The sequence below is a fragment of the Bubalus kerabau genome, chromosome 23 (genome assembly GCF_029407905.1).
Source record: "Bubalus kerabau isolate K-KA32 ecotype Philippines breed swamp buffalo chromosome 23, PCC_UOA_SB_1v2, whole genome shotgun sequence".
Classification (NCBI taxonomy): domain Eukaryota; kingdom Metazoa; phylum Chordata; class Mammalia; order Artiodactyla; family Bovidae; genus Bubalus; species Bubalus kerabau.
In genome coordinates this window covers 28,660,837-28,765,232 of record NC_073646.1, presented here as the reverse complement: position 1 = coordinate 28,765,232, position 104,396 = coordinate 28,660,837, and the positions used below count along the sequence as shown (strand labels likewise).

The following is a 104,396-nucleotide window of genomic DNA, read 5'->3' as shown; positions in this document are numbered from 1 at the left end:
TTCATCCTGCTGGGTTAACCTGTATATCTGTGTATTCTCCCACATTCTATCACCTTGAATCTATGTGACTGTAGAAAGCCCTGGCTTTACAGGGTCCTTCTCTAAGAATTTCTGAGATTCTTCAAGGGGGATCATGTGCCACGCATAAAGAGATGAGTTAATTTCTCATAAGCTGCACTCCAGTCAGCAGTGAAGCCAAATACAAGTTGCACCTGACCCTCCTTACACACCACACCACACTTTCTCTTTTTTATTTATTTATTTTTGTCTGCATCATGCCTCATGTGGGATTTTAGTTTCTTGACCAGGGATGGAACCCTCGCCCCCTGCAGTGGAAGCACGGAGTCTTAACCACTGGACCACCAACAGGTTTCCACACACTTCTCTTCTTGCATTTGTTTTCTACTCTATATGAGGATGAGAACACATTTGAGCTAATCAACATGCATGCTTTCGGTTTAAAGGAAAATATAATAAATAAACCCATACCAAGTTGCCAAATTCCTAGTAGGATTGAAACCCAGCCCCTCTAAAAGTGAGTTCCCTTAATGAGTCTATGACTAATCTCTCTCCAAAACTTTATTCCCTTTCTTGTCCCCTCTGACCTCAATCCTCTGCTAACCGAACACTCATCAGAGTCAGATGACAAGAATGAAAGTGTTAGTTGCTCAGTCATGTCTGACTCTTGGTGACCCATGGACTTTAGTCTGCCACGCTTCTCAGTCCATGGAATTCTCCAGGCAAGAATACTGGAGTGAGCAGCCATTCTCTTCTTCAGGGGGTCTTCCCGACCCAGGGATCGAACCCAGGTCTTACATGTTGAAGGCAGATTTCTTACCATTTGAGCCACCAGGGAAGCCCGATGACAAGAATGGCAATTGTCAATAACATCTTTAATGTGCTAAAACTGCTCTTATAGATATCATCTTAACGTACAAACTCAGGTTGGTTCTCTAGAACAAGATAACCTAATGGGCCCCCAAGTCACAGACCACTTGGCCAGAGAATCATAAACCAGAGATATCCTGACTTCCAAAAATACTATTAAGAAATGTCACAGAAAGCAACCAACTGAGCCAGCTCTATTTGTGAAACAAGGAAATAAAGGCTTACTTTTCTTAAAAGAAAGGAAAAACAGAAAGAAAGAAATCTCGCAGAAAATTGCTGTAACCACTAAGGAAAGCAGTATGGAGGGTTCCTTTAAAAACTAAAAATAGAGTTACCATATGATCCAGCAATCCCACTCCTAGGCATATTTCCAGAAATGATGAAAACTTTAATTCAAAAAGATACATGCACACCAGTGTTCATCGCAGCACTGTTTACAATAGCCAAGACAAACAACCCAAGTGCCCATCAACAGATGATTGATTAAAAAAAAAATAGATGATTGTTTTAAGAAGACGTCTCACATACACACACACACAGGAATATTACTCAGACATAAAAATTAATGAAACACTGCCATTTTTAGCATGTGGATGGATTTAGAGAATATACTAAATGAAGTAAGTCAGACAGAGAGAGATACACATTAAAAGATATCACTTATATGTAGAATATAAAAAATAACACAAATACAAAATAGAAGCACACTCAGACATAGGAAACAAACATATGGTTACCAAAGGGGGAAAGATGGGAGAGGGATAAATTAGGAGAATGGGATTAAGAGATATAAACTACTATACATGAAATAGATAAGTAACAAGCATTTGTCATGTAGCACTGGGTCTGTATTCAGTATCTCATAATAACCTATAGTGGAAAATAACCTGAGATATATATATATATATATATATATATATATATAATAACCTCATATATATAGATAACTGAATCATTTTGCTATATACCTGAAACTAACACAATACTGTAGATCAACTATACATCAGTTTTTAAAATGTCACAGAAATATCACAAGATAATGATTAATTCCAGCCTCTTTGTTTTTCCCCTTTAAAAAATCCCTAGTCTCACACCCCAGGATGGAGTGGATCTAAGGCTGTTCCCATGTCCTTGCCTGATGCCGTGTAACTGCAGTAATTCCTTACTTTACTGCAAACTTCCACGGGCAGTTTGGCTTTCTGCATAAGCCCTTTGCTTGGTTTCAGGATTAGGTGTTAAACAATATATATACAGTCAGCATGTTATTAAAATTAAAGGGATTGAATCAATTTAAGAAAATTTTAAAAATACTTATGGGTGTTACCATAAGCAGTCATCTTGAGCAATACTGTGAGAATGTCTTAATTTGTATGGCGTAATTCATATGCATTTCTTCACATAAGGTACCGATACTATGTATTTGTCCTTCCTTACCTATTGAGACTGACGGTCATAGAAATATCCTTTCATTGACTCTTCTTGGGTCTCACTAACACCTGCAACTTTAATTCTGGTATGTAACTGTGGCATCAAAAACAGAGGAAGGAAGACATAAAGAGAAAACTCATGTTATTACTATTTTTCATTGCATGCCTCATCCACCCTCCTTTCCAACTCCAGTCTCTCATGCTAAATGTTGAAAATATATGCAAAAGTGAAAAGAGGAAAAAATAAAAATAAAAAAATAAAAAAACAGTTGCTTTCAATGATAACTCTATAAGTGTTCATCACGACTCTCAGCAAACCCATGGACTGCAGCCTACCAGGCTCCTCCATCCATGGGATTTTCCAGGTAAGAGTACTGGAGTGGGTTGCCATTGCCTTCTCTGTTGTATATTTTAAAACTTCTTAATTAGAGACTTTCCAAGATACTCTGTGACACTCAACAATTCAGAAGAAGCTCAAGAATAAATCATTCAAAAATAATTAACTAAAAGTGTGAATGTGTTGGTTGCTCACATCAGATCAGTTACTCAGTCATGTCCAACTCTTTGCGACCCCATGAATCGCAGCATGCCAGGCCTCCCTGTCCATCACCAACTCCTGGAGTTCACTCAGACTCATGCCCATCGAGTCAGTGATGCCATCCAGCCATCTCATCCTCTGTCGTCCCCTTCTCCTCCTGTCCCCAATCCCTCCCAGCATCAGAGTCTTTTCCAATGAGTCAACTCTTCGCATGAGGTGGCCAAAGGACTGGAGTTTCAGCTTTAGCATCATTCCTTCCAAAGAAATCTCAGGGCTGATCTCCTTCAGAATGGACTGGTTGGATCTCCTTGCAGTCCAAGGGACTCTCAAGAGTCTTCTCCAACACCACAGTTCAAAAGCATCAATTCTTTGGCGCTCAGCCTTCTTCACAGTCCAACTCTCACATCCATACATGACCACAGGAAAAACCATAGCCTTGACTAGACAGACCTTTGTTGGCAAAGTAATGTCTCTGCTTTTGAAAATGCTATCTAGGTTGGTCATAACTTTCCTTCCAAGGAGGAAGCGTCTTTTAATTTCATGGCTGCAGTCACCATCTGTAGTGATTTTGGAGCCCAGAAAAATAAAGTCTGACACTGTTTCCCCATCTATTTCCCATTAAGTGGTGGGACCGGATGCCATGATCTTCATTTTCTGAATGTTGAGCTTTAGGCCAACTTTTTCACTCTCCACTTTCACTTTCATCAAGAGGCTTTTGAGTTCCTCTTCACTTTCTGCCATAAGGGTGGTGTCATCTGCATATCTGAGGTTATCGATATTTCTCCCGGCAATCTTGATTCCAGCTTGTGTTTCTTCCAGTCCAGCATTTCTCATGATGTACTCTGCATAGAAGTTAAATAAGCAGGGTGACAATATACAGCCTTGATATACTCCTTTTCCTATTTGGAACCAGTCTGTTGTTCCATGTCCAGTTCTAACTGTTGCTTCCTGACCTGTATACAGATTTCTCAAGAGGCAGGTCAGGTGGTCTGGTATTCCCATCTCTTTCAGAATTTCCCACAGTTGATTGTGATCCACGCAGTCAAAGGCTTTGGCATAGTCAATAAAGCAGAAATAGATGTTTTTCTGGAACTCTCTTGCTTTTTCGATGATCCAGCGGATGTTGGCAATCTGATCTCTGGTTCCTCTGCCTTTTCGAAAACCAGCTTGAACATCAGGAAGTTCACGGTTCACATATTGCTGAAGCCTGGCTTGGAGAATTTTGAGCATTACTTTACTAGTGTGTGAGATGAGTGCAATTGTGCTGTAGTTTGAGCATTCTTTGGCATTGCCTTTCTTTGGGATTGGAATGAAAACTGACCTTTTCCAGTCCTGTGGCCACTGCTGAGTTTTCCAAATTTGCTGGCATATTGAGTGCAGCACTTTCACAGCATCATCTTTCAGGATTTGGAATAGCTCAACTGGAATTCTATCACCTCCACTAGCTTTGTTCCTAGTGATGCTTTCTAAGGCCCACTTGACTTCACATTCCAGGATGTCTGGCTCTAGGTCAGTGATCACACCATTGTGATTATCTGGGTCGTGAAGATCTTTTTTGTACAGTTCTTCTGTGTATTCTTGCCATCTCTTCTTGATATCTTCTGCTTCTGTTAGGTCCATACCATTTCTGTCCTTTATCGAGCCCATCTTTGCATGAAATGTTCCTTTGGTATCTCTGATTTTCTTGAAGAGATCTCTTTCCCATTCTGTTGTTTTCCTCTATTTCTTTGCATTGATGGCTGAAGAAGGCTTTCTTATCTCTTCTTGCTATTCTTTGGAACTCTGCATTCAGATGTTTATATCTTTCCTTTTCTCCTTTGCTTTTCGCTTCTCTTCTTTTCACAGCTATTTGTAAGGCCTCCCCAGACAGCCATTTTGCTTTTTTTGCATTTCTTTTCCATGAGGATAGTCTTGATCCCTGACTCCTGTACAATGTCACGAACCTCATTCCATAGTTCATCAGACACTCTATCAGATCTAGGCCCTTAAATCTATTTCTCACTTCTACTGTATAATCATAAGGGATTTGATTTAGGTCGTACCTGAATGGTCTAGTGGTTTTCCCTACTTTCTTCAATTTAAGTCTGAGTCATGTCCAACTCTTTGTGACCCCATGGACTGTAGCCCACCGGGCTCCTCTGTCCACGGAGATTCTCCAGGCAAGAATACTGGAGTGGATTGCCATTCCTTTCTCCAGGGAGTCTTCCCGACCCAGGGATCGAGCCTGGGTCTCCCACATTGCAGGCAGATTCTTTACCATCTGAGCCACCAGGGAAGTCCCACAAAAGGCTTTACCTTCTCTCATAATTTAAGTTGGCAAGCTTTTCTTGCTGGTATAGAAAATATTTTTTTAGAAGAAGCCTCTGAGTGTTAGGAACAAGGCTTCTAGCAATCTTCTGGCCATGAGTCACACACAGCACAAGGTAAACCTTCTGTTTTGTACAAGAAATACATTTCACAAAAGCATATTGAACAAAGACTTTTTAAAATTTTTATTTAGTTTTGGCTTATTTGCTTTGTGGTATGTGAGATCTTAGTTCCCTGACCAGGGACTGAATCCATGTTCCCTGCATTGGTAGGCAGATTCTCAACCCTTAGATGACCAGGAAAGCCCCAAAGGCACATTCTGAACATCAGATGAATTGGTCTGCGATAAGGGCAGAAAGGCAGTATTGCATGGGTTAAACACATGGGTTGGAATCATAGCTCTAACTTATCAACCTGGGTGTACCTGAAAAGGTACATAATCTCCCTCTGCCTCAGAATCTTCATCTATAAAACAGGGATAGTGGGACTTCTCTGGTAGTCCAGAGATTAAGACACCATACTTCCACTGCAGGTGGTGAGGTTCAATCCCTGGTGGGGGGATTAGGATCCCACAAGCTGTGCAGCTCAGCCAAAAAAATAAATTTGAAATATGGATAGCAATAGTACCTGCCTCAAAAGGTTTGGGGAGGATTAAATGTATGGTGCCTGGCACATAGTAAGTGCCCAACAAATACTAACCGGGTGTGTGTGTGCTAGGTTGCTTCAGCTGTATCCGACTCTCTGGGCCCTGTGTACTGCAGCCTGCCAGGTTCCTCTGTCCATGGGATTCTCCAGGCAAGAATAATGGAGTAGGTTGCCTGTGCCCTCCTCCAGGGGATCTTCCGGACCCAGGGATCGAACCCACATCTCTTACGTCTACCTGCATTGGAAGGTGGGGTTTTTTTTTTTACCACTAGCACTGCCTGGGAAGTCCAAATGCTACCTATTGTCATCTTAATCCTCATTTCTATGAATAAAAGAAAAATAAAGCATTCGGTGAAATTTAATTCTTCCGGAAGTGATGGCTTAAAATATACTGCTATTTGAAAACTAAAATTACCATTTTGGGTAAATGCAATCCAAAATCTTGCTGATTTATATTTCAATAACTCCATGAAGCACATAAATTTGTGTAGTTACTTAGAAGAACATTGAACAACTATTTATTTATTTATTTTTTGGACCACACTGAAGGTCTTGTGAGATCTTAAATGACCAGGGATTGAACACGTGCCCCTGGCAGTGAAAGCCTGGAGTCCTAACCACTGGACCACCAGGGAATTCCCTTAACTAATGTAAAGTTCAAATTCCTAGGCTTTGCTTCTTCTCAGATTTCCAGCAGAGACCTAGGAATGTATATCTTTGTCAAATCCCCTAGGTGATCCTTACAATCAGGCAAATTGAGGGAGTTACATTGATTAAAGGGTTAGTGATTGCATGATTTTCCTGGAGAGGCTCATTAGGAAGGCCTACCTTGAATATTCTCCAAGTTAAATAATGTTGGGCACAGAGCAGCTGTTTTCAAATTCTAATGTGCTTAGGAAGCACCTAGAGAGGAACTTCCCTGGTGGTCCAGTGGCTAAGACTCTGTGCTCCCAATGCAGGGGGCCCAGGATCCATCCCTGGTCAGGGAACTAGATCTCATGGGCTGCAACAAGAAGGTTCCATGTGTTGCCATAAAAGATCCTGTGTGCTGCAACTAAGACCTGGCACAGCCAAATTTAAAAAATAAAATAAAACAAAAACAGAACTTAGAAACAGAACCACCTGGAGAGTTGTTAAAAATTCAGATTCCTGATCCTACCACCAAGAGAATCAGATTCAGAGATCTGGGTGGCACTCAGGAATCTACATTTTTTTCAACCAGCCCTTCCCTTCCAGGGTTAGTCTTTGAGAAGAACTCTGGTCATTCACATGCTAGAGAGAAGTCAGACATGTTTTAAAAGAAAAAGTCTGACTTTGCTGTGTAATTTGAATCTCTCAGACCTCATCAACGTGTGCAAGCAAAGTTATGCTAAATTATAATTTAGCCTTGTGGATTGTGAATGCCAGATGAGTGTGCAATAATCAGTTCTCCTCCTAGCTATACCTGAAGATAAAAAAATGTGTCTTCATGTATGCATGTGTTGTTTTTATTCACAGCACTGACAGCTCAAATCTCAGCTCTATGACTTAAGGGCGGGGGGCAAGTTACTGTTACTTATCTATCGCTACATCACAGTTCAGTTCACTTCAGTTCAGTCTTTGCGACCCCATGAATCACAGCACGCCAGGCCTCCCTGTCCATCACCAACTCCCGGAGTTCACTCAGACTCACATCCATCGAGTCAGTGATGCCATCCAGCCATCTCATCCTCTGTCGTCCCCTTCTCCTCCTGCCCCCAATCCCTCCCAGTATCCGAGTCTTTTCCAATGAGTCAACTCTTCGCATGAGGTGGCCAAAGGACTGGAGTTTCAGCTTTAGCATCATTCCTTCCAAAGAAATCTCAGGGCTGATCTCCTTCAGAATGGACTGGTTGGATCTCCTTGCAGTCCAAGGGACTCTCAAGAGTCTTCTCCAACACCACAGTTCAAAAGCATCAATTCTTCGGCGCTCAGCCTTCTTCACAGTCCAACTCTCACATCCATACATGACCACTGGAACAACCATAGCCTTGACTAGATGGACCTTTGTTGGCAAAGTAATGTCTCTGCTTTTGAAAATGCTATCTAGGTTGGTCATAACTTTCCTTCCAAGGAGGAAGCGTCTTTTAATTTCATGGCTGCAGTCACCATCTGCAGTGATTTTGGAGCCCCCCAAAATAAAGTCTGACACTGTTCCCACTGTTTCCCCATCTATTTCCCATGAAGTGATGGGACCAGATGCCATGATCTTCGTTTTCTGAATGTTGAGCTTTAAGCCAACTTTTTCATTCTCCACTTTCACTTTCATCAAGAGGCTTTTGAGTTCCTCTTCACTTTCTGCCATAAGGGTGGTGTCATCTGCATATCTGAGGTTATTGATATTTCTCCCAGCAATCTTGATTCCAGCTTGTGCTTCTTCCAGTCCAGCGTTTCTCATGATGTACTCTGCATAGAAGTTAAATAAACAGGGTGACAATATACAGCCTTGATGTACTCCTTTTCCTATTTGGAACCAGTCTGTTGTTCCATGTCCAGTTCTAACTATTGCTTCCTGACCTGCATACAGATTTCTCAAGAGGCAGGTCAGGTGGTCTGGTATTCCCATCTCTTTCAGAATTTCCCACAGTTGATTGTGATCCACACAGTCAAAGGCTTTGGCATAGTCAATAAAGCAGAAATAGATGTTTTTCTGGAACTCTCTTGCTTTTTCGATGATCCAGCGGATGTTGGCAATCTGATCTCTGGTTCCTCTGCCTTTTCGAAAACCAGCTTGAACATCTGGAAGTTCACGGTTCACATATTGCTGAAGCCTGGCTTGGAGAATTTTGAGCATTACTTTACTAGTGTGTGAGATGAGTGCAATTGTGCTGTAGTTTGAGCATTCTTTGGCATTGCCTTTCTTTGGGATTGGAATGAAAACTGACCTTTTCCAGTCCTGTGGCCACTGCTGGAATGGGTGAATTTAACTCAGATGACCATTATATATACTACTGCGGGCAGGAATCCCTTAGAAGAAATGGAGTAGCCATCGTGGTCAACAAAAGAGTCCAAAATGCAGTACTTGGATGCAATCTCAAAAATGACAGAATGATCTCTGTTCATTTCCAAGGCAAACCATTCAATATCACAGTAATCCAAGTCTATGCCCCAACCAGTAACGCTGAAGAAGCTGAAGTTGAACGGTTCTATGAAGACCTACAAGACCTTTTAGAACTAACACCCAAAAAAGATGTCCTTTTCATTATAGGGGACTGGAATGCGAAAGTAGGAAGTCAAGGAACACCTGGAGTAACAGGCAAATTTGGCCTTGGAATATGGAATGAAGCAGGGCAAATACTAATAGAGTTCTGCCAAGAAAATTGCTACATCACAAATTATCCCAAAACTTAGTGGCTTAAAACAGCAACAAACATTTTGTTATATTTCACAGTTTTTATAGGTTGGGAGTTTGAGAAGGGCTTGGTTGGCTCAGTGTCTCCCCATGCGGTTGAAATTAGAAAATGTTTAGAAGAAGAACAGCAGGGGGAAGAAGCAGCAGGGGCTGGCTGGTATCTCTCACTCTTCTCTTCATGTCGTTTCATGACCTCTCTATGAGGTCACTCCATGTGGGTTAGTTTGAGCTTCCCCACAACATGGTAACCTCAAACCACTCCTTCTATGGCAGCTCAGGGCTCCAGGATAAGCGTTCCAGTAAACAAGTTGAAAAGTACACTGCCTTTTGTGATCTAGCCTTAGAAGTCATGCTACCTCATTTTGGCTGCATTCTGAAATTCATTGTTTATTTCCATTTTATATCTATATATGGAGAATCCTGAAGGCGATGGCACCCCACTCCAGTACTCTTGTCTGGAAAATCCCATGGACGGAGGAGGAGCCTGATAGGCTGCAGTCCATGGGGTCCCTAGGAGTCGGACACGACTGAGCGACTTCACTTTCACTTTTCACTTTCATGCATTGGAGAAGGAAATGGCAACCCACTCCAGTGTTCTTGCCTGGAGAATCCCGGGGACAGGGGAGCCTGGTGGGCTGCCATCTATGGGGTCGCACAGAGTTGAACACGACTGAAGCAAGGAGATCCAACCAGTCCATTCTGAAGAAGATCAGCCCTGAGATTTCTTTGGAAGGAATGATACTAAAGCTGAAACTCCAGTACTTTGGCCACCTCATGAGAAGAGTTGACTCATTGGAAAAGACTCTGATGCTGGGAGGGATTGGGGGCAGGAGGAGAAGGGGACGACAGAGGATGAGATGGCTGGATGGCATCACTGACTCGATGGATGTGAGTCTGGGTGAACTCCGGGAGTTGGTGACGGACAGGGAGGCCTGGCGTGCTGCAATTCATGGGGTCGCAAAGAGTCGGACACGACTGAGCAACTGAACTGAACTGAAGTGACTTAGCAGCAGCAGCATGGAGAATCCCCATGGGCAGAGGAGCCTTCCATGGGGTCGCAAAGAGTTGGACACCACTGAGCGACTAAGCACAGTATATACTATATATATATATCAACTTATTTCAGGTGTGTGTGTATATATATATATATTTGATGTATGTATACATCATATACATATATATATATATCAACTTGTTTTTTAAAAGAACAAACTTTTTCATGTCTTTACTTACAGCAGATGATATAAGCAGATGACATAAAGAGAGGGAGAAAGGAGCAGAAAATAGGGAAATTAGAAAGAGGGGAAAGAGGAGCAGGATGAATTCGGAGATTGGAATTGACATTTATACACTACTGATACTATGTATAAAATAATAAAACTGAGAACCTACTGTTATAGCACAGGGAACTCTACTCAGTGCTCTGTGGTGACCTAAACCGGAAGTAAATCCAAAAAGAGGGGCTATATGTATCTGCATAACTGGGTACAGTAGGAACGGAAATGACCTTGTAAAGCAACTGTGTTGTTGTTTAGTTGCCCAGTCGTGTCCGACTCTGCGAGCCCAGGGACTGCAGAGCGCCAGGCCTTGCTATACTCCAGTATAAATTAATTTAAAAGAAAGAAAAGGAAGAAGAGGAAATAGTTTAAAGCTGACGATATCACTTTCATAGAATTCTACAGAATTTAGGTAGCAGCCCGAAACGTTCAAGTCAGACGATTCAGGGTGTGCTGGTAGCGACATCCGCATTCTAAAGAGGCTTAGAATTCCTTTCTCAGTGAAGGTAGGGGTGCCCTGCCCTATGGAGAGAGGAATCAGGATCTGGCCAGGGGTGTGCCGCTTAACCCATCTTTGCCTCAATGTCCTCAAAGGAAGAAGGGAAGGAAGGACTCAGGCATTCGTTCTCAGAAAAAGAAAGAAGAAAGGAATCTCAGCGGTATCTCTAACAATGCTGGGACTTCCCTGGTTGTCCTGTGGCTAAGACTCTGAGTTTTCAATGCAAGAGACCGGGTTTGATCCCTGGTCAGGGAACTAGATCCCACATGGTGCAACTAAGACCAGGCACAACCAAATAAGTAAATAAATACGTAATTTTAAAAAATGCTATGGGTCTTCCCTCATGGCTCAGTTGATAAAGAATCCGCCTGCAATGCAGGAGGCCCAGGTTTGATCCCTGGGTGGGGAAGATACCCTGAAGAAGGACATGCAACCCACTCCAGTATTCTTGCCTGGGAAATCCCATGAACACAGGAGCCTGGCGGGCTACAGTCCATGGGGTCCCAAAGAGTCAGACATAACTTCGTGACTAAACCAACCATGGTGTTAGGAGAAGCACACTGATTGAAACCGCCCACCCTGGCCAGGCACCATAGTAACCATTTGCATGAGTTGTTTTATGACAGGAGATCCTGATAAGGAACTAATAAGCCACCACCAACCAGAAGAGTTCGGGAAAGGTCTAAAGGAGACACCGCGTGTCCGTCCACTTCCCAGAATCCCTCTCACTAGCATCCATCTTGGCTGAGCGATGCGTGCGCCACCAGGAAAGACTGAATTAGAATGATTGGCCAAAGACCACCCGGAAACTAATCCCATCTCCATAAAACCCGACATTGTGAGCCATGTGGCAGAGCAGTTCTCCTGGGTTCCCTTACCGCACTGCTCTCCACCCGGGTGCCCTTTCCCAATAAAGTCACTTGCTTTATCAGCACATGTGTCTCCTCGGACAGTTCATTTCCGAGTGTTAGATAAGAGCCCAGTTTCGGGCCCTGGAAGGGGTCCTCCTTCCTGCAACAATGGGACAGGAACCCGCAATAAGAGCAAACTGTAAAGTGAGTCAGAGTCCATGCAGAGTGGGAGAGGGGTGGCTGACGCTGAGAACCCTGAGTTTCTCCAGAGGGTGAAGGTTCAAAAGAGCTTGTAGGCGTCACAGCTGCACACCCTGCCCCTGAATCCGCTCACACCAGCAGCCGTCTGCACAGCCAGCCAGTTAATCTTGTGCCAGCAACTGAGGCCACTTAAGCCTTCTTATTTCATAAGGATGAAAAAAAAAAAAGAATGTTTTGTTTTTTGGAACAAAGAATTTGTCTCTGAAATTTACAGCTGAGGGGCACTTTCTAGATGGCTGATTCCAACCCTTTTGATAGTAAATTTCAGTCAAATGAAATCTAAAAGCAAAACACTTGCTACACTAAAAGGAGTTCTGGTCAATAAAACATTAAGAGAGTGAGGGTTTTTGACGATATTGAATGATGTATTGGTTATTTGCTGCTGCATCACAAATTAGCACCCAAACCTTAAACCTTTAGTAACTTAAAACAGCAATAGTGGGATTTCCCTGGTGATCCAGTGGTTGAGACTCTGTGCTGCCAATGCAGGGGGCATGGGTTTGATCTTTGGTCAGGGAACTAAGAGCCTGCAAGGTGCTGCTCCTGCTGCTGCTAAGTCGCTTCAGTCGTGTCCAACTCTGTGCGACCCCATAGATGGCACCCACCAGGCTCCTCCGTCCTTGGGATTCTCCAGGCAAGAATGCTGGAGTGGGTTGCCATTTCCTTCTCCAATGCATGAAAGTGAAAAGTGAAAGTGAAGTAGCTCAGTCATGTCTGACTCTTCGTGACCCCATGGACTGCAGCCCACCAGGCTCCATCCATGGGATTTTCCAGGCAAGAGTACTGGAGTGGGGTGCCATTGCCTTCTCCACTACAAGGCGCAGGTGTGGCCAAAAACAAAACAGCAACAACAACAACAACAAAACCCAATAGTTATTGTTTCCCACAGTTTCTCTCAGTCAGGAACCTGGATTTCCAGCAATCCACAGCCCAGCGGGGTCCTCTGTCTTAGAGTTTCTCAAAAGGCTGTACTAAGGTTTCAACCAAGGCTGCAGTCTTATCTGAAGCTTGAACTGGAGAAGGGGCTGCTTCAAAGCTCCATCACATGGTTTTGGCAAGATTCACCTCTTCACTGGTTGTTGTACTGGGAGCCTTAGTTCCTTGATGACTGCTGCTCAGAGGTCAGCCTCAGCTCTGAACTATCTGAGTCTTTCCAGGTGGCAGCTTGCTTCATCTGGGTGAGAAAGCAGAGAGAGGAAGAGAGAGTGTCAGCAAAGGAAAGTGGTAGTGAGATGGAAGTCCCAGTGTTATAAGTAACCTAATCATGAAAGTGACATCTGATCATCTCTGTGTATTCCTTAGAAACCAGTTCTCAGGGGACTTCCCTGGTGGTGGGATTTCTTATTCCCAATGTAGGGGGCTAGGTTCACTTTTCACTTTCATGCATTGGAGAAGGAAATGGCAACCCACTCCAGTGTTCTTGCCCAGAGAATCCCAGGAACGGGGGAGCCTGGTGGGCTGCCATCTATGGGATCGCACAGAGTTGGACACGACTGAAGCAACTTAGCAGCAGTAGCAGCAGCAGGTTCAATTCCTAGTCAGGGAACTAGATCCCACATGCCCCAACTAAGACCTGAGGCAATCAAATAAATATATTAAATAAATATTTTAGAAATTCCAGGTTTCTCTGGTGGTTCAATGGTAAAGAATCCACCTGCCAATGCAGGAGATAAGGGTTTGATCCCTGGTCTGGGAGGATCCCACATGCCACGGAGCAACAAAGCCCGCATGCCACAACTACTGAACCTGTGCTCTAGAGCCCGGGAGCTGCAATAAGAAAAGCCACCGCAGTGAGAAGCCCTTGCACTGCAAGTAGAGAGTAGCTCATGCAGCAGCAAAGACTCAACGCAGCCAAAAATAATAAATAAATATATATTTTTTTAAGTCATAAGGTTCAACCCACATGTCAGAGGAAGATATTACCCAAGGGAAGTGAATACCAAGAGGTGGGGTTATCTGGAATCATGTCAGAAGCTGCCCACAGATGGTGTGTGGAAGGTAGGGAAGGAGTTAGCATCACAGAAATGTAGAATTTTCTGGTTGAAAGGAAAAGGCCCTGTAAATCCCGCCACCCACATGATGCCTGAAGTCCCGATATAGCTAGCTGCCAAGTGGCTTTTCGTTCTACATCTGCACAGTGACATGGTTAGAAATCGTATCCTAGCCATTCTGGGCAAGAAGCCGTCTGCTTGTAATGTTCACCCTTCCCATGCAGGCAACCCATAACCTGTGAAAATGGGGGAAAGGTCAGAAAATACTGTTTTCTTTAAATGATGGCTAACCACTTTCATGAAAGCTGAAAAGTAAATGGTAAATAAAGCTTTGGTCTAATTTTTAAAGTAACCTGGAATATGTAGCATGTTTCTGCAATTATTAGTCCACATATTTTGACGTATAAAACAGCAAAGATTTCTCTCAGGAGCTGGACCAATCAGGAAATTTTAAAGGAAACAGCAGTGGGAGAGCCTAATACAACCAAACCAGACATCAAAATCTGCAGTTAAAAATTCCAGAACTGAGAAAAGAAATGGATCCAGAGAAAGCCCCAGTGCTTCACTCCTTTGACAGGAAGGATATTTTTTATGTGTGATTCTGAATTTGGCAAGAAGTCTGAACTGTGGCCCAGTGACTCGCAGACAGCATTTCAGAGTTTGCAGCATGCTCCCTGGGAAACTGTCACAGCCAAAGTTATGGCATCGTGTTTGACCCTCCCTTATCCACAAGACCTGGCTCAAATGGCTGTTTATAAACGGTAACCCTAGTGTCAAAAGACATATGATTGAAGAAGGTAATTAAGGCTATAAAAAAGTAAGGAAACCAAGAAGGAAGGAAGGAAGGAAAAGAGGAAGAAGGGGAAAAAGCTCCCTTTTTGCAAGTACTTCCTCCTTATTGGGGGTGATTACACAGTTATAGGGGCTTCCCAGGTGGTGCAGCGGTAAAGAATCCACCTGCCAATGCAGGAGACCCAAGAGACATGTGTTCAATCCTTGGGTCAGGAAGATCCCCTGGAGTAGAAAATGGCAGCCCACTCCAGCATTCTTGCCTGGAAAATCTCATGGACAGAGGAGCCTGGTGGGCTATAGTCCATGGGGTCGCAAAGTCAGATAAGACTGAGCGACTGAGCATACAGACACACCTACACACAAGGTTATAGGAATACATTAAGGCCTACCTTAAGGATCACAGCACTGTTTTGAAAGTTTCCGTATTAGAAAACCAATCTCACTAATTATCTCATAAAATGCCAAGATGGAAAGGATCTTGGAGAATTCCTTGGCGTTCCAGTGGTTAGGAAGTCACATTCTCACTGACAAGGGTCCTGTTTAATCCCTGCTTGGGGAATTAAGATCCCACGTGGAAAGAAACAAAGAAAAGGATCTTGGGGAACTTATGGTCTTATCCCTAATTTCAAAGATGAGGAAATCAAGTTCCAAAGAGCCTAATTAATTCACCAAGCGGACAGAGAAGAGGAGGACTTAGGTCAGTCGTTCCACAAGGGGTCACCTATGGGAGACTGTCTCCTCCTAAAGGGAGTAAGTCCCCTTTGCCTCCCGCACTCCCTTCAGCAAGCAGGATTTCTCAACTTCCTGCTTATGCAAACCCTTGAGCAGTGCCAGCTCCTCAACCAAGAGACTCTCCACTCTGTTTGCCATTGAGGGCAAAGGCTGTGATGGTTCGGCCTGCTCCCAACTCCCTCCTGAGGCCAGAAAACACCTTTGCTGTTCCCAGTTGGGTGAGTAGAGACCAGGCTCCTCGAGAAGGGGCAGAAGTGGACAGGCCAGCCTCATGGACTATGAGGCCCTGTCTTGGTCCCTCTGAGGGCTGGAGTGGGCAACGGGGACCAGGGCATCCAGAATGACTGCCCAACACCACAGCCCGCAGGTCCCTGGGGGTCTGACCGAGGAGGCACCTGCCAGTCCTGACTGAGTGCTCGGGGAGGGTGGCTGTGTGAAGTGGGGGCCTCCACGGTGCCCCCCAACTCCAGGGCGAAGCCAAGGTCAGCCTCAGCCCCACACAGTGTTGGCACATGGGACAGGAATAAAAGAGGACAACGTTTGTCCGAGGGTCGGTGGGGACAGCTGTGGGCCAGGAAGAGCCCCCAGAGAGGCCAAAGCCAAGAGCGGGCAAGGCTCCGGTCAGGTGCCTGCCTAGGCAGGGCCTGTGCTCCTCCTGCTCGCTCTCTGCACGGAGCGCGATTCCTCACATGGGAGGATCCCATGCCTCCCCCTCTTCCCCTGCAGGGACTTGTGTCACCTTGTGTCAACCTGTGTTTTTCCTTGCACTTCGATCTGAAAAGAGCTCATTCCCCTAAAAAAAAAAAAAAAAAAAAAAGGAGGGGGCAAAGGTTACTTTCTCCTTGAAGTAAAAGAGAATATTCAAATGCTACTACTCTGGGGGAACGTCCCTGGTGTTCCGGTGATTAATACTCTGAGCTTACACTTCTGGGGGTATGGGTTTAATCCCTGGTCAGGGAACTAAGATCCCTCATGCCACGTGGTATAGCCAAAAATAAATAAATACCACTATATATATATATATATATATATATATGTATATATATACACACATATATATATTTGTTTTGTTTTGTTTTAATTTGGCTGCACCAGGTCTTAGCTGCAGCATGTGGGATCTAGTTAGTTCCCTGACCAGGAACTGAACCCAGGTCCCCTGCATGGGGAGAGCAGAGTCTTAGCCACTGGACCATGAGACAAGTCCCAGTACCACTATTTAAAATTTATTTATTTATTTAATTTATTTCTCTTTGGCCATGTGGGGCCTTCACTGCTGCGAGTGGGCTTTCTCTAGTTTCAGCAAGCCGGGGCTGCTTTTTGTTGCGGTGCACAGGCTTCCTATTGTGGTGGCTTCTCTTGCTGCAGAGCACGGGCCCCAAGGCAGGCGGGCTTAAGTAGTTGCGGCTTGTGGGCTCTAGAGCACAGGCTCAGTAGCTGTGGCACACCCCCTTAGTCACCCAGAGGCATGCGGGATCTTCCCAGACCAAGGGTTGAACCTGTGCCCCTGCTTTGTAAGGTGGATTCTTAACCAGTAAGCCACCAGCGTTAGTTGCTCAGTTGTGTCCAATTCTTGACAACCCCATGGACTGTAGCCTGCCAGGGTCCTCTGTCCATGGGATTCTCCAGGCAAGAATACTGGAGTGGGTTGCCATTCCCTTCTCCAGGGGATCTTCCCAACCCAGTGATTGAACTCCGGTCTCCTACATGGTGGGCAGATTCTTTACCATCTGAGCCACCAGGGAAGTCCATACCACTATTTAAACAAACAAACAAATGCTACAAATCTGTAGAAGAATTCACTGGCCAACAGGCAGGGAACAGATGAGAAAGATCTTCAATGTTAATGCTACTTGAAGGTTGAAATAATTTGTCTGCTTCTCTATACATTTTCTCTCAGCTCAAATGAAACCTAACCTTTACCTCTAGATGCAAAATTAAAAAACAAAAGCACTGAAATGCAAGACAACACCTTGAAAAGACCAAAGAGTCGAAGGAAGCCAGTTGTTTCTAGAGGGGTCCAGTGAAATCTGGGGCTAGAGATCAGGAAAGGAGAAAGTGGAGGGTGAAGAGGGGGACATTTCAAGAAATGAACAGGTTTGTTTCTTTTTTTTTTTTTTTTATCAGAAAGTGTTTGTTGGACTCTCCTCCATTAAAATATTACCCATGGAAATAAGATTAATATCTATTCCCTACAGTTCCCATAATACCAAAAAAGTGGGAAGAGAAGGATGGGAAAGGAGGTTAGAAAAAGAAGGAGGGCTTGAGGGAGAACTAGGGAAATCCTCCAGAAAGTTAGGGGCAGGTGCAAGCCCTTGCTTCACTGCTCTCCGATCCAAGCCTTCCCCCCCCCTCCCCAATTTGGCTGCACTGAGTCTTAGTTGCAGCAAGCAGGTTCTTTAGTTGTAGTGTATGGGATCCAGTTCCCTGACCAGGGATGGAACCTGCCCTGAGCCCCCCCACCCCACCCCCCCGCCCTGCATTGGGAGCTCAGAGTCTTAGTCACTGGACTACCAAGAAATTCCCCTTTCCTCCACTTCTATATTAGCACCAGAAGGGATTCCAAGCCTTCTTTTGGCTTATCTCTCATATCCCTCAATCCATGTTTGTTCCTCAAGTATTTAGCTGGGGAAGAAAGCTATGAGCTAGTACAATCTGCTGCCTCACCACCTCTGGAATTTTCCCCTTGGAAATAGGACACAATAAAGTCAGACAATGAAAGCATTCACTCCAGGGCAACCCAGGATGCCTTTGTTCTGGTGAACCAGAATGAAGCTTTACTAAGTATGTCAGGGAGCAACTTAAAGTGGAAATGGAAAATGATTTTCCACTTGGAGATAGAATAAAACACATTAGCAAGAGCTTTGGGGTCTAAGAACATCCAATGAGTTACAAAGGATCATTTTCATTCTGGTCCAATGAGATTGAGGTAAGTCAGTAACAATTCAAGTTTAAGAAAAATACCAACATGTTTATTGAGGTATGATTGACATATAGACAACTGTATATACTTAACACATACAACTCAATGTGTTTTGGGTTAAAACTGTGTCCTCTTTTGGATCATATTGTGCTTGGAATGCTTAATCATTTAGACACACAGAAACGATATCTGAATCATTTAAAAGGCAATGCAAGATAACACTGCTGCTGCTGCTGCTAAGTCGCTTCAGTCGTGTCCGACTCTGTGCGACCCCATAGACAGCAGCTCACCAGGCTCCCCCGTCCCTGGGATTCTCCAGGCAAGAACACTGGAGTGGGTTGCCATTTCCTTGGAAGTGTCTAAATGTAGCCATTTGGTAAAGAGTTCCATCTTTGATTAAAAGGCAGAGCTTAGGGGACTTCCCTGGTGGTCCAGTGGTTAAGATTCTGCATTGCCAATGTTAGCGGTACAGGTTCGATCCCTGGTTGGGGAACTATTATCCGGCATGCCACAACTAAAATATCCCGCATTGTGCAACTAAGACCCAACAGAGCCAAATAAATTAATATTTTTAAAAATATAACTTGAGGATTTTTTATATAAATAAATAAAATAAAACAGTCCCCCTAAATAGTCACACTCTAGCCCCTTGCCCTGCTTCATTTTTCTTCATAGATGTATCACATCCTAACATTATATCTTTAATACTAATGGTTTGTTTACGTCCTCCTTCTGAGAGAAGGAATCTTGTACTTAATGAATGAATGAATCAATCAAAAAAGTGATGACAGCAAAAACCAGATTATTCTCTTTTAATTAGCCCAGACTCAATACTAGGAAATACCATGAGAGGGAATATTTCGACACTTTGCTTAGATTTCCACATAAAGGAAGTTAGTCACAAAATCTCCCTCCCTTGATATTCATTCTAAAGATGAATACCTTTATTGCATACCTACTATGTGTCAATTACTCTACTAGCTTCTGAGAATGAACAAGATGAGACCCCTGCCATGTGTTACTTATGTTCTAATGGGGGGGAGGGAGAAAACACAGTTTTTTAAAATAAACAAATAATGAGCTAATTTTTGAGTGTGGCATCTGCTGAGGGAACTAAGCAAGGTGCTGTGACCAAAAGGAGGATGGGTGAGAGAGAAATCCTCTGCAGAGGGGATGCTTGAACTGAGGTCTGGAAGTTGAGAAAGATCCAGCCATGGCGAGAGGTATGAGAAATCTGTTTCATGCAGAGAAGAGCATGTGTAAAGGTCCTGAGGAGAGAACACACTTGGTGTTTACAGGGCTGGAGCACAATGAATAAGAGGGAAGAGAGATGGCAAGACAGGGCCAGATCATGCTAGGATTTGGTTTTGATTTTACATTAAACTCAATTCTAGGAAATTCCCTGGTGGTCCTTTGGTTAGGACTCTGGGTTTTCACTGTTGAGGACATGGGTTCAATCCCTGGTCAGGGAACTAAGATCCTGCAAGCCATACAGTGAGGCAAAAAAAAAGAAAAAGAAAAAACAATAAAAAGTAAACTCAATTCTAAAACAGTGAATGCTGTCAAGCGGGGAAGTCACACAATATTATTTATATTTGAAAGTCACTCGGTGCATCAGTTATCTATTGCTGTGTAACAAATCATTCCAAGTTTAGTGACGTGAGATAATAGTAACACACACTATCATTCTCACCATTCTGGGAGTTGACTGCACTCAGCTATGTGGTTCTTGATCAAGCTCTCTTATGTGGTTGTCTTTTTTTTTTAATTGGAGTATAATTGCTTTATAGTGTTGTGTTAGTTTCTGCTGTACTGTGGTTGCCTTTAAACAACGGCTGGGCTGGAGTGATCTCAGTGTTTCCTTGCTCAGATATCTCTTGGTTGGGACCTCCCCTGTTGCTGTCCAATGCAACACCTACACATAACCTCTCCATGTGGCCTGGACTCACTTAAAGGATAGAGAATGGGTCCCAAGAGCAACCATCCCAGGAGAGAGAGGCAGGTGGACACCTTATCATACTTTTATGACCTAGCCTGTGAAGGCATAGGTATTTGGTATTCTATTCTTAGAAGCAGGTAACTAAGTCCATATTCAAGCCAAGGGGAACTAGATTCCACCTCTTGATGACAGATGCATCAGAGAATTTGCAGACAGGTTTTAAACCACCACAGCCTTGTTCCTAAGTGGAGAACAAATCCCTGAGAGGGCAACAGTGGAAGAAGAGAGGCCAGTTAGGAGTCAGTTGAGTACCCAGACAAGAGGTAAAAGTGGGGTGGAGGTGAAACAGGTGCAAACCTCTGGGGAACACTGAGGAGGTAGATGTAAGAGGATTTGTTCATGGACTGGTTGTGGGCCGTGAGGAGAAGGATGTCTATTAAGCCTTCGGCTTGAGCAGTGGGGTGAATATTGGTGCCATTTACTCTAACAGAGAAAACCAAGGGAGGAAAACTGGGAGGCAGGAGATAAAAACTAACAGATTCGTATAAGACATTTGGATTCTGAGATACATATTAGATGTGAAGCTGTCAATAAATCAGCTGAAGTTTAATCTGAGTTCAACAGATAGGTGTGGGGACTTCCCTGGTGGTCCAGTGGTGAAGAACCCTCCTGCTAATACAGGGGATGTGGGTTCGATCCCTGGTCTGAAAAGTAATATCCCACGTGCCACAGGGCAACGAAGTTCGCACACCACAACTACTGAGCCCAGGTGCTGCAACTACCGAAGCCCAAGCCCCCTAGAACCCATGCTCTGCAATAAGAGAAGCCACCGCAATGAGAAGCCTGCGCACTGCAACTAGAGAGTAGCCTTTACTTGAAACAACTAGAGAAAGCTGGCAGGCAGCAACAAAGATCCAGTGTCCTGTATCAAAGGCCCAGCGCAGCCAAAAATAAAGTAATTAATTAATTTTAAAAATTCACTCGAAGAAATAAATAGGTGTGGGCTAAGTGTGTAAGTTTGCCAGTCATTAGCATCTACATGACATTTGATCATAAGACAGAAGAGATCCCCTAGTCAGAGGATGTAGGCAAAGAAGGGAGAAGGACCAGTCCTAGAGACGCTACAACATTTAGAAACCTGTATAAGAGAAAATGCATCCCACACTTAGAAGAAAATGCCCCTACAAGTGCTTTATAGATGAATCATGAAATAAGAGCACAAGCACAAGAAAATGACACCCAGAATGAGATGGAAAAGGAAATTACAGAACTCAGGAAGTGAAGAGAAGACCAAAACACCACCATGAAAATCTAAGCAACTAGACGCAAGGAAGAGAACCAGCATGATCAAAAATCAGAATTGTTAACAGAGGAAATGCTTCAGATAATCATAGTGAATGCAGAGAAGAAAAGGAACAGATGAAAGCACCTGGGAAAAAATTCATAATTGTGGAAGTTAGAAAGAGACAATCCAATACTTGGTTGTAATGGATGACTCAGAGGCAGAGAATCTAAAAAAAATGAGACAGGAAAAGCAGGCAGAGATTCAGGAGGAGGTAATCAGCAGTCAAAGGGCACACCACATACCTCGAAAAATGAATAGAGCGACTGGCCTGGAGCCGATCCTGGCTAAGCTATTAAACTTCAAGGCAAGAGAAAGCATTCTACAGGCCTTCAGGCAGGAAAGTGTAACCTACATATGAGAAGAAACTTCAGCTAGCCTCAGAACTTCCCAAAGCTTCCACCAGCTCAAAGGAAGGGCCTAGGGGCGGGGCGGGGGTGGGGAGGTGGGGGGTGTGGAATGAGTCAAGACCATTCAGGGGACTTCCCTGGTGGCCCAGTGATTAAGAATCCACCTGCCAATGAAGGGGACACAGGTTCCATCGATCCCTGGTCCAGGAAGATCCCACATGACGCAGAGCAACTAAGCCTGGGCACCACAGCTACTGAGCCTGTGCTCTGCAACAAGAAATGCCAGTGCAGTGAGAAGCGTGCACACAGCAGCTAGAGAATAGTCCCCGCTCGCCTCAACTAGAGAAAGCCCTCACACAGCAATGAAAACCCAGCACAGCCAAAAGTAATTAATTTAAAAAAGGAAAAAAAAAAAAAGAATATTCTGACAGAGAACAGACTTTTGGACGCAGTGGGGGGAGCTAGCAGGGGAAGAAGAGGGTGGGATGAATTGAGCTAGTAACATTGGTATAAATGGGCTTCCCAGGTGGCGCAGTGGTAAAAAAAAAAAAAAAAATATATATATATATATATATATATATATATATATATATATCACCTGCCAATGCTGGTGATATCAGAGACATGGATTCGATCCCGGGGTCGGGAAGATCCTCTGGAGTAGGAAATGGCAACCCACTCCAGTATTCTTGCCTGGAAAATACCATGGACAAAGGAGCCTTGGCAGGCTGCAGTTCACGGGGTCAAAAAGAGTCAGACACGACTGAGCACAGCACAGCAGCAGCATTGACATATACACAATGCCACGTGTAAAATAGATCACTAGTGGGGAGCTGCTGTGTATCACAGTGAGCTCAGCTCAGTGCTCTCTGATGACCTAGAGGGGTGGGATCAGAGGAGGTGGGAGAGAGGCTCAAGAGGGAGGGGATATATGTATATGTACAGCTGATTCACATTGTACAGCAGAAACTAACACAACACTGTAAAGCAATTATACTCCAATTAAATTTTTTTATTTCAATAAAGAATATTCCTTCCAGGGGGAAAATATTGGATTTGTGAAAATATCTGCTGTTCTCCATTACTGGCATGCTCATTCGGCTCTTTTTATCTTTATATTCTGGTAAGTTATTTCACTCTCACTGTTTAACAAAAAAAGAACAACGTAAAAATCCTTGAATACCTTGTTTAATTGGAGAATTTAAATTTTTTCATTTATCATTGTAAAACCAAGGAATTTTATAACATTTCTGTATGAAGCTATTACATGTAGGGCAATCTGCCTTTGTTGTTATTTAGTTGCTAAGATGTGTCAGATTCTTTGGGACTCCATGGACTGTAGCCTGCCCAGGATCCTCTGTCCATGGGATTTCCCAGGCAAAAACACTGGAGTAGGTTGCCATTTCCTTCACCAGGGGATCTTCCTGATCCAGGGGTTGAATCCTGCCTTTAAGTAGAGATAAATTACTCTTATAGAAATGAATCTGAAATAATTTTCCCTTCAAGTCAAGCATTGTGTTGTTTAAATAAACTTCTTGTTTAAAAATAAAGAACAATATTCCATCCAAAAGGATGTGATCCCAAGTATAAAAGCATTAAGCAGAAACTCTCAAACATGTACCAATTCAGGAAATAGATATGAGCTAAACAGAAACTGTAATTTAAAAAGAATCATTGTATTTTATAATTATCTTTTTTTCATAAGCTGAGTGAATCTCAAAGAAACAAATATCATTAGTACATAAGCATTTACCTGAAGTTCAGAAAATCTTTTCATCTTCCTTTAGCTCCTGTTACAGTAAGCAAAATTAAAGTTCACATTTTCATTTAAACCAAAATACAAATATGTAAAGCTATTTTTAAAAGAACTTTATTTATCTGTGTTCATTTCTTTCTGGCTGTGCTTGGTCTTTGTTGCTGCGCGGGCTGCTCTCTAGTTGTGGTCCACGGGCTTCTCCACTGCAGAGCACAGACTCCAGGTGCACGGGCTTCAGCGGTTGTGGCACATGAACTCAGCAGTTGCCATCCCCAGGCTCTAGGGCACAGACTCAATAGTTGTAACGCAGGGGCTTAGTTGCTCCTCGGCATGTGGGATCCTCCTGGATCAGGAATCTAACTCATGTCTTCTGCATTGGCGGGCGGATTCTTTATCACTGAGCCACCAGAGAAGCCCCCGTAAAGTTATTTTTAATCCACTCACTCATCTAACTACCTATTAAACTACCTACTTGCACAGAAAGAGGTATGAAATGATTATAACCTAGTGTTAAAAACAGTTATTTCTTGGTGGTAGGAAATTTAATGATTTGTTACTTTCTTCATTGTGCTTTTGTATTTGTTTTGATTTTTTTTTTTTTTTCTTTTTGCTGTGCCACAAGGCTTGCAGAATCTTGCAGACCAAGGATTGAACCTAGGCCCTCAGCAGTGAAAACGTGGAGTCCTAGTTACTGGACTTCCGGGGAATTCCCTATGCCTTAAATTTTATATAATCACAAATAATTTTTTCAAGAACAATAGTCATTCTAAAAAAAATTTAAGTTAAGTAGTCATTAAGAATGAGCTACAGGAAATATTTATTCAGCCTTATTATGTATTAAGTATTTTGCTCATATTGGCTCATCTAATCCACATATAACTGATCACGGGATGAATTATCATCTTCATTTTTCAAAAGAGGAAACTGAGGCTCATGGGTATTTGTTAATTTTTTAGAGTCATATACTAGGAAGGGCAGCGTCCGAACTTTGCCTCAATGTCAAAGTCAATGTCCCTTCTAGCAGCCTGCCTCCTCCTGGTTTTATCAAGTTTAACCCACCCCCACTGAGTGTCCACACACACACACACATTTCTGCAATAGTCCACCTGCCTGGGCCAGGAACTTGTTATGATAAGCCAAATGCAATACCCATATCCTGACCAAGGCTGTTCTCCAATATCTCTATGATTCAGGAAATAGCCGGTGATCTCACCCTGACAAGGGTCATATATAGGTCTAAAGAGAAGTCGTCATCACAGGTCTATGTGAAAGGGCATGATGTTCAGATGTAGCCAGCCCTCTGAGATGCTTTGCTGGAAAATGGTTGAAGTACAAAGTACTATTGGCTCATGGTCACTTCTGTCCACTCTCATTAATAATGATACTTTGTACTTCTTTAGTGTTTGCCATGAGAGTGGTTTCAAAACCCTGAGGAAGCTTATCATTTCTGGGTACTTCAAATCTCTCTCTTAATGACCGATGAAAAACAAGTGGCAATATGGGAATTCCCTGGCGATCCAGTGGTTAGGACTCTACACTTCCACTGCGAGTGCTCGATTCCTGGTTGGGGAGCTAAGATCTCACATGCTGCGAGGGGCAGTCAAAACAAAGCAAAAGCAAACCAACCAAAAGCAAATGGCAATAAACGTGTCACCCATGTGTCCCAAGCCTCGCTAACACTAGCCTAGAGATGAAAAATGAGGCCACCACCAGAGTCATAAGAGAATGTCATTGGTTCTGTTCCTACCCAGCCTTCTCTCTGGGAATTCCATCTCATAAGAGCCTGAGTTGCCCAGGGTGTGTGTCGCATGTGTTCTTGGCTACCCCGTTTGGACCCTCCTGCAAGGCGGCATGCTCATAACCATGTCTCCCAGCGTCGTGAGGGCCCACAGTCGCAACGACTGCCAGGGCCATGGCCCCCTTGAGGCTCCATTGCTGCCACAAGGACCCATATGCAAAGCTGACCCTACTTCCTTGTGTCCCTTTCCTTGTTTCCATAAGACAGTGGGAGTGGTGTGTGTGAACCATGAATCAGACCAGATAATTCCCTGGCTGCAAACTACAATGGGGTCCCACCACATACCAGGGCCTGCGAGACACAGCAGGGTCTGGCCCAACCTGCCTCTCTAACATCCTCTCTATCTGGGCTATGGGCTGGAGGATGATGAAATAGCCTGAAAAGCAACACTTAGCCACTATTTCCATGACTCTGGCCCATTACTCTTGATGTGTGTGCCTTGGTGCTCTTTCCTCCTGATGACTCCCCTGTAAATAGACCCCAACAGCCCCACCCCAACCCCCAGGTGTGCCAACGGGTGGGTGCTGGGGGGTCTTCAGTACAGTATCCTCATCATTTTCAACACCCCCACTAAAGTCAGACCAAAAAATGTCCCTACATGGGAGTTCCCTGGCAGTCCAGTGGTTAGGACTTGGCCTGTCCACTGCCACTGGCCTGGGTTCAATCCCTGGTTGGGCAACTAAGATCCTGCAAGCCATGCCATGCAGTTAAAAAAAAGTCAATACCATCTAAGCAAAAAGAGTGTGTTTGACAGTGAGACAAGTCAGGGAGCTGCAGCATCCTCCAAACCCAACTACCCTGAACCAAATTTCTGCCCCTGCATTTTCTGAGGTGGAGATTCTGCAGCTGCTGCTAAAAAGCACACTATGGTAAAGATATGGAAAAAAAGGACTATGGGATCTCAGACAGAAATCTCCAAAGTCAACCGGGAAAGTAAGAGAAGGTGGCACAGGTGAGAGATAGCTTTTAAGTCAAGTTCTAATGTCAAGTAAAAGACATCATGGGACTTCCCTGGTGGCTCAATGGCAAAGAATCCAACTGCCATCGAAAGAGACATGGGTTCGATCCCTGGGTTGGGAAGTTCCCACGTGCTGTGGGACAGCAAAGCCCATGCCCACGTGCCACAATTACTGAAGCTCTCCTGCCCAAGAGCCTGTGCTCCGGAACAAGAGAAACCACCACGATGAGAAGCTCGTGCACTGCAACTAGAGAGAGCTCCCACTCACGGAGACTGGAGAAGGTCCACGTTCAGCGACAAAGACCCCGCACAGCCATAAATAAATAAATAAAATGAATCTAAAACAAACAAACAAAGACATCATGAAGGCTTGGTATGCCAAACTAAGCAGTTAATTTGTCCAATTAATAAGTGGTATTCAAAGTGGGCACATACTCCCCAGGAGATTCCAAAAGTAACTATTGCAATATGGAAAGAAAATAGCAGAACTTTGGTTCATTTTTACCTTGCACATTTTCATTTCTTTCTTTATATATTTTATCACATTTATAATTTATTACCCACTAGAATATATTAAAATTTTTTTATGAAATACAGTTGATTTACAGTGTTTCAGGTGTACAGCAAAGTGATTCAGTTTTTATTTATTTATATATACATGTGTATTCTTTTTGAGATTCCTTTCCATTATAGGTTATTACAAGATATTGAATATAGTTTCCAGTAGGTCCTTATTGCTTATCTATTTCATACCTGGTAGTGTATATCTGCTGCTGCTCCTGCTGCTGCTAAGTTGCTTTAGTCGTGTCCGACTCTGTGCGACCCCAGAGACGGCAGCCCACCAGGCTCCCCCGTCCCTGGGAGTCTCCAGGCAAGAACACTGGAGGGGTTGCCATTTCCTTCTCCAATGCATGAAAGTGAAAAAATAAAGTGAAGTCGCTCAGTCATGTCCAACTCCTAGTGACCCCATGGACTGCAGCCCACCAGGCCCCTCCATCCATGGGATTTTCCAGGCAAGAGTACTGGAGTGGGGTGCCATCGCCTTCTCCAAGTGTGTATCTACTAATCCCAAATTCCCAATTTATCCCTCCCTCCTCCAAATTCATAACTTTAAGTAGAGTAGAATATGTATGTAACTGAAGGTTCATAGACCGTGGTTGAATGCTCAAAAATGTGTCACTGATGTGTTGTAGAAACAAAGTTTGGAGACTACTGTTAGAAACAATGGGAACCCATTTGAAGAATTTAAGCTGGGGAATGACAGGATCACTTTATTTTAGTAAAAAATCACTCGGCCTGAAGTGTGGAGAATGAGTTAATAGAGGTGAAAATATAGGCAGAGGCTATAGGCTAGGAGTTATTCGAACCCTCCAAGCAAGGCCTGAACAGAAGCAGTGGGAGTGGGCATGGAGAAGGGAGTTGGGGAGGGGAGTAGGGGGAAGGAGAAACATTCCGCAGACAGAATCCACTTGACCTGGTGATCAGTATGGGGAACAGCAGGGGAAACAAGATTCAGATGACTCTTGGGTTTCTAGCCTCCATCAGTGAGTGGAACGAGCATCCAGGATAAAGAAATTACCTGTGAAGCAAGAGCTAGGTACTGGAGAAGCGGCTAAGATCACCAGAGTGCCAACAGAAGCACATCAGAAGCAGTAAGGAAAACTTCCTCCTGCAATGTCTCCGCAGTACCTGTGTTGACAAAGCTGGACATCTCACTAGCTGACACAGAAAACATATTTAAAGGACCCATCTTGGGACTTCCTTGGTGGTCCAGTGGTTAAGACTCTGCACTTCCACTGCAGGGAGTTCGGGTACCATTCCTGATCTGGGACCTAAGATCCCATTTGCCATGTGTTGTTGTTGTTGTTCAGAGTCATGTCTGACTCTTCCTGACCCCATGGAACCTGTCCTTCACCATCTCCTGGAGTTTGCCCAAGTTCATGTCCATTGAATCAGTAATGCCATAGCCATCTCATCCTCTGTCACCCTCTTCACCAATCCACATGTCATGTGACCCAGCCAGAAAAAAAGATCCATCTTTACTTCTGTAGAGCAGGCAATGAAGAATGGATTTGGATCTGAGAAGCAATAAATTAGTAACTGGATAATCCACCCCTTTGACTTTTCAGCTTCTAGGAGAAACTGTCACTTTTATCTGGATCCAAACATATGTTCCCATTCCAGGTTTGGAAACTCAGTTTTTAGCAGTTCATACTCTAACTTTCACGTGAGAAATTTGGTGAGACTGTGGACTCAACTCTACTATAAACAACCTGGATATGTAAATAATTTAATTTTGCATTTGATTTTCAACACTATCCATCCTATGAACACAAGAAAGAAGAGATTCTTTCAGGGCTATCATGGAAATCTCAGATTCTTAAACCATGACTTAACCTGAGAGTTAAAGACTTGAGCTTGTGGTTTTTCTCCCTGTAAGTGCTCAAGAGCACACTCAAGAATCCATCTCACAGCAGTCTTCAAAGTCATCATTACTGTCGAAACTGTCAAGTACAGCAGCTGATCTGCCTCCAAGGCCATGTACTTCAGTTGGGATTTCATCACAATAAGCAACAAATAACTTGATTAATTGTGATGTCACTTGATGTGATAAATTACCAGCATCCCATTTTTCATTGACAAGGTGTTCAGTGCTGCACTCAAAGCCATGACTGAACCTATCCCTAAATCCCATCTTTGTGGGTCTATTTCCTGGTACCACTCTTGGTACCAGTCCTGTATCTGCCAGGGTCCAATCAAAAGACATAGACCACACAGCAATTCAATAAAGAATTATTCTAACAGAGGACCTGAGTAACCAAGGACTAGTTAGTAAGAAGAAAACTCTAAAGAATATAATAGCAGATGTAAGGAGTAGCTATTTTTCCCCAAATTGAGATAGAGTGTCCAAGGTAGGGCCCCCCTTCCTTCAGGGCTGAGATCCAGACCATCTTGGGTGGGCACAGTCATGAATAAGTGGATGGCACAGTTGTGGTGCTAGAGAAGACTCTTGAGAGTCCCTTGGACTGCAAGGAGATCAAACCAGTCAGTCCTTAAGGAAATCAATCTTGAATACTCATTGGAAGGACTGATGCTGAAGCTGAAGCTCCAGTTCTTTGGCCACCTGATGTAAAGAGCCAACTCACTGGAAAAGACCCTGATGCTGGGAAAGATTGAGGGCAGGAGGAGAAGGGGGTGACAGAGGATGAGATGGTTGGACTCTGCCTCACTGACTCAATGGACATGAGTTTGGGCAGACTCAAGGAGATAGTGGAGGACAGAGAAGCCTGGTGTGCTGCAGTCCATGGGGTCACAAAGAGTTGGACATGACTGAGCTACTGGACAACAAGAGTTGTGGTGGGGAGTGCTAGAAATCCACACCCTGGAACTTGCTGGAAATCTCTTCAGGGTTCTAGAGTAAGCTGTTAATGAAGAGATGTCTAACAGGAGGTTCTCCATTATAAAATCATCTAAGTGGTGTGCTGCAGCAAGCTGCTGGCCACCGGGAGCTGCTAACCACCATCCACTGCAGATGTAGGAATCGTACACCTGAACAGTAAGGACATCTGAACTTCAAAGAAAAGCCCCCTTTTCCTGCAATGTCTCTCCAGCGCCCTCTACTGACAATATTTAATATTGCATCAGCTCGAAAGGAAACAAAGGACCCATCTCCACGTTTGCAAAGCAGACCATGAAGGGTGGGATGTGGGTCTCAGTAACTGGTACACGATACATCATTTCCATCTGCCAAGTAAAGAAGGGATGGAAGAAGAAAGGGAGGGTGAGAGGAAGGAAAAGAAAGCTGGCCCTTTCAGGTTTGCAGAGCCAGTCTGAGAAAGACATGACAAAGACCGCTTAAGCCACAAAGATTGGGGTCACTGTAACTTCATGACTACCACCCTCCACTGGACCCTTGATGCTTTCAAATTGTTTGCATGTTTGCCAACTTTATATCCCTCCAGAATTGTAACAGTAAATCTGTGTTGCTTTACACTATCAATAGGAGACTAATACAGTTACTCATTCATTCAAAGAATATGTATTGCTTCTGCTCCTTGTCAGGTGCTGTTTAGGCACTGGAGATACAGCAATGAGCAAAGGCTCACATCCTACTGATGGACAGAGTAGAGCTCATCGAGCTGAATAAGAAAGGATTGGGCAGGTTCTACTAGATAACAGAAGGATTATATTCTTAAGCAGAATAGAAGAGTACCAATTTCCTTTCTTTAGACTACAGGCAAAAAGTTAACTGTAACCATTCCCATCTTATGAAATAGGACACAAGGGCACCCACTAGGGCTGAGGTGGGAACTGGAGAGTTATTCCTCAGCTAGGAGTTGTTCAATTGTGATAATGGAAAACTCAGTTTATGAAAAGATGAACTGGCCTAGTAACTAAGAAGCAAGGACTGCCCTGTGATTCAAAATGCCCTTTCTCTCCATTTCTCCACTCTGCCTTCCACGGTGATGGCTTCATTCATCCTCAGGACCCTCACAGTGACAACTGCCCCCATCCTACACACAGTCAGTCAACCTCCTCAGCTGCAGCGGCTGAACCTCATACAAGCTGTCAAGGGAGAGACAGTCTAGTCCAGGAGCCAAGCTTTCTCACTGGACCACACTGGTCTCATGTTCATCCTTGAACCAATCATTGTGGCCAAAAGGATAAGACGATCCAATTGGGAAGTGCCCACTGCAGGGGAATGGAGGCTTTTTTGAGACAGGTCATGAGAGTAACAGGAGTGTTGGCTGAGCAGGGACCTAGGGGAGGTTCAGGCCAAGGAAGTACCGAGGATGGAGGGCTGGCTGATGCTCTCGTCTGTGGTTTTCTCACCAAAGGAGGGCACGTGGGTGATCTAATCCAGGGATGGGCATCTCCAGAGCGGGGAGCCTCGGGAATACCAAGGAGAGAAAGAGTGGTGGCTCATGAGACCAGGAGGGTCTCGACTAATGGCCCAGGCCAGGGCATTGAAAGTGTCAAGGAGGTTGAAGGGTAGGTGGGATTAAGGAGTCAGAGAGAAAGATGGACCTAGAAAATCAGATTCACATTGCAGTTCAAGCCTGGGGTGGAGGAGCAGTCCTACTCAGAGGTGTGACTCAGGGTATGGTCATGGAAATCAGTTGCTCAAAACAGTAAAGAGGAAAAGATTATAATGGTCATCATGATGTAATGAGTACTACTAGGAGTTATTTCAGAGAAGGCAATGGCACCCCACTCCAGTACTCTTGCCTGGAGAATGCCCGGGATGGGGGAGCCTGGTGGGCTGCCATCTATGGGGTCACACAGAGTCGGACACGACTGAAGTGACTTAGCAGCAGCAGCAGGAGTTATTTATTTGTTTATGCCCAATCAGAAAGGCTTTAGGAGGACTTCCCTGATGGTCCAGTGGCTAAGCATCCATGCTCCCAATCCAGGGGACCTGGGTTCAATCCCTAGTCAGGGAACTGGATCCCAAATGCCACAACTAAGGTGTGGTGTGGACAAATAAATAAATAAACAATTTTTTTAAAGGAAGGATTTATGGTGGCTTGCAAAGATATATACAATATGTCAAGAATTTTTTAAAATTTAAGAAAGAAAAAAATGAAAAGTAAAAAACAAAACATATCAAGATACAACACCTAAGGTTGGGTGGGGTGATGATAAAAGGAGAAAATCAGAGTGGGCAAATAAAAAGGAGACCAGGAGTGAAGTTAATACACAAAATCCAGGCTACCCATTTCTGCACACTCCATATAGAGGGCCACAGTGATGTCTGTAGGCTTTCCATTAGTCGTGGAGAAGAAAGGAACAAAATAAGCAGTTCCCTGAGTGTCCTAAGGATTAAAAAACAAAAAAGGTATTAAAGCAGAAAGCAATGAAAAATATAATCAGCACTGGTACTGACTTCAGATAAAGGTTTGTGAGTAGGTCCTGGAGGAAAAAGTCCTCAGGACATCACAGGGGCTTGTGAGTCTGACAAGCCTCACTCTTCCTCACATCCTGGTTCTAGCACTGGACCAGCTTCACTAAACTCTGTAGGTCTCAGTTATCCCATCAGTTAAGTGTAGCAATTCTCATCCTCCTTGGGCTGTTGTGAGGGCAAAATGAGGGCATGTGTATGTATGTGTTGAATGTGATCAACTCCTGGTAGCTATTGTACCCCCAAATCAATAGACTGATCCATTCTCAGGTCTGCATCTTAAAGCCAGATGCTTAGAGGCCATTTACACTGTTTCCTATCGTACTTTTGGGGACTTCCCTGGTGGTCCAGTGGCTAAGAATCCACCTTGCGATGCAGAGGACATCTTTGATCCTTGGTCGGGGAACTAAGATCCCACATGCTGCAGAGCAATTAAGCCTGCAGGCTGCAAGTACTGAGCCCATGCACTCCGGCTCCGTGTGCCACAGCTAGAGAATGTGGGCACTGCAAAGAAAGAGCCCACGTGCTGCAACTAAGACGTGATGCAGCTAAATACATAAATATTTTTAAAAAGAAAAAACAGCAGTCTTGGTTCATTTGGGGCTTTGAAAAAAAAAAATCAGTCTGCCTACCCTAGACAGACTTCACTGGACCAGAGCTGCCTGAAGGTGGGTCTGTTAACATTGGATGGTGGGTCCTCTCCCATCCATTTGAGTCTTCCCCAGTTGTGGGTCTTCCACATAGAATGGTGAATAATGGACCCAATCAAAACCCAAAGGAAGGCTGATGGTGGAAAGGAGAGAGAGAGAGAGAAAGACCCCAAGAACAACAAAGAAGCTGGCTGGAGACTAGAATTCCTTACAAGAAGTCTCAAAGTCTTCTAGCTCTTCCTTGCAACCTGAAAGGGCCACATAGAGCCTGTGCCTCAGAGGGAGGGCACGGCTGTCCCCCTCCACCGAGTCCTGCACCGTGTGGGGAGGGGTGCAAGGCCATATCAGGAGCCAGGCTTTGTGTAGACAACTGTGCGCCTACTGCAAAGATGTTATTCGTCCCATTTCACAGATGAGGAAACTCGGGATCAGAAAGAGGAAACAATAGTGGCAGAACCCAGATTAATTCAGTTAAAACCTTGAGTTGTATGTACAGTATTTGCCTTTATATCCTTCTCCTCTACCACACTGTGAACTAATTGAGGTCAAGACCAGTCCTACTTAACTGTGTGTTTATAGCTCCTGGCACAAAGCCTAGCACACAGTAGACTTCCACGAAAGGCTGAATTAACAAGTCAATGAATTATCAATCATATATCAATGAATTATACAATATTATATAATACATATAATATACAACATGTAATAAAGTCAATGGATTACAATAATCATATATCCCAAACAGATACAATATTACATAATCATACCAAACATACAAAGTCAGATGACCCTTAGGAATCCTGATCCCTGACCCCCAACCCCAACCCCCCTGAAGCTTCTAAAGAATACTAAGACCCCATGGAGCATATCTAAAGACTCTCCTTGCAAGAAAATGCATTACCAAGAATGTCAGTAGTTTGGGTTGGGACTTTCAATATCATTTCAGTGCAATGCATGCCTAAATGATTCAGGTCATGGAATGGTTAGGCAGAATTTTTGTTTTACCTAGGATTATCCCTTTCTTCCCCACACACTATGGATGCATATGATTAGAATCTTTAGGGATTGTCCCCAGTGAGAAGCAGGACTTTTTTGAGTCCCAAGAATCAACGTGTTTCATGGCCACTGGATGTCCTGTGTTCTGTGTCTTGCTGGTAACCTATGAGCCAGCTGCTCCCTGGGGCTGGCTTCATGCTCCTCCCTGTCAGAGCTGATGGGCGCTCTTCACCATGGCCAACCATTCCCAGCATGCACTGGTCTACATATAACAAACCATTAATGCTGTATTTCAAACTAAGTGCTTGTTTCTATAAAGGCCCAGCAAGCACATTTATGGGCTTCCCAGATGGCGCAGTGGCAAAGAAACTGCTGCCAATGCAGATGATGCAAGAGACATGGGTTCAATCCCTAGGTAGGGAAGATCCCCTGGAGAAGGAAATGGCAACCCTCTCCAGTATTCTTGCCAGGAAAATTCCACGGACAGAGGAGTCTGGTGGGCAACAGTCTATGAGGTCACAAAGAGCTGGATATGACTGAACACAGCACAGCAAGCACGCGTGCAACTGTCTTGTTTTTGCAAATTTTCGAGAAGCCAAGAACACAAAATTGTGCTTTGTTTTGTTTTCCTTTGTTACCAGATACTCTTAAAAATAAATATTGAGGGGATTCCCTGCTGGTCTAGTGTCTAGGACTCTGCTTTCATTGTGAAGAGCATGGGGTTGACCCTGGTTGGGGAACTAAGGTTCTGCAAGCCACGCAGCACAGCCAAAAATTTTTTTTAATTTTTAATAAAAAATAAATTGATACTTCTGCACTAGTGAATTATATTATGGTTTATTAGAAAGTATTATCCCACATATAATTTTATTTGGTCCTTGGAACAACTTGCAAAGTATGATTATCCCTGTTTTACAGGTGAGAAGTCAGAAGTTTTGTAATTTGCCCAAGGTCACACAGCTAATAAATGGCAAAGCCAAGACTAAAATCCAAGTCACTGGATACCATTCTGTCTATGCTGGAAAGAACCTTAGTGACACTTAACTCTAAGCCCAGATGAGAAGCTATAGCTCAACGAGGCCAAGTGACCTTCCTCAGGACACTGTCCAGCAGGCTCATTTATGGCACAGAACAAGCTTTCAGTCTCCACTCTTCACCCGCTACCCTAAGAGTCTGCCATGTTCAAAATCACTCATATACCAAGAGGTATAGAAAGGACTTAAATTAGTAATCATCTAGTCATTAGATTGAATAATCTGAGAGACATGGGTCATATTCTTTTATCAGAAACCTCCAACGGACTCTCCAAATAGCTCAGTTCTACTTAAATATTGTACTAAACAATACTTTGGGCTTCCCCCGTGGCTCATTGGTAAAATAATCTGCCTGCCAAGCAGGAGACGCAGGTTCGATCCATGGGTTGAGAAGATTCCCTGGAGAAGGAAATGGCAACTCACTTCAGTATTCTTACCTGGGAAATCCTATGGACAGAGGAGCCTGGCAGGCTACAGTTCATGGGGTCCCAAAGAGTCGGACACAACTTAGCAACTTAACAACAACAGGCAATGCTTTAAAAATGTGGGGACTTCCCTGGTGGTCCAGTGGTTGAGAATCTACCTCCCAACGTAGGGGACACAAGTTTGATCTCTGGTCTGGGTAGATTCCACATGCTGCAGGGCAACCAAGCCCATGCACCACAGATCCTGACGTCCAGACACCCTAGAGCCCGTGGTCCACAATAAGAGAAGCCACCACAATGAGAAGCCCCATGCATCGGAACTAGAGAAAGACTTCACACAGCAACAAAGATCCAGAGCAGTCAAAGATAAATAAATAATTTTAAAAAGTGAACTAGGACTTCCCTGGCAGTCCAGTGGTACAGGGGGGCACATGTTACACTGTGCAGACAAAAATAGGAAAAAAAAAAAAGTGGGCTGAAATCATCTTTGGACGGTACTCAGATATTCCTCTGATGATCAAGTAGTATATATTTTTCTGGATTTTGTACAGTGAAATTTATACTCTAGAGATTGTGTGACCGCTATGCCTGCTGCCACAGTAGATATGGTCCACGAGAGCAAAATCTAAGGACGTTCAGAAAAGGAGAGACCTAAGTAAACTTTTCTGATAGCAGTACAGTGAAAAAAAAATAAAGTACAGTGAGTATAATTCTGATGAATGCTATGGAAATTCAAGAAACACCACCTTTCTCCATTCATTCTAAACGGCAGCTAGCACTTAAAGAGCACTCACTTCGTGCCTGTCACTGACCTACACACTTAATTTTTTTTTAATGTTCTTTTTAAAACAATGGTTTTTTATTTCTGGCTGTGCTGGATCTTAGCTGCAGTGCGAGGGCTTCTAATTATGGTGGCTTCTCTTGTTATGAAGCATGGTAGAGCCCAGGCTAGAGCTGGGCTCAGTAGTTGTGGCATATGACCTTAGCTGCCCTGCAGCACATGGGATCTTCCCAGGCCAGGATTGAACCTGTGTCCCCTGCATTGGCAGGCGGATTCTTATCGGCTGGACCACCAAGGAAGTCCCAACCGATGCACTTTAAATGCATCAGATAAATCCTATTTGCCCCATGTTGCACCCTCTCTCGCATGACAGAGCAACTTAGGATTATTTGGTGGGGGTTTGGGCAGGGGGTTGCCATACTCTATGTTCAGTTTCCACTGCACCCACTCCCACTGCCAGCTCCATGATGGGGCTAGACTTCCTCAGGAGCCATGAGGCAGTGAAACACAGGTCCCAGACCCCCCTGAACCCAGCCCCAGAGGCCGTCTCCAATAATCCAGCTCTCAGTTTTCCCAGGTTCACTTCCTCCATCCTCAGTACAGCACTGATGAAGGGATCCGTACTCCCCCAAACAAAAGCCTTACGGTCCAGTGTTAAGATTCCAAGTTTTCGATGCAAGGGGTGTGGGTTTGACCCCTGGTTGGGGAACTAAGATCCCACGTGTTGCACAACAAAGCAAAACAAGATTAAAAAAAAAAAAAAAAACCTTATGGGTGGGAGAGGAGCATGGTTCCCTCCACTTAGGATTGTCCAATTGAGAAAACACAAATACAGGATGCTAAAAAGAAGCCTTACCCAGGTGAGAGGGTAACAGGGTGCTCAGCTAAACTTGTGTGTCAGATAAACAACAATTTCAGAGGCAGAAGCGGGATGTACATATACTAAAACAATCATTGGTCATGTATCTGAAATATAAACTCTGTATTTTACCTGGCAGCCCTATTTGCACTTCACCTTTTCCCAGCTTCACAACATAAAAGCCATCAGGAACCCTCTTAGGATGGGGAGACCCATACGCAGAACACAGAGGCTTCTTGGATGGGGAAGCAAAGAGTATAAAAATATCTCACCTTCGTTTGACTCTTCTCTGCAGGGAGACTGACGCACAAATGAACAGCCAGCTCAGTGCTGACTCTGCCACTGAAGCAAGGTGATAGTTGACGGTAAGGTTTTTAGAATACTGTCTCTGTGACAAGGCAAATTTGTTATCCTAACCTAGGTATCCACAGGTCTAGTCCTGAGACCTTCCCAAATCCCCAAATACTACTTTAATGTAAAGTGCAGCTGAAAATTTTAAATTACCCTTCAGACTCTTAATGATTCCCATACCTACAGGATTTGAAATAGCCTTCAAATAGCCTTCAAATTAAATAGCCTTCTGGTTAAAAACAATTAGATGCCTCAACTAAGATCCAGTGCAACCAAATAAATAAATAAATATTTTTTAAAAAGGCAAAGCAAGTTCTTATCACTTCATGAGAGTGACCAAGAGGAGTATAGAAGAACAAAAGAGCACTGAGACGTGATTTTGGAGGGTACTGGTTGGGTTCAATCACGAGCTAGGTGGCTTCTGAAACTTGTAACAACTCTGGAGGGGAGTCATGCAGATTCAATCTGAAATCCATTGCGAATGACAGTAACCTAATTTATGTGCCTTCTAATGACAAAAAAAAAAAAAAAAAGTCAAAGGGCCTAAATAGCAAGTGGTCTGAATGACATCAGCTATTTATTAAAGACTATTTTTTAAAACAGCATGTTCTTTAAAATGACACCCAGGATGTTCCATGCTAAAGAAGCTCTAATTTCACATTTGCTCAAGCATTGATTTGATGTAGTCAATATGACTCCAGTCTTGAATAACGGTGTGCAAACAACATAGTTTTTATTTCCTCATTTATCAAAATGGACTATGGAAAAAATTAATGAGGGAACCAATAAGATGTTACAAACTGTTCAGAGGATTCTCAAGACTGCATGTATACAAGACTATCAAGAATGATAAAGATGTGAAATCTAAAATATTGATACACATGGGACTTCCCTAGTGGTTGGTGATTAAGAATAGGCCTTGGGCTTCCCTAGTGGCTCAGAGTGTAAAGAATTTGCCTGCTGTGCAAGAGACTTGGATTCAATCTTGCGGTTGGGAAGATCCCTGGAGAAGGGAATGGCAACCCACTCAGTATTCTTGCCTGGGAAATTCCATGGACAGAGGAGCCTGGAGGGATACAGTTCATGGGGTGGGAAAGAGTCGGACATGACTCAGTGTCTAACACTTTCACACATTTGCAAATTCACGGGATGTGGGTTCCATCCCTGGTCAGGAAACTAAGATCCCGCTTGGAGCAGCTACTGAGATCTCAGGCCACAACCAGAGAGTCTGTGCCCCACAATGAAAGATACTGCACTATTCAAGGAAGATCTCGCATGACACAACTAAGACCCAATGACATCAAATAAATAAAATGATCATAGATGTGTTAGGATACCAGATAAGGGCAATTCGTTTAATTTTCTTGTGTTTTCCAAACTCTTGATGTCATATACTGTCATATACATCTATAATTTTAAAATAAAATTTAAAAATATTTCAGCCCATTATTCACCTAGCTTCCAGCCCAAATTTGAAAAGTCACATATATCTCCCCAAATTATATTATCAAAATGAGAGAATTATGTTTAAAAAAAGTTCAGAACCTAGTAAAGGGATGTTTAGAGCTTTAGTGAGTTTATCACCTGCTCAACTGAAGAATAAAGTTACTTTCTAAGAATTACTCCAGTAAATACTAACACAATGAAAGCTACTTATGAAAAATATGTTGCCTTAGCCTAGGAGATTTTTTTGAAATTGTAATGGAATCTTGAGAAACACCTGAATCTAAATAAGGTGACTAGAAACAAGTTGCATGTGTAGATTAAAAATGTTATAACTGAATTAACTTCCTGAAAATTGGACAAAGACCTGAATGGCAGAAATGTGTGCATTGGTTAGTGGTTCAAACTTGAGCAATGCACTTACATCTTATAAAGTAAAAATTATGAGCTTCAAATGTTAAGGGGCTTCCCTGGCATTCCTGTGGTTAAGACTCCTCACTTCCAATGCAGTGGACCTGAGTTTCACCCCTGATCAGGAAACTAAGATCCCACATGTCACATGGCTCAGCCAAAAAAAAAAAAGTTGACATATTATTTTTATTATGATGTTACTTGAACACATAAAAACCAAAAAGTAGATATAAATGGCTTATTCTAAAAAAAATAATGGAGAAGGAAATGGCAACCCACTCCAGTGTTCTTGCCTGGAGAATCCCAGGGACAGGGGAGCCTGATGGGCTGCCGTCTATGGGGTCGCACAGAGTCAGACACGACTGAAGTTACTTAACCTAACCTAAAGAAATAAAATAATTAAATGGCTTGATGTTATAGCTCCTTCTATAAGGATAAAGGGCTTCCCTGATGGTTCAGTAGTAAAGAATCCTCCTGTCAAGCAGAAGACTTGGGTTTGATCCGTGGGTCAGGAAGATCCACTGGAGAAGGAAATGGCAACCCACTCCAGTATTCCTGCCTGGGAAATCCCATGGACTGAGGAGTCTGGCAGGCTACAGTCCATGGGGTCACAAAGAGTTGGACATGACTTAGTGACTAAAACCACCACAAAAACCACAAGGATAAAACCAAAGCAAGTTTGAAAATTAAATATAATTGTACCAGTAATACAAATATATTAAAAATGGTAAAATTCAAATGAACAGCATTCATTTAATATAATGTATGATGTTTTCTGAAAAGGAAATTCAAATTAAACCCACAAGGTATCATTTCCTACCCACTAGAATGGCTAACATTTAAAACAATGAAATGCCTACCCGGTTGGCAAGGAAGTGGAGCAGCTGAAACATTCACACATTGTTGGAAAATGTAGGATGGTAAAACACTTTGGAAAATTTGGCAGCTACTCATACAGCTAAATGTCACCTACCATATGACCCAGCAATTTCACGCCTAGTTTCCAGAAGAGTAATGAAAATATATGTTCACAAAATATCTATGTCCACAAAATACATATGTACAAACTTTTTATTCATACCATCTTTATTCTGAACAGCTAGAAATTGGAAACAACCCAATGTCCACCAACAGGTGAATGGATAAGCCAAGTATGGTATATTCATACAGCAGACTTGTACTCAGCAACAAAATACAAAAGAATACCAAAGCCTGATAGTGCAAAGCCAGTTCCTGAATGTCACAAACGACTTTTTCTTTCTCATTGGGTAGTTACCAATGCGCCCACGCATTTGTCCAATAAATCAATGAAACTGCAAAACCCAGTGCGTGACAACCACCTTACACGGTTGGTGGGACTATAAATTGGTGCAGTCAATTGGTGCAGAAAAACAGTATGGAGGTTCCTCAAAAAACTAAAAATAGAGTTATCATATGACCCAACAAGCCCACTCTGGGGCATATATCCTGATAAAACTATAATTCAGAAAGATACATATTCCACTATCTTCATAGCAGCACTACTTACAATAGCCAACTCATGTTCATTGACAGATGAATGGATAAAGATGTGATATATAAACACACACACACACACACAGGAATACTATGAAGCCATGAAAAAAGAACAAAATAATACCATTTGTAGCAACATGAATAGATCTAGAGATTTTCATACTACAGGGAGGCCTGGCATGCTGCGATTCATGGGGTCGCAAAGAGTCGGACACGACTGAGCGACTGCACTGAACTGAACTGAAGTAAGTCAAAAAGAGAAAAACAAATACCATGTTATATTACTTATATGTGGAATCTAAAAAAATGATACAAATGAACTTATTTATGAAACAGACTCACAGAGAATAGACTTGTGATTGTCGAGGGAGAGGGAGAAGAGGAGGGAATCGCCTCGCTGTATAGCAGAAAGTAACGTGACATTGTAAATCAACTATACTTCAATTTAAAACAATTTTTAAAAGTGCACACATAAGCTTTTTGTGTGTTATTGCATGTAAATTTTACCTAAAATATGTATCAACATATAAACCTTAAGAAGAAATAATATTTCAGAGGAGCTGAGTAGGACTAATGAGCTGAATGTCTGTGTGACTGTCACCTGAAGACAAGTGACACTGACATAATGGTTGACCAGCTGAAGGGAAAAGAGATCACAGAATTGAAAGAAGCGCTCCACTAGTTGACAAGGATGGTGATGAACATCCCCAAACTGAAGACTGTAATGAGGTCTCTTGGGCAAAATTCCCTAGAAGCAAAGTTTCAGAAAAAATTAATGAAACAAATGGTGATGAAAATAGTACAACTAACTTTCTGGATTTTTTTGATCATGATGGCAAGAAAAATGAAAAACATAGAGTAAAGAAGGAACCAGAGGAAACATTCCTCATGTTTAATAAGGATGACACTGTCTATGTTGGTGCAACATAAGTACATCACATGATAAAACACCTTCGAGGAAAATTAACACATGCGGGGTTTGATAAAATAGTCAGGGAAGCAAATATTGATCATAATAGTCAAGTAAACTCTGCAAATTTGTATAAATGATGTCAGAAAGCCAGACCATTGTACAGAATATGTTAAAATTCCTGTACAAAATTAATTTGCCTTTTTTTTTTTCCTTTTGCTATCAAAAGAATATGCATGATTAGTGATTAGGGCTTACTCCTCTTTTTCTCCCTTATCTCACTATCACTGTCCTGTACCTCATTTTTCAAAGTGCATCAAGTAGCAAGCGCACATGGCTTACTAAATTACTGGCTCTCAAATTTTGGGAGCTCAGTATCCCTTAACATTTTAAAATTTTATTGAAAATATCTAAGATTTTTTATTTAGGAATTATATATATTAAAAGTTTGCAGATGTCCTTGGTGGTCCTGTGGTTAAGACTCCGAGCTCCCAATGCAAGGCGTGTGGGTTTGATCCCTTGTCAGGGAACTAAGATCCCATGTGCCACGTGGTATAGCAAAAAAATAAAGTAAAATGAAAAATAAAAAAGATTAAAGTTTCCATATTAGAAATGAAAAAAGAATTTTTAAATATTTACTTGTTCATTATGAAATAAAAACCATTGCATATTGACATAAATATTTCAAAAATAATTATATTTTCCCAAACCAAAAAAAATTATTGAGAGAAGTGGACACATTTTATATTTTTTCATATCTTTTTAATGTCTGGATTAATAAAAGACAGCTGGGTTCTCATATCAATATTCAATCTGTTGTGGTATGACACTTCATGTATTCTCTGGAATAAATAAATAAGAATAAACAGTTACAGAGCAAGAGAAGTAACGATAGCAAAGATAGTGAAAGTCACTCAGTCGTATCTGACTCCTTGTGACCCCATGCACTGTGGCCCACCAGATTCCTCTGTCCATGGAATTCTCCAGGCAAGAATACTGGAGTGGGTTGCCATTTCCTTCTCCAGTGGATCTTCCTAATCCAGGGATTGAACCCAGAATCTGCTTGCAATGCAGGAGACCTGGGTTCAATCCCTGGATTGGGAAGATCCACTGGAGAAAGGATAGGCTACCCACTCCAATACTCTTAGGGCTTCCCTGGTGGCCTAGAGAGTAAAGCATCTGCCTGCAATGCGGGAGACTAGGCTTTCATTCTTGGGTCAGGAAGATCCCCTGGAGAAGGAAATAGCAACTGACTCCAGTACTCTTGCCTGGAAAATTCCACGGACAGAGGAGCCTGACAGGCTACAGTCCATGGGGTCCCAAAGAGTTGAACACGACTGTGCGACCTCACTTTTCTTCTTTCTTTCCAGTATTCCTGGGCTTCCCTTGTGGCTCAGCTGGTAAAGAATCTGCCTGCAATGTGGGAAACCTGGGTTCGATCCCTGGGTTGGGAAGATCCCCTGGAGAAGGGAATGGCTACCCACTTTAGTATTCTGGCCTGGAGAATCCCATAGACTGTATAGTCCATGGGGTTGCAAAGATTCTGACATGACTGAGCGACTTTCGTTTTCTCTTTCTTTACCATCTGAGCTACCAGGGAAGCCCCAGCAAAAACAACAATTCCCAATTCTGCTTCAATGGTAAAGACTAGCCTGAAGCTTTCTTGAGATGTTTTGCAGAATTTAAACTCCCCAGGCACTCAACTACCAGATCAATTGAAACCTAAGGGATGGTGCTCGCTTCGGCAGCACATATACTAAAATTGGAACGATACAGAGAAGATTAGCATGGCCCCTGTGCAAGGATGACACGCAAATTCGTGAAGCGTTCCATATTTTTACCTAGATGTCCATCAGCAGATGAATGGATAAGAAAGCTGTGGTACATATACACAATGGAGTATTACTCAGCCATTAAAAAGAATACATTTGAATCAGTTCTAATGAGGTGGATGAAACTGGAGCCTATTATACAGAGTGAAGTAAGACAGAAAGAAAAACACCAATACAGTATACTAACGCATATATATGGAATTTAGAAAGATGGTAACAATAACCCTGTGTACAAGACAGCAAAAGAGACACTGATGTATAGAACAGTCTTATGGACTCTATGGTAGAGGGAGAGGGTGGGAAGATTTGGGAGAATGGCATTGAAACATGTAAAATATCATGTATGAAACGAGTTGCCAGTCCAGGTTCGATGCACGATACTGGATGCTTGGGGCTGGTGCACTGGGACGACCCAGAGGGATGGTATGGGGAGGGAGGAGGGAGGAGGGTTCAGGATGGGGAACACATGTATACCTGTGGCGGATTCATTTTGATATTTGGCAAAACTAATACAATTATGTAAAGTTTAAAAATAAAATTAAAAAAAAAAAAAAAAAAACCTAAGGGATGATGATGATGACATTTTCTGATCCTTGAAACTTCAATCAACTAAAGCTTGGACTCTGGACAGCCCAGGCCCTTTCATGAATATGCATGTACTCTTAGCTTAAAAATTCCCCAATTTTGCTGTTTAGGGAGATAGAATACTTTGGGAAAGATCTTCTGTGTTCTCTTTACTTGCTGCAAGTAATAAAGGAAGGAAGCTTCTTCCATTCTTTGGCTTGATTATGACTTTTGGCTCGATACCTGCTGCTGCTGCTAAGTTGCTTCAGTTGTGTCCGACTCTGTGCAACCCCATAGACGGCAGCCCACCAGGCCCCGCTGTCCCTGGGATTCTCCAGGCAAGAACACTGGAGTGGGTTGCCATTTCCTCCTCCAATGCATGAAAGTGAAAAGTGAAAAGTGAAAGTGAAGGCGCTCAGTCATGTCCGACTCTTAGCGACCCCATGGACTGCAGCCTACCAGGCTCCTCCGTCCATGGGATTTTCCAGGCAAGAGTACTGGAGTGGGGTGCCATTGCCTTCTCCCTTGGCTTGATACCTACCAAGAAGCAAATCCATTTTTCAGGTAACAGCAGCAGCCCACTGTCTCTATGGGGCACTGTGTCTATGGCTGTCATTTCTCCCCCAGGAGATGCTGTATGGTCCAGCTTCTTCTTACATTTTATATCCCCCACCACTCTGGTCTTGCAATATGGCAAGCTGCTGAGTCAGTGTTGATCTACTGCAGCTATGACTTCAGAATTCATCAGGGCAGTTTGTGTTTCAGAAAGCAAACAGGAGAAGGTAGACCCAGCCCATCACTGGCCAACTTAGAAGGTTGAAGACACTAGCTGTGAGTCTGCCTTTGCTCCCAGGGCTCTTTGAATAAAACAAATTCACTTCTCCCAAGGAATTCTCAAAGTACACCCCCACCAATGGTGAAGCTGAAACTGTGTACCTCAGACTGGGACTTGAACCTACTGGTCAGGACTCAAACCCAGCCAAAATTCATGGTTTTCCAACAGAGATCACACACCTGGTTTCAGCACCTAATGAATCTCAGGTTCTTGATGTCTCATCACAGAAAGAATTCAGTGAGAGACAAGTGATAGCTAAGAAGTGGATTTACACAGAGAGAAACACACTCTGCAGAGTGTGGGTAGTCTCAGAAGGACAGAGCAGCCTCAAAATACAGCAAGGTTAGTTTTTACCAGGTGGGTAACTTCATAGGCTAATGAGAGGATTTCATAGGCTAATCTCAGGGAATGAGGTGGGGCTCTCCAGGAATTGGGCCAGGGCCACACCCACTTGTCATCTTTGATGGCTCTCTGAACTGTGCTGTGGGTGTGTCACTTAGCTAGGTGCTGTGCTACAATGAGTATGATGAGGTTTGAGGTCTAGTAGAAGTTGACTGATCCACCATCTTGGACTTATTTGGTTCTAATCAGTTTATGTTGTATTCTAGGGTTATGTCATTCTTTAAAGTTTGTGCCCTGCACCCTTCCCTTCTATTTCAGATCTATCTTTCTAGAAGTCCTATCTTAAATCCTCTTCTTATATTCTTTCCCTCCTTAAATTACTTCTCACCCACCTGCAGGGATAGCAGACCCAGATCTCAGTGGGGCTGGCAGCCAGCTTCAACGATGAAAGGAGGCCCTAACGTGGGGACCAGTGGGAACTGTGACAAACTGAATGTCATTCACGTTCAAAGGTTCTTAAAACTGCTAGTCAAACCAGACATATGAGCAGGAAGCCCACTCCAATCACCAGCAGCCAATGTGGGCTGTTTTATTTACATTTTATAGTACCAATTCGGAGAAGGCGATGGCACCCCACTCCACTACTCTTGCCTGGAAAATCCCATGGATGGAGGAGCCTGGTAGGCTGAAGTCCATGGGGTCGCTAAGAGTCGGACACGACTGAGTGACTTGACTTTCACTTTTCCCTTTCATGCATTGGAGAAGGAAATGGCAACCCACTCCAGTGTTCTTGCCTGGAGAATCCCAGGGACGGGGGAGCCTGGTGGGCTGCCGTCTATGGGGTTGCACAGAGTTGGACACGACTAAAGCGACTTAGCAGCAGCAGTAGCAGCAACAGTACCAATTGCTTAGTATTAATTACAGGGCCCTTCAGATCCAGCCACTCCTACCAATTGTTACAGGGAAGAACTGACTCCATGTTGGATCTGTTTCTTTTACCTTAACCTTTGCTTTCCATTGCTTCTGTTCACTAAAAGTGTTACAGAGTCCAAGCTCGCCCTGCTTGCCTGTCCACCTGTGGATGGCTACAGGAAGGAAGAAATCAACACATCCCCTTCCCGAGGCTAGTTGTTCCAGGAGATATTTGTAAAATTAATGGCCTTTTTTACTTTACCTCCTCACCTCCCTGCTCTCTGTTCTATAAAAGAACCTGGCATCCAGACCTCGATAAGATGGTTATTTTGAGATGGTAGTCTGCTGTCTTCTTGGTCAGCCAGCTTTCCTAATAAAGTCATATTCCTTGCTTCAACACCTTGTCTCTCAGTTAATTGGCCTGTCATGTGGTGAGCAGAATAAGCTTGGACTTGGTAACACCATATCCCTACACTCTGATTACATGACATACTTTCATATACTCTCCCTGTCACCTTTGTTTATTCATTCTTTTTGCCCCCCGCCCCCAGCATTTACTGAGCCCCTAATATATATCAGGCACTATAATAGATCCTGAGGTAAAAAGGGTGAACAAGAGTTTCTGTTCTCATGGAGCTTAGAGTGTATGTCAATGAAGAACTAATCAGTCTTAGTGGAAAAGCTCTGCCTGCCAATACAGGAGATGCAAGAGATGTGGGTTTGATCACTGGATCGGGAAGATTCCCTGGAGGAGGAAATGGTACCCCAGTCCAGTATTCTTGCCTAGAAAATTCCCTGGGCAGAGAAGCCTGGCAGGCTACAGTCCATGGGGCTACAAAGGGCAGACACAACTGAGTAACTGAACACATACAAACATCTATGAAAGAAATGAAAATTTTTTATCCAAGTCATATTGAGGATTATAACCCGGGAATGGCCTCTCAGAAAACTCTGAGAACTGTTCTGCCCATTAAAAATCAAAGCCCAATTAAATAAGTTTTTGGGGACAGAGGGCTATACATTAAATGATGTACTATTAACAGTTTACACAATCCTGGTCTGATCCTGATGGGTCATCATAACGCCTTACAAAATCAGGAAGGAATGTCCTACTTTAAGGAGCTGTTGTGTTGGTGTTGGGAGAACGCTGCTCTTTATGGCTGAGCAGGTATGTCTGCCTAAGAGGCGGTTTGGTCCATACATAATGCAGATACAAGGCACAGTAGAGGGCAGAGAGAAGGCAGGGGAACATGTTTATGTTTAAATTTCTCCTCTTTTGCCATAAAGTATGAATTTCACGTCACAGTAGTGAGGAGACATATTAACAGTTACTAACCTGGGATAAGTATGAGAGAAGTACAGGGTTTGCTTGAACTATACACAAGAGGCACCTAGCCGGATCAGAGAAAGATGGGCTTGGGAAGGCTTATCAGAGGAGCAGATACCTTAGCTGAGGTTAAGGATGAGCTAAGGAAGCAAAGATAAGAGTGAAAGGGCGAGGGTGATGTTAGGGAGAGGGTTTCCTGGAAGAGGAAACAGTACTTATAAAGGTCCCCAAAGAAACTGACATTCCATGTGGCTGGAGAGAAAGGATGTAGGAAAGGGTGTCACAAGATAAAACTGGAAAGGTGAGGAGAGGCGGGATCTTTCCAAACCTTGTGGACAAATGAGTCAGATGCTAACCTAAGGGCAATGGGCAGCCAACAGCAGTTGTTTTTTTCTAAGTTATTTATTTATCTGGCTCCTCCGTGTCTTAGTTGCTGCATGTGGGATCTTCATTCTAATTGTGTCACGAATCTTCAGTTACAGCACGTGGAATTTTTTTTTTTTAAGTTGTGGCATGTGGAATCTTTAGATGTAGTATGTGAACTCTTAAGTTGGAGTATGTGGGATCTAGTCCCTGATCAGGGATCAAATCTGGGCCCCTTGCATTGGGAACTCAGAGTCGTAGCCACTGGACCACCAGGGAAGTCCCAACAGTTTTTAATCAAGGAGTCAAATTTGTCTTTTAGAAGAATTCCTCTGAAAAAAAAAAAAAAAAAGAATTCCTATGGCCTCATTGTGAAGAACAGGCTGAAGCGAGCAAGGGGTGGATGCAAAGAGGATATTTAGAACAAGGGCCCTCACAGTAAACCAGCCAGAGATGATGATGACCTGGCATGCAAAGTGGCAGTGGGCTGGAGTGGATCAGACTTGTGAGAGAACTGACGCCACTCAGAGATCTAGTGACATGGGAAGAAAGACAAGAGGAGATGTTAATGATAATGAACTCAAGAGTGCCCTGATGCCCTCATCTTCATGGACATGCAGGCACCTTCTTACCCACTCTTCTCACACTCTGTCCCACTATGGTTTAGCACACCACACTGTATAATGGTGAGAGGCTTGGGAGTCTTTCATCCTTGTTATGTTGGTCAGGGACCCTGTATCACTCAGGGTCAAATTAGGAGATGGAAGCCACACAGCAGCTAAATTTTAATATATAGATTTTTATCAACTGTAACGGGATTTCAGTAAAGAGAGATTGGCTACTAGCCAAAAAATAAAGCGAGCTCTAAAGAATATAGGATCTGCATATATAAGGTATATCCGTCACCTCCCTAGGCTGAGGCAGAGCACCAGGGCTGAGACCTGGGCTTGCTGGAGACTTACACAGCCATGGGTAACTGGATGGCACAGAAGTCACCCAGCGCTGCACCAATGGTGAGACCGAGTGTGACCCTGTGCGTCTCCCGGGCACAGGGGCCCTTTCATCCCATTTCTGTTGTCAGTGAATTCCAGGTTCTTTCTTCATCTCAAAAGAATTCAGAGATGAAGCACAGAGGTTAAGTAAGTAGGTGAGTGAGTGAGTGGAAGTCACTCAGTTGTGTCTGACTCTTTGCAACCCTATGGACTGTAGAGTCCATGGAATTCTCCAGGCCAGAATACTGAAGTGGGTAGCCTTTCCCTTTTCCAGGGGATCTTCCCAACCCAGGGATCGAGCCCAGGTCTCCCAGATTGCAGCCGGATTCTTAACTAGCTAAGCCACAGCTCTTTAATATTTATTTATGCATTTGGCTTCCCTGGTTTTCGTTGCAGTGTGCAGGTTCTTTAGTTGTGGCATGTGGGATCTAGTTCCCTGACCAGGGATCGAACCCTGGCCCCCTGCATTGGGTGCTTGGAGTCTTAGCCACTGGACCACTAAGGAAGTCCCCAAGTCCACTCTTTAAACAAGTAAATCATTGTTCTTTGTTATTCTGAGTAGATTAAAGTTAGCTCTTCCATCTTCCCACAGACAACTTGGGCAACATTTCTAGACTTGTCTAGAAAGTAAAGCAAAAGTTTATTTAAGCAAGGATACAGTCTCAAAGGGAGAGGGGGCAGGTGAGGAGCTGCCAACCAGGGTTTCTTTGGCAAGTTGGTTTTGAGAAGGGTAAGAATGAAAGGACTGAAGATTCCCTGGGGAATGAGGAGTTTGGACGTTGATCTTCCTGATTTTTTCATCCCAGCTCCATTTTACTGAGGGAAGGAGGGATTTTGTCCCTATTTAGCTTAGAGTAGAAATGTCATGGTATACATGCCTGATGACTATTCTTATCTGTCAGGTTAATCTTATCATAATGACAACACAATGAGCAAAAGGTTACATTTAGACGCAGGGGATTCCTGCCTTTCCTCACCTTTCTTGGTCACCTGTTCAGTCCCTTATCACCCAATTTCCTGTAAGTCTGAAGGTGCTTGCTTTCCTTATCTGCCCATGGACTCCTGCTGTTTACAAGATGCATGACTTTTCTGTTACTTGGCTCCTGGCCCCATTTCTCTGCTCCTACCTAAGCTGCATGCTGCAATATTTCTTGTGAGACTCCAGCCTGCATGACCTTTCCTGAGTTCCAAAGGGCAGAATCAAGGGAATTGCTAATCAAGGGAGGAGCCATCAAGAAACCGCTTGATTAAAGAGATCAGAGCAGCTCATCAAGATGAGATCACCTGAGAAAAGGTGACCACACCCTAATCTTGTCAGAGACCCACCTTGGAGTCCCTGTTATAAAACCCTTCATTCAATCCTCCTGGGTTGGCAGTCTAGGGGGAAAGGCAACTACACCACCGCCACCGCGGCAATGGATGTGTTCCTCATGATCCGGTGCAGCAAGACCACCATCTTCACTGAGGCCAAGGAGTCGAGTACTTGAGTCGAGTGTTTGAGTTGAAGCGCATCATCCAGGGTATCCTCAAGTGTCCGCCGGATGAGCAGCAGCTGTACAAGGACGACCAGCTTCTGGATGACACCAAGACATTGGGCGAGTGTGGTTTCACCAGCCAAACGGCACTGCCTCAGGCCCCAGTGACTGTGGGGCTAGCCTTCAGGGAAGACGAGGCATTTGAAGACGTGTGCATCGAGCCCTTCTCCAGCCCACCCGAGCTGCCAGATGTAATGAAGCCACGGGACTCAGGAAGCAGAGCCAATGGACAAGCTGTGCAGTAAGACCCCCACCTCAACTGTCCCACTTTCCCACTAAAAGAGATTTGGGTGTCTTAAAAAAAAATTATCCTGGGTTGGGACACATAGTTTTTCAAGGCAGAAGCCCTTTGCCTGGCAAAGTAATAAAGTTCTCCTTATCTATTTCACCCAAAACTGAGATTCTCTTTGGCACTGGTGTACAGGGAAGCTGAACTTTCAGTAACAATGGTAGTTGCTGGAAATTTGCCCTCCGGAATATGTCAAGAACCTACCATCTAGGGCTTCCCTGGTGGTCTAGTGGTTACGAATGCAGGGGACAAGGGTTGCATCTCTGGTCCAGGAAGATGCCACGTGCCTTGTGGCAACTAAGCCCATGTGCCACAACTACTTAAGTCTGCATGCCTAGAGTTCACGTTCTACAAGAGAAGCCACTGAAATGAGAAGCCCATGCAATGCAATGAAGAGCAGCCCCTGATTGCAGCAACTAGGGAAAGCCTGAGTGCTGCAATGAAGACCCAGAACAGCCAAATATAAATTAAAGAAACAAAAAACAAACTTACCATCTAGAGTGTCAAGAAAAGTCATTCATGGAGAGGAATCTCAATGGAGGCATCCTGAGACAAAGCCATCCAAGGTGGGGAGAATTGGGGGAAAGTACGGCTGCTGGGTGGTGTTGGCCCCTGTCATGGCAGGACTGGGGCTCCGGAGGAGCTACATGAGTTGGAACCGTGGTGCTGGGAGAAGCCATCTGCACTGCAAGAGCTGAACCCCTGCCACACTGCAGGAGCCCGTTACAGGAGTACACTAGAATTGTTACCACCAAAACGGGTGTTTCCTTGGTTCTTATCCCCCAAAGGAAAGAATTCAATCAAGAGACAGAGAGCAGTTGTAAATAGCAAGAGTTGTATTAAGCAAAGCAGAAGTACACTCCAGAGAGAGAGAGAAAATGAAGGAGAGCAGGCTGCCTGGAAACAAGAAGCCGCCTGCAACAGGGTCAGGTTGGTTTTTCAGAGTGGTGGCAAGCTCCTCTCTCTGTCCTGTGTTATTTGACTAAGTTGATTGGAAGCTTTAGGTTGTATAACTAACTAGTTGCACAGGCACTTACCCACAAGCACCCAAGTGGAACCCACGGTGGGGCGGAGTGGGTGGGGCAAACTTGAAATGCTAATTTACTACAAATACAATATAAAGAACCCCGGGTTACTTCGAGTCATCTTTTAGGTCTTGGTGCACCTGTGCTGGCAGGTTTTATCTTGTTTGGTCCTGATAAGGCTGGAAACTTATCGGTCCTTGATCACAAAAAGGGAAGATCTTGAGGTGTGTTTTGATCACCAGTGTGGGGTGGGGGTAGGGAAGGCAGAGAGAAAGATGACCCTGTCCAGGATGGGGCAGGGACCAGCTCATGTCTGACTGACTACCTAACAAAAGGAGGAGGGAAACCCCTTCCTCCTGCAGTTACTCTCCAGAGCGTTCAGTCGACAAAAACTAACATTGTGCCAGCTGGTTTAGAAAAAAATACTCAAGTGGTCCACCTCAATTTTTGCACAGCAAGCAATAAAGGGTGAATTTGGAGTCAAGAGGCAATTAACTGGAACCTGGCACAGACTCCATCTAGAAATCAACATGGCAAGGAAGGTTCTGAAAGAAGAAAAGTATATTCAAGTCTGTTGCCCATTTTTAACCACTGTTGTTTTTTGGTTCTTGTTGTTTTTCATATATTCTAGATATTAACCCCTTATCAGATATATGATATGCAAATATTTTCTTCCATTCTGTAAGTTGCTTTTTCACAACTCCTGATAGTATTCTTTTTAAAAAAGTATGTATTTATTTTTATTTGTTTGCACCAGGCCTTAGCTGCAGCATGCAGGATCAAGTTCCCTGACCAGGGATTGTACCCTGGCCCCTTGCGTTGGGAGTGTAGAGTCTTAACCACTGGACCACCAGAGAAGTACTGCCCATGCATTACATTTAACAGGAATTTGTATGTCTTCATATGACTACAAGTTACTGTCTAGCATCCTTTCATGTCAACCTGAAGGAATCCTTGTGGCATTTCTGGTAGGACAGGTCTAGTGGTAATGTGTGGGAGAGCAGTATGGGTGGGGTTTGGAAAAAGGTCATCAAAAGATACAAAGTTCCAGCTATAAGACAAACAAGTTCCAGGCATGTAACATACAATATGATTAATATAATTAACACTGTTGTGTATTATATACAAAAGAGAACAAATCCTAAGAGTTCCCACCACAAGGACAAAAAATGCTTTTCTATGTCTTTAATTTTGTGTCTCTGTGAGATAATACAGATGTTTACTAAACTTACTTGGGGTCATCATTTCATGATAGTGTGAAATGTTAGTCACTCAGTGGTGTCGACTCTTTGCAACCCCATGGACTGTAGCCCAGCAGGTTCCTCTGTCCATGGGATTCTCCAGGCAAGAATACTGGACCGGATTGCCATTTTGTAAGTCAAATGATTATGCTGTAAACCTTATACAGTGCTCTACACCAACTATATATCAATAAAACTGGAAGAAAAAATATTATATTAAATATTATAAAAAATATATTATATTACCTAAATAATATATTAAGGTATATTCATGAGGGAAGGAATTCTAGCTACTAAATGTAGAAGAAATTATTGAATTAAAAAATTACCATCTCACAGCACCTAATGAAATAATAACAAATGAACACAACAGCAAACAAAAAAATGAACCATGGTTGAAACTATTAGATTGAAACTGTTAATGTTAAACTATACAATTGCAGGGATAGGCTGTCACCACCTGAGCCCACTGATCACTAAAAGTGGGGCAATGAGCTATTGTGGGTCTCCTGGTGTGATGTCAAAACACATCACCTCCTAGGAAAGTGAATCTGTGCATAAACCCACCTCTAGAATCAACTTCAATTGACAAGATATGGGAGAGAGAGGAACAAGTTACATGACATGACAAGGAAGCAGATAAATCCACAAAGTGGGGCATTTACAGGACAGCTGACCCAGTTTTTGCAACAAGTCATGTCAGGGCAAAAGGAAAAGGGCAGGGGCCCGCCCTATATAAGAAGTGACTTAAACACCATAACAAGCAAATTTTATCTGTAGATTTTTTTAATGTATTCCAAGTTGTATGTTCCTATTGTAATTTAGAGATTGAAATTATTTAAGAAATAGGCTGAGTTTTTTAGAGCTGTATATTGAGATGCATGCTTCCTAGGTGGCTCAATGGTAAAGAATCCGCCTGCCAAGCAGGAGACATGGGTTGGATCCCTGGGTGGAGAAGATTCCCTAGAGAAGGAAATGGTAGCCCGCTTCAGTATTCTTGCCTGGGAAATCCCATGGAAAGAGGAGCCTGGCAGGCTACAGTCCATGTGGTTGCAAGAGTCTGACACCACTTAGTGACTAAACCACAACCATTGAGATACACAGGAGTAAAACTTAAGATTTGTAGCAGAGCAAAACAGAAAGGGATAAAGCAAACCAGACAGGATCTTGATAATTGTGCAAAAGCCCCCCTGTGAGGGGCTATGAGAGTTCTTTGTTCTATTTTCACTTTTGAGAATGTCTGAATATTTTCATTAAAAATTCTAAAGAGATTTTTTTTTAAAAGAGATAATGTGTGGGAGAGTGGTATAGGAATAAACAGGTTCTCTCCCAGTAGCAGGTGTAAGACACGAGGGTGGAAGAGAAAATCCCCTGGGTGTGTTATTAAAAAACACTCTCCTGGGACTTGCTCATTTAAGGAACTGCCAAAATTGCCCTCAGAGCTCGGTATGTAGGCCACGCCCCACCAGGGACACGACTTTAGAGAGCAGGGGAAAAAAACTCAAATTGGCAACTTAGTCACTGACAGAAACTCAGCAAGATCAAATATCTGAGGCCTTTTTTTTTTTTTTTTTAAGCAGAGAATTATTTTCCATCTATTAAAAAGAAAAGTCCCCGGGGGAGATGGCTGCAATATTTGTGGGAAGAGAATTATCTGCACTAGTTAAACCAAACGCAAACAAAGGCATTCTTGGCAATAATACCCTGAGAGCAGCGTTTAGGGAGACAGTAATTAGGCAATTAGACCTGGGAGTCGCCGCAGAGCCTCGGGTGCCGCTGGATGTTAATGACTCCTGCTCCGCAGTGCATCAGCCCCCAGCGAGGATGTAAGCCTGGCCTTTTCTCAACGCAGAACACCCGGCCTGATTCCTCTCGCCTCTGCTGCTCTCCGCGAGCACCCTTTCCCCCATGCCCGCGGGGCTGGACGCAGCCGGGGCTGGCGGGTGGGACGAGGGGCGCGCGCGGCTGCTCCCCGACTCTCGGCCCTCACCCCCTAACTGCCAGAGCATCAAGCTATCACACCAGCGTCCCCTGACCACAGTACTTGGGCACCCTCGGATAATCCGAAATTGCCGCGCGGTTCCTGGCCTTCCACAAGGCAAGGTAACTTTCCCTTCGTAATTGCTCGCTTAATACTTATTGCCTACTCCTTGTCAAACACATGGACTATGGAAAGAAAAAAGAACTAATGTATGCCCCTAGCAGCAGGAATACTTTTAGCATTCTGATGCATTTCCTTTTCATCTAGATGTGTTTTAAAAATACATTACTGGGGGACTTCGCTGCTGGTTCAGTCGCTAAGACTTGGCGCTCTCAATTCAAGGGAACGGTTCATCCCCAGTCAGGGGATTAGATCCCACATGCCAACTACAGATTCCACATGCCGGCAACGAAGGTAAAAGAAGAGCCGTGTGCTGCAACTAAGACCCGGTGCAGACAAACGAATGAATCAATACAAAAAAAAAAATAATAATAATAATACATTTCTGGGATACCAGAGATATTATTTCAGAACCCTGTCTTTCATTTTGCATTATTACTGCGCAAAGCTTCCCTTGTACCTCAGTTGGTAAAGAATCTGCCTGCAATGCAGGAGACCCGACTTCGATTCCTGGGTTGGGAAGATCCCCTGAAGGAAATGGCAACCCACTCCAGTATTCTTGCCTGGAAAATCCCATGGACAGAGAAGCCTGGCAGGCTACAGTCCATGGTTTAGCGATCAAACCACCATCATTACTGAGCACTTAACTCATGTCATCAAATAACCTGACAAAATGCTCACTGTTGATCACCCCGACGAATGCACAGCCCCCTCACTATTTTTAATTGGCTAATTTCCCACTTTTGACCGACATAAACGGGTCTTCGATCAGATTTGCCAAATGCCCCTATGCCACTGCTACTGCTGCTAAGTCACTTCAGTCATGTCCGACTCTGTGCGACCCCATAGACGGCAGCCCACCAGGCTCCGCCATCCCTGGGATTCTCTAGGCAAGAACACTGGAGTGGGTTGCCATTTCTTTCTCCAATGCATGAAAGTGAAAAGTGAAAGTGAAGTCGCTCAGTCGTGTCCGACCCTCAGCGACCCCATGGACTGCATCCTTCCAGGCTCCTCCGTCCATGGAATTTTCCAGGCAAGAGTACTGGAGTGAGGTGCCATTGCCTTCTCCGCCCCTCTCCCACTGGGGTGCACAAAACTGGATGGAGAAAAAGGTCATGGTTCCCCGGACTGCGTGCAGCGCAGAGGCCTCACGCCAGGGAGCATCCCAGCTCTGTGACGTCATCCCTAGGCTCCACCCCTCTCCGGCGAAGCCAATCGAGGCGCGGGGCGTGGCCCTCCAGAAACGGGCGCGCCCGCCCGAGCGGGCGACCCGGCGCGATGGACCCGGCCGCTCCCACTGTCCAGCCTCGAGCGCAGCCACCGCCACCCGACGTGTGGCCGCCGGTGGGCTCCGAGGAGGAGCTCTATGACTGTCCGGATTACTACTACTTGCGCGACTTCCCAGCCTGCGGGGCCGGTCGCATCAAGGGTCGGACGCGGCGCGAGCGAGAACTGCGCACCAACTGGCTGGTGCCCGGCGGCCACGAGCGCAAGATCGCGCAGAAGCTCCTGAACAGCCAGCGCAAGCGTCGCCAGCGTCAGCTGCAGCCCCGGCCGCGCACCCGTCTCACCTGAGCGCCGGTGCGTGCGGGCAGCCAGTGGCCCGGGCCCCGGGCAGCCGTGCGATCGCCCGGGCGGCGCTCCGATCCGTCCCCTGCGACTCGACCCGGCACAGTCGCCCCCTTCTGAGGCTACCCTGTAGCCAAGTCATTAGCCGGGTGGGCCCCCTAAACTCCCAGCTTCTCTCCCGGCTGCGGTTGGAAGTGTAAAATTATATTTTGGAAATTTGTAGTTGGGTAGACGGGGCTAGGAAACGCAGAAAACATCTTCCTAAAAATACAAGGAAGGGATTTAATTGCAGTGTTTATGCACGGACTAAAGAGAATAATTGAATTTTGTTTTTTGTCTGATTTTCTACAGGATACCCATACCTGAAGGACCTGATATAAGTATTTTCTCTGACTCCAGCTGTAATTATGGTCCTAAGGGGAACAGTCCATGTTGGTCAGCAGAACTTTACAACATCGCTTAAGTTTACTGCTTCAGTATCTTTTCCTTACTGATTGTTAAGTAACATCCAAGTGGGTATGCCTGCTTAGGGTTTAGGGTTTTTCATTAAAAGAGAGCAGCAAGAATGGCATTTGAAGTCTTCTGGTGTTTTTTTGGTTAAGTTGTTGTGGTAATTTGTTTCAAGCCCACAAGTATTTGAGTTAAGTGTAAAGAAGTGACAGAGATGAATACGGGCAGAACAGAGATAGGAATTTGTATAAGACTTTAACTCAAATGTCATCTAGGACTGTGTACCCTTAATATTTGTTTGTCAGAATAGAAGTATTTTAAATTCAAATGGTGTGTGCTAGGTTCTCTACACCACTGGCCCACAACAATCGTTTGAAGTGAATGCTATCTCCATTTTACAGGGGATTCTGAGGCATAGAATTCAAGTAACTTTCCAGAAGCTGTACAAGTTAGAAGACATTAACAGATACTCAAAAACATTCACTCTTCCCACCACCACCATTTTCATCAACTGTAGACATCCTTTTGTGGCTCAGAACCACCCACAAATTCCATGTTTAAAGATTATGCAGAGTATGGCAGGGTCCCTTTCCTGTCTCTTCGGTCTGCCTTCTGTCAGGCCTCTGCACCCAGTGGTGAGGAAAGAAGGGTGGTGTTCTGGAATGAGCAACCTGAATTTTAATCCTAGCAATGGCTGTTCATTGACCTGGCATTCAGCAGACTTTGAGTGGTAACTACTTTCAACTTCTGCCAAGCTTCAGGTTTCACATTTGTAAAATGGGAATAATACTGGGTTGCCCTGCCAAACTGATAATTGATAAAGTATATAAAACATCTAACACACTTAAGGGCTTGGCACATAATCGGTGCTCAATAAATGGTAATTATTTTTAAGTTTACAGAACATGATCCCTCTTTTTCCACTCTTGTCAGGAAGCCTTAAGTTCTTTCACTGATTTCATTAATTCTTTAAAAATGTCTCCAACATTAGGCAGTGTGGTAGGAGTCCTCCTGGTTTTGGAGTAAAATGCCTGTATGGACTTGGGGAAGTTGTTTAAACTCTATATATCTGTAGCCTTACCTATAAGTTAGGAATGATACAGTACTTATTTCAAGAGTTCTTGTGAAGCATAAATGAAATAATGCATATAAAGCTCTCTGCCTGATATATAATAGTCAAGCAGTTACTAATAATGTTCCCATCACCACTGTCTTATTTAGCCTTCAGGATTTTTTTTCCTTACCCTTAGTCTCCCTCTACTACATCTCAGACATGGCTAGACTAATCTTCCTGAAGATCAGTTTAATCATATAAAAACCCTCAATGACTGCTGTAACCCTGTAGGTTAAAAAGCTTAGATGCCTTGTATTGTGCTGGAAATCATCCATTGGATTTTCTTAAATTTGTTTCTCACAACTTCCAAAAACACACTGGTTCTTGGCACAGGTCTTCTGTCCTCTAAACTCACCATATTCAATTATTTCTCTTCATTTAAATCTGTGCTATCCTACTCAGGGTGCACTTTATCAATTTTAATTTTTCTAAAACTAGTGTCAGCTATACTTAAAAGTTCCACTTTATTCCTGAAGCCATCATTTACACTGAATATCCATCCCCTTAAAATCCTTTAGAACTTCATATAGACAACATAACTTGTTTTATAGTATTTTGTATTTTTAGATCATCAGTTAAATTCACTCATTCATTTTTTGTCTGGTATGTGCAAGGCACTATAATCATATACATATGTCTTAGTTATCCAAACACAAAACTACATTTACAGCGTATGGACTTCCCAGGTGGAGCAGCGGTAAAGAATCCACCTGCCAATGCAGGAGACACGGGTTCGATTCCTGAGTCAGGAAGATCCCCTGGAGCAGGAAATGGTAACCCACTCCAGTATTCTTGCCTGGGAAACCCCATGGACAGAGGAGCCTGGCAGGCCACAGACCATGGGGTCGCAGAGAGTGGGACACAACTGAGCAACTGAGTACACAGTGTATGGACCTTAATGTCTTAAACATCTCAGTTCCTCACAATTTCTGCTGTAAAGTACAGCATACCCAGATAGACATCAGCTATGTTAAAGCAACCCATAAAGTGTTCTAACTAGATTTTGCCCATTTTAGATAGTAGAGCTTTTAAAATTCAAATACGGTCACTGTAGATAGAAATTATGTGTATTGGTTACATATTGCTGTGTAACAAATTACTATCTTAGCTTCTGTGGGTCAAGAATTTGGGAGTGGCTTGGTTGCATAGTTCTAGCTCAGGGTCTCTCAGGAGGTTGGAGAAGAATTTGGCTTCACCTTTTGAAGGGAGTGTCAAGGAATTTGAGGACATGCTTTAAACCACCAGGGTAGGTTTATTCATTGTGTATTCACTGTAGACAAATTGGAAAATACAGACAGGCCAAAAAAAAAAAAAAAAAGAAAGGAAGCAGAGAAAGCAGTATCCAATGGATAACATCACTACTTGGCTGTATATAATTCCAGTTTTTAAAATATATATGAACTTTCTCAAAATACATACTGTATATACTATTTTATAATCTGCTTTCACTTAATATTTTGTGAAGACAATTCTCATGTCAGATATTCTATAACATTTTAAATGGATGCCAAACATTTCATCATATTTAGGTACTAGAACTTATTTAACGAATTCTAAATACATTGCAAGACACTTAAGGTATTTCAGGTTTTCCCTATTTTATACATTTTGTTAAATCAACATCCTTATGGCTAATTTCTTGCACATTCACGACTTCTGAAAATTCCTAGATATGGAATTTATGGAACAAAGTCTGCACAGTTTTAAAGCTTCTGATATTTATCTTAGCCTTCAGGATTTTCTTCCCTTACCCTTTGTCTCCCTCTGCAATTTTTAACTGCAATCATCAATAGTCCATTCAGCCAAATGTCTGTAACAACATCTGCAAGAGTTCTTTGTTCAAATTTTGATTACTGTTTAACTGAATTTGTGCCACTGCCGCAAGGCAACCAATGTTGTCAGCTATTTTATACACACACAATATGGTCTTTTCTCTCCGTTTCACACAAATAATAGCACCTTGCACTCAATTCTGCCGTTTGCTTTTTTTCTCTTGACAGTTTATCTTGGAAATCATTTCATATCAATACACAGAAAAACTTTTTTTTTTGTAGCTTTATATATAGCTTTGTTTTTCCAGTAGTCACGTATGGATGTGAGAGTTGGGACTATAAGGAAAGCTGAGTGCCGAATTGATGCTTTTGAACTGTGGTTTGGAGAAGACTCTTGAGAGTCCCTTGGACTGCAAGGAGATCCAACCAGTCCATCCTAAAGGAGATCAGTCCTGAATGTTCATTGGAAGGACTGATGTGAAGCTGAAACTCTAATACTTTGGCCACCTGATTCAAAGAGCTGACTCATTTAAAAAGACCCTGATCCTGGGAAAGATAGAACGCAGGAGGAGAAGGGGACAACAGAAGATGAGATGGTAGGATAGCATCACCGACTCAATGGACGGTTTGAGTAAACTCCGGGAGCTGGTGATGGACAGGGAGGTAAGGCCTGCAGTCCATGGGGGCCACAGAGTCGGACACGACTGAGCAATTGAACTGAACTGATATTGTGTGAGTGTGCCATAATTTTTTTAACCTGTATTTTACTGACAGATTTAGACTATTTTAAATCTCTTACTATCACAAAATAACCTTGTACAAACATCTAATTTTCTCTCCTCAATTTAGGAATGAATGACTTAGCGAGGTAAAATTAAAGTTGTCTCTGTTCTGGTCTGCATGCCTGTCTGTCCAAAGCTCTCCTCAGTCTAAGCTCTTCTGGTCCCAGAATGTCCTTTATAAATAAGGTTCCTAAAGCAATTATCCTTCAATTAAAAATAAGTATATAAATAAGGTTCCTTTCTCCCATCTCTTTTTATGAATTAGCCAAAGGCAAATACAAGGGCTTACCATTTACAGTTTTCATTTCTTTAAGAAATTCTGTGAAAATAAAACTTTTTCACAAAATTTTTTGCATTATTTACCCCTCAGTTCCACAAACATTCTGCTGTTGCCGGAAAGGCTGCTTTAAACTCTGTCACCTCTGGTGAAAGGGGGAAGTTTCTGACTGACATCCAAGCAGAAATGGAGGTTCTACCTCTGCTTTCTCTCCTCCATAAAACCCATCCCATCTCCAAGGACTTTTCCACAAAGCCCCCCATGAAATGCCATTAGTTTACTTGTCCCCTACTGCAGAGGCCCTAAAATACATGGTTAAAAGAATTTTCTACCAAGTATCACTGAAGCACAGATCCTTGGGGCCTTTGCAATTGCTGTTCTCACTGTCAGGAAAGCTCTTACCCTTGGGGTGGCTTGCCTCCCCACTTCCTTAAGGACTCCGTTAAATACTGCCCCTTCAAAAAAAAAACCTCCTGCCCTCTCCGAACCCTAACTCTCTACACCTCGCTTATCCTGCTTTTGCTTCCTATCACCACCATCTAATTAATGTAGGTGTTTGTGTCTCGCCTCTATGAATTTAAACTCCATGAAGGCAGTCTTGTTTCCTGCTCTAAACCCAGATAGCACTTGGGAGATCATTCAGAACACCTTATTTCATTATCAGTGAACAAGTATCATTCCACTTACGGGCACAAGTTCTATAATACATATGAAGGGGTTCGGAAATGTGTGAAATACATAAAAGTAAGGCATTATTACTGTCTGAATTTAACTTTTGTTTACTGGATGAACAGACAAAACACAAGTAGAACCAACTCGGCTCTGTCGATCCCTAAAATTGTCCGTTTTCTTCATTTCAGTTCTTATTATGTGCCCACACTGTGCTTCAAAAAATACTCAAATGAGTAACTTAATGGTGAGAAAGGTTAAGTAACTGACCCAAGGTCCAGGAACTACCACGCCAGAGGTCTGACTCACTCTCTCAAGGTTGGACCTGACCTACCACATTAATAAGCAAACGTTTGAAGGTAGAAGCGACGGTCCTTGTGCCCTAGGAAACGGTTGTGAGTCGCGTTAGGCTCGGACAGAATTGCCACACCCACGGCCACCTCCGGTTTTCTAAACAGTCCTGGCGCCGAACGTCTGACGTCAACTGCATGCGACAAGGCGCAGCCGTGACGTCCTTCTCTTCCTGTGACCTTCAAACCCGCGAAGAAGTCGGAGAGCGGAAGCCCTGTGCGCTGATTGGCCGCGCGCTAAGACCAGCCCCGCCTCCCAACTTCCGCTTTCGCTCTTCGCAGAATCCGCCAGGGTCTCAGAGTCTCCCGCCTGTTGACGTCGCTTAGCAGTGCAGTCAGGATGCCTCGTGGAAGCCGAAGCCGCACTTCCCGCGTGGCCCCTCCTGCCAGGTGAGACTACCTCGGGGTTTGGGGTCCTGCCCGTGCTGTGTCACAGAGGGACGCTGTGCTTTGCCTTGGGACGGAGGGGCGTCTACGGGCGGGGGTGTCTGAAGCCTGGGGCGGCGTGGGCCTTTCTCCGGTCGCCGCAAACTGGTTATGAGGCTTTGGGTAGCTTTCCCGTTAGTGCAAACTTCCTAATTTCGAATGTCCATGAGTTATTTCTTAACATATTTTAGAGTCCATTTTGTGTTAAAACATGCCAGTTCTAGAAAGTGGATATTTGTAAGTGTAATCTGGCTGAAACGTCAAAAATAGCAACAATAACAACAACCAAAAAAAAAGTAGAAAACAGATGGTATAAACAGGAAAATGATCGTACCTCAGTTCAAGTAAATAACCTTTGAGCACCTTCCATAAGCAGTGAGCGTTCCAAGGGCTCAGCCCAGTATACAGTGGCTAAGGTCTCACGTGTGCATGACGTTTTCCGGTTCATAAGATACTTGTAAAATATACTGTCAGTTGCACCTCCTGATAGCCTCAGAAGGTAGGTGTTTTCCTGTTACAGGAACAAGGAAACTGGAGAAGCAGAATAAGGGACTTGTCCAAGGTCATGTAGAGGTAGGAAATAGATGAGCCCCTGGGCCAGGCAGCTGGTATTTGTCAAGCGGAGTAAAACTGAAGCTTTGTTCTCGCCCTGATACTAAGGACAAAGCTAGTGGCAGAAGCTGAGCTCTGCTGAAGTGAAGAGATAAGGTGTCCACTCCTGAGGTCAAGGAAAACTTCCCTCTCTGCACATGGGCAGGAAGGCTCTGTGGGGGTCAGAAAGGGAGGGTGCGCCACCCCATGATAAGTATGGAATATACCACAGGCCTCCACGATGGGATCCATCTTAGCAAAAAGTTGCATGTGCATCTTGGGGAGGGTTCTAGGAATAGTTACTGTGTGAAAAGGGACAAGATAATTGGCCAAATGTAAACAAAGACCCTGAAGCACTGTCCTGTATAAGTGATTTAAATCACCTCTCAACTGAGTGTGTCATTCAGGATGCTGGCACTCCTCTCTGGGTGTGTATTTCTGCCTAGTTTTTGACTTTTAAGTTAAACTTTATACCTGTTTTTATAGTTTTTGCTTCCTGGAAACATTTTTGCTTTCAAACAGGGGAAGAGCCAGGAACTCTGCATCTAGCCTCCAGTCCCTGGTGGTCTCAGTTCAATTCAGTCGCTCAGTCGTGTGCAACTCTTTGTGACCCAGTGGACTGCAGCACTCCAGGCCTCCCTGTCCATCATCAACTCCCGGAGTTTACTCAAACTCATGTCCATTGAGTCCGTGATGCCATCCAACCATCTCATCCTCTGTTGTCCCCTTCTCCTCCCACCTTCAATCTTTCCCAGCATCAGGGTCTTTTCAAATAAGTTGGTTCTCATTTGGCCATCAGGTGGCCAAAGTATTGGAGTTTCAGCTTCAGCATCAGTTCTTCCATTGAATATTCAGGACTGATTTCCTTTAGGATGGACTGGTTGGATCTCCTTGCAGTCCAAGGGACTCTCAAGAGTCTTCTCCTGGTGGTCTAGTGGTTAGGATTCCTGATTTTCATCCTGGATGAAAATTCATTCCTGATTACCCTGGACACGTTCAATCCCTGGAGAGGGAGCTAAGATCTCTCTTCAGGACCACTCACTGCTGTCCTTCTCTATGTATAGAGAAGCCAGGTCTCAGAGTTTTCTGGTGACAGCTTCAAAACGTTTAGCACAGTACCACATTGCTTCTCTAGACTAAGGTGAATTGTGTTCAAACTGTGTTAGGAGTGTAGACAAGGAGTTCAGTAATGGAAAGATGCTGCTATCCAAAGGAGGGGAAACCACTTTTTTTTGGTGAAATTAGACCAGATACTGGATACCACCTGATTGGAAGTCATAAACTTTTGACCTAATGGACAGAGAGTATAATCTATGTGAAAGATTTTTAGAGCAGTACTGGACATATTGGGTGGTGGTTTAGTCCCTAAGTTGTGTCCCATTCTTGCGACCCCGTGGACTGTTGCCTGACAGGCTGCTCTGTCCGTGGGATTCTCCAGGCACGAATACTGGAGTGGGTTGCCACTGGACATTTTAGTGAAATTTTAAAGATATCCAGATGTCCTACAGGTGGGAAATCACTGATACTGGTGTAGATATAACAGTCGAGGCAAGTCAGTTCCATTTGCTGGGTTTCAGTTTTCTAATCTGAAATGAAGGAATTGGACTAGTTTATTTCTCTAGACGACTGTCCGTCTTTACTCAGTTGTTACCTCCCTCGACGGTCCTAAAATTGCAACATCCCAGAACATGCTCCCCTCCCTCTCATAGTATTTTTCCCTTAACACTCACTCGATCCCTCAATAGAATGTCAGCTCCATAAACGCAGAGGGTTTTGTCTCATGAACAGTTATATCGAATTTTATGAAGTTTTGGGAGAACTGTGTTCTTAAAGATACTATAGACTTTGTGAATACATGGAGATGGTTGCAAAAAAGCAGGGAAGAGAAGTTTATATCCAGTGATTACAACCTTAACAAAAGGTTCAAGAGAGGAAATGATGTAAATAGCTTAGGGAATTATGTGCTGTGAAGTTTTCTTGTATGTATATCATATTTGTGTTTGATAATTTAAAACCCTGAGGTTTATTTTAATGTACAAGGGTTGTTTGTGTAAGTTGATAGTTTCCAAACCTGGCTGGGAATGGGAACTTAAACTACTTTTTGTCCTTTCTTTCACAGCCGCGCGCCTCAGATGAGAGTAGCGCCCAGGCCAGCGCCCGCAGCTCAGCCACCAGCAATGGCGCCACCGTCTGCCGTTGGCTCCCCTGCTGCTGCTCCCCGGCAGCCAGGTCTGATGGCGCAGATGGCAACCACTGCTGCTGGTGTGGCTGTGGGTTCTGCCGTCGGCCACACTCTGGGTCACGCCATCACTGGGGGCTTCAGTGGAGGAAGCAGTTCTGAACCCTCAAGGCCTGACATCACTTACCAGGTAAGACTTGGGGCAGCGTTCCCTTTGGTGGTGTATTTTATGAGAGAATCTAGTTGTTCGTAGGTTCTTATGTGTTGGCACTATCTCCACATGGGGAAAATGGTTTATCAAGAGCCACATTTGGCAGTTGCGTTAGTACGTTCCTTAGGCCAGCATCAGGGAATCCTGTACACATGGTATTTCTTCCCAAGGTGTAGAATTGTAGCAGTTCATCTTGACGCACTGTCAAGCAGCCCCTTTCCCCTTATTTTAAATGTTTTGAGGAGTTCCCTGGTGGTCCAGTGGTTAAGACTTAGCTTAACACAGCCATGGCCCTGGTTGAGTCCCTGGTTAGATAACTAAGATCCCACAAGCCAGATGGCCTGGCATAAATTAATGAATGAATATAAATATATATTTTTTCCTGGTCACTCTTAACTCATCCAGGCTCAAACTTAGTTAAGTGTTTAGAAATCTGTTTTGTGACTCTAATGCTGTCTGATATCTTTCCTAATATTTGCCACTGCCCTTCTTTCTGACATGTGAATTTTCTCCTCTAGGGAGAGTGGGCGTATACTTTGTTGTATTTCTGGTGTACTTAAAGCTCTCATTCCTCTATTTTTCTGTAGTAATCCCATTTTTTCCTTCATGAAACATGACTGAATCATTGATCTTTAGATGCCCAAATAACCACTTTGAATTACATCTTGATTCATGAGTCTTTCTGATTACGACTGGAATTTTAGTTACAGCTCATTTCTTTCTGCCTTTAAATTTCTTTGTGTTTCATGTTATGAAATAGGAACTTTAATTTGCCTCTGGTTCTAGTTCTGTTCCCCCAGTTAACCTCAAAGAGTGACTGTTTCTGTTTGCTGGGGTGTAAGTCTGATTTCCTTTTTTAATAGTCCTAAATGTTGCGTGTTTGCAGGAGCCTCAGGGAACCCAGCCGGCACAACTGCAGCAGAATGGCCCCTGCTTCTATGAGGTGAAACAATTTTTGGAGTGTGCCCAGAGCCAGGGTGACCTTAAACTTTGCGAGGGTTTCAGCGAGGTGCTGAAACAGTGCAGATTGGCCAACGGTAGGTGACCTCTCAATCCATGACTGAACTTGCATCTGTTTAATTCACTGAATGGTACTCCTGGACCCTGTAAAACTTAGGGAGTCTGTGTTTGATAAATTCAACTGACAAATTGGAGGAGATTTTGTTTACTCTAAAAATAATCTTAACAAGGAGCTGGTCCAGAGATCTCTAGTCATTATCTTACCTTTTGCCAGTTATGTTCTTAGTCTAATTCTTCCTTAAGCAGATAGAGATTAGTGTGCCAGGATCTTACTGTGGCTATTGCATAGCCTTAGTGCTAATTTCACCAGAGTCCAGAAATGTGCACAAGATTTGATGGAGCATTGTCAGTCTACACACCCCATTTGGGAGAGACAAGTTTATTAGATCCCTCTGTGGGACTTTGAGCTTTACGCTCTTTGGAATGTTGGCAGTCAACTTATTCTCTAACCTCCCCCCCCCCTTTTTTTTTTTGTAATTTCCTCCTGTCAACCTAGGAATTCACCATCTATTAAAAATGCTTGTTTTCATTTTCCTTCCTTCATTTATGGCAGGAAATATGGCAGAAGTTAATTTTTTCAGGTGGTTGAACTGTGTAATTGAGAGATTTCATGGCCAAGTTTTATCAGAAGTCTATGATGAAGCTCCGTCTAATACCAAAGTGACTATACTTCTGCTTCAGAACTCTGTGCAAAGAAGGACATACACCCTCTCTTTTTTCACTTGTGACAAGTGTAGAGTTGAAGTTTGGTTGTCACAAGATGCCTAGGGCTTCCCTGATAGCTCAGCTGATAAAGAATCCTCCTGCAATGTAGGAGACCCTGGTTCTGTTTCTGGGTCGGGAAGATCCCCTGGAGAAGGAATGGGCTACCCACTCCAGTATTCTTGGACTTCCCTGGTGGCTCAGCTGGTAAAGAATCCGTCTGCAATTCGGGAGACTTGGGTTTGATCCCTGGGTTGGGAAGATCCCCTGGAGAAGGGAATGACGACCCACTCCAGTATTCTAGCCTGGAGAATTCTGTGGACTGTATAGTCCATGGGGTCACAAAGAGTCGGACACGACTGAGCAGCTTTAACTTCACTTCAAGATGCCTTAAACAGTTTCTTATGAAAGGAACTAATAACCTTGGATTTCATCCCTCCTTTCATCATTTGGAGGACTTCTGCTTTGTTGAGAATATGTAGCTAGTCCTCTTCTAACAAACCTTTTCTGTTTGCAGGATTAGCTTAATCAAGAAGTTCCAGTTGAAGACATGAAAAATCACCTCTCGTGACCATGTTGATTTAGCATTTAAAGTATAATTAGTAGTGAAGATGTGAAGTGTGAGACCACCTGTTAAAACTCTCCTTAATCATTAATAGCTTTTGTGCTTCACGATTGCGATGGAAGAGGGCATTGTCACTATGTAGAAGTTCACTGCAATGGTATTGAGTTTGGGATTGGGCAGAAGAGGCGGTTGTGGCCTCTTAAGCGTGCTTTTCTGATGTTATTGTTTGTGAATTGATTAGAATAAAATGCTTTTCTTTCTAGTCACTTTTCTTTTTTTCTTAAGTAGAAGGTTATAAATCACACATGCTGAACACAATGGATTTTGCAGGAAAACACAGCTGTCTACATGTCTCTGGGTTTTATAGTTTATAGTTTATAATATATATAATATATAGTTTATATATATATAAACTATAGTTTATAGTCTCTGGGTATTAACGCAGCGGCCGCCTAGTTGCTCCCCAGCAAATGTGCTGTTCCTTAAACAGGTTCCAGGTACAGTACTGTCCTAAATCAGGAGAGTGATAAAGGAGATGTGGGAGCAGAGCCATTATACATGCCGTCTCCACGTGGCCAGGTCGGCAGTGTCTATCGCTGTCTCCCTAGAACATCCAGTTAATTGGTTGGAGATGAAAAATCATTGCCTTAGTGCAGGCAGTTCCCCTGCAAGTGCTTTTACTCTGCTTAAGGCATATGGGGCCTTCCCTGGTTATCAGTGGTTAAGAATCTGCCTTGTAATGCAGGAATCATGGATTCCATCCCTGGTCAGAGAACTGAGATCCCACATGCCGCAAGGCAGCTAAGCCTGGGTGCCGCAGCTAGGGAATGTGTGCTGCAACAAAAAATCCCATGTGCTGCAACTAAGACTTGACATAGCCAAATAAAAAAAAATGTTTTTAAACTCATTCTATTAAAGGCATGGCATGTTGCTCTTCCTGAAAGATTGAAGTTGCCTCTCCATGTTACCTTAAGGAGATGGACTCCATTTAGTGTGCATCATTTTTTTTTTTTTTTTTTTAAATGAATCCAGCTCTATCCTTCACAACTCAAAATTTCATTTGCTTCTTGACCTCAAGTCTGCATTATGGTCTGCAGTTTTCTGACTTTCAAATATACCTCTCAGAGCTCCCATTATCTGATTCTTTATTTTTCTCTCCGTTACCATGAGGTGAGTGAAGTGCTGTTGAGTGAATTATTCGGTTGTTACCTCCTATCCTCAGCAGTGTTCTCAGAGTGCCCCATTCTGCACCTAATCTAATTCAGTTCCTAAAAGAGGCCAAGACTGCATTGCCCAAGGACCTAAATGACCATAGACAATTCACTCTTGTCCAGTCCCCCGGCCTATTCCCTGGGTTCACCAGTGGGCTTCTTTGCCTATTTTCCTAAAGGCCTAAGACCCCTGAGTTCATAGTGTTAATGCTGTTTATGTCCAAGGCAAGATGGTGTATGTTGGGTACCCAAATAGGATTGAAGCAGTGAATCCAAGGAAAATGAACCTCTGACAATAAAATGTAAGAGTCTGGCTGACCTGGCCTCTCCCTGGGGGAACCATGACTACAGAAAAGGGCACAGGGAATGATTCACTAGGTATGTTGGCCTTTTGCCCTAAGGTCAGAGGGATTTTTGTCTTGCATTGAAACTAAACCAGCATGAGTCTACAGCTTAGAATCAGGAGAGGGAAAACAAATGAGTCTTTTTGACAGTAAGAGGGGACTTAAATGTTTTCATCCTTGGGACCAGATGTTGCATCTCAGTAAGCTGGTGGCCTTTATGGATAGAGACAAAGTCATTTACAACTCCTTTCTGTGTAACAATTCAGCAAAATATTTCCCTAGAATGAAAGAGAGAGTGACGTGGAAAGAGCATGTGGACGTATACCTGGGGTTGTCTTAGGCCCTTCTACTTGGTGACCTCATAGAACAAGTCACATTCTCTAAAATTTGCTTAATACCAGAGTTTTAGGGGCTCAAGTGAGAGTACATTTGCAGTACATTGTAAAATGCTCATTAAGTGGGCTTTTATAGGCTCGGCATCTGTATGAAGCACTGTATTATCCCTTTCTTCATTTGGTGTATTAGAATTAGGGGTTTGAAGAACAGGTAGCTTTGGAATGAGAGAGCATTAAAAAAGTGTCTACTGGGACTTCCTGGTGGCCTGGTGGCTAAGACTTCACGCTCCCAATGCGGAAGGCCTGAGTCAGGGATGTAGATCCCACATGCCGCAACTAGAGTCCTCATGCAAAGAAGTGGCAAAGATCAAAGACCCCTCCAGCCGCAGCTAGGACTCAACACAGCCAAATACATTATAAATAAAAAATAAATATGAAAAAGCTTAATTTCTCTGAAATTTTTTTTTAAGTGTCCTTTTTGTGCCAGCATACATTATTTCCAATTCTGTCAACCTCTTAAGCTAGAATCACACTGATGAGGACCCTCACCCAAAGAGCCCAAAGCCGCCCACAGTTAGCGCCCAAGTGTTTTTCCTGGCACATGAACCGCCTCTCATTCATCAGGAACTGCTGGCTGAAAAAAAAATGAGTTAAGAATGAAATCTTGGAGGCTGATGAGAGATGGAGTCCGGGATAAACTTTGAGGTCTGCATTTGGTCAAGCAGCCACACAAACCATAGCTGATCAGTTCCCCTGGACAGCCAGGCTGCAGAGTTGGCGCACAGGGGTGTCTCCAGAGCGCTCAGCACACAGAGAAGTCAGTGCATTCCTGGCAAGCTGGCTTTGTTTTCCCACATGCCGGGAGGCTTAGTGAGCTCCCGAGGGAAGCTTAGTGAGCTCCCGAGGGAAGACTGGTCACCAACTGATCACCACATGCTGTCCTGCCTGCTCCCAGGCCACCCGAACTTCCTTCACCCTCCACCAGAGGTCACCCCCTGGTGAGACTTGGCCTGCCAAGACTTGGCCAGCCTCCCAGCTTTGCAGTTGTGCTTTATTTTTGGCACATCAGCCTTCCGTCCTGAAGTAGAAGGAAGAACCGCAAGATACCCTACTTGGGCCGCGAGTGTCTGCTCGGGACACGCTTCAGTCCTCCGCTGTCCCCTCTCCCTGGGCGGGTCCGGGACCTTTGGGATTCCCATCACGTTCACTCCAGGGCCTGTGAGGACATAGCGGTGAGTAGCTGGGTCAGTGAGTGATAAAAGCCAGGTGGGGAGCAGGAGAAGTCATGGGGTAGAGAAGACCCTCCCAAACTCACTAGGCCCACTTCTCCTCACTTCTGACAGTAGACGAACCCAGGAGAAGGGCAGCACTGACTTTTGAAGGTATTTGTCCACAGAAAGCAGATCCCTGTGACTGTTTGCTGACTCTCAGTTTTGGGGAGAGATGTTATGTTCCAAAAAGGACCGGGCTACATCCTCGCATTTGGGGACCCTTTCCAGAGGTGTCTTGGGGGATGCAGGTGGGGACAGTGGACAGAGGCACGAAGCTGGCCCCAAGTTAGGCCTAGAGCAAGGGGATGGGGCAAGATGGACCTCATCACCTACCCGCCCAGTGCCAGAACTCGGGTGGAGATGGTTTGCCAGGGAATGGGGCCCCTGGATGGGATGGCATGCCAGGCTGGGTCAGGATACACCCTCTGTGCATGGAGGGCTGGGGGAAGGAAGAGACCTCCTATCCGGCTTTGAGAGGTGGGGAGCAGGGGAACAGATGCCCGCCTTGGAGCTTTACAGGACTCACCAGGAACTGGGCTAATATTTTTCTGGGGAACAGACACTCCTGTGCTCAGCCAGGGTTGCTGACAAGGGTGGAGTGGAGGCAGCGCCAGGCCTGCCGCTGGCAGAGGAGACCGTTGTTATTCTTGTCCTTCCCCCGGTAACCAGGCACCCAGCAGTGAGGACACCAGGCTTCCTGGAACAGCCAGCCTGTCCCCAGGCAGCCCAGGCTGCCGCCAGTCAGCAAACTAGCCCCTTGATCAGGCCAGGCCTTCTTGAACCCAGAAAGCGAGATGGAAGTGGGACCAGAGGCAGCTTTGGCTGTGCTGAGCGGAAGCTCGTGCCCGTTTTCTCTCTGCCCCTCTTCCGGTTGGTACAGCATTTTCTCCATTCCTCAAATCCTCCAAGCGAGGAAGGAGTTTGGTGCCCAGTGGCCTCCACGTTCCTGAAGCAAAGCTGGCCAGCTCCTCTGGGTCCAGGCTCGAGTGTCCTGGCTCCACTCTGCCCACCTTGCAGCGGGACCACCCAGGGCTCACTGGTCGTTAGGTAGGGCCTGGGGCATACTGAGGACAGGACCATCCTGTGGGCAGGAATCTGGACCAGAGGGATCCCTCCAGCCGCTGACTTACATCTGTGGAGCAGCACTAGTAATACACCTGCACTGGGCCCGGCGGGAGCGGTGGTTGGGAAGTCCCGGAGACCATCACAGTCGGATGGAGTGGGCACACGTCCATGAGTGACACCAGGGGCCGGGACCAGGACTCACCCATCAAGCTCTGCCTCCCTCGGAGCACCTGGCACAGTGCTTCTCAGAGTATGAAAGAAAGGAAGGAGGAAAGGGGACTGGTAGTCCAGTGGTTAAGACGCCAAGCTTCCAGTGCAGGGGATGTGGGTTTGATCCCAGGTTGGGGAGCTAGGATCCCGCGTGCCCAGTGGTGCAGCCCCCCAAATAAAAGAAAACAATATAGGCAAAAAAAAAAAAACTTTTTAAAAAAGGAAGGAGGAAAGAGAACAGAGGAAGGAAGGAAGAGAGAAAGAGGGAGAGTGACAGAAGTCCTGGGTAAGGACGGAAGGAGTGAGGAAGCAGCAGTGGGAAGCATAGGAAGCCTGTCCTGGAAGGAGAGGTGTTTTCCGGGTAGGACAGTTACTACTGGAGCAATAAGGTGAGATTATGGGGGCGCCATATTTGAAGATGAAACCGTGAAGTTTCTCACCTTTTCCACAAGTGCAGAGGGTAGGCAAAGGAAAGCAGGACTGGCTTCATCTCCTCCAAGAGGAAAAGAAACAGCACTTTAATTTGTCCTTTGCAGAGTTTGTTGGTGGTTCTTCCTAAACCCAGGGGTGTGTTGGCCTTGTCAGAGCTAACCCTGGGGCCCAGTGGTCTGATTCCTGCCTCAAACCTGGGCTTGGACCTGGCTGACCATCTGCTGCTCCTTCTGGGGAGCAACAGCTAACAAGGAGAACATTTTGCAAGCCACGTGGTCAACTGGGGTCACAAGAGTTTACACCAGTGGGGGGAAGCAAGCTGGGCTCTTTCCAGAGCTTTCTTAAAATTCACAAGTGGTTTTTAAACTATCTTTTATTTTTAAAATTTTATTGATTTTTAATTGAAGGGTAATTGTTTTACAGTGTTGTGTTGGTTTCTGCCATGTATCAACATGAATCAGCTGTAGCTATACTTCCTTCTTGAACCTCCCTCCCACCTCCCATCCCATCCCACCCCCCTAGGTTGACACAGAGCACCAGGTTGAATTCCCTGTGTTATACAGCACATTCCCATTGGCTATCTATAAAATTCATAAACATTTACTTTGAATATTCACAAGAGGTCAGCCCTCTGCCAGGACATACAAAGCTAAGGGAGAGATGGTTTTAGCCCTCACAGACCACATCCCCTAGGTCAGGAAGGCTGACGGTTTCTTTCTGTTCCCCTCTTAGAGCTGACATGACCCAGGACAAGTCGCTGCCGGACTCCTCTTCTGCACAGAGCTTCTATGAGAACTATGAGCCCAAGGAGATCCTGGGCAGGTAAGGCCCAGACCTCCCCCAAGAAGTGTGAACCGAGCCTCTGGCCGACTCTGCGGGCAGGAGCAATCTGTCCTTGACCCTGAGCCCTGACCGTCTTCATCTCCAAAGCACTGTCCACTTGGAGAAAACTTCAGTTTGGGGTTTGGGATGGAGGAAGCAGGTATAAGGGCACCCAGATCAGAGACCCTCCCAGCAAAGGGAGCCCCACCCCCCACCCCAGAGCTGTTGACAGCACATCCAATCCAGCCTTGGCTCAGGGTCAGGGGTCAGGCGTCAGAATGCAGCTCGGGGTCCTAGGGGTGTACGGTTTCCTTCCTCTGAGCTGAGAAGGAGCAGTGACGGGAACCAGGAGGCCTGAAAGCAGACTTCTTCCTCTTTGGCTCCAGGCAAATCGCCACTGTCCCCTGGAGCCTTCTTCAACCTTCCAGCCCCCAAAGCAGGGGTTCCTAACCTCGAGGATCTAATGCCTGATGCTCTGAGGTGGAGCTGATGCAATACTAATAGAAATAAAGTGCACAATAAATGTAACACTCTTGAATCATCCCGAAACCATCCCTCATCCCACAGGTCCGTGGAAAAACTGTCTTTCATGAAATTGGCCCCTGGTGCCAAAAATGGGCCCCAAAGTTGGGGACTGCTGCCCCGAAGCTCACAGGGAGTTGGGGGACAAGGCAGGACCTCTCTGCTGTGGCCTGAATGTGGGCCTCCCCCTGGGGTGAGGGGCCCCGGGACCATCTGTCCTCTGCACCCCTAGGGGAGTGAGCAGCGTCGTCAGGCGCTGCATCCACAAGCCCACGTGCCAGGAGTATGCTGTGAAGATCATCGACATCACTGGCGGGGGCAGCTTCAGCTCCGAGGAGGTGCAGGAGCTGCGAGAGGCCACGCAGAAGGAGGTGGACATCCTGCGCAAGGTCTCGGGACACCCCAACATCAGTGAGTGGTGGCCCCGAGCCGCGGCAGGGTGCTCTGCCCCCGTTCTGCGCTGATAACCCCGGCCAGGGAGTGTGGCTCCAGTGCAGCTAGCCAGAAACACCCAGACTGTCTCCCGCAACCCAGGGCCCCCGCCGGCGCAGTGCCCGGAGGCTTGGGGCTCCCAGCTCCAACTTCCTGCTCCCAGGATTCAGGTCCAAGCCTCTTCTTTAAGCCCTACAGAAGGGATGACAGGCAGGGGTGTGGGTGGGGGAATGTGGAGTTCAAAGTCCCTGGCTGCCCCCTCTCCCGGGGGGAGGGGGAGGCTTCCTTTGAACCCTGAAACCCCCTCCAGCTTCTGAGTCAGCCCACTGCGCCTTTAATCCCCTCACCCCTGCATTCCACTGCCTCGCCTGGGCTCCTCTGCTCCTGAGATGAGCCGTTTCCATTTCAGTACAGCTGAAGGACACTTATGAGACCAATACCTTCTTCTTCTTGGTGTTTGATCTGTAAGTACCCAGGCCTGGGGCCTAACTGAGAAAATTATATTGTGGCCCCCCATTCAAGGTTTCCTGGAGACCAGCAGCCAGCCCCCTACATGGTGGACAGCAAATAAGGACACAGAAGCTTTAGGCAGATCAGGCCCCTGGGGTCAGGCTGCCAGGTTTTGAACCCTGTGTCCCTTCTGGGCTGGATGATTTACTTTCCACATCAGCTTTCTCATCAGTATTGCAGGAGTAATAAATACACAGGGACTGACACAATGTAAATGCTAGTCATTACTAACTACCATGGTGATGACCAGGGCGGCCAGGCAATGCTTATTCTAGACACTGAGGATAGGCAAACGTACTGCATGCACGAGTTTTCACCGAGAGTGAGGAGAAAGCAATCAAGTCATAAAACACACACAGAGTTAGGCACATTTCCAGACACACAGAGCTGAGCAAGGGTCAGAGGGAGTGGCTGGGGAATGTTCTCCAGAAGTGACTTGAGCAAAGACCTGGATGAAGGGCGAGATGGAGTCCAGCCAAGACCCAGAGAAGGAGCCCCCAGCAGAGGGAAGAGCTGAGGCAGTATCGGGGCAAGAGGCCCACGAGAGAGGCAGGCGGTAGAGATTGTATTTGGCATGTAGTTCAAAGACTGACATTATCATCAATGTCATCATCACCATTATCACTGTCAACAACACTTCACTATTCCTCTGCTTGTGCACCAACAGGACTATTGAGATAAGCGCCTTGTCATCTAGGGACTAGATTTACTTCAGAGAATTATTCAAGCAGATTTTGTATCGTTGGAACTTTTTTTTTTGTCACCATACTGAACATGCACAGTGTTACTTTTTTTCGTGGAGACACCATTTAATTTGGCCTTTGTGTATAATTAAACTGCCAGCTATAGGAGGCAGGAGCCTGCTGATGGACCTTGCAGTGTCCCAGTGTTTACTGGTACATCTTTTTGCTGCTGCTGCTGCCATTAGTGAGTTCTCCTAGTGTGTTTAAAATGGAATTGAAGTGATCAAAACCTTAGGCACACATTGCTTTTTAAGAACATGGTACGGATAATGTCTGAATTACATCTGTAATTTCTCGGCTGCTCCTCAAAGAGAACTCCCCTCCCTGCTGCATCAGCTAAAGTCAAGGATTTTCTTGTCTCCCTCTGATACAGGCCAAATCTCTTGGACCCTGCTTTCCCCGGAGGGGTGGGCAGGATGCACCTTTTTTATTCAACCAAGAGAGACTTTCCCAGGACCCCTCCCAGCCTTGCCCAGCTGCAGCTGTCTCAACTCTGCTCAGTGGCTCAGTCCTGTAGAGTTCTTGGGGGCAGCTCAAATGTCTTTAACCTTTGAAGAAGTTGCTTGGGAAGTTATTTATAATGCCGCCTCAAGTTGCCCTCCAGGGTATAACTAGATTATTCCAGCAGAGACCTCCTTCTAGATCCTCTCAAGTGGGAAGATGGAATCACACTTCTAAAAAATCCAAAAATAGGCAAAACCACTCTTCCATCACTTGTACTGCTGCTGCTTCCATTTGTTCCTGGAAAAAGACAGGACATTCTGGTCCTTCTGATCTGGGTCTGGGACCTTGGGCCAGTGACTCAGGGTCCTCCCCCGACTCTGATTTTGGCTTTGATGGGTCCCAGTCCATGCTGTCACTCCCACACATGGGGGACCCTCACAATGGTGGCACCCCACCCCTCCAGTGTCCCTTGTTCTTACTCCAACCTTCCCAGACAGCCTCTCCACTCACTTCCCCAGCTCCTCCCTGCAGATTGTGGTCCTTCGTGGGGAGTGGGCCACTTTGCCCCTGGAGGTGTTAGGTGGGAATTAGGGTAAGGAGGGGGTAACCTGCTGGGCCATCCAGTGACAAATCCTCTGTCCCTGCAGGATGAAGAGAGGGGAGCTCTTTGACTACCTCACTGAGAAGGTCACCCTGAGTGAGAAAGAGACCAGGTGAGGGTCCACTTGCCCCTCTCCCTACTTCCTGTCTGAGTCCAGCTTAGGCACGGAGGTTGTGAAGGCGGCACGGCGTGCACTGGTCTGGTTGGGGAGTGTGCGCTGTGGGCTATGGTGGTATCCCTCCTTCCTTGACCCAGCCTAGGTGAGTCCACCTGTCTGGAGTCCTCCATCACTTGCAGTCAGGCTGGCCTATGGGCTTTGGTCTCCCTGCCTGTTACCTGACCTTGCAGAGTAGCAAATGAGGGTAACGTGTGCCTGTGCCCCCCCAGGAAGATCATGAGAGCCCTGCTGGAGGTGATCGCCACCTTGCACAGACTCAACATCGTGCATCGGGATCTGAAGCCTGAGAACATCCTCCTGGACGATAACATGAACATCAAGCTTACAGACTTCGGCTTTTCCTGCCAGCTGGAGCCAGGAGAGAAGCTGAGAGGTCTGGTAACGTGGCCCCGGCCCGTGTTAGGAGCTCAGGCTCTCTCATCAGCTCTCCCGGAAACAGGGACTGCCTGGGTTTTTTCCACCCAGAATAAAAAATCCTACCATTTCAAGGCTGGCTGACTCTTCCCGGGACTGGAGTGAGCCAGGTTCCCACTGCCTGTGTTCCAACCCAGTGCTGGCTCCTATGACCAAGCCACTGACAGGCCCCAAGCAGGTGGCCATAGGAGCCAGCACCCTGGCCTGCCCTTGGCTCTGAGCCTGGGGCCGTGTTCAGAGTCCCAGTCTGGCCATTCCACTTCAGTTCCACGTCCACTGTCTCTGTGGGCCTTTCTCTTCCGTGTGCCTCTGCTGACCTGCCCCGATGGAAACTGTCCCTGCAGAGGTCTGTGGGACCCCCAGTTACCTGGCCCCTGAGATCATCGAGTGCTCCATGAACGATGACCACCCCGGCTATGGGAAGGAGGTGGACATGTGAGTGTGTTGGGGGGAGGGAGGTGACCCATAGGGACAGGGGTGCTCCCCTGACTGGGAGCACCAGGCTGGGGAAGGGGGGATAGGGGTGGGCGCTACAGCCCGCCCACCTGCCTCCCTCCACCGCTCCCCCGGTGCCAGGTGGAGCACCGGGGTCATCATGTACACGCTGCTGGCCGGCTCCCCGCCCTTCTGGCACCGCAAGCAGATGCTGATGTTGAGAATGATCATGAGTGGCAACTACCAGTTTGGCTCACCGGAATGGGACGATTACTCGGACACCGTGAAGGACTTGGTGAGAAGCCGGGCGTGCTGGCTCCCGGGCTCAGGCGAGGGGCAAGTCCAGTGTCGGTGTCGGAGTCGGAGTCGGGGGGCGGGGGAGGGCGGAGCGGTGGGAGAGATGGAGGCGCCTGCTGCGGGAGAGACCCCGGCCTGACACGTCCTCCGTTCCACCGTGTTTTTCTCAGGTTTCCCGCTTCTTGGTGGTGAGCCCCCAGAACCGCTGCTCGGCAGAAGAGGCCTTGGCGCACCCCTTCTTCCAGCAGTACGTGGTGGAGGAAGTGCGTCACTTCAGCCCTCGGGGCAAGTTCAAGGTACTGCGGGCTCACCTCCCACTCAGGGCCCCTGAAACGCGAGCCCCCAGGGCCCTTCATACGGACTCCTTACCACCACGGCGTTTCCAGAGCACCCGCCCTTCCCCTCCCATCCAGCCCTATGATGGTTCCAGCTCAATTTCTTCCGGCTTCTGTTGCTGATAGTCTAAAAGCCTGCGCTTGCGGGTCGGGCTGGAATGGGGGTAATTGGGGGCGGGGGGCGGTGACGGTAGGACGCGCGCAACCGACGCCACACAAGGCTTGGAGGCATACGAGCTCCGGTTGGCCTGCGCTGGACGCGGGAGGAGACAGGTCTGGGGGGTGTGGCCCGGCGCTCAGGCCTCGCCCCCCGCAGGTGATCTGCCTGACGGTGCTGGCTTCCGTGCGCATCTACTACCAGTACCGCCGGGTGAAGCCCGTGACCCGGGAGATCGTCATTCGAGACCCCTACGCCCTCCGGCCATTGCGGCGACTCATCGACGCCTACGCTTTCCGGATCTATGGTCACTGGGTGAAGAAGGGGCAGCAGCAGAACCGGGCGGCCCTCTTCGAGAACACGCCCAAGGCCGTGCTCCTCTCCCTGGTTGAGGAGGATTTCTGAGCGGAGGGCGGGCGGGGTAGGTGGGGCGGGGGTCAGGCAGGGTGCAGAAGCCACCGAAAGGGGGTGAGAGTGTATGCAGGGCCCTGTCCAGAGGGTGCACTTGGCCCTGGCCAGGACCCCAGGAACTGGGGCCACTCTCCCCTCTCAGAGGCATCATTTGGTGGTCAGTGCAGCCGGAGCCAGGCCCCCGGACTGGGGGACCAGCTGTGGTCTAGAACCTGGAGCCTCTACGCAGCTCCACTGCCCAGGTGTACTACCATCTCTGCTTCTCCTCTGGAGGCCCAGAGTTACTGACACTCAGTGCACTGCCCAGAGGGTCCCAGGGTGAGGATGAAAGAGAACAGTCTGAGAATCACAATCACAGGTGAATTTTACTGACCCCACAATACCCAGTGACACCATGGGAGCAGGTTCTTCTCTGGGGACGTTTATAGAGGCATATGGGCGCCCTTGGAATCATCTGCTGTTTCTTCTGAGTACTATTCATTCTGTGACTCCCATGGTGCACAGTCTCACCTGGTAAATCCATGGTTCTCCTAGACCCTTTTAAGACTGACATTGAGCTTTAAAGAGCCCACGGAACTGCATTTCATGTGCTGGAAACCAGATTCCCTAGGAGATGTGTGAAACCCCACAAGACAAATAAAGGAATCATTTTCTTTCTATGGCAACTTGCTGGGAAAACAAGGAGGCCTAGGGAGATTCTGGATTCCCTAAGAGCTCAGTTGGTAAAGAATCTGCCTGCAATGCATGAGACCCTGGGTTGGGGGAGATTCTGCCTTGAATAATGTCAGATCCCTGGGTCAGACATCATGAAAGGGGGAAGGAAAAGATTGAAAATTTTTTTCACAAACTGCCTTTCTGAGCACTGTGACCCAACTGTTTGAATATGTGGCCCCTATATGGTCAATATCTGACCTCTAGGAGAAACATCCAGCTCCTAGCCACAATCAATAAGTTGGGCCCCTTCTCCAAGACACAGTATCACCCCTCTGTGGAGGTCAGGGTCCTTTCCTGCCCTGGGGAGAGGTGCCTGTCACAGGATGGGGAAGGGGATGGAGGTCATCCGGAGTCTGGCTGTGTTTGGAATGTGGCGGGGGAGTGGCCTGGGTGCCACGGGACTCTTCTGCTTTCTGCATGGCCACTCACAGCTCTCCAGGCGGTCGGCCTGCACTGGAAGCGCAGCGGAAGCCTAGGTTGTCTGAGGCTGAATCCGGAGTGTTGCCCATCCTGCCACCAGAGAAGGGGAGAGAGAACAGACATTTGCTGAGAAAGGGGCCTGGGCCTCACCCAGCTCTCCTGCTCCAGCTCCCAGGGCCTTCTGTGGTCTGGGGGGTTTGGGGGCTGGGGACTGAGGAGGTCCTAGTCTGGAAAGAAAAGTGGTGTGAGGGCAGGTCCAGAGGGCATGCCATTCCTGGGGAGTGGGGAGAGGTAAGAAGGGACTTGGGACAGGGTGGAGGAAGCGAGGCTGGTCCTGAGACTGCATGGAAGGCAGGAAAGGCCGTGCCTAATAACCTCCAACTGTTGGTAGTTTAGACTAATAACGCAGCCAAAAAGAACCTGTTGGCAACAAGTGAGACCATCACAGCGTCAATCAGTACTCACACTTTTCAAAGAACTTTCACATGGATTCCTGCATTTGCTAGTTCTCTTACTGCTCTGGAGGGTAGGTTTTGTTCACCATCTCACAGACCCCAGAATCAGATACCAGGAAGATTTACATGTCTTGCCCAAGGCCAACCACTCTTTCAGCAGAATCAGCAGCAAACCCAATTTCCTGGTCCCCAGACCAATACTTTCGCCACTCCTTTGTCCTAAGGTAAAAGGGGAAAGACTTCTCTGGTGGCCCAAGAGTTAAAAATCTGCCTTGTAATGCAGGGAATGGGGTTCAATTCCTGTCAGGGAATGAAGATCCCACATTCCTCGGGGCAACTAAACCAGTGCACTGAACTACTGAGCCCAGGCGCCACAACTAGAGTTTGTGAGTCACAATGAAAGATCCTGCCTGATGCAATGCAGCCAATAAATAAGTAAATAAACATTAAAAAAAAAAAAAAAAAAAAGGTGAGGCTAATCCACATGGCCTCTCTACCATCCTTAAGGAACCCAGGAGCAGGAGGAGCTGCAGGGAGATTAATCAAAATAAATCTACAGACAAAGCAGAAAGTCCTAGAGGGCAACTTGGGAGCTGGGAACTCTACCATTCAGGGGCCAGCACTAACCGTCACTAATCATCCGTATGAAATGAGCAGGTCCCAGGACCTCCCTGAGACTATTTTTCCTTGATCATAAAACAAAATGGTTGCAGAAAATGTTTTTTTACGTGCCCTCTTTGTTAGAAAAGTTAATATTTCAATGATCCCTGGCCATGACATACTGATGTGGCCATTCCAGTCCCCTCCCTCTGCACGCCTAGCTATGAGGACAAGAGAAACCCATATAATTAAGACATCAGACACAGTCTCCCTCGGTGCTGAGAGCTGGCAGGAAAAGGCACCAGGCTCCTGGCTTTACCTGGTGAGGTTGGCTTGCTTTCTCTTCTGGACCCACACCCCCCAGTGGAGAGAGAGGTGTGGAAGCAGCGCCCACAGCAGCTCCGGTGCTACCTGTGCTCCAGGAGACCAGGACCCAGCCCCTCACCTGGTGGTGACACGTGCCCGGTGGTTGGCAGAGCCATCGGCTGTGTCGATCCAGGACGCCCCCCGGAGGACACGCATGTCCTGGTCGGCAGCCTGGTACTGTGACGCCGTCCACTCCCATACGTTGCCCACGAGGTCATAGAGCCCTGTGGCACAGCGGCAGCTCAGGTCCTGGCTGTATACCACCCCCACCCACCCTGACCAACAATGGCCCGGGGGACCGAATGCTTCCCAGCGCTGCTTCTCCTGCCTCAACTACCAGGCAGAACTATCCCGCCAACCAACCTGTGAGCGCTGACAGCAACCCGCTGTGTAGTCTTACCGTAGTCATTCTGTGGGGGGAAAGCATTCACGGGGGAGACGCCATGGAAGCCATCCTCAGCCTTGTCGCCCTTGGGGAACTTTCCCTGGGGTGGGTGGGAAGGGAAGTTTAGGCTACAGGATTTACCATCCACTTGCCCAGAGGGGTTTTAACCAAGGCCATCTTGCAGCACCCTCTGGGGTAAGGGAAGGGCATGGGGTAGTGACCTGAGGTCCCAAACCAGCCGCCTCATGTCCTCCACCGTGACCTCCTGGCTGGATTAGGAAGTGTGTGGTTCCCCATATGTCCATACCCGCCCAGCCCACCCACTTCTCTACTCTCAGCGACTTCCCTCAGCTGCATGAACCCCATGTGCCTTTGGAGGAAAGGCCCCGTCTCCCCGCTCTGTACCCCGCCTCTCCCTACAGGAACCAGTGCTCCCTTGTACCTTCCCCTTCCCTTCCACCACCAACAGGCTTCACTCTCCCTTACCTGCCCTGACCCTGCCTTCCTCACCTCCTGCTCTTTACCACCAAGATTCTGGAACAAGTAACCAAGCAAACAAGACTTGTTTGCTGATGTCATTTGTTCAACTTATTCATTCGACTGGAGGGCAGCAGCTCTGTGCGTCAGCCCTTGGAGTCTGTCACATCTCTGAACACGCTGGACCCTTTCCCACTGCTGACACGCATGGTGTTTCCCCCATTTTTCTCCTGGAAGGCTTCAGTTCCACCAGCTCCCCCACCGTCCCAGGCAGGGATGCGCTCCCGAGCACACACTGCTCATCTTCACCAGGCAGCCCCACTACACTGTCTGTTGCTTTGCCCCTTTACCCCTTTACCGCTTTACCCCTTTTCCGGTCTGTTAGAACATGGAGGCCCCTGAGTCCCATGGCCTAATGCCATGCCCAGCCTGCAGCAAGTCTCAATCCACACCCTGAGAAAAGAACAAGGGCGAGGAACTTGTCTTACCTGCCACAGATTGGTGCGGTTTGGCTGGAACTTGTTTCCCCAGGGGTACACCTGACCTGCCGGGAGGGCAAGGAGACAGCAGAGGAGGGGAGAGGTAAAGGGTTGGGGAAGAAGGGAAAGACAGAAGGAGCGAGGGGACCGAAAGGAAGAGAGGAGGTGATGAGAAAGAAGAGTAAGATGACTCACTTTGACATCTCCCGCCCTTCCCTTGCCCTCACAGAAGTGCACTCAGAGCCCCTGACTTCTGATCTATTTCTGGACAGCACAATCCCAGGTGTGATTTGGACCAGTGCCATTCTGTAAACTATCTGTTACCCACTCATGCTGGGGTAAGTACAGAAACAGAGGGTAAGCATCGAGAGATTTGTTCATTGGACTTAGACTGGATCAATGAACAAGCAATCTCATTTCTCACATTAATAATACTGACTATGGGTATAGCTGGTGTTCATTCACAGAGTGTGTAGAGGCAGTGAATATGGGGAATTGCCATTTCACTCTAACTTTTTGTTTAGTTAGGATTGAAAAATAACTGAGTTACGAGCAAATAGCAGTTTGTCACATTAATCCCTCCACAGCTATGGAAAAGGTATCCAGCATAGGCAATACTTTTCTTTTCCTCATGCCATGTGGTTCTGATTGTATTTATCTGAAGTGGCACATGTCTGTGGAATCTCCAACAATTAAAAAAACATGTCTGTTTTTTCATTCCATTTTCTAGTTATTAATTTTTATGGTATTTTATGGAAGTACTGGTTTGAGACAGATTAGAAATAACAGTAACAACTGATCCATGACCACAGAGTGTAAGAAGCACTACTCCAAGGCGTGTGAGCCCATCCCAGCCTTTGAAGCCCCCTCCCCCGCCCCTATGCAAGGCAGGATGGAGAGAAAGAGTTAAGGGGGTCACCCTGGCGTCTCTATACCCTTCAAGCCCCCTCGGGCAGCAAACTCCCACTCTTCCTCAGTGGGCAGCCGTTTCCCCCGCCAAGCACAGTAGGCACGGGCATCATTCCAGCTCACGTGTACCACTGGGAACTCCAGTTTCTCTCGGATGCCAGAGCCAGGACCTGCAGGCTGATAGCCAGGATGAAGTGAGACAAGCTTCTGGGAGCTCATGGAAGTCTGAGGAAGGCTAGGCTTAGGGTGCCTGAGTTCAGCTTTTACCACTAGATGGAGCAAGGAAGTAGGAAGAGAGAGCCTGGTGAGTGAGGAGAGGTCCCGAGACAGAAAGGACTACACGAGACAAAAGGGAGAAAGGGGACGAACGGGATGCGCCAGGGTAAAAGGACTGGCGCAGAGCACACGGGGCAGCTTGGCGGCTTCCCTGAAACTTCTCCGTCATCCTTTAAAACTCAGTATTCCCAGATGGGCAAGGGATCACGGGAAGCCAGGCTTCCAGAATGAGAGTCAGCAGGGATAGGAAACAAGACAGAGGAACCAACCCTTACCTGCCTCCAGAATGCCCTTTCCACGGGGAGCCACCAGAGGAGAGACTGTAAAAAAGAAGGAGCGCAATTACAAGGTGCTCTGACCCAGCGAGGCACCTTCCTGACGGACACCCAGGAGGCAGAGACTTCAGGCTGAGACTCAGGTGGTCCAAGTGAGGCTGTGTCTGGGATCTTTTACTTATTTATTTGTTTATGGCTGTGCGGGGTGTTTGCTGCTGCGCGGGCTTTTCTCTAGGGTGAGCGGGGCTACTCTCTAGTTGCGGTACACGGGCTTCTCATTGCAGTGGATTCTCTTATCGTGGCTCATGGGCTTCAGTAGTTGGGGCTCCCAGGCTCTAGAGCACAGGCTCAGTAGTTGTGGCGCACAGCCTTAGTCACTCATTGGCATGTGGGATCTTCCTGGATCGGGGATCAAACCGTCATCTCCTGCGTTGGCAGGCAGATTCTTTACCACTGAGCCACCAGGGAAGCCCCTGTGTTCAGAATCTTTAAAGTGTGACACCTCACCACGCTTATTAGAAGGAGGCTTCTCCAGGGGTTCTCTGGCTGGTCCAGGGAGTACGCTGAACCCTGTGTATTATCTGCATCTTACAGTTCTCTCTCTGTGGACCTCAGCACAGAGTGAACTTTCCAGGAGTGTGTGTTCATCTGGCTCTTCCAGGGTGGCTCTCTCTGGCTTCTTCCTTGCCTCTGGTTCTCAGGTTTGATTCTCTACGGTGGCCCAGGTGACCCCCTAAGACCCCATAGGGTTCTCGGTCCAGGTCCAACTCCCATGAACCCAGCTGCAAGCCTGGGTTCTCTTACCTGCATTCTCTGCGTTGCTTTGTTTCTAAGCTCATCAGAGACAAGGTCCTCAAAGACAAAGCTCCACCCAAACACCTCAGCCTCTGTGCGGTACTTTTTCTCCCTGACAAACTCCCTAAAAAGAGAGATTTCATAGTTTAGCTGACAGGCTTCTGTGCTCCACCCTCACCCTCTCTTGCTCCAGCAAACCTCATACACCCTTATCCTATTAGTCACACATCATAGAGTCTTCAGGAACTACAAGGAATTAACCTGAGAGCCTGAGCAGATTTTCTTTTAAAATTTGTTTCTGTGTGTGCAGTTCACAAACAGGAGAATTCACATTTTCTGGGGTATAGTTTTGTGAGTTTTGATAAACCATATAGTCATTGTCACAATCAAGATACAGAGCAGTTCCATTAACTGCCCCCCAAAATTCCCCGATGCCTCCTCAAACACTGATCTGTTTTTTGTCTCCATAGTTCTGCCTTTCCCAGAATGTCAATTCACATAAGCTGAATCATGCAGTATGTAGTTTTGGGGCTGGCTTCTTTCACTTAGCATACTGCTTCCAAGAATCATCCGTGTTGTTGACAGTGTCAGTGGTCTGTTCCTTTTTTTTTTTTTTGGCAGTTTTATTGCTGAGTAGTATTTCACTGGATGGACAGACCAGATTTCATTTATCCATTCACCAGCTGCAGGTCATCTGGGTTATCTCCAGTTTTTGGAGATAATGAATAAAGCTGCTGAGAAGATTCAAGGGCAGGGAGTGGGTCTCTCTTCAACACATACCTAATCTCACATCGATCATGGGAGGAAGGGAGAATAGGTTTTACTATCTCCCTCAGACAGATGAGAGAAATTGAGTCAAATCAAAATGACTTGCTGAGGGACTTCTCTGTGGTCCAGCAGTTAAGAATCTGCCTTGCAATGCAGGGGATGTGGATTTGATCCCTGGTAGGGAAACTAAGATTCCACATGCCGAGGAGCTATTGAACCTGAAAGCCACATCTAGAGAGTCCAAGTGCTGCAACTAAGACCCAATGTCACCAAATAAATAAATGAATTTTTTTTTTAATATCTTGCTGAGATTTTAGAATGGATTTTCATATAGTTGGGTATGGCTGAGCCAATTTCAACATGCAGATTTCCAGGATAAGACAGATTGTTTTCTCTGGACTGAGAGTACCCGGTTGGTGTCAGCCCTCTGATATGAGAAGATACTGTTCACCCATCAAAGGGGTACTGAGAATGGAGGAGGAGGTGAGATTTGGTAGCAATAGCTACTTATTGACCTCTGACCATCTGAATGGTTTGAGACTCTTACCAGAGAGGTAAACACAGATTATGGGCTCTAAGCAAAGTTTAGGGGCTTGCTGGGGGTGACATTATACTTTCTTCATCTAAAAGGTCATCATTTGAAACATAAAAGAATGCATCTATCTAGCTAGCAATTTATGGTTGTCATGATGTGGTGTGAACCTGATCAGAAGTGATTTCTCCTTTGATTTTAATAACTTTCCTTTTACAAATATTTTTTAAAGCATATATAACATTATATTATAGAAAAATGAGAAAACATAGGTAAGAAAAAGGAAAAAACTAAAATCATCCATTATCACACCAAGACACAACTGTCTATATTCTCTCCCTCTTCACTCCACAACCAAGTATTTTTTTTTTTTAAGATGACATCTCTAATTTATTTATTTATTTTGGCTACACTGTGCAGCATGCAGAATCTCAGTTCCCTGACCAAGAACTGAACCAGTGCCCTGCCTTGGGAGCACAGAGTCTTAACCACTGGACTGCCAGTGATGTCCCCAGTCAAGGGTTTTTAAATCACTTTCACAAGGTTCTTCCTGTCATTATTTTCATTTGGAAATCACAAAAACATGAGCAAAATCCATCACCTCATGCAATATTGCATCTTCCAGTTCTTTTTAACACATATACATTCTACACACATAGTTTAAAAAACTGGGCCAAATCCTATGTAGTATTTTGTAACCTTTCTTCACAACATTTTTTAACTATCTCTTTTTGACAACAAGTTTTTTAAGGCTGCTAAGTATTCTGTTATATTGATACATATATTTAAGTGATCCTTAAATTGTTAACATTTATTTACAAAGTCACCTTTTTAGCTAAACTTTTTTGGACAACCTTAATTCTTCAAGACAAATCCCTAGAGGTGGAACCAATGAGTCAAAAGGCCTGAGGAGTTTACTGACAATCTTTATGCTTATTTTAGCCTGAGTCTCCTGAATCAATTTTCACCAGCAAGTTTTGATCTTGAAAACTTTTAAATCCACAAATGTAAAATTTAAGTCATTTTTCACATTTGCTTTATTTATCTTCCCATCCTTTTCTCTTCCTTCCCCCCTCCTTTCTATATACTCCTCCCTCCACTGTTTGAAGGTAAATTACTGACATATGCTGGATCATTTTCTACTTTAGCCTACCCAAAATGTATCATTTTGGGGACATTGAGGCCTTTATCATGGCTTCTTAGATTAAGCTGGAATCAAAATGTTTGATTCTGGAAATAATTCCATTTCCCTAAGTAATACTGGGTTGGCCAAGAAGTCTGTTCAGTTAGTTCAGTAACATCCTTGTTGAAACTGAAAAATACGTCATTTTAACTTAAAACCAAACGCACTTTTTGGCCAACCCAATATAAAGGGAATTTAAGGAATTCTCAACTATTATGACCCTTCTCCCGATTCGTCCTCCCCTGTTGAAGAGTGTCTGACTTCTGCCCATATTTCTCAGTGCTATGTCCAGTGCACGGGACAATCCACTGGCTCAAGAATCAGGGGATCTGAGTTACAGGCCCAGTTGGCCACTAATGAAAAATGAGGTAAACCTCTTTGGACTTCAGATTCCTCATCTGAAAAATGCAGCTAACACTTGCAAAGATCATATTCTGATAGTGAACAAGCTAATCTCCTTTTAAATATTGTGAAATATTATTAGAATAACTCTTCCAGGAGTTACTTCTCCTGGAAGAACACTGGGAGTACCTGAAGTCTTTGTTGGTGACAGGAAATATGTCGATGGCAAAGGGTTTTACCGTCACCTCCCGGACAGGTCCTTCACCATCTCTGCCATCTGGTGAATTAGTTCCCATCTGGAATCTCCCACCTGGTAGCTGGACCATGTTGACTGTCTGCCCATTTCCTTCAGAGGAAAAAGAGAATGGTCATTAATTACATGAATATATATATAACAAGTGGCAATATTTGGATCATATGTAAGACTCAATGCTATAGTGAAAAAATCTGGAGGCTGAAAAATTTGGCCTTAAATTCTTATTCTGTCACTTAATTTGCTGAATGACCTTGGGCAAATTACTTCCTCTGGATTTCAGTTTCTTCATCTATAAAATGGGGGTAATATCTAACTAACTCAAATGCATGGCTATATTAAAATGTGTGAAATGTTTAGCACATGGTAGGTTTTCAACAAATGATTTTCTTTCTTTACCTCTCTGTCCCTCTACATGACAACCCTTTGTCCCAGTGAGATAAATCTAAACATTGTAAGAATCTGCCTGCCAATGCAGGAGACCAGGTTTGATCCTTGGGTTGGGAAGATCCCCTGGAGAAGGAAATAGCAACCCACTGCAGAATACTTGCCTGGGAAATTCCATGGACAGAGGAGCCTGGTAGGCTACAGTCCCTGGAGTCGCAAGAGTCGGACACGAGTTAGCGACTAAACAACAGCATAGCCTTAAATACATCTATCAACTTTCCACTCATTCTTCTGCTCATGTTGTTTCTTTGCCTCTTCTCCATTACATAAGAAAGAAAAGAACTACATCTATTTTCCCAGGTTATACCTGGCACCTAGCACAAGTGCACAAAAATTATCATCAAATAATCGAATCAACTCTCTCATACATGCTGTTTGAATACCTCAAAAAAAAAATCATAGAATTAAAAGCATCTTTATTTCAACTATCTCATTTGACAGGAAGAAACCAAGACCCTAAAGGCCACACTTTTCTGGCTTGATGGACTACTTTGTTGTGTTTTTACCTAAAGATGTCTAAGTACTGTAAGTTCCCTAAAGGCAGAGTCCACACGTTTTCATGTCCCCCAGAATCTTTGGCCCTTTTCTGGATCTCATTCTGACACACACTAATGATTTAATCAACTTTAAGGGAGGCTGGAGGGTGGAATACAGCAAGCAGGAAATTCTCAGACTAAAAGAGAATTAAGAAACAACACACAATAGCAATATTTGAATTTTATTTGGACATTAATTCCACAAGTAAACTATAATTTAAGAACAGAGCAGATAGATTTGAACACTAACTGGATGTTTAATGACATTAAGGAGTATTGTTTATTTTTTAGGTGGGAGAGTTACTGATACTTGTGTGTGTGTGTGTGTGTGTGTGTGTGTGTGTGTGTGAGATTTCTTGTCTTTTTGGCTATTCAAACTAAATAATTACGAATAAAACTGTATTGTGCCTCAATTCACTCCAAACGAAATCTCCCAGAGGAATGGAAAAATGGAAGGGGTTCCAAACAAGCAAGATTAAAATTGGCAACTGTTTAAACTGGGAAACAGGTACGTGGCGGGGGGCAGGAGAAGTTTGTTTTATTAATTTTTTTATGCTCAAAAGATTCCAGAATAATAAATTAAAAGTGTTTTTTTTTTTTTTTAAGTTAAATACAACGATATGAGCTGTTAATCCCCTCGCCCAGTTGGCCGCCTCTGGGAGGTACCTCCGGGCGCTGCCAGCCGCGGTGGCCGAGCGCCCCAGCCCTTTCCTCCTGCCTCCTGGGACAGTCGGGCAGGCCAGCACACTGACCTAGTTCGAGCCACTGGCCGGAGAGGAGCGACAGCACAGTCAGCAGCGGCGACAGCGAAATGCCCATGCCGGGAACACGAGCCCCCGGAGCACCGCTGCAGGAGTAGCACCACCCTGCGGCTCTGCTGCGCACGCGCCCCGCACGCCTCACGTCGGCGGCCGTGCCCTGCGCGCGCGTGCGCAGTTCACGAGAGCCCACCCAGCTAGAAGTTAAATCCGGAGTTAGGCGGCGACTAGAGTCCCAAATTCCCACGTTGTGTTCTGGAACCGGTTAAGAAGCTATTTCCTCAGGATTAAGGTCTAGAAGCTGAAGCTCCAGTATTTTGGTCATCTGATGTGAACAGCTGACTCATTGGAAAAGTCCCTGATGCTCAGAATGGTTGAGGGAAGAGGGCATCGGAGGATGAGAAGGCTGGATGGCATCACCTATGCAATGGATGTGAACTTGGGCAAACTGGGAGATGGTGAGGGGCAGGGAGGTCTGGCGGGCTGCAGTCCATGGGGTCGCAGAGAGTTGGTCGGATACGTCTGGGAGACTGAACAGTCTAGAGGCCCTGCCAGTTCAGAATCCCCTTCATTAAGTTGTGAACCACAGGATGGATGATTTCCTTCCCTTTTATATGCAGATTCCTTTTGTACCCTGGAATACCATCTTGACAGCAGAGAAAAGTTTTAACTTCATATTTATTACACACTCACTGTAGGCAACTGCCAACTCCTCAAAACACAAAATTTAGCAACACAACTTCACTTTCAAGGGCTTCAGATATACCTACTGTATTTGTGCGAACATGTAGAAGAGAACAGTTTTTAAACAGGACACTGCTGGATTTAAGAAGGGTATCAGTATAAGCAAAGGTTCTGAGCTGTGAAAATAACGATCTTGCCAGAAAATCTACCTCACTAGTCCTTAGTCACCATATTTTCAGTCGTGTTTTTAACCTCTGCCTTTATTTTGCCACTTTATACTTTTAGCTCTTTGAACCCCTCTTGCCTCTAGTTCCATCTTTCTACTCACGATAACTTAACACTTCTGGGAAGCATTTTAGCAAAACTACTTTAAATGCATGAAAAGTCCAAAGTATGCTCGGGAAGCAGGAATGCTTCAAAACTTTAGGTTATTTAAGTCTTACGCTTAATGACAGGGAACTATTGGAAATAAATTAAAATACATCCATTAGAAGAAATTATTAAACTATTAAAATTTGGTTTTCAATGAATATTTAATAACAATGTAGATAACATATGCTTATCTAATATTTTTATATCACTGAGGGTAAAGCAAAATGTCCTGTTTACTGGGTAAGTATGACCTGCTGTATGTGGACACTGCAGTGCAATTTTAAAAATACTGTAATTACAATTTCAGAACTTCAGAATCTGAATAGGTGCCAGTGTTCTCTCCTTTTTTAATATGGGAAAAGAAAATCCTTTGAAGATCATTTGAAGCTTGGACCAAAATTCCATAGCTATATTATTAGGATCACTCTGTAGTCTTCAGGATTCAGATACAAGGGAAGCTTCAATTCAACCTTTTAGAGAAGACATTCCAGCTCTCATGATCTCATCAACCAGGAGAATGTTGGTGGCAATCACAGTGCTGAAAACGGGGGGGGAAAAATCAAGACAGCTCAGGTTTGAGGTATGAACTCTAATTCAACTCCATCTCCAACTAACTTGTGCAAATTATGTCAAATTCCCCCCGTACCCCTACATACACAGAAGGCTAGCTTCAGGTGCTATACTTCCGACTGATTACATTTTCTTATGGAAAGAAAATTAAACAAAATGTACCAATTTTAAAAAGTATGAAGGCTCCCTAAGTGTTATTTTACAGTTCTGGCTTTCCCAAACTTACCAGGAGTGAAGAAGCTGTTTCTTTACACAATAGTTATCCCATATGCCTGCTTCTGCTGCTACCATTGGTTCACCTGAAAAGTAACTCAGTCTTCTTAAAATCACATAGAGCAGGTTCATAAGATCAGAATGCTGTCTAAAAGAACTAATAAGAGTATTTTGTGCTGCTTTACTTATCAGTGTTTACTCATTTCCTCCAGTATTAACTATGAGAACCCAAAGTTCCTCAATTAGCCCAATGTTGTATTACAGACCATGACTCCTATGCACAGCAGCTTTGATGAGTGGCTGATCTCTAGTTAGAATACTTTCAGTGACAGGAATGCTCTATTTGGCTGCCAAACATTTGAACATGTATCTTTTTCTGGAGACACTCCTGTTTGTCCATATTAAAGTATAGCACTTGAGCTATAATCTGGCTCCAGAGAAATCTTTATTAACTGGGAATCTGGGAATGACATATACACATTATTATATATAGAATAGATAGTAAGAACCTACTGTATAGCACAGGGAACTCTACTCAATACTCTATAATGATCTATATGGGAATAAACTCTAAAAAAAAGTGGATATATATATATATAACTGATTCACTTTGCTGTACAGCATAAACACAACACTGTAAATCAACTACACTCCAATAAAAATTTAAAAAAGAAACGTTTTACATTAACTTGAATATAAATGCTGCTGTTCACAACAGGTCTTCCACATACTGCACAGATGTATGTACATCTTCCACTTTCTACTTGTATGATCTGTATTACACTGGCCTAAGATCAGAGCCTTCATCATTTCATTAGATTTGGTTCCCTCTTCCAGCTTTTGCTATCCTTAGCCTGTTTTCACCCATAAATATGATCATCAAATATATCACTTTAATCAAAGTCCCTGATAAAAAGGTTGAGTAAAACAAGCTCAATATGAAACCCTTCAACATACACCTGAACCACCTACCACAACTCAGCAATATCACCAATCTGTACTCTACTTATAGTATCTAAATCTCCCCCTTCAAACGGTTGCATCCTCCTTACCAGTGTTCAAGTCCACACCCACAAGCTGACCGGATTCTGAATGTTCTGCTTGAACTTTAACTAGTGTTTCCTGAAGGTCAAAACCAGAGTTCTGAGCAAGAACCTAAAGGGAAACAAATGTAACTATTTAAAGACAGGACCTACTAAGTGATAGTCAAGTCTAAAATAAAGAAATAGTATTTCAAACTAACAGTTAAAAAAAACTAATGAATGCAGACTGATATTAATGTTCACTTTTACACAATGACTAATATACATTACTAACCCATTCACCAATCCACCTCAATCTCAGCAATACACTAGCCATAAACTGTACCTTCAAATGAGCACACAATAGAAAACCAACATATGAATCTTTCTCCAACTCTCTGCGACCCCATAGACTGTAGCCTGACAGGCTCCTCTGTCAATGGGGACTGTTCAGGCAAGAATACTGGAGTGGGTGGCCACGCCCTCCTCCAGAGAATCTTCCAACCCAGGGATCGAACCCAGGTCTCCTGCATTGCAGGCATTCTTTACAATATGAGCCACCAGGGGCGTCCATATTAATCTTAGTTTAAAACAAATAAAAAGAAAAAGCAAGCTTGTACTCAAGGATAAGTCCTACACTACAACTTCAGATAGTCAAGCCTCCTGTCCAGAGGAACCAATACATTATATATGGAGAAACACCTGTCCTAATGTTAGGGTGAAAATGGATGATATCTATTTATTCAAAATCCACATTATGAAAAAACCCACATCAAAAGCTTTCATCGGATGAATCACTTTGGCATAGTTTAGAAAACTGTTACAAGCATTCACACCTTGGGAATAATGAGCAACGCATCAGCAAATGCTTGAACTCCAAGCTGGGCCCTGCCCTTTACACTGGGCTTGTATTTAACCAGGGCTTCTGCCATTGCCACTTCCACTGCGCCAGCACCTGGGACTACACAGCCTGTTGGGTGAGGGGAAGAGGAAAATGCTAAGATACAGAGAACATAAAACTGTTGAGTCAATTATAAGGAAAAATATACATAAAATTAAAACACAAGAAAGCCATTAATTTGAGAATTCCATGTAACCACAGCAAGTTTAATACTGCATTTGAAAGCGATACAAGCAACATCTCAAACAACAGTATGATTTAAGGAGCACATGGCAAATCCTGCAAGCTTTTAGCTCATTTATTTGTATCCCCTTTTTAACAACAGCATGCTATGAAAAAACTTAGCATACCATCATAGCCATTTTAAAAGGAAAACCTTACTTTTGCATGGTGTCTGGCTGTGTAAACTACTGACAAAAAGAACACAGTATTCAGCCATGCCTTTTAGACTAGAAAAAATAATAAACACAGGGAGGATCTTACCATCATCAATAGCATTTTTAACAGCCCTCAAGCCATCTCTTATTGCATCTTTGATTTGAGTAAGCGTGTGCTTATTTGGTCCTTTGATCAATAATGTGACAGAGCGAGGATTGTTACATTTCTCAATAAAGGTGAACTTTTCTTCTCCCTGTGTGAAGAGATAGTATTTTAAAAAACAGGATATGGTTGTGCAAGGGATGACCAGAGGAGAGGGGCTTATGGAGGAATAAATGGGGTATTAATAGGGCACCACACTGATCACATTAAAGCTAATAATTTCTTTGAAAAAAGGTTACATAAATGAAATGTGATTTTCCCATCAAGGGCTTATTATTACTATGTACAAATCATCAAAATGTATGTAAACAAAGCAAAAACATTACCCTGAATTTCGAAGAATTTTTAACTACTGAAGAATTCATGAACCAAAAAGTAGTATTATTTTGGGAAGAAAGTACACTTACCAATGTATATTCATAGACAAGTCCTGCATGTCCCAAACAATCAGGATTTAGGTCATCAAGAGAATTTAGGGCTATCCCACCACAAGCAAGAGTCAGCCTGAAATATTCAAGTATTTTAAGGGAGATGCAGAAGTGCTTTTATTAGTTATATCTAGAGGTTAATTCTTTTTAGAAAGCAATCTTTTTCAGAATTACATACTAAAATCATGTTCTAAAATATATTTTACATAAGCCTTTCCATTTGCCACCAACCAGCTGAAAACTGGTCTTTTCTCCTAACTCCCCGTTTAAACCACTCTCCTCAAGTCAGTAAATACTCCTCCGACATGAAATCTAAAGATGCACCACGAGCTCTGCGGGAGAAATATTCTCTCAAACCCTTGATGCAGTCTCTTGATAAGGAAAAAACGGTACCATATAGGTCATCGTTTCAAAATAAAACAAGTATGTATCAACACTCATAGCAGCACTATTCGCAAGAGCCAAGGTAGAAACCCAAAGAAATGTCCATGGACAGAAAAATGAATCAACAACACGTGGTATTATTCATCCTGAAAAAGAAATGTGATCCCAACACATGCTACAACATCAACTTTGAAAAGTTTACACTAAGTGAAAATAAGCCAAATGCAGAAGGACAAATACTCCATGATTCCCTTACATGAGGTACCAAATTCATGAGACAGTAAGTGGACTAGTATTTACTGGCAACACTGTGTACAGTTATTGTTTAGAAGTACAAATTTTCCATTTGTGATGGAAAAACTTCTGGAAACGAACAATGGTGCTAGGTGTACAACAATGTGAATTTCACTGAATTATATATTTTAAAATTATAAACTTAATATTATGCATATTTTGTAAAAATAGAAAATTAGAAACTCACAAAAATAAGAGGGAAAAAAGGAATAATCCAAGTTAACTTGCAAAATAAAGTGAAATTCCTGTCACACAGATAATCTGCCACCCGTACCTTTCCATGTTTCTCCTTTTAGCTCTGCGCAGAGCTATTATGCCTTCTTTGGCAAGAGCATCTAAGGAAAAGGGATCAATTCCCTGTAATAACAACAAAAGAAGTTTCAATATTTTACCATTAAAATAAAAATAGATACAGACTAGTTTATAAAATAAAATTTTTCACCTTTTGATTAATAACAACAAAACCTTTATCTGAATCACCACAGACTTTCTTTTTCAGTTCGATTATTTTTTTAACTCTGTCTTCAATGAATTTCCTTTCAGCTTTCACTAATTTCTCTCTCTCCTCTGCACTCTTGTAAAAAAAGCCAGAATTCACTTCTCTAAAAAAGAAGTTACAGACAAGGGAGGAAATATTTAGCAACTGGTCACCAAGCTCCAATGCCACCCCCTGGTATGCTTTCAGAGGCTATTTCCTAGAATTTTCTGAATCCCTGGAGGCACTTTGCCCTTTTTAGTGGAGACACTGAGTCTTAGGGGGAAGAAAAAAATGACTTGACCCAAATGCCAAGCTCTTTTCTAAGGAGCTATAAACTCACGTTTTTTCATATTCTAATGACACGTTGCAAGTGAGGATGTATGCATCTTCCACTCTCTTCTTCATATCAGGATGCCGTGCCCCATGGTCCAAAACAAGACCTCTGATTAAGCTGTTAAAACACGTAAAAGATTATATTCTTACTTCCAGATGGGGGTGTAAAATATGCTAACAAAATTAGAACACTGAGACTGTACTGACAATTTTCACACAATCAACTTTATTTCTCGAGTTATTTGAATATGACTTTTAGGTACTACCTAAGAAGGTTCAATTGTGAAAACGCAAAATTCCAGAACATGACAAAAACAAGCCATTCAAATTAAAGCCACAACCCTTTCTTATACAGAAAATTCTCCACAGAAACAGTCACAATTGGTTGCTATTAAACTGGTGATCACCTCCTTTTAAAAATGTTTTCAAACTAGGTCTCTGAAATAATTTATCTCTAAAATTCCTCAAAGTCTCCTATATGCTCTGTACTCAATAGTTCAATAAATGCCAAATGACTGATGTAGCTGACTTTCCAGGATCATTCTGACTATAAATACAAAAAACTGACTTCAAGAGATAACAGTGCTGAGTAAATGATAACTTGTCTAAGCAATATACATTAATTCAAAAAAAATTAGGCAAAAATAGGTATTGTGTAAGCTTCAAATGTGTACTCTTAAGTATTTCATAGCATTCTAACACCTACCTTGTATCTGTTTCAGATTTATGTTTCATCTCCATGATCTCAACCATGAAGAGGTCAATAGGTTCATCTTGTTTTTTAATGGCCAAAATGGAGTCCACTACGGCCTGCAACAGGAGTGTAACCATTCAATGAATTTGATTTGCGGAAGTTGAGACATTTATGGTAATTATTCTTCACAGATGTTTAAAGCAGTTTCTTGTCTTTGAAAATCTCTGAACTGATCTAAGTCTTTTTCTACACGCTAACAGAACAGAATGCACTATGTGTCAAGGGCTGGAGTAATTTACATTCCTGAAACCTCTATTGTAATTAAAGAACCATTGACACCTCTACAATAAAAAATACTGACAACAGGAAACTTTTTAATAATAAAATCTCCATTTTATAAACCCCCTTTACTGAAAGGTCTGATTATATCTTTGTAACCTGGCCAGGAATACTACTAATACTATGATTTTCTCACTTTACTTCTTCTAGGGACACAGATCAGGTTATTACTGCCACAAAAATGAACTTTATGGCTGACCAAATATTTAGTTGACACAGTATGACACTGTGAAGAGTTTAGATGGCACTCTCTAGTTGCAATTAGTAAGAATACTGATATTTCCAGTTGCCAGGGGTTCTCAGTATAGGCGTAAAGTACCAGACACATGTCAAACTTAACACATACCTCTGTTAAGACATCTGCAAGTTCAGCATGAACTTTAGTACGTAGAGATGTTCTGGCCACGTCTATAAGTGTTTCCCTGTCCATCTCTTTGCTTACTTTGACTTGTTCCAAGAACTGAAGTGCCTTTTCCTTTGCAGCTTCAAATCCTTCTGTAATTATTCTGGGATGAAGACCCTATAGTAAACATACAATTACAAAACCACCACTAACACTAGAAATCTTCAGGTAGATGCCAACTACAGTTCATTACAAAGCAAATTTATGAAAGTTTATTCTGCATCATTCATAGCCTTAAACACAATTAATACAATGTGCTGACTTTCTGAATACATTTAAAAGGATAAATAGTCCTTTCAATGCAGAGGAAAAGAACAGACATTACTCTAGCACAGAGTCAAAGCCAAGGGAACTACAAAGCACGCTTGGGTGTTCACTGTGCAAACCACAAGGGATAATGCCCCAAACTCAAAATTGTGTCATAACAATTTGACTATTACATCTTTTCTATAGGTAATCTGAAATTAATTCACATCATTTCCTAATGAAAAACAGGGAGACTGTTTTTCAGCCTGTCTTTCTCTTCCCAAGAAATCCTTCCTACATCAGACTAGTACTGAAGTTTGCTTCACCTGTGGAACTACTGAAAGTTAAAAATTTATGGCATTCTTAAATTTTGTTGACTCTTTCGTTAAAAATATGCCATCTTGAATATCCCATTTCTAGATCTCAATTATTAAGCTATGTTATAGACATACAAAAAATTATATATGGAACGCAACTTGATTGAAAAAACAAAACAAAAACACCTTCCAGGCCAACAAAGATTCTTCAGCTCGAGGATGACAATAAATTTGTCAGACAAGGATACAGACTCTGGTTCCCAGATTTAAGCCCTTTGCTCTTTACATTCCATTATATGGCCTCAGCTACTATCAGTACATCAGTCTGTAGGAGTCAAACTGAGATTATTTCTTATTGACAACGAAGTTTCAAAGAAACACAAGCATCATGTATACTTCAGAAATGTAGAGGTCCGCCTGCTTCAGCAGCTCTCCGATGATGAGGACATTGGAAGTGGTGCCATCACCAGTTATGTCATCCTGGGCTGTTGCTACTTTGGCTATTAAGGAGGCTGTTGGGTGCTGAATTTGCTGCAAGTAGAGAAAGAGAAAAATTCCTTAAACAACTTAAAATTAAAATAGTCCAAATATACCTTAAGATGTGTAAATGGCTAATCTATTTGCACAAACTGTCAAAGTATGCAGCTACAAATTGCTCTGATTAAAAACTCATGATTAGCTATTCTGAGTTATCAGTTTATGATGACAGTAACATTTTCATGTATAAATTTACTTCTCAGATTATCTTGACTTTATCGATGAGGAAATATGAGGCCCAGTGAAGGTTTACTCAAGGTAATAGAGCTAACAAGTAATAGCAACAATTTCAAATCCATGCAAGCCTCTTTATAACAAATGTAGGATTCTTGTGAGAATAAACCAAGTGCCTTTTAAAAATGAAAGCTCAGCAGCACAGTTATTATTTGGCACTGCGCAAACAATTTAAAACAGAAAAAGAACACTTAGCCTCTTTAGCAAATATTACCACAGTGGATGTTAAGTCACTGTGGAACAGTTTCGGAAGAACAAAATATTAATGTTTGTCACCCACAGATTCTTAACTACAAAGTATCCAATCATGGCTCCTGCACTGTTCTTGTCTCCTTTATTGTCCGTTTATGTCTTATGGACACTGACCATTTTAAGAATCTAAACAGACTAGCTTATTAGATTAGGTAAAATTAAATAGTCAGATAAAGATAGCTTTTCTGACATCGACTTTAAAGTATGACTCCTATTTTTTTCTGCAAGCAGAGGCCACCACTTAACCCACCAACAAAAACTACACCTTCCAGGTTAGCTAATTCATACTGAAGATAGTAACAAAACATCTGGACATTGACGGTAAGATAACGCTATTTTCAAAACCTTAAATCTTATTTTAAACTCAAAGCATAGGCAAGTCATTTCCTTTTCTAGGATTTTAACTGTTTTGGGGAACTTAGGGAAATGACCGCTCCTCTCAATAACCTCAGATTCTTAGTCACTGGGACTTTAAAAATGGTCGAGTTTTATTTCTACTTCAGATGGTGGTGGTGAAGTGTGATGTAACACACAAGAACTGCTTGAAAAAGTATAACCATTCTGTCGCATTTTGCCTATGTCATTCCTCTTAGTTCTTCAGGTTTTATTAGAATTTTAATTAACACCCTTTAAAGAAAGCCTTAAATGGTAAGAGTAAGGGATTCAAAGTAGACTTTATTAGACTCCAGGGCTCCTCACTATTCGGTACTGTCAATTATAGTACTGATAACATTTTTTCCTACTCCTTCCACTGTCTGGAAAACTACCTTTTGAGAGTAAAAATCTTTCTACAAATCAAATGTACTACGGAAAACCAAGACACTTTGGATCTGGGACAGCAGCCTCTCACCATTTCATGAAGCAGCACATTTCCATCTTTAGTGAGTTTGATGTCTCCAGCACCAGAAACAAGCCTGTTCAATGGGCAGAAATGAATCGCACTGTGACTTTTTCAACGGAGATCAAGTTAAGAGGCCCTTAACAATCGGGTTTTACCCAGATCTTCAGAAGCTGGGGCCAAGGGGTTGGTTCTCTGTACCCTGCTAACAGGGATGGCGCAGTGCTCACCCCTCTAGTGTCTGGAAAAGAGTCTGAAAGGGCGCTCAAGTCCCAAGCGCGGGGGGGCGCCGCGCACGCGGGCAGCTTTGTTCTCGGCGAAGGAATCGAGCATCAGGAAACGGCCAGGGCAAAAAATACGACCCAACCGGGGCAATACGGGGAAGAAGGGCAGCAGTAGCGAGCGCACAGGCCCAGAGGCGGCGAGTTCCAGGCCTCGGTCCCCGGCGCAGGCCCGCGACAGCGCGAGGTGCACGGTGCCCGCCCGCCCCTCCCCGCCAGTCCCGCCTTACATCTTCATGGTGCCCTTAGGCCCCAAGTTGGTCCTCAGCACGTCCTGCAGCCCCCGGGCCGCGCTGATGTTGACCGCCAACGCCGCCTGGGCTCGGGCCACCTCGGCCTTGGGGTTCAGGGTCTTCACGGCCGCCATAACTGACCCAGCAGAGGAAGATAAGGGGACGCGGCGTGGAGAAAAGCCCTGAGCCGGTTCAGCGTGGCTGGGAGGCGCTATCCGGGTCTTCTGGAACAGTCGGGTGCGCCGGGCCCGCCCCCAGCGTGCCCGCGCGCCGCCGCCACTGGGCCGCGGGCCGGCCGGCGCCGCTCATTGGGTCGCGGCCGAACGTAGCCCCGCCCCTCGCGTCGTCCGCGGCGCCATTGCGTTCGGGCGGAGCTTGTATCCCTGCGACCGGCAACCGGGGCTCCCAGCGCTCCAGTGTCGCAGGTGGTTGGGTTCCGGCTTTGCGGACCCCGGACCTGAGGACGTAGGCGGAGCGAGCTTGTCGGCGCGTGACTGGAGAGGTGGCTGCTTTTTCGCGGAGTTCTCCGGCCTTAGGTTGTAGGGTGGGCCTCCTCCATTCCGCACTCGCGCCGTTTACTTTTTTCCTCCCTTTTTGAGTTTATCCCGATGACCAGAGTTTTCTGGACTATGTACAGTGTGCTGGGCGGTGTTCTAGGTGCTTTGGCGGTTACAAAGCGGACCTGAAAAGGACCTTTGCCTAGTATCCTAGGTGTTTTAGGCCTAGGGAAGAAGAGCTATAGGGCAAGGTGGAAAGTGCTAGAAGCCTTAGAAAGCTACCTGATTGGGGCGATGACAGTTGAGAAGCAAGAGTCGGTTCACCCCTCGGGCTTACGACACAGTGCTGAGACCTCAGGCTCTCAAGGCAGGTTTGCAAACTCAGAGTTGGCCAAGCAGTGGTGTCCAGCCTGTGAGAGGACTCCCTTATTCTGAAAGATGTCCACAGTTGTTTCTAGTATCCAGTTCCCGCCTCCCACCTAGATACCAGGTATTCTCTGATATTTTTGTTTTTATATTTTATTTTTATAGGTCATAGCTAAAATTGTTCAGAATGTAGAAAGTGACAAAGGGTATATGATGAAAAGTATTTCTGCCTCCTCTACTTCAATTTTCTCCTGATATATATATACCTTTAGATACTCTGAATTTCCCAGATGCTGTCTGGATTTCTAAATAAATATGTATATAATATTTTTAAAAATCCCCACCCCCACAAAATGGCAAAGTATAATACACAATGTTGTGTGTGTCACACTTAAAGTATCCTGAAGATGGTAACATATCAATATAAAAATAAGGGGTTCCTCATTCTTATGTTTAAACAGCTGCATAATATTCTTTATAAGAATGACCTGACTAGCCAGTCACCTACTGGTTGGCTTTTAGGTTGTTCCCAATCTTGTTCTAAGGCTGCAGTAAATATCCTGGTATGTAATGCTTTTCAGTGGCTTTTTATATTTGAGAATCACAAAAGCAGGTGTATGAGTTACACAGGAGGAGATAACATGATTAGTCCTGAAGATCCTTAATCCACAAGAAGCACATAAGCCTAGTTAGGGAGATAAACTTGTAGACAATGACAATGAACAGTAAAGATTCAGATGTTATAATTAAGGGATGAATGAAGTGCTGTGAGCATGAAGATATTAACTCTGAGCATCAGGGAAGGCTTTTTGGAGGAGGTGAGGTTTTTTGTTTTGGCCACACTGCATGGCATGTGGGATCTTAGTTCTCCTACCAGGGATCGAACCCCGGCCTCCTACATTGGGGGCCTGGAGTCTTAAGCACTGCTAGGGAAGTCCCTGAAGGAGGTGAGTTTTGAACAATACGTAAATACTTCACAGGAGAAGAGAGCCTAGGAGAGTGATGTCAGACAGGAAGACAGTGGGAGGGCCTGTCAAGCCCAACCAAAGATATATGCATAGAATGGAGGGGAAAAGGTTGCAGGAGACAAATTCAGGGAAGTAGCCTGTCCTGACTGCCAGGGCCTGGTTTGTGAGTTAAGATGTTTGCGCATATGCCTGCTGGCAGTGAGAAACCAAAGAACTAGTGATGAAGATATTGGTGGAATGGAGGATGAACTAAGGGAGAGGACTGAGGATAGGGCAGTCAGAACGGTGTTGAAAACTGTGTAGAGGGTGAGGAAAGCATATTTAATGACACAAATAAGGGAGAAAAGCATGGTTTAAATAGCATGTGTAATGTGTTCTCATTTTTTATAACCATTCCCCAGGCATCAGCTCAAAGGGCAGAGGCCATCAAAATATTAACATGGACTATATTAAAAACATTCAGAATATTTTCATTTTTGCAGTACCCACACTTTATGTGTCCATAAAAGGGGGAGGCAGAAGTATTTACAGGAAAATATGAAACGTACAAAGTATGTCCATTTTTATTTTTATTAAATCATATTGAGCTAATAAACATTTTTGTTAAATCATTTACCTATATATGTATATATGATTTAATAAATATATATATAAAGGAAAGGATGTCCTCAAAATGTTTAACATTTTGTTTCTGCCAATTTTATAGGTGAAAAATGACATCTTAAAATTGTGTTTATTTAGAGTGATGTTGAGTGTATCTTATATGTAGGAGCCATTTGTATTTTTCTGTGAACTGTCTAGTCATGTCTTCTGTTTTTGTTTTTGGTTTCTAAATATTCACAGGAGCTCTTTATGTTTTCTGTGTTGCAATGAATTTGTCCTAGTGTTATTTGTATTTTGTATTTATGCCTTTTTTCCAATTAAATATTAATTTTTTTCATATAGTCAGCTGTTTCCTTTTTTTAATGTGTGTTTGAATTTTGTGCTATGCTGTGTAAAGTAGGCCTTACACACTTAAATATTTTTAAAAATTTCCCATGTTTTCTTTTGTATTTTCAAGATTTTCTGTTTCATTTTAAAGTTTGATTCACTTAGAATTTAATAAGGAATGAGATAAGAATTTGTGATAGAATAAAAAATATATGTTGTCTTTGTCCCTGATTCCTAGAACCTAACTAAAACCATGGTTTTCTGAGTGATAGGGGTGTCTTTTGTTACCTACTACAGTCCCCTTTAGAATACACCTGAGTCTTTGCTAAAGAGTCAAAGTAGGGAGCCTAGATAACCTCAGATAGGAACTGGTCACTAGAGAGAACAAATGGGATTAGCGGATGGGAAATCTCAGCCCGTTACCCCCAACCTCCAGAGAATGAATGGGGTGGAGGTGGGTTATAAAAATGCTTAAACAATCTGTGAATGGACACATTGATGTCCTGGTAGCATGGTATATCCAGAGGGCATGGAATCTCTGTGTCACTCCCCTCACACCTGGTCCTGAGCATGGCTTCCATCTGGGTGTGCCTGAGTTGTATCCTTTATAATAAACTACTAAGTCAAGTGATTTCCTGAGTCTCAACATTTTTCAGTTTCCCCTATGGAAGGGATTATGGAAACCCCCAAATTTGTAGCCAAGTTGGACAGAAGTGTGGGTAGGTTAGAGACCTTGGACTTGTAACTAGAGTGTGAAGTGGAGACAGTCTTGTGAGACTGAGCCCTTAACTGTGGGGTTTGCACTAACTCTAGATAGTGTCAGAATTGAATTGAGTTTCTGGATGGCAGTTGGTGTCTGAGAACTGGAGAATTAGTTATTGATGTTTGGGAAAAAATTCCCACAATCCAATTTTTTTTTCAAGAATAATGTTTTCTACCATTACTGTGTA

The 104,396-nt window shown here is 44.4% G+C and overlaps 5 protein-coding genes, 3 non-coding genes and 1 pseudogene across 11 annotated transcripts; 5 read left to right on the top strand and 4 right to left on the bottom strand.

The window, feature by feature from the left end:
- Positions 1-43,650: 43,650 nt before the first annotated feature.
- On the top strand, positions 43,651-43,757 carry LOC129638247 (U6 spliceosomal RNA). The gene has a single exon (XR_008707754.1). It is a non-coding gene; the product is annotated as a U6 spliceosomal RNA (small nuclear RNA).
- A 6,728-nt stretch (positions 43,758-50,485) lies between these two features.
- LOC129637574 (elongin-B-like) lies at positions 50,486-51,015 on the top strand (annotated as a pseudogene).
- Positions 51,016-56,139: 5,124 nt separating this feature from the next.
- Positions 56,140-57,416, top strand: NUPR2 (nuclear protein 2, transcriptional regulator). Its single transcript, XM_055561776.1, has 2 exons — positions 56,140-56,857; positions 57,197-57,416. The coding sequence occupies exon 1, from the start codon at positions 56,555-56,557 to the stop codon at positions 56,849-56,851; it is 297 nt and encodes a 98-aa protein (XP_055417751.1). The 5' UTR covers positions 56,140-56,554; the 3' UTR covers positions 56,852-56,857; positions 57,197-57,416.
- A 5,073-nt stretch (positions 57,417-62,489) lies between these two features.
- On the top strand, positions 62,490-68,215 carry CHCHD2 (coiled-coil-helix-coiled-coil-helix domain containing 2). The gene is made up of 4 exons (XM_055562039.1): positions 62,490-62,649; positions 65,396-65,645; positions 66,553-66,703; positions 67,906-68,215. Exons 1-4 carry the CDS (start codon positions 62,600-62,602, stop codon positions 67,914-67,916), a joined length of 462 nt encoding a protein of 153 aa, XP_055418014.1. The 5' UTR covers positions 62,490-62,599; the 3' UTR covers positions 67,917-68,215.
- A 2,689-nt stretch (positions 68,216-70,904) lies between these two features.
- Positions 70,905-79,999, top strand: PHKG1 (phosphorylase kinase catalytic subunit gamma 1). The gene is made up of 10 exons (XM_055561228.1): positions 70,905-71,075; positions 73,554-73,643; positions 74,398-74,576; positions 75,007-75,061; positions 76,942-77,007; positions 77,283-77,446; positions 77,832-77,922; positions 78,064-78,217; positions 78,390-78,515; positions 78,871-79,999. The coding sequence occupies exons 2-10, from the start codon at positions 73,561-73,563 to the stop codon at positions 79,114-79,116; spliced, it is 1,164 nt and encodes a 387-aa protein (XP_055417203.1). The 5' UTR covers positions 70,905-71,075; positions 73,554-73,560; the 3' UTR covers positions 79,117-79,999.
- Positions 80,000-80,140: 141 nt separating this feature from the next.
- Positions 80,141-90,272, bottom strand: SUMF2 (sulfatase modifying factor 2). Of its 2 annotated transcripts, XM_055561229.1 has the most exons (9): positions 90,087-90,272; positions 88,288-88,444; positions 85,283-85,397; positions 84,479-84,523; positions 83,954-84,104; positions 83,028-83,083; positions 82,078-82,162; positions 81,757-81,901; positions 80,141-80,346 (listed from the first exon to the last, which is right to left on the bottom strand). In XM_055561229.1, the coding sequence occupies exons 1-9, from the start codon at positions 90,151-90,153 to the stop codon at positions 80,262-80,264; spliced, it is 906 nt and encodes a 301-aa protein (XP_055417204.1). In that variant the 5' UTR covers positions 90,154-90,272; the 3' UTR covers positions 80,141-80,261. The 2 variants fall into 2 exon arrangements, with proteins under 2 accessions (XP_055417204.1, XP_055417205.1); XM_055561230.1 differs by lacking the exons at positions 83,028-83,083; positions 83,954-84,104.
- Positions 90,273-90,752: 480 nt separating this feature from the next.
- Positions 90,753-100,966, bottom strand: CCT6A (chaperonin containing TCP1 subunit 6A). Of its 3 annotated transcripts, XM_055561225.1 has the most exons (14): positions 100,683-100,966; positions 100,184-100,247; positions 98,707-98,841; positions 97,691-97,864; positions 97,018-97,121; positions 96,319-96,429; positions 95,943-96,102; positions 95,775-95,857; positions 94,802-94,898; positions 94,338-94,485; positions 93,790-93,923; positions 92,984-93,086; positions 91,945-92,017; positions 90,753-91,686 (listed from the first exon to the last, which is right to left on the bottom strand). In XM_055561225.1, the coding sequence occupies exons 1-14, from the start codon at positions 100,817-100,819 to the stop codon at positions 91,614-91,616; spliced, it is 1,596 nt and encodes a 531-aa protein (XP_055417200.1). In that variant the 5' UTR covers positions 100,820-100,966; the 3' UTR covers positions 90,753-91,613. The 3 variants fall into 3 exon arrangements, with proteins under 3 accessions (XP_055417200.1, XP_055417202.1, XP_055417201.1); XM_055561227.1 differs by lacking the exon at positions 90,753-91,686 and having other exon boundaries at positions 92,015-92,037; XM_055561226.1 differs by lacking the exons at positions 90,753-91,686; positions 91,945-92,017 and adding an exon at positions 92,088-92,391.
- LOC129638273 (small nucleolar RNA SNORA15) lies at positions 94,155-94,295 on the bottom strand. Its single transcript, XR_008707776.1, has one exon. It is a non-coding gene; the product is annotated as a small nucleolar RNA SNORA15 (small nucleolar RNA).
- LOC129638274 (small nucleolar RNA SNORA22) lies at positions 97,998-98,131 on the bottom strand. The gene has a single exon (XR_008707777.1). It is a non-coding gene; the product is annotated as a small nucleolar RNA SNORA22 (small nucleolar RNA).
- Positions 100,967-104,396: the final 3,430 nt, after the last annotated feature.

What these genes read in the sequence shown, in the direction of transcription:
- NUPR2 (XM_055561776.1), top strand. Translation starts at nt 56,555, where the DNA reads ATGGACCCGGCCGCTCCCACTGTCCAGCCTCGAGCGCAGCCACCGCCA.
- CHCHD2 (XM_055562039.1), top strand. Translation starts at nt 62,600, where the DNA reads ATGCCTCGTGGAAGCCGAAGCCGCACTTCCCGCGTGGCCCCTCCTGCC. An exon ending in CGCGTGGCCCCTCCTGCCAG is followed by an intron (nt 62,650 to 65,395) that starts GTGAGACTACCT and finishes TTTCTTTCACAG; the next exon opens with CCGCGCGCCTCAGATGAGAG. An exon ending in GGCCTGACATCACTTACCAG is followed by an intron (nt 65,646 to 66,552) that starts GTAAGACTTGGG and finishes GCGTGTTTGCAG; the next exon opens with GAGCCTCAGGGAACCCAGCC.
- PHKG1 (XM_055561228.1), top strand. Translation starts at nt 73,561, where the DNA reads ATGACCCAGGACAAGTCGCTGCCGGACTCCTCTTCTGCACAGAGCTTC. An exon ending in CTGAGTGAGAAAGAGACCAG is followed by an intron (nt 77,008 to 77,282) that starts GTGAGGGTCCAC and finishes GTGCCCCCCCAG; the next exon opens with GAAGATCATGAGAGCCCTGC. An exon ending in TATGGGAAGGAGGTGGACAT is followed by an intron (nt 77,923 to 78,063) that starts GTGAGTGTGTTG and finishes CCCCGGTGCCAG; the next exon opens with GTGGAGCACCGGGGTCATCA.
- SUMF2 (XM_055561229.1), bottom strand. Translation starts at nt 90,153, where the DNA reads ATGGGCATTTCGCTGTCGCCGCTGCTGACTGTGCTGTCGCTCCTCTCC. An exon ending in CGGCCAGTGGCTCGAACTAG is followed by an intron (nt 88,445 to 90,086) that starts GTCAGTGTGCTG and finishes TTTCCTCTGAAG; the next exon opens with GAAATGGGCAGACAGTCAAC. An exon ending in CGGGCACGTGTCACCACCAG is followed by an intron (nt 80,347 to 81,756) that starts GTGAGGGGCTGG and finishes CTCTGGTGGCAG; the next exon opens with GATGGGCAACACTCCGGATT.
- CCT6A (XM_055561225.1), bottom strand. Translation starts at nt 100,819, where the DNA reads ATGGCGGCCGTGAAGACCCTGAACCCCAAGGCCGAGGTGGCCCGAGCC. An exon ending in TTGTTGTTATTAATCAAAAG is followed by an intron (nt 95,858 to 95,942) that starts GTGAAAAATTTT and finishes TTGTTATTACAG; the next exon opens with GGAATTGATCCCTTTTCCTT. An exon ending in TTGTCTATGAATATACATTG is followed by an intron (nt 94,486 to 94,801) that starts GTAAGTGTACTT and finishes CTCTTCACACAG; the next exon opens with GGAGAAGAAAAGTTCACCTT.